This window comes from Acinonyx jubatus, chromosome A2 (assembly GCF_027475565.1).
Source record: "Acinonyx jubatus isolate Ajub_Pintada_27869175 chromosome A2, VMU_Ajub_asm_v1.0, whole genome shotgun sequence".
Taxonomy (NCBI): Eukaryota; Metazoa; Chordata; class Mammalia; order Carnivora; family Felidae; genus Acinonyx; species Acinonyx jubatus.
This window is the reverse complement of record NC_069383.1, coordinates 52,509,456-52,649,512: the sequence shown is the minus strand read 5'-3', so window position 1 is coordinate 52,649,512 and position 140,057 is coordinate 52,509,456. Positions and strand designations below refer to the sequence as shown.

Below are 140,057 nucleotides of genomic sequence, written 5' to 3'. Positions count from 1 at the left end.
GTAGTTAAATTGTTATCCTTTTTTTTTTTTTTTAGAGAAATGTTTACCTGAAAAGAGGACATGATATAATGAAAGAGACAATGAATGAATGAATGAGTTAATTGAAACTAATTTTTAAATAATTGAAAGCCCAGAATGATTCTTAAGTTTTGGTTGGGGGCATGGTAGAGTCATCTTTTGAGAGAGCTCAAGAGCTAGAGAGGAGAGAAAGAAAATATGAAAATAAGAATAAATATAGAAAAACAAAATGGGAGGATAAATCTGAAATTTTTCTACCTACAGACAACTGCTATTGACATTTTAGCATATAAATGTGAATCTGATCTCCCCTGCCCACACTCTGTATTGTTTCTACTTAAAATAAAATCCAGTGTTCTCGCTGTGGCCTCACAAGCCCTAATTTGTTCCTATCTGCCTCCTCACTTCATCTTTAACTACCCTTTTCCTTCTTAATTCCTCTTCAACCATATTGACTTTCTCTTCCTGGGACTTTCTCTTCCATGCTTTTGCCTCAGCGACTTCAATGTGATATTCCTCTATTCCCAGATATCTTCATGCTTCCCCTCCCATCCCCTTCCACAATATTCTCAGGTGTTGGCTCAAATGTGTCTCTGACCACCTACCTAATTAACATGCCTCTAGCACTCTTTTTTCCCTTTTTACTTTTTGTCATAATTGTGATATACCTAACATTAAATTGTATATTAATGTATTGTGTTTTTTTCTGTTGCTTCTTAGAATCTAGGCTCTGTGAAGGCAAGGACTTCATTCTGTTCACTGATATAATCTGGGCACATGCGACTGTGTCTGACACATAATAGGTGCTTGATAAATATTTGTTAAAACTAGTCACTAAGCCATTCTATGCCTTTTGCTTTGTGTATCGATACCTTTATTTATATTTTTAAAGATTATACCATACATTGTATTCTTTTTGTATAATGTATGAACTTCTTTCCAAGTCAGTAAGTATATAACTTTCATGGCTATTCTACTTTGTGGCTATATCACCATTGATACATCTTTCAGTCAATTATTAGACATTTTGTTTGCAGATAAAAGATTTAGACGTAGGTATGGGACAAGTTTAAAGCTTGTCCTCTTTGCATTACTCCATGCTGTCATTATTTTGGGTGGTATTGGGTAACACAGTAAAGTGTGATTAGCAATTTGGGGGAGACAAAGTGGTGAAATATCTCCATTTGCATAGAATTACAATGACAAAAGTCTAAAATGGGTGACCATCCTCAGACCTTGTTTTATGTTATAAACAAGAGGTAGAAGCATTTTGCAGGGTAGGAGAAAGACTGGGAATAAAATGTAGAATGGCTAATCCATTAATTGAGTTATAGAGTGGGTTAGTGGTCAGAGTTGTGCTTAATCAGATCAAGTCTGTCATTTTGCACCTTTTGGCTTAAAATGGATCAATAATATTAGTCTGTGTTTAAGTAAGGAAGTTAGGCTCTAAAGTTTTTTATTATGTATGTATGTATGTATGTAATTTATTGTCAAATTGGTTTCCATACAACACCCAGTGCTCATCTCAACAGGTGCCCTCCTCAATGCCCATCACCCACTTTCCCCCTCCGATTTTTTTTTAATGTCTTTTTCGATTTCACCAATGTCAGTATTTTTCAAACATATTTCCAGAATGCATTTAGGACCTCCTTTGAATCCTTAGGTCAAGGATAACGTCACATTGCTTCTAATTGTTGATTAGCAGCATCATTTATTTGAATAAATCATTTTTCATTTAACTTTCTCAGGTGATTAATTCATCCACCCACCCACCCTTTCTTTAATGTTTACCAATTTTTCACTCAAAGAAACAAACTGGTTTGGAGGAGTCTTTTTAGGTGAGAGGGTGTCATGGTAGATATGGTATCAAGGCCCAAGGGAACAAAACATTTTGAGCAGCTGGTGTTTGGGAATTTCCGCATAGCATTAGGTTATCTTCAGTTTTGAGATAAATATGGGTTTTTTTATTTGCTTATTTGTTTATCGTCTTCATGAGTTTGAAAAGGAGAGAAAAAATTCCCTTTTATTCTTTTTCTTTGAGCCTGAATTGGGAGTTTCATTTCAAAAGCCTCGAGTGGATGATTGAAGCAGGAAGACACAAAAAAAGGACCTCTGCTAGGTAAGGGCCACTGGCCTGCCTCCTGGCAGAATCTCTACACATCCTATATTAAAACTATTCAAAACTGGAATGTGCTCCTGGGGGAAGGATTTAGAGCAGGAAGGATTTGGAGAATTTGTTTTTAATCATGCCTCTCATTCAGTGGGATCTCTGTGGTAATAACAGTTATTGAGCATCTACAAAGGGCTGTGCCCTGTGCTGTGCTCTTCATGTACAGTATTTGTATAATCTCCAAAACAACTTTATGAGGTTCTATTACCCCCATTTTCTAAATAAGGGACTCTGGTGCAGAAAAACTGGATGGGGGAGCTCTGGTCACAGGTCTTACAGACCATACAGTAGAGACTCAAACCCAGAAAGGTCTATCTCCAGAGTTTGTACTCTTAGCACCATGTCTTACCGCCTATTCTACTAATCTTGGCTTAAGTATAGTCCATGTTGTTCCTAGGACATAGGAATTTCTCTCCTTTGATCCAAAAGAAAGATCTGCTTCTCTCTTCACTCTTTACTCTGCTCTTAAAGGCCTGGGTCAGCAGCAAGCACGGAGTCTGCAGGGCATCACACAATATGCATTTGGTGCCCAGGCATTGATGGTAGCCCACCACCCAGGATCCTGATGCCCTGGATGGCCAGGGTATGGGGATCATAGGAAATGAACCCATTCCTGCAGAATTGGTTGGGAGCACCAAGCTATTGTATTTGGGAGTTTAAAAATGAGCCTGCTATCGTACTGTCTCTTACATCCAATCTTAGAATGAAGGGAAGGGAGGGGTTGGCTTTGTGCAGATTTCTTCCAGGTTCAACAGTATCTTCTCAGTCTGCCCTCAGGGCCATTTTTAAATTTTATTTTAATTTTTTTTTTTTATTATGAAATGTATTGTCAAATTGGTTTCCATACAACACCCAGTGCTCATCCTAACAGGTGTCAGGGCCATTTTTTGTACTCACCGTGGGATTCAGGGCACTATCAATTCACCTACAGCCGTTCTCTGTCACTGTAAAATCTAGTACTAACATTTTATTTGCAATGTTTAGGTTAGGGATTTTTCTGGGGCCAAAATATTTCTTATAATTTTCCACTTCCTAGAGGCTAGACAGAGTGGGATTCAACACCACTCTCTTGGTCTATTTTTCTCCTTTTAATCTCTCTAGGTTTTTCAGATGAACCATTTGATGACTTTTAAAGGAGACTGAAATTGTCCCTTAATGACTTGATTTAAGAGTTTCACATAGTATCTCTTGAGTTTTCTGAAATACTAACAGAGCCTTGGGGTGCCTGCCTGGGTGACTCAGTAAAGCATTGGACTTTGGCTTAGGTCATCTCATATGGTTCCTGAGCACGAGCCCTGCATTGGGTAAGTTCGAGCCCTGCTTGGGATGAGCACCACTTCTTTCTCTCCCTCTGTCTCTCCCTCTCTGCTCTTTGTTCACTTGTGTCCTCTGTCTTTAAAAAAAAAATGTATGTATGTATATGTATATATATATATATATATATATATACACACACACACACATATACATGTATATATATATATGTATATATGTATATATACTCAGAGGCTTAAAAACTTCCAGCCATTTCTCTTGGGGTGCCTGCGTGGCTCAGTCGGTTAAGCCTCCCACTCTTGATTTTGCCTCAGGTCATGATCTCACGGTTCTTGAGTTTGAGTCCTGTCCTGTGTGGGGTTCTGCACTGACAGCGTGGAGCCTGCTTGGGACTCTCTCTCTGCCCCTTCCCTGCATCCATGCTCTCTTTCTCTCTCTCTGTCTCTCTCAAAATAAATAAATAAACATTAAAAAAAAAACAAAAACCTAGCCATTTCTCCAAAGCTTGCCCACTGCACATGGTCCACACACTGGCCATGAGACTGGAATTGACATCTCTATAGAGAAGTGAGGTAAAAAGTGACATGGAAATCCTTATTTTAAGCATTGTTGATTATTACTTGCCCCATATAATAAAAGGGCAGCTCTTTGGTCTTCCCCCCTGAACTTGATGTATTTAAAAATGTAAAGAATGTAAAGATGGCTTATTGCAAACTCTAAAAGTGTCTTTTAGCTGCAAATACCCTTCTCCTTTTAGCTTCCTGGCAAAGACACACTTGTAGGAGGAAGGCAGGCAGAAGCTGGGTGGGGGGTGGTTTTGATATATTAATGTAGTTTGTTCTCTTTTTCTCCTCAGATAGTCTGCTGTCATTTTCTGCCTTGGAAAATAACTAAGTGGCACTTGGAATTAAACTCTCCCGGGGAAAGTGGTATGACTATTGAGAATTTTAAGTTAAAATCACTTTCTATCTCTCTGCATGGCTCAATGCTTCCTTTTATCTTCTTCCCTATCATGTATTATTGGGTTTTAATATAGTACCAAATAACCATGGTCAACAGCAGAAGAGAGGTAACTCTTTTTCTGATTAGAACAAGTGGCTTTTCTGACACAGAGCCTCATCTCAGGGGCTGAGAGACTGACCACACAAGTGGCTGCTCTGCCCTGTGTTTCTCGAATGATAAAGTTTTCCTGAGGCTAAAAAGGAAGCCAAGGCCACAACTCTAAAAGGAGGAAATTTTTCTTATTGTTGATTAGGGCTCAGTTAGCTTTACCAGGAAAATGATGACCTCGGGTCCTTCTTTTACCCTCAGGAAGATTTAAGCTATATCTTCCATACGTTTCTTTTTCAGGGAGTCTACACTTTACATATACTGGCTTCAGAGTAGGAAGAATTGGTTTCTTCACAACTCAGGCCAGATGGAAAGTATTTTCCTTTGCTCCTGCAAAACCAAAATAACTAGTATTTCTTGCTTGTGAATTTGGGCTTGCAAGTAAGGCGTGAGTGCTGGCCACATGGAAACAGTGTTCCAACTCTAGTCACAGCTGGAGCCCTTTGGCCATCTGAGAATGTTCTGTTAGAATTCCAAACAGATGAAGCCAAGCCCAGAACTGGTCACAACTAGGAAACAATCCGATTATTGTTTCCTGTTTGTCAGGTTTTGCCTGCCCTGTTTTACATCATATAGTTCAGATTTGCTCTTTTCCATTTCCTTGCCTGGAATGCCTGGTCCTTTTCTGATATGCTCTCTAGTTTTACATACTTAGGACTCCCAAGTTTCTGATTCCCAACCTTAAAGGACTGATCCCTTTTCTCTGGAATCTCCTATCACTTGTGGTCTCTATTTCATGCATTCTGTCATTCCTTCACGCTCTGGCCTCTGTCTGGAATGCTCTTCTCTCAGCACTTTGCATGAGTGGCTTCTTCTCATTCTTCAGGTCTCTGCTGAAGCACCACTTCTACAGCAGCCTTCCCTCGCTACCTGTTCCAAAGCCAGAGGCTTTTCTAGTATGTTCAGAGACGGTCAGGTCCCTGGTGCCTGCAGAAGTGGCTGCTCTGCCCTCTTTCTAGAATGATCAAGTTTTCTTCTTCATGAGTTTGAAAAGGAGGAAAACCTCCCCATTTACTCTTTTCTTCAAATCTGAACTCAGAGAGTCAGTCCAAAAGTATTGAGTGGATACTATCTGGCACATAGTAGATACTGAATATATTGTGATAGGTGGATATAATTTAAGAAGGACGTTATCAAACCTTTTATCCTAGTTCTTTCTTTCTTTCTTTTTCTTTCTTTCTTTCTTTCTTTCTTTCTTTCTTTCTTTCTTTCTTTCTAATTTGAGAGAGAGAGAGAGTACATGAGAGCAGGGGAGAGAGGCGGGGGGGGGGGGGGAGGGAGGGAGGGAGGGAGGGGGAGAGAGAGAGAGAGAGAGAGAGAGAGAGAGAGAGAGAGAGAGAGAGAGAGAATCCCAAGCAGGCTCCACAGGGAGCCTGATATGAGGCTCGATCCCATGACCTGAGCCAAAAGTGAGTGGGACACTTCACTTAACCGACTGAGTCACCCAGGTGCCTCGCTTGTTATTTCTATGTGTGTGTGTATGTGTGTGTGTGTGTGTGTGTGTGTGTGTGTGTATATATATATATGTGTGTATATATATATATATATATATAAAGTCATTATGTGCTGTTTGTGTTTGTTTCGTTTTGTTTTTAAGTAGACTTCGTGCCCAGCACAGAGCCCAGTGCAAGGCTTGAACTCAACCCTGAGATCAAGATCTGAGCTGGGATCAAAAGTTGGACCCTCAACTGACCAAGCCACCCAGGTGCCCCTTATTATGTATTCTAATATAGAAAATAAATATTATTTTGAAGTTGATTGTTTTAAAATACTTCAGATTTTTTAAATTGAAGTTGAGAAAGTTTGACTCTTAACTTCCATGTTTTATCAGTATGACTTTTGGAAATATGTAATTTCTGACTCAGTGCCTCTATCTCCAAAACACTGGTGATGCTATCCTGTGTGACCCTGTGGGGTTTGGTGCAATAGATGGAGTGTGTCTAAGGCCCTGTGAGGTCTTAAAAAGAAAATATAAAAAAGAATAATCAGATTGTTCATCTTAAGTTCCTAGGAGGAGGCCTTGTACAAAGTAGGTGTTCAATATTATTTGTTAATGTAATGTAACATGAGAAACGGAGACTGTGGATTAGCGCACACAAAGCAATAGAAAGATATTTGATATTCCTACAGTTCTTAGACTGTTTCACAGTGCAGTCTATACCCAGGACTTCTTTTCTGAAAAACCTTAGGGACTAGATAGTGCAATATTTCAAATGACAGGTTGTGATCCATCAGGAAGATATGAAATCAGTTTAGTGGTTTGTGACCAGCATTTTGAAGTAATGGAATAAAATTGAAATATCCGATTCCATCATCAGTAATAAGGGTAAGTGTTCCCTGAAACTTTTGATTCGGATCTATGTGAGTGTGTGTTTTCTGAGTCAAGATGTAAAATGTTTCTTAGGTAAGTTGAGGTTTAAAAAATGTTTTAAAGCCTCCAATATAGTATGATTATACAGATTATAATTTAAATGGTGCTGTTCTCATTTTGCTTGATTTAAGAAGAAAAATAATTGGAACAGACGTCTTGTTTGCCGTTACCTACAAGGAGAAAAAATTGTATACTGGAAAAGATATATAGGACTTTTTTTCCCCTTTTTTTTTCCAGTTTAGGGCGATAATTAGAAGAAACTAAAATATAAAATATAACTGCTTTACTAATAAATTCAAGTCATGTTCTGGGAGATCCTTGGTCAAATTTCTCTTTATAGAGTTACTATGAAACTAATGATTTTCTCATTTTTTTATAGAAAACAAATGGCATTATCAAATTATGACTATCAACTAATATTTCTAAGTGACATTAAGAACTGTGCACATCCTATCCTGAAGACTGATTTTTTTTTTAATGTTTTATTTTATTTTTGAGAGAGAGAGTGTGTGAGCAGGGGAGGGGCAGAGAGAAAGAGGGAGACACAGAACCTGAAGCAGGCTCCAGGATCTGAGCTGTGAGCACAGAGCCTGACGTGAACCCATGAACCATGAAATCATGACCTAAGCCAAAGTCGGACATTTAACTACCCGAGCCACCCAGGTGCCCCTCCTGAAGACTATACATTGCTTGAAAGGAATGAAAATTTATAATGTTTTTCAATTTCTTGCGACAAGTCCCTTTATTTCTTCAAATTCTGCGTACTTGCTACTTAATATATCTGCTTGGAGAAAACTTCCTCACTGAACCTGTTTCAAACAAGGCAACAGAGTTTTAAATTTGTCTTTAACATTTTATTATAAACATTTCAAACCTGCAGCAAGGTTGAAATAATATGTCTAGCATCTAGATTCTACCATCTTTTATTGTACTTCATCACATCTATGAATCCATTTTATTTGTTGATGCTTTTTGAAGCAAATTACAGTTATCAGCACACTTCCCCTGAAGAACTTTAGCATGCGTGTCACTAACTAGCGTTCAACATTTAAAGGTTTTTTTTGTTGCATGTGAAATTTATATATAATAAAATGCACACATTTTAAGTGTAGGTTAGCTAAGTTTTGACAAATACATTAACCTGCTACCCAGACTCCTCTTATATGGAGCATTATTGTCACACCAAACTTCTCTCATACCATCTTCTAGTCACATCTTACCCCAACCCTCATCTCAATTTTTTCCACCATAGATTAATGTCACCTATTTGAGAATGTCATATAAATGGAATCATACACTATGTACTTTTGTATTTGGCTGTTTCCGCTCATCATAATGTTTTTGATTTTCATTTATATTGTCGCACGCATCAGTAATTTGTTTAGTGTTGAGTAGTAGTAGTTCATCATATGAATGTAGCCCAGTTTGTATATTCTTTTTCCTGTTGATGCATACCTGAACTGTTTTTAGGTTTTGGCTGTTAAACATAAAGCTGTTATAGGGGCACCTGGGGGGCTCAGTTGGTTAAGTGACACTCTTGATCTCGGCTCAGGTCATAATTTCACGGTTTGTGAGTTCAAGCCCTGCGTTGGGCTCTGCGCTGGCAGTGAGTGTGAAGCTACTTGGGATTTTCTGTCCCTCTGTCTGTCCTTACCCCACTTGAGCATCTCTCTCTTTCTCTCAGAAAAAATAAACTGTAAAAAATTTAAAAATATAAAGCTGCTATAATTATAGAAGTGTTTTTGTGAACATAAATTTTCATTTCTTTTGGATAAATAAGTGAAATTACTGGTCATATGCTAAGTATATTAAGAAATACACACCCCCCCTTTTTTTTTCCTGAAGTGGTTGTGCCGTTTCACATTCTTACTGGTGATAGAGTTTTGACTGGATGTCTCCACATTCCCTCATGCTCAGGATAGGTAATAGGTAATAAAAGGTCATAATACCTCATTCCTTTGAAGCTTTCACCCCATCATGCTTATAGAACTTAACTGTAGATTGTGAACAAACTTGTGAAATCATGTGAGTGGGAGTCCTGAACTGCTCGTGTGTATACTGGGAAAAAAAATTATTCCATCAGCAGATGGATGAAAAAAACATTGTCTTTAAGACAGAGAATAGAGGGAGTACTAGGAAACCCTTGACCGATCTCTGTCTTTTGATGTCCCAAAACTTGTTTCATTGCTACTTCTAAAGGAAGTAAAGCCTAGCCCAGAGGAGAGAGTCATTTCTTGGCACTATCCTAAACCAAGCTGTTAACTGGTTCCCTAGAAATAATTGTGTATTTTTTTTTTGCTTGTATTATAGATTTATTATACAACCCTCAGGCACCTGGTTAGAATTGGTTTTTAATTTCTATTTCATATTTCTGTCAGTTTGTATGGGTTTCTTTATTCAGTTTTTTCTAAAAGAAGTTTATTTATTTATTTTGAGAGAAAGGGAGAGAGAGAGAGAGAGAGAGAGAGAGAGAGGGAGAGAGAGAGAGAGAGAGAGAGAGAATGAATCCCAAGCAGGCTTTGCACTGTCAGTTTGGAGCCAGATGTGGGGCTCGAACCCATGAACCATGAGATTATGACCTGAACTGAAACCAAGAGTTGGATGCTTAACTGACTGAGCCATCCAGATGCCCCTCTTTATTCCATTAATGTGGTGAATTGCATTGCCTCATTTTCAAATATGAAAGCAATCTTGCTTTCAAGGTTATAACATATTCTTTTTTATGTGTTATTAGATTCAATTTGCAACTGTTTTGTATTAGGGATGTTTAAAACAATAGATTTATGAGATTTATGAGCAAAATTGGTCTGTAATTTTCTTTCCTTATAAACCCTTCTTTAGTTTTGGTATTGAGTTTATTCTGGTGTCGTGAAATAAATTGAGAAATATTCTCTAAAAGACTGTGTGTAAGACTGATGTTATTTCTTTGTTAATTTAGAAGAAGTTGCTAGTGAAGGATGTGGCCTTGAGATTTCTTCTGGGGAGTGTCTTTAAAATTTTTTTTTTTAATGTTTTATTTATTTTTGAGACAGGGAGAGACAGAGCATGAACAGGGGAGGGTCAGAGAGAGGGAGACACAGAATCTGAAACAGGCTCCAGGCTCTGAGCTGTCAGCACAGAGCCCAACGCGGGGCTCAAACTCACGGACCGCGAGATCATGACCTGAGCCGAAGTCGGCTGCTCAACTGACTGAGCCACCCAGGCGCCCCTGGGGAGTGTCTTTAAATATGGGCTCATTTTCTTTGATAGGTATACGGCTATTTAGATTTTTTTAATTTAATTTTTTTTTTTGAAGATTTTATTTGTAAGTAATCTCTGCACCCAACTAGGGGCTCTACCAAATGAGCCAGCCAGGTACCCTTATTTAGATTTTATTTTTGTATTAGTTTTAGTAAGTTGGTCTTTCCCTAAATTTTTTGTTCATTTAAATATTCAGGTTTGTTGGTATAAAGTTGTTGTTAATAACAGTATTTTTTAATATCTACAGTATGTTCTGTAATGATGTTGCTTTTTATTTTTTATTTATTTTTGCTTTGCTCTTGGTTATTTCTTAGCTAAAAGGTAGGGTTCTATATACATTGTCTGCGACATGATTTTTGCATTTTATAATATATTCTGAAGATGATTTCATAGCAGTTATTCAAGAGATTTTCCTTATTTATTTATTTATTTATTTATTTATTTATTTATTTATTTTTACTGCTACGTAGGACTTCATTATATGGCTGTTCATGCAACTAGCTCCCTATTAATGGATGTTTGGTTTGTTTCCAGTCTTTTTGCTGGAACAAATAGTGCTGAAGGGAATAACTTTCTACATATGTACTTAATTTTTTTGTTGTTTGTTGGTAATGATCTCATGTACATGTGTAATCTATAAAGCAAAACAAACAAAGGAAAAATAAAATAAAACCAAGCTCATAAATATAGAGAACAGACTGGTGGTTGCCAGAGGCAGGTTTTAGGGGATGGGCAAAATGGATAAAGGGAATCAAAAGGTACAAACTTCCAGTTATAAGGGGCACCTGGGTGGCTCAGTTGGTTAAGCATCCAATATTCTTGATATGGGCTCAGGTTGTGATCTCTCCATCCTGAGATCCAGCTCCCCGCTGAGCATGGAGTCTTCTTGAAATTCTCCCTCTCTCTCTGCCCCTCCAATCCCCCTCAAAATAAATAAATAAACTTAAAAAAATATTTAAGAAAACCAAACTTCCAGCTATAAGTCATGAGAATGGAATTTGCAGCATGGCGACTACAGTTAGTAATACTATATTGCATATATGAAAGTTGCTAAAAGAGTAAATCATAAAAGTTCACATCACACAAAAAAATTCTGTAACTATGTATGGTGATGGATATTAACTAGACTTATTGTGGTGATCATTTCACAATATATACAAATATGGAATCATATTGTATACCTGAAACTAGTATAATGTGTGTCAATTATACATCAATAAAAAAATAAATTGAACATTTTTGCTGGTGTTATCTTTGGTGTAGATTCTTAGAAATGGGATTTCCTAAAAATAGGGGAGAGGTAATAGCTACACATTAAATAGAAATTTAAGAGATATAAAAATCAGGGGCGCCTGGGTGGCTTAGTCAGTAAAACATCCAACTCTTGGTTTTGGCTCAGATCATGATCTCATGGTTTATGGGTTCGAGCCACATGTCAGGCTCTGTGCTGACAGCATGGAGCCTGCTTGGGATTTCTCTCTCCTCTCTTTGCCTCTCCTCGGCTTGCTTTCTCTCTCAAAAAATAAATAAACATTAAAAAAAGACATAGCAATCAAATATAATGATGCTTGATTGAATCGTGGTATGAAAAAAATGAGCTATGCATAACATTTTGAGGACATAGGTAAATTTAAATATAGAATGGGTATGAGATGAAATTAGGGAGTTATTTTTATGTTGGGGTGACAATACCATTGTATCTAGATAGGAGAATGTCCTTTTTTTTTCTTTTTTTTTTTTAGATGTATAAAATATTTTGGCATGAAATGTCATAGTGTGTGATACTTTGAAACAAATCAACCACAATAATAAAAAAATATAGATACATTGATAAAACAGGAAAGCTGGTATGACAAAATGTAAATGTTAACAATGGTTGAATCTAAATAGTGGATTTATAGGTCTTCATTGTACCATTTTTCCTATTTTTGTATGTTTGAAAACTTTATAAAAAGTTAAAATTTTAAAAATTATGTAAAATTGTTTTATCTTTCTAGTGAAGTATTCTTTTTATTCTTATGTTGTAACTTTCTTTATCCATAAAAAGAAATTTTCTTAAAAGTGTATTTTGTCTGATACTAATGTAATTATCTCATAATACTAATGTACTATTTCAGAATACTAGTGTAATTTCTTTTGGTTAATATTTGTTTGGGTGTCAGTACAGAGGCTGCAGCGGGAGAGGAATGACCTAAGGAGAGCTCTAAAGATCCTGTCTGGGGATGCCTGGCTGGCTCAGAAGAGCATGTGCCTCTTGATTTTGAGGTCTAGTTTGAGTCCCATGTTGGGTGTAGAATTTACTAAAAATAAATAAATAAACTTAAAAAAAAAGATGCTGTCTGTGCATGTGACCTTGGGCTGTGTGTGGCTTTTATCCTCCCTTAGCAGGCTTGGCTGGTCTCCAAAAACATTTTGTGATCATCCTTAATTGCCACAAGGAAACTCCATGCCTAACATTTGTCCTCAGAAGACTAGAACTGCTGGGGTGTATTCTGTTTTTGAAGAGCCTATTCTTGGAGCTTTACTCTCTGCTGACCTTGAAGAGACTAGGTATGTCTTAAGTATTGGTGATTGCTCAAGTACATGGGCTAAAGAATGTTCAAGCAGAAGAAATGGTAGAGTTTTCTTACAAGCTTAAAGGGTATGTCTCTGAACTTGGAACCTGATAATGTTGGTGTTACTGTGTTTGGAAATGAAAACTAATTAAGGAAGAAGATATCCTGAAGAGGACAGGAGACATTGTGGGCATTCTAGGTGGCAAGAAGCTGTTGGGTCATATAGTAGGTGCCATTGGTAATGGGTTGCAAGAACTGTAGGCAAGTTGGCTGAAAGCCCCTGGGATCATTCCTCCAATCTCTGTGCAGACTGGCATTAAGTCTGTGGATAGATGGTCAACATGAGCTGGTTATTGGTAGCCAATAGGCTGGCAAAATGTCAATGATTGACGTAATCATTAACCAGAAATGTTTCAATGATGCATCTGATGAAAAGAAGAAGCTGTATCATATCTACATTGCCTAGTTGGTGAAGAGACTTACAGATGCAAATGCCATGACGAACACCATTGTGGTTTCAGCTACTGCTGATTCTGCCCCACATCAGTGCCTGACTCCTTATTCCGGCTGTTCTATAGGAGAATATTTTAAGGATAATGGAAAACATGCTTCAATCATCTATCAAGAGTTATCCAAATGCTCTGTTGCTTATTGCCACACTTCTGCTGCTCATGAGGCCTATTCTAGCGATATGTTTTAACTACACCCCTGTCTGCTGGAGAGAACAAAATGAATGATTCTTTTGGTAGTGGCTCCTTGTCTGCTTTTCCAGTCGGAGAAACACGGCTGGTTATGTGTGTGCTTATATTCCAATGAATGTCACCTCCATCACTGATGGGCAGATCTTGGAAACAGAAGTGTTTTACAAAGGTGTCTGTTGGCTTGTCTGTATCCTGTGTCAGATCTGCTGCCCAACCAGGGTCAGGAAGCAAGTGGCAGGTACCATGAAGCTGGAATTGGCTCTTAATCATGAGGTTGCTGCTTTTGCCTGATTCGGTTCTGACCTCCCTGCTGCCACTCAACAGCTCTCGGGTCCTGATGTGCATCCTGAGTATCTGAAGCAAGGACAGTATGCTCCTGTGGCTACTGAAGAACAAGTGGCCCTTTGCTGGTATAAGGGGGTATCTTGATAAACCAGAGCTATTTCTATTTTATTTGTTTTTGTGGGGGTTTTTTGACTGGAGTATTTAAAAGCAAACCTTAAAAGGCCTGATATTTTATTCTAACCACTTCATCATACTTTAAAAGACAACTTTTTTCCTTATATAACCCAAGGCCATATTTACATCTAACAACATGAAATAAACATTTCTTAAGTTGTAATACAAACTATTCAAATTTCCCTATCATTTCAAAGAATGTCTTTTTACAATTATTACTTTTGCAGGCCAGAATCCGCACAGGGTCCACCTTTGGTGATTATAGTCTCTAGGATCCCTTTTTATTCGCATAAGTGCTCCACTTCCCCTCCTTTATTTGAGTTACTTCTTGAAGAAACTGGGTCGGTGGTCTTGTAGAATGTTGCAGTTGCATCTTGTGTTTAATTTGCTTTTCTATCCTCTGTATTTCCTGCAGTCTACAAGTTAGCGCTAAAGACTTGATTAAATTCTATTAAAAAAAATTTTTTTAACGTTTATTTATTTTTGGGACAGAGAGAGACAGAGCATGAACGGGGGAGGGGCAGAGAGAGAGGGAGACACAGAATCGGAAGCAGGCTCCAGGCTTTGAGCCATTAGCCCAGAGCCCGAGGCGGGGCTCGAACTCAGGAATCGTGAGATCGCGACCCGAGCCGAAGTCGGACGCTCAACCGACTGAGCCACCGAGGCGCCCCAATTAAATTCTATTTTAGATTCCTTTTTAAAAAATGTATGTTTGTGTGTTTATTTAGTTATTTACCTATTTATTTATTTATAGGTAGAGCACAAGCAGGGGAGGGGCAGAGAGAGAGGGGAACAGAGTGTCCAAAGTGGGCTCTGTGCTGACAGCAGAGAGCCCCATGCGGGGCTCGAACTCATGAACAGTGAGATCATGATCTGAGCCGAAGTTGGACGCTTAACTGACTGAGACACTCAGGAACTCCAGTTTTAGGTTCTTGACGAGAATATACTATAGGTGATGTTACAGACTTCATATTATTTTATCACCTCAAGAGCCACATAGTGTCAGATGGCCTCACTTTTATTATGCTTAAGGTGTTCATGTGGTGACACTGATTCCTGTCTGATTGTAAAGTTTCCCAACTATCTTTTACTTAATGATTTTGGTATCTTTTGTTGACCACTGTCTGATTCATTTGAAAACAATTATGGGTTGCAAGATGGTGATTTTATGATTTAATCATTCTGTTTTCATTTATTAGCTAGAAGTCTTCTGTAGAGAACCTTCTTATATCCATAAGGATTATTTGGTTACCTTGAAATACTGTTCATACCAGAAAAACAGGACAGATCTTTAATTATTTCCTTTCAACTATCCAATTTTACAGTAATGTGTTCATTACCTAGCAACCTCCATGGTGTCCAGGGTCTTTCTCTTTTTCCTTTTTTGTTTTTCTTAAAAAAATTTTTTTTAATGTTTATTTATTTTTGAGAGAGAGAGAGAGAGAGAGAGAGAGAGCAGGGGAGGGGCGGAGAGAGGGAGACACAGAATCCAAGGCAGCCTCCAGGGTCTGAGCTGTCAGCACAGAGCCTGACGTGGGGCTCGAACTCACCAAGTGTGAGATCATGACCTGAGCCAAAGTTGGATGCTTAACTGACTGAGCCACCCAGGTGCCCCTCTTTTTCCTTTTTTGAAGAGCACTATGAACTCATAGCTTTACACATTAAATGTGTTTCTATTGGTTGCAGTTGTTTGACACTCAAATTATTCTGAGTGTAAGTGGGAAGCTTTTGAGGCTTCTGTATTTGTTTGATATGATAGTATTATCTTTTGATTGCCTCTTTGTTTTCTGGCACAATAAGATATCCCAAGCTCAACTGGTATATTTCTTGGATTGACTGTACAGAAAATGCCAAGCCCTTTTAGTGTGAAATGATGTTTTGAGACCACAGTATGGGATTCTTGTTGTTACTGAATTATTATTGCTTCTTGGCCTTTTCAGTGGACAGAGCTAGAAAATAAGTAATTTTGATGTTTATTTATTTTTTGAGAGAGAGAGCATGAGCAGGGAAGGAGCAGAGAGAGAGGGAGACACAGATTCTCAGGCTCCAGGCTCTGAGCTGTCAGCACAAAGTCCGACGCAGACCTCCAACCCACGAACCGTGAGATCATGACCTGAGCCAAAGTTGGACGCTTAACCGACTGACCCACCCAGGCGCCCCACCACGTTTTTTTTTTTTTAACTGAGCTTTTTATGCTGAACATTAAGTCCCTGACAGCTTTAACATAGTTTCTTAGTAGTAGTATATTAAAATATACATTTGTTGGTTTCAAAATAATAATTGTTGCTATTAACAATGAAACTACTAAATGAAACTAGATAATTTAAGATTGTTTACCTTTTTAAATTTTTTTGTCCTAAAAATATATCCCAGTCAGAACTGTATAGTCAAGGGGTGCCTGGGTGGCTCAGTCAGTTAAGTGGCAGATTCTTGGTTTTGGCTATGGTCATGGTCTCAGGGTTTGAGGGGTTGAGCCACGTATCCGGCTCTGCACTGGCGGTGTGGAGTCTGGTTGGAATCCTCTCTATCCCATTCTCTGCCCCTCTCCAACTCGTGCTGGCTGTGTCTCTCAAAACAAAAAAAAAACAAAAAACAAAACTGTATAGTCAAAATATTTTGTTCAAAGGTCAGTTGGAATAATTCTTTTCTCTGGTTTTTTCACCAAACTGATATACCAGGTAGGCTCATTTGTTTCAGTTTGTTTTCAAATTCTAGATATTGGTTTTTATTATCTTTTTAAATTTAGTTTTGTATTTTGCTTGCTATCTCCTTCTTGAAATATTTCTTTTACTTGTCTTCCAGGACAATACCTTTTCTTGTGTTTTATTCATTTATTTTTTTTATGGCTTATTTGGGCTTCTATTCAGTCTCCTTTCCTGGTTCCTCCTTCCCTTCCTGCTTTAAACTTTGGACCTCTCCTCTATTTAAGTTCACGTCCTAGTGAACACATCTTGTCTCATGGTTTTAACACCACTTGTTTTCTTTAAAATTTTTTGTTGATGTTTATTTATTTTTGAGAAAGAGAGAGAGAGAGACAAAGCATGAGTGAGGGAGGAGCAGAGAGAGAGATACACACAGAATCCGAAGCAGGCTCCAGGCTCTGGGCTGTTATTGCAGAGTGCCACGTGGGGTCAAACTCATGGACTGTGAGATCATGACCTGAGCTGAAGTCAGATGCTTAACTGACTGAGCCTCCCAGGAACCACATACACCACCTGTTTTCTGATCACTCTCAAATTTATATCTCCTGCCTGGACTTTGTTCCTGACTTGCAGATCTAGATATCCAACTTTTCATTCACTATCTGTACTTGGATGTCTAATAGATAGTTTAAACTTAACATGTCCAAAAATGATCTCTTTTTTAAGTTTATTCATTCATTTTGAGAGAGAGAGTGAGAGAGAGCAAGCATGCACATGAGCAGGGGAGGGACAGAGAGAGGGAGAGAGAATCCCAAGCGGGCTGGAACTCACAAACCAACCCTGAGATCATGACCTGAGCTGAAATTAAGAGTCAGACACTTAACCAACTGAGTCACCCAAGCGTACCCCCCAAAGTGAACTTGTGATTTCCATCCAACTGTTTTCGCAGCTTCCCGTGTTTCAGTAAACGGCAACTCTATCATCATCTGGAAGTCATCCTGACTTTTCTCTCTCATATTCCATAACTGTTCCATCAGTATATCCTGTCAGCTTCTCCCTTTGAAATATATTAAGGATTCAATCAAGCCTCCATTTCTTACCATCTCCACTGCCAGCACCGCCCCCGACTAAGGTGCTATAAATTCACCAGGATTTTTATAATACTCTCATAACAAGGTCTTCCTGTCTGCACCCATGCTTCTACTTCATGAACTATTCTCAACTTGGCAGATAGAGCTGTTCAAAGTCATTTCTGTGTTCACAACTCCCCAGTATATTCCTTCAAAAATATTTGGGTTTGGAGAGAGTAGATGGAGGTACGTGAAACAAAGCTGGCCATGTATTGCTAATTATTGAAAGTGGGTGATAATGACACTAAATTCATTATACTCTTCTCTTTATTTCTGTATATATTTGATAAATAAAACAAAAACAAAACTCTTCAAAGGCTTTACAATTGTGTATAACTGCACTTATATGGTAGCCACTAGCCACGTTTGACTATCAAGCACCTGAAATATGCTAGTCTGAATTTAGATGTGCTATGAATCTAAAATACACACTGGATTTTTTTAAGTTTATTTATTTTGAGAGAGAGATGGAGAGAGACAGAGAGAGAGAGAGAGAGAGAGAGAGAGAGAGAGAGAGAGAGGAAGGGCAGAGACAGAGGGCGAGAGAGAATCCAAAGCAGACTCTGCTGAGAGAGTGGGGCCCCACCTGGGGCTCAATCCCATGAAGCGAGAGATAATGACCTTAACTAAAATCAAGAGTTGGTTGCACAACTGACTGAGCCACCCAGGTACCCCTACACTAGATTTTAAAGTCTTAGCAAGAAAGAAAAAAATGTAAAGTAACTCGAGTATTTTGTTATATTGATTACATGTTAGATAATAATGTTATGGATATATTGGATAGAATAAAACATATTATTAAAATTAATTTTACTTGTTTCTTTTTACTTTTTAAAATGTAATTACTAAAAAGTTTAAAATTATATTTGTGGCTCACGTCATCTTTCCATCAGATCCATAAGACCTTTACGATCTAGGTTCTGTTTTCTCTCTGGTCTCAGTGCCTGCTTTTTCCTCTCCCTGGCTTAGCCCCCTCCACCCACACCGATCTCTTTGCTAGCAACAAGCACAATACACTTCTGCCAAGGGAACTTTGCACTTGCTAATCTGCCTAAAGCTCTTTCTCAGTGACTATGTGGCTCACCCTCTTGTTCCCTTCAGGATTCTGCTCAAGTCACCTAAGTTTTCAGAGATATTTATTTGATCTCATAACACCTCATCCCCTCCACTCTGTTCCTCTTGACCTGCTTTATTTTTCTTTATAATATTTATTGTTACTTACTTTTTGGGTTTTGTTCATTTGTCTTCCAACGTCCGGAGAATCCAGCATAGTGCTTATACAGCATAGGTGTTTGGTAACAATTTGTGGAAGGAATGTCTATGGATTATGCAAATAATTATGTCAAGTTTGATACTGACTTCTGCAATTCTGCAAAAATATGCTTCAGGTTTCATAAATATATAAAGAGTAAAAATTATTAACTTTAATTGTAACAAGAAATTCCTTGCATAAGAAAACAGTTGCTTTATAAAATGATATAAGATGGCTGTTTTATTCCTTTCAAAAGCATTAAGGTACAATAAATAACCTTATACTAATTCATTTAAAAAATTTTTTTTTAACTTTTTTTATTTTTGAGACAGAGAGAGAGCATGAACAGGGAGGGTCAGAGAGAGAGAGAGAGGGAGACACAGAATCCGAAGCAGACTCCAGGCTCTGAGCTGTCAGCACAGAGCCTGACACGGGGCTTGAACTCACAGACTGTGAGATCATGACCTGAGCCGAAATTGGACGCTTAACCGACTGAGCCACCCAGGCGCCCCACTAACTAATGTTTTTAAATGTGGGCATATAATACTATATTGATTTCAGGTATACAACATAATGATTGGATAATTATATACATTGCTAAATACTCACCACCATAAATGTAGTTACCATCTGTCACCATATAACGTTATTACAATGTTATAGACTACATTTTCTATGTTGTACTTTTCATCCCCATGACTTATTTATTTTATAACTGGAAGTTGGTACCTCTTATTCCCCTTTACCTAATCCACCCACCCCCAACCCCCTCCCCTCTGTCAATCACCAGTTTGTTCTCTGACCTAATACTAATCAATTTTTATATATTTGAGTGATGAGTAACATAGGCATTTTAGAGATACTTATGATGAATTCAATTAATTAAATAAAATATAGACCAAAACTTACTTAAGTGTTGGAAATGTTTTGTATCCAATAGATAACCCATTTCTCAAAGGCATTTTCCAAATTCTTTTATTAGTGTGGAGTTTTTATTGTATTAATGGTAATCCGGTAAAGTAGGTCACATCAAGGAGCTTAGAAATTTTTTTTGATACACTGAAATTTTTGTTGTGCTGCTAATTAGAACAGAACTTGATCTGTTTAGAAAATAAATTGAAGGCGGTCATTGTTCTTTATTTAAAGCTAAAACTATGAAGCACGGAAAGGAACCAAAAAAGGAAAAATGCAAAAGGACTATTTTTAGCCTATTGTCTTTATCTTAAAATGTAAGATGACTAAATGTAGTAATGAAATAATTTAAAAGCAAGAGATTTTTTCCTTACCTCAATATATTTCCTTCATTAGTTTAATTTTCAAACAGTTTTGGTCACAGCATCCCTTCAACTGTAACTGAAAAAATGAAATGACACCGGTAAGGTATATGACAATTTGGATTGTGAAATTTTAATGGGCAAAACTAGCAAATCAGGGCTAGCACTATATTAAAGACCTTCAACTAAGACTTTAAAAGTATATCCTTAGTGCTTTTTTGGAACATTGTTTTATACTCATTTAACAAACATTTATTAAGTGTATATTGTGTGTCAACACTGTACCAGCTTCCCAAGGTTACAAAACTGTATTTTCATAGTGGCCGTCCTTTACTGAGAACTACCTGAATGTCAAGTAAGTGCTTTACAGACATTATTTTAGTTAATTCTCATGAGGGGGTGGTTAATTTTATTATTCTCCATATACAAATGGGAAACAGAGGCTTTCCAAAGAGTTCTGCTTTCAAAGAGTTCACATCTAGAGAGATGAGAACAAGAGTGGTTATAATATGAAGTGCTAACTGCTGCTGCAGTCAGGGCAGAAGGATTGCCTTTGGGGGATGCAATGTGGAAGGCCTTCCAGAGAACAGGATGCTTGTTCTGAATCAGAAAGGCAGGGAGGAGCATGCGTGATGAAGAGTGGAAAATATTGCCAGCATATTGAAAGACACTGAAATCTGAAATGATTTGAGCATTAGTGAAAACTCTTCTAATAAGCCTTTGATATATTCATTATATACCACACATTCTGTATTTCTCTATTTAAACAATGATCTGGCTTGGACAATGAATGATCATTTGAGTTGTTAGGCAGGTGTGGGAGTGTTGGCCCGCCTTTGTTAGGATCAGCATGGTGGTTAGAATTCTAGGCTTGGGCCTTACCTTTGCAGGTAGATTCCACACTGAACAGCAGAGTGGCTGAGAGAATGGATTCTGTGCCAGACTATCTGGGTTCAAATCTCCACTCTACCACTTCTTAGCAACAGATATGACCTTGGATAAATTATCTAACATCTTTATACCTTGGTATCTTCATTCAGAAAATGAGAACCATGACAATTAAACCTACTTCATCATAGGATTGTTATTAGGATAAAAGGAGTTAATATATATAAAGGTCTGAGAAGAGTGCCTGGCACACAGGAAGCTCTGCAAAAGTATTATACTTTTGTATACTTGTGTATACTTTTGTATTATACTAGCAGTACTTGAGTCAGGTATTTAAAAAAATTTTTTTTAACATCTATTCATTTTTGAGAGATAGAGACAGAGCATGAGTGGGGAAGGGCAGAGAGAGGGAGACACAGAATCCGAAGCAGGCTCCAGGCTCTGAGCTGTCAGCACAGAGCCCAATGCAGGGCTTGAACTCACAAACTGTGAGGTCATGACCTGAGCCAAAGTCAGACGCTCAACCGACTGAGCCACCCAGGCACCCCGTGAGTCAGGTATTTAAACAGAAATGCCACTTTGTTCTTTTCGAATAAACTTTGTTCCTGTCTAATGGTGCTAGAGTCTCCTAGCTCCTACTTTTTCAGTGTTAAGATACTTGAGAAGCTAAATTTTGAATCAGAAAGTTGTTTGGTGGGAACCGACATAGAATATTTATCCTAGGCACTGGTAAAGGCCAGTGAGATATCCCTACATCGTAACAAAAAAAAAATTCTTTATTCATTGGATTTCTTCTGTCTCCCAGAATTGTTATCTTACTCCTGTGTTTCTGTCTGCCCAGCCAGATATAGCTAGTGGGTTGGAAATAGAGTGAAGTACAGAGGGGAATGGAGATAGAACTTGGAAGGAATCCCCAGATCTAGATGTTAAGCAGGATCTTTTTGATTTTTTTAAGTAATCTCTATGCCCAATGTGGGGCTCAAACTCACAACTCTGAGATCAAGAGTTGCATGCTCCACTGACTGAGGCAGCCAGGCGCCTCAAGCAGGAGTCTTTTTGATAAGACACCCATGACCTCTTTGAGGCATTCCTCTCTATTCTACTACCTCCTCTGGGTGGAATGTGGCTGAAGTTTCCCTAACTTGGAAGGACTTTGTAATAGTCAAGGAATTACAGGAAATGATCAGTATCTGTGATAGACTAGAGACAGGGAAGGCTTTCCTACAGAACTCTTGATATGTGCTTTAGAATTCTCAGCTAAGTAGAAGTGGCTCAGAAACTTAACTTGGAGCTCTCAAAGACATGTTTCTCCAGGTTTGGCTTGGAGGTGACGCTGTCATAGGCCATCAGAGACTCACATCATGTCAGGTTGAAAAGATTGTAGTGTTCAGGTACTCAATCATCTTGTCAGTCTGAAGTCCTCCAAAACGCAGGCTAGAAGTGAAGGTACTCTACAACTCAAATAACATTTCAATATGTTCATATTGATTGAGGCTTGTCTGGAGGCAGTTTTCCACTCACCTCCTTCCAGAATGAAGGCAAAGTTATAGGCAGCCTGGAGTTCTTAATTAGTAAAGACTCCTAGCTCCAGGGAGCTGGCTCAGAATATCTGAGGTCAATGTGGTCCAATAACTCATGGGTAGACCAGTCTGAGTCTTCTAACGTGGCCATAGATAGAAAGCTCACCTTCTTTTGTCTTCCTGAAGAATATTGGGGCTACTTGTGAGATTTTGAAGGACTTTATCTCCTACAGGGGAGAGACAAGTCATGCAGTTTAAGTGCTAAGTTTTATAACAGAAGGTCAGGGAAAGGACAGTCTTTGGAAAGTGGGAATCAAAGAAGACCCTATAGAAGATGGAATGCTTGTCCTAAATTTTAAAGGTGAAGAGTTTGCATAGCAGATAAGGGAAGAGACAGATGTTCCAGAAATATTGCCAGCATAAGCAATAAAGCCCAGAAATCAGAAATTATCTGAATATTCATGAAAAAATTTCATACTATTAGCTATTTCAGTGTTTTTAAAGGGCCTAAAACTGCCGGGCTGTGAAATAGAGTTCCTTCCTTTCCAGAGCTGGGGACATTTGAGCTGTGTTTTGGGGACAGGAGTTTGATAACCAGAAATGTCAGGGAGGAGGGCGGATGCTGCATTAGCCATTTTATGATAATGAATAAAAGTCCAATTTCACTGCAGAAAATGGCAGACATCAGTCATGATGCCATTTAGCTGCTGAACCAGCTAGATTTTATTTATGCCACTTAAGTTTTCTATTATTTTGAGCAGAATGCATTCCTAACTCTAGAGAATTCAGTTCCATAAGTGGGATGCTTAAAGTAAGAGAATCTAAAATATGGAATTGGCTGAGTAGAGGGGTTAGGATAGCAGGCACTGGGAACCTAGGCTGGTGGTAACAGTGGGAGGGCTGGTCAAATTATTATCAGCTATGTTTTGGGACCAAGAATATGTAACAATAACTTGGCTATAGTTTAAGGAGAAATGTTTGGAAAAATCTCAGGCTTTTGATGTGTGTTGGTTGCTTGTTACTGTTGAAAATAAGAGGACCAGAAAGATATACAATCAACATAAAGTTGGCATGGTTTCATTAATATCAACTAAAGTACATTTTATTTTATTTTTTATAAAAAATAATTTTTTAATAAATTTTAAATATAAAAAATTTATTTTATTTTTTCATATGTTATATGTATTATATATAGTATTCTTATTTATTTATTTATTTTTAAATTGTATTTATTTATTTATTTTATTTTATTTTTGAAATTTACATCCAAATTAGCATGTAGTGCAACAATGATTTCAGGAGTAAATTCCTTAATGCCCCTTACCCATTTAGCCCATCCCCCCTCCCACAACCCCTCCAGTAACCCTCTGTTTTTTCTCCCTATTTAAGAGTCCCTTAGGTTTTGTCCTCCTCCCTGTTTTTATATTATTTTTGCTTCCCTTCCCTTATGTTCATCTGTTCTGTGTCTTAAAGTCCTCATATGAGTGAAGTCATATGATATTCATCTTTCTCTGACTGACTAATTTCATTTAGCATAATACCCTCCAGTTCTATGCATGTAGTTGCAAATGACAAGATTTCATTCTTTTTGATTGCTGAGTAATACTCCATTGTGTGGAGTATCACCACATCTTCTTTATCCATTCATCCATCGATGGACATTTGGGCTCTTTCCATACTTTGGCTATTGTTGGTAGTGCTACTATAAACATTGGGGTGCATGTGTCCCTTCAAAGCAGCATACCTGTATCTCTTGGATAAATACCTAGTAGTGCAATTGCTGGGTCATAGGGTAGTTGTATTTTTAGTTTTTTGAGGAACCTCCATACTGTTTTCCAGAATGGCTGCACCAGGTTGCGTTCTCACCAACAATGCAAAAGAGATCCTCTTTCTCCACATCCTCGCCAACATCTGTTGTTGCCTGAGTTGTTAATGTTAGCCATTCTGACAGGTGTGAGGTGGTATCTCATTGTGGTTTTGATTTGTTTTTCCCTGCTGATGAGTAATGTTGAGCAGTTTTTCATGTTTTGGTTGGCCATCTGGATGTCTTCCTTGGAGAAGTGTCTATTCATGTCTTTTGCCCATTTCTTCACTGGATTATTTGTTTTTTGGGTGTTGAGTTTGATAAGTTCTTTCTAGATTTTGGATACTAACCCTTTATCTGATATGTCGTTTGCAAATATCTTCTCCCATTCTGTCGGTTGTCTTTTAGTTTGGCTGATTGTTTCCCTCACTGTGCTGAAGCTTTTTATTTTGATGAGGTCCAAATAGTTCATTTTTGCTTTTGTTTCCCTTGCCTCCAGAGTCATGTTGAGTAAGAAGTTGCTGTGGCCAAATCAAAGAGGTTGTTGCCTGTTTTCTCTGATGGGATTTTGATGGCTTCCTGTCTTACATTTAGGTCTTTCATCCATTTTTAGTTTATTTTTGTGTATGGTGTAAAAAGTGGTCCAGGTTCATTCTTCTGCATGTCGCTGTCCAGTTTTCCCAGCACCACTTGCTGAAAAGACTGTCATTATTCCACTGGATATTCTTTCCTGCTTTGTCAAAGATTAGTTGGCCATATGTTTGTGGGTCCATTTCTGGGTTCTCTATTCTATTCCGTTGATCTGAGTGTCTGTTTTTGTACCAACTAAAGTAGATTTTAAATTAAAAACAACATTAGAAATGGATTTATTTCATACTCATGTGTAGTTCAGTGCAACAGGAATATGTAACAATTATAACAATTTAAATTCTAAACTTATTTTGCCTATTATAAGCTTAGTATTCAAAATATATAAAACAGGGCTCAACTAATGGAGCCACCCACTCTTGATTTGGGCTCAGGTCATGATCTCGCGGTTCATGAGTTCGAGCCCTGCATCAGGCTCTGTGCTGACAGTTTGGAGCCTGCTTGGGATTCTCTCTCTCCCTCTTTCCTTCTGTCCCTCCCCACTCACATGCACACACACTCTCTCTCAAAATATGTAAATAAATATTAATATATATATAAAACAAAAAGTGAAGGAAGTGATTTGATGAAAGTGGAAGGGGCACAGTATAGATCAGGCTGTCAACAACTTAGCCCAGTCATCAATCTTAACATTATGAAAAAGAAAGAAGCAAACCTCATATATGTATTCCAGATGGAAATGTTGACACCACCTATGAGGTATTCTTGCCCTGAATTTGGACCTCAATCTAATCAAGGCTCTAGAGAGTTCATAGGAAATATAGAGTACAGAGGAATAGATAAAGCATAACCCAAGGATTAATATTCAATGAAACTTAATGTGGAAAACTTGGGCGCCTGGGTGGTTCAGTCTTTAAGCATCTGACTTCAGCTCAGGTCATGATCTCATGGTTCATGGGTTCAAATCCCGCATCGGGGGGAGCTTGAGCCCCGCTTTGGGTGAACTTGTGCCCCCTTCAGGTGAGCACAAGCCCTGGTTCAGGTGAAACCAGGTTTCTCTCTCTCTCTCTCTCTCTCTCTCTCTCTCTCTCTCTGCCCCTTGTGGGATTCTCTTTCTCTACTTCTTGCTCACTTGCACTCACTTTCTCATTAAAAAAGAAAGAAAGAAAGAAAGAAAGGAAAAAGGAAAGAAAGAGGAAAACTGTACAGAAAAACGGGCCTAGTGTCCTCAACAAATACATTTCAAATGGGCGTGGGGCAGGGCACCTGGTGGCTCAATCGGTTGAGCTTGACTTCGGCTCAGGTCATGATCTCTGAGTTTGTGAGTTCGAGCCCCACATCTGCCTTGTTGCTGTCAGCCTGTCAGCTCAGAGCTTTCTTTGGATCCTCTGTCCCCCTCTAAAAGTAAATTGCCTGACCCTGCTTGCACTCTCCCCAAAATAAATAAATATTAAAAAAAATAAAGTGGGATTGGGAGAGGATAAACCTATAGATTAAAATAGACTGAGGACACTGTCTTACCCTGGGTTATCCTGAAAGTGCAAATATTTTATGTCAGAGTGTGAATCCAGAGATACAGGAAATAAAACAGAGAAGGAAAAAGAGTCAGTACAAGGACAGGTTATGAATCAGGAAACTGCTCCCTCCTGTGGGACTCTCTGAGGAGCCATATGAGATGCATCTCAGAAACATCCACAGGGGAGAAAGAGGGACATATTTATTGGCTCACATTCCCCATTGGTCAAAGTGTGCTCCCAGGGTTTGATCCAGGGTGCTCCCATGGACTTCTGGGTTTGAAGAGCAAGCAGTTTCCTGCACTGTGAACAGAGAACCCCAGGGACAGGGAGAGAAAGGCATGAAGCATGGACTGAGAGCCTGGCAGGGTCAGGTTGTACTTGTGTGGGGATGGCTGAAGGCCCCATGGAACTGACCAGTGAAGCAGTGTCTAAAATGACAAGATCTGAAGTGGTACAAAAGAGGCATCCCAAACAGGGACTTGTACAAAAATGTAATGTGTGTACCTTGTTTGGATTCTGATTCTAACCAATTATGAAATAACGTATTTGAGACAATGGGGAAACTTAACACTGGGTATTTGAGGACATTAAGCATTATTATTTTTTAAGATGTTATAGTGGTATAGTGGTATTTTAAAGAAGTATCTTTATTTTTTAGAGGTACATACTGAAATATTATCAAAACCATGAATATTAAATATTAATGGAAAAAAATTATGTAACTAAAAGGAGAAATTGCCAAAATCATCAGAATGAAAGATTTTAACAACCACTCTTTCAACAACTGCTGTATCACACAATCAGTAACACGGAAGATCTGAACAATTAATAAGCTTATTTTAAAGGACATAAAAAAATACTTCTCCAAACAATTGAAGAACATGTATTCTTTTTTCTTTTTTTCTTCCTTTTTTCTTTCCTTCCTTTCTCTTTCCCTCCCTCCCTTCCTCCCTCCCCCCTTCCTTCCTTCCTCCTCTTTCTTTCTTTCTTTCTTTCTTTCTTTCTTTCTTTCTTTCTTTCTTTCTTTCTTTCTGTTTATGTTTTAGGGAGAGAGAGAGAGGAGGAGGAGGAAAGGCAGAGAGAGAGGGAGGAGAGAGAAGATCCCAAGGAGGCTCCCTCCTCACTGTCAGCATGGAGCCCTATGTGGGGCTTAAACTTATGAACCATGGAATGATGACCTGAGCCGAAATCAAGAGTCGGACGCTTAACCAACTGAGCCATCCAGGCACCCCTAAAATATTTTCAAAGAAACAAAACCATCATCCTAAAAGCAGTAAGCAGTTGTCAGGTTGAAGGATATTACCACCCTAACATTATTTTCCTGGATCATATTACCACATCATGATCATATCATTTCAAACACACAGAGGCTTTATAGCAAAATGAAGACCTGAATACTCACAAGTTAGATTCAATGGCAGTTGAGTCATTTAAAAGTAAATTGCTTGACATTATGACACCTGACCCTAAGCATACTTTAGCATGCGTCTCCTGAGAATTAGAACATTGTTTTGTGTAACCACAGTACCATTATAAGAGCTCAATTAACAGTAATTCCTAAATTATGGAATATCAAATTAAAAAATTTGTGGTATTTAGACTACCATATATTAATACTTACTTTGAAGCTGCAGTAATACATAGGGATTTTGGTAAAGTGTAGACAAATAGACCATGGTACATAATAAGGCATCTATAATGAGGTACATACATATTTGGACACTTGATATATCAGTAGAAAAAGGAAAGTTTTTGATGACTAGTGCCAGGGCAGTTGAATATTAAAACTGAAAACACATAAATTAGGTCCTTAACTTTAGGCCGTACACAAAAGTCAACTCTAGCCAGATTAACATTCTAAATGTAAACCTTTTCAAAAACAATATAGATACAGATTGCAGAAACAAATGGCAGAAAACAAAATATGTAGTATATATACTTATGACCTTTGGTTAGGAAATGATTTCTGAAAGAGGACATAGAAAGCACAGGGGCACCTGGGTGGCTCATTTGGTTGGGCATCCAGATTTGGCTTATGTCATGATCTCACGGTTCTGGAGTTCAAGCCCTGTGTTGGGCTCTGCGCTGACAGCTTGGAGCCTGGATCCTGTTTCATATTCTGTGTCTCCCTCTCTATGCCCCTCCCCTGCTTGTGCTGTCTCTCTCTCTCTCTCTCTCTCTCCCCAAAATAAATAAACATTAAAAAAATAAAAAAAAAGCACAAACCGGAAACAAAAAGATAGATTAGTCTGACAACATTAAATAATTTTTGTTAACTTATGCTGCCATCTGGAGAAGATACTTATAGCACATACAACCAACAACAAAAAAATATTATACAAAACATGTAAAGAACTCCCATAAATCAATGAATGAAGCACTCAAAATGGGAGAAATTTGTGAACAGGCATTTCACAGAAGAGACAATAGGGATCCTCAATAAAAATGAAGAGGTGTGCAGTGTCATTAATCGTTAGAGAGATACAAATTGAACAGCAATGTTGGTAAGCATGAAAAGTGGACAATTCCAGATGGTCCCTGGCTGGCTCAGTTGGTGGAGCTTGTGACTCTTGATCTTGGGGTTGTGGGTTCAAGACACATGTTGGGTGCAGACATTACTCAAAAATAAAATCTTTTTTAAAAAGGTGGACAATTTTAAATGGTGTTGATGATATGTTTTACACTGATGCTGGGTGCATACTTTGGAAAATAATTTGACTTTCTATAGAAAGGAGAACATTCATTTATCATACAACTGAGCAATTCTACACCTCTGTACGTTCCCTAGAAGAGTCTCCAGCCACCAGAAGAAGCATTAGGAATAAAAATTCTCAGTATCACCCAGACCTTCTAAATCAGAAGCTCTGAGGATGTGGCCAACAATTATGTTTTAACAAGCTCTCTAAATGACTTTAACATACATTAAATTTCAAGAACAGTTGTCCTAGAGAAACTTGTTCAAAGTCATGTATACTTTTTACAGGTTTATGGGGATATAATTACATATCATAAAATTGTTTCAAACATGCCCTAGAAAAACACTTGCACCAAGAGAGATGTATATTGGACATTCATAATAGCAATGTTTATAATAACAAAAAATGGAAGCAATCTAATGTCCATTACAGTAGAATGGATAAGTAAATTTTACATAATTACTTGATTACTGTTCAGAAACAAACAGGATACCTAATGCAGACATCAGCGTTGTGAACCTCAACAATTTTCAAAAGAACAAATCGTATAAAGTTCAAAAGCATGCAAAATTAACCATGACTTAGGGATGGATTTTCTATAAGAAAAAAAGGAAATATTAGCAAAAAAAAAATTACTGGTATTGGTTATTTCTTAAGCTGAAGCTACTACTTGGATGTTCATACTATATTAAAAAAACTGAACTGTGCATATATATTATATATGTGCTTTTGTAAGTATAATAGAGTTGAAATAAAAATAAGAAAAATTGATTTTGTTTAAACGGGTGTTTGGCTGTGGTCACCCATACATATAGTTGATCAGAAAAAAGAAAAACACTTGAAGCCTGCTAAATTTTTGAGGAAACTATACTGCCCTCAAATTCTCAAGCTTGCTTGGATAACTCAAGATTCTTCCACCCTCACCATCCCCTGGATCCTGCATTTGCATGGATTGTGAAAGTTGTGCATTTCCCCCAGAAAAGTCACTTTCCCCAGTGCCCACATCAGATGCTGCCATAGATGGCTTTAGAATATCTTCCAAGGAGGCATACCAGGAATTGGGAGGGGATGAATAAGGGACATCCTTCTAGAGAGCAAAATCAGAGTCTGCCTGGTCTGATGGGTCATTCAAGGAACTTTCTCCACTGTTGGAACTTGGAGTCATTATTATTCCTGCCTGGCAGAATTTGGTATTTGCCATGGACTAGTGTTTTCTGTGTATTTCCCATTCTCCCTTTTTCTGAATGAGAATCTTTTTAAATGTTTTATTTATTTTTGAGAGAGAGAGAGAGAGAGAGAGCAAGGGAAAGGCAGAGAGAGAGGAAGACAGAGGATCTCAAGCAGACTTTGTGCTGAGAGCGGAGAGCTGGATGAACCATGAGATCATGACCTGAGCCACAGTCGTATGCTTAACTGTCTGAGCCACCCAGGTGCCCCCTTAATGAGAATTTTTTATTGTAATTATCCTATTCTACCCTCATCACTGTAATATTGGGTATTTGGGGAAGGTGAGGGAGGTAAACAACTGTCTTGTCTTTTAGCTATCAACTGCCAAACCATTAAGAGTAGATGGCAGAGGGGCGCCTGGGTGGCGCAGTCGGTTGAGCGTCCGACTTCAGCCAGGTCACGATCTTGCGGTCCGTTAGTTCGAGCCCCGCGTCGGGCTCTGGGCTGATGGCTCAGAGCCTGGAGCCTGTTTCCGATTCTGTGTCTCCCTCTCTCTCTGCCCCTCCCCCGTTCGTGCTCTGTCTCTCTCTGTCCCAAAAATAAATAAACGTTGAAGAGTAGATGGCAGAGCAGACTGCCGAGATTCCAGTCTTCCAGGTGAATGCAATAGAAACTCTGGGGTTGCTTTCCTTAGGGGTCTGATGAATGCATGCAGTGTAAAATATCTGCATGCGAAGAAAGGTGTGCATGGGTATTAAGCAACTCAGGGGTGAGCTGTGGCAAACCTTATGGTCTGACTAAGCAAATCCATGTCTTTAACCCTCTCTTTGACCTCTCACAAAGCCTGGGAAATGTAAGTACTATGCTTCTTTTCCAAGTCTCCTTTATGTAACTACGGGTGGCCATATGACATAGTTTGGGTCAATCACACGTAAATGAAAAGGTTTTGGAGTGGCTTCTGGGAAAACTTTCTTACTTGATAAAGAGGAATAGCTGACATTGGTTGTCTCCCTTCTTTCTTTCTTGAATTTGGAAAGCATTTCAAGAAATCTTGCAGCCATGGGGAAAATGCCCTGAACCAATGCCAGCAACCATCTACACCAACATTTCTTTAAAAAAATTTTTTTAATGCTTATTTATTTTTGAGAGAGAGAAACAGAGGCTGAGCAAAGGAGAGGGAGACAGAGAATCTGAAGCAGGTTCCAGGCTCTGAGCTGTCAGCACAGAGCCTGACTGGACTCGAACTCATGAACTGTGAGATCATGACCTGAGCCGAAGTCTCAGAGCTTGACTGACTGAGCCATCCAGGTACCTCCCAACATTTTAGAATAACAACAAAGATGAGGAAAACCCTATGTTTAATTAAGCCACTGTTAGTTGATTTATTCTGTTATTTGCAGAAAAAACCACAAGACTGTATATGTAAAATATCTAACACTTACCAAGGCAAGTGTCCCTTTTTCATTTCCATCTGTCCATCTTTTTTCCTAGATCACTTAAGACAACTTTTAGAGGAAATTATAGTCCCACGATACTTTTTTTTAAAGCAGAGGTCAAACCATATATAGTATTTTAATTAGCAAAGGTGTCAGTTTCATAAAAGGTTAGAATAACATTTTCAATTTTGTTCCATTGTCTTATTTGTCATGCCTTATATTTTTATTGACTTTTTTGGTCAGAGTTTATTGCTCCAGCATCTTCCTAGAAGAGTCTACAATTGCACTAAGTCTATTTTAATTATTTCTTTCTGGACTCATTAACTTGTACCTGCCTACATAGACACTCCCCTGCCACTTTCTATAAGGTCACATAGCCTGGCACTTTCTGCCATTTATATTTGCTAGTTTAGCTGCTGCCTAAAAGCAGGGGTTGGTGCTCATAAAGAGATAAAACGGGCAACAGCAAGCAGCCCACCAGGTGTGATTGGAGAGCAGCGTTCTTTCTCCTAAAATCCCATTTTGGGATTACTCTTCTATCTGGCTGTTGAAAAGTTTTTAACCTTAAACTGTCTCTATAAAATTCTAATGTATTTGGGAGTCTCTGACGTTCATTGGCTAAGCCGAGTTATGAGATAAGATTCAGGTGGAGAGTAATTAACAAAAAGTAGTGAGGATGTCAAAGTGGGACTGGGACCTGCCTGAGCAGGCAGACAGCCTTTGGAAAGGAGAAAAGGGGCACCGAAAAGGAAAGAGGGAGGGGCATCTAAACAATATTTCTACATAACATCTTGTCTTTGGGACCCGAAATACAGTGTTCAGGAAAGTACTTTTTTTTTTTTATAGATCAGTTATTTAATTAGGTTTTTGTAAGAAATTTAGAACACCAATTTGTGAGGGTAAACTCCATTCATGAGAGAAAGCACAGAGTGGAGGGAGGTAGCCCTGTAGCTGAGGAACAGCTTTGATTTTTGGTGGAATTTGCGAGTCCACAGCTTTCTGATCAACCTTGCACTGCTGTGTAATCTCATATTTCTCTTTCTCCCTGTTGAAGATCTCATCTTCCTGGTGTCTAGGTTTACGCAGCTTCTTAAAGTAAGCATCTTTGAGCTGTTTGGGGATTTTCACACTATTGATATCAATTTTGGTGGAGGTGGCAAAGACAAATTTCTGGTGTGTTCTATGCAGAGGAACTTGATTGAGGAAAGAGGTCTGGTCACAAGTAGCAAGCCACTGCTCAGTTGCTTCAAGAAAACCACCCTCTTGCCTCTGTGGCGCCCAGTGAGGATGATGGAAATGGTCCTAGGGGCGATGATAGCTAGCAGTTTCCTCACATGTTGACTGAAAGGTTTTTTGCTGTGGCTCAACAGCTTTCGAGGCACATCTTCAGTAGGATAATACCTAGACATTTTGTAAAGTTTAACACTCGGGTACCACCCTTCTTGTCACACTAACTGGTTTTGTGACAGTAGCAAGTACCTTCTTTTTCTTTTCAGTCCTGGATTTAGCTGCTGAATACTTCCTCCTGTACATAGCCTTTCTTGAATACATAGCTGATTGGGAATATCTGCCAATTCCTCTGACTAGGACAGGGTTTCGGCTGCAGTGGGGCTTCTTCTTCTTTAGCCTTGAGGTTATCCTTCTTAACCTTGCCACCAGCATCAGCCTTCTTGGCTTCAGGTGTCTTCTCCTTAGTATCGGCTTCTCAGCTTTTTCGTCCGCCAACTTGCAAGATGGGAAAGAGTCAGGAAAGTACTTTTGAAATAAAGTATTGCAGTTCAGCCAATTATTTTTCTGTTTGCCAATTATTCCTCCCAGATAATTTATAGAGGGCGCTAAAGGTGATCTGTAGGGAGCCTCAGAGTTTAAGGACTCCTTGAGTAATGATTGATTTCCTATTCTTTTTCTGGGCTGCTAAATGTTCTGCATTGTAATTCAGCTTTAAAAAAGACTTTGTGCAGGAGCACCTGGCTGGCTCAGTTGGTGGAGCTTAGGACTCTTGTTCTCTGGGTTGTGAGTTTGAACTCCACACTGGGTGTAGAGATTACTTAAAAACAGAATCTTAAAAAAAATTTTTGTGGAGAATATTTTCAAAGGTGTAAAAAAATCTTGACTATATTGTTTTTATTTGTTTTCTCTTAAATCACCTTTCACTACCTTGGAAGAACACGGTGGTTTAGTGACACCCAAACTGGACACAGACACCCAGGACTATTGATTTAACACCACAGGGTGTTTGTGTTTTGTTTTGTTTTTTTAAGTAGGCTGCATGCTCAGCAGGGAGCCAAATATTGTGCTTAAACTCAGAAACCTGAGATCAAGACCTGAGCTGGGATCAAGAAGCAGATACTTAGGGGCGCCTGCGTGGCTCAGTCTGTTAAGCCTCTGACCCATGATCTCAGGATTCATGAGCTGGAACTCTGAGTCAGTCTCTGTGCTGACAGTTCTGTGCTGACAGCTCCCAGCCTGGAGCCTGCTTCGGATTCCATGTCTTCCTCTCTCTCTGCCCTCCCCCGCCCCCCCCCCCCCACCCCCCCAAACTCGCTCTCTCTCTCTCTCTCTCTCTCTCTCAAAAATAAATAAATAAATAAAAATAACATAAAAAAAAGAATCAAATGCTTAAAGGAGCCACCCAGGTGTCCCTACATCACAGTTTTAAATTTTATTTTTATTTACTTTAAAAATTTTTAAATATTTATTTTGAGAGAGAAAGAGCAAGCACACATGCAAGCTGGGGGGAGGGGGGAGAGAGAGAGAGAGAGAGAGAGAGAGAGAGAGAGGGAGAGAGAGAAAGAGAGAGAGAGAGAGAGAGAGAGAGAGAGAGAGACTCCTAAGCAGACTCCTTGCTCTCATCATAGAGTCTGACCGGGGCCCATCTCACAAACCAAGCTGTGAACTCACGACCTGAGCCAATATCAAGAGTCTGATGCTTAACCCAGTGAGCTACCCAGGCCCCTCCCTATATCATAGGTTTTTAAACGCCAATTTTGAAAACACGACTGGGGGAATCTGGGGAGCTGGGCCTCCAACGACCCAGAACCTTTTCAAAATCAGCGGGAAGCTCTGTATGAAGAAATAAGCCACGTTCTGGGCATCCGTTATATGCAAAGCACTGCACTCCCTTGTCACTTGTTATCTTACAAGGAGACCTGCAAGACCAGGGGTTAGGGAGAGGCAACAGGCACCAGGTTTGTGCTTGCAGTAAACAGCATTCCAAGCCGGATGGGCTGCTCTTGGAGACGGAAGGTTTCCTGCGCCAGGAGCTGCCGCCAGGTGGAAGCGCACGCCCATGGGCCTTCGCTGCGGTCTTCGGTCCGGCCAATCAGGACTCGGGCGGGAGGGGGCGCGGCCGGTGGGGGCGGAGCCGGCCCGGCTCCTCAGAGGCCGGCTTCCTAGCTCCTCCGGCTCCGAGCGCGCGGGCGGGCGTCTCTCGATTCCTCCGGCCATGGAGAGGCTGACGTTGCCTTCCGGCGGCGCGGCGGTCGTGGACGAGTACTTGGAGTACCGAAGGTGAAGCTGCGGTTTGGCGGGGCGAGGAAAACCGGGGCGGGCCGCGTCCCCGTCGCCGGAGGAGCGCTGGTGGCGCGGACAGGGGCGGGACGCCGCCCGCTGGGGCTCCGGGAATCTGTTCCCGGGTTGTTGGGGAGGCTTACTTACATTGATATAAGTTTCGTCTTTTTGTAATTAAATATTGTAATGACATGCAGTTCTATTCTAATAAGTCTCTTCCAAAAGTGTTTAAGAGGTCTCCCTATTTGACCCCTTCCAGGAAGAATTTTTAACTCTTCTATTTATGCCGAGGTCCAAGTGTTTTTATCTAAATGGCCACTGAAGAGTTACACATTGGGTGCTCTGGCGTTATAAGGAATAACAGACATCGTTTGCATGTTAGTTTAGTTAATAGGGTATGTCGTGAACTTTCAAACGTGCTCCCAACCCCGAGGTGCTGTTTTTAGGAGAAAGACACTACTGGTGTAGTTTCGGTGGTTCTGGGGAAACTCCTATCACGGAAATGGAAACAGAGCCACCGCTTTGGTTTGAGGACACGACTCACTGCCCTGGGCCCTGAGGAAAGCTGATGCACCTGCGGAGACGTGTTATTTTTTCCGGTCTCCCAAGAAACATTTTTGGTAGTTGGGAGACTGGGTGAGTGGGAATTCCTGGAGAGGGATAGGCTGGAGGATGTGCGGTTGAGAGCGGCGGCGGGGGTGGGTGGTGGGGGTGTGGAAAGGGGGGGCGGATTTGCCCCGGGGCGGGGGTGGGGGGTTGCGGGGAGGAGAATGTGTGTAAAGCGGCGTGAGGCACTTTCCCGCTCCGCCTGGAAATCTGAGCTGCTTGGGAAACCTGAGCGAGAGGGGCTGCCCTGGTTAAAGGTGGTCGCTCCAAATCACCCAGGGGCGTTGGGGGAAACGGATTCCTTAGCTGATCTTAACTCCTTCTGGCTGTCTAGGTGGTATAGTTTTTGATAACAAGTAGAAATGGTAATTCTGAGTCAGACAAGTAAGAATGAGTAGCTCGATGGGTCAGGCCTTATCTCCAGTTCAGGTGGGGCCAGGTAAGGCCATGAGTCCTGTGCCCAGAACAGCTTCCATCCAACCCTCACCGCGGGCAGAGCCGGCTCCTTTAGCCTCCAAGTCTTCAGGGCTTTTCCCTGTGAGGGAGTTGTGGGCCTTGCTGTTGATTGATAACTTATTAGAGATTTAGATGTTTAGATGTGTGGATTCTATGCCTTCATATATGGTCTTTTGCCTGGTTCAGATATTAAGGCCTGGTGGAAAATTATTTTTGTGGGGGCGCCTGGGTGGCGCAGTCGGTTAAGCGTCCGACTTCAGCCAGGTCACGATCTCGCGGTCCGTTAGTTCGAGCCCCGCGTCGGGCTCTGGGCTGATGGCTCAGAGCCTGGAGCTTGCTTCCGATTCTGTGTCTCCCTCTCTCTCTGCTCCTCCCCCGTTCATGCTCTGTCTCTCTCTGTCCCAAAAATTAATAAGCGTTGAAAAAAAAAAGAAAATTATTTTTGTAAACATAAATAACTTGGAACAGTTCGCTGTAAAAGTTAGAGCCTTGCTACTCAAGGTGTAACAGTCATGGGCCAGTGGTATGGGCATCACCTGGGAACCTGTTGGAAATGCACACTCTCAGGCCCATTCCAAACCTATTAATCTGAATATGCATTTGAACTAGATCCCTTGGTTATTATGTAACTACCGTTTGAAATAGTGACGGCTTGATTTTTTCCATAAGATTTTGAAGTTGTAGTTTTGGAATTCAACAATGATTACCCAATACAGATGTGGGTTTGAGCTTGTGCAGATCCAAGGGTATTTGTGGGTTTAAACTCCCAGCCAGGATTTGGGTTTCCATTACCCATGTTGTCTTCTGCACTGATGTTTTTTGTACTATTTTTTTTTTTTTGAGGGGAGTACTGTTTTTAAAGGAGGAAAATATTAGAATTTTTAGGAGATTAGGCTGCAGCGTTTAATGAAAAGAATGAGCATGTTTGCTTCAGGATCAAAGGAAAAATTGTGATGGATTTGTGGTAATTCTCCACTGATAAACCTGGATCGGTAAAGTCAGATGTTATGAGTTCATTGTCTTCTTTATTTATAATCCTGTTTTACATGGGAAGCAAACATTTTATTACCATTGTGTCTAATTTTGCTATTAACATAAGCCTAAAGTAAAAAATCAAAGCTGAAGCCGCATTTCCTTTGACTGTACAAGTATAGTTTAGTTTTAGAGTTTGCTATTTATAATCTGGAAAATAAATATTCAAGGCTTAAGAGACTTTTTTGTTCTTGTAGAATTGTTGGTGAGGACGATGGAGGGAAACATTTTACTCCTGAAGAATATGAAGAATACAAAAAAAAAGTATTACCGATGCGCTTACAAAACAGATTATTTGTGAGCTGGCGATCACCAACTGGAATGGATTGTAAACTTGTGGGTCCAGAGACACTGTGTTTTTGTACACATAGGTAAGATTAGAAAATATAAAACTATAGAAGAGTGTACTTCCTTTGATAAAGAACATTACTTGTGATAATTGAGAAACATTAAAAATAGGCTTTATATAATAACCCAGACACTGTCAAAAGTTTTTTTTTTTTGGTATAATTAAAAAATTTCCAGTATATCTTATTAGAATTCATTATGGAGTCCATCACCCTAAGTATCTTTTCTCTTGCAGTTGGTTAAACAAGATTGGTACCCCTGCAGCTTTGCCAGGGGTCTACTTCACCCACTATTGGATGAGGTACCAGAGGACAGGTCATCAGAATGCAAAACTGCCTTAAGAGTTGCTTGAGTTGACCCATAGTGAACAGGTTACAACCTACAAATAGAAGCTTTTCTCCTCAAATTTACTAACCTCCCTTTGTATTTTAAGAAACATGTTGTGTTGATACCTTTCTTTAAACAAACAAAAATACAAGCACACAGCTTTTTATTGCAAATGGTCTTTTTCCAAGTAAAGCACAGGGAGGAAAGAAAATACAGGAGGCTCCAGTCATTGATGCGTATTGCCAATACCTGAGGTTTGCATTTAGCTGTGTTTGTTGTGTCCTACTTTAAATTTTACTGCTGTCACAGGTCACAGTTGTAAAACTCAAAAGGACAAAGCTGCATCATGAAAAAAAAAATCACTGAACCTATTATGTGTTTTCAGGTAACAACTTTTAACTTTCTGTTCAAAGAAACTGTGGAAGGAGAGCTGCCCTGTTCTGATAGTTTCTGGGGCGCTCTCGTGAGAGACTCTTTGTAGAGTTGCTATTTACAGACTTGCTGTCTGCCAAAGGTTGTTAAGCGGTTGCTAGGATGAGTAATGTTGTGTATAGATCTACTTGAAACGTATTTAGCAACCCGATGAAAAACACCATGGAGGAATGGAGGATGAGGGTTATGTTGATATCTTTCAGAATTGAAGAGGAGTTTGGTAAATTTGTGTTGGTTTTATCATTTATCCTTGTATAAATTTACTGCTAGTCTCATATATGTGTAATTACGTAGCATGGAATTAACCTTCAAAATTGTCCCAACCCAACTTTCATCATTAAGTTCTTTAGTACCAGTTGAGCACTCAGTGAGATTTCTGTCTAAACTATTATTTTTCCCTATTATAAATATTATAATTATTATTTTTAAAAGATTTTTATTTTTATATTTTAAGTTTATTTATTATTTTTGATTGAGGGTGTGTGAGTGAGTGGGGGAGGGGCAGAGAGGGAGAAACCCAGGCAGGTCTCTGTACTATCAGTGCAGAGCCCTGCGTGGGGCTCAAACTCACAAACCATGAGATCATGACCTGAGCCGAAGTCGGATGCTTAACTGACTGAGCCACTCAGGCATCCCTATTTATTATTATTTTTTTTAAAGTTTAGAGAGAGTATAAAGTGGGGGGGGAGCGGAGAGAGAGGAAGAGCGAGAATCCCAAGCAGGCTCTGCATTTTCAGTGCAGAGGCTCATGCGGGATTCGATCTCACAAACCATGATATTATGACCAGAGCTGAAATAAAAGTCAGATGCTTAACTGACTGAGCCACCAGGCGCCCCTATAAATACTATAATAATTATTAAGGTAAATGAAGAATATCCAGAAAAGTAGAAAAAAGACTCATCACCCAAAGCCAGCTGCTATCAATAAATTTTACTATATTCATGTATTTTTTCTTCACAGTTCATTTAGTTGTTAATTATGTGTGCTCACAAATATTAAGTTTTTAATGACAGATTCAGAGAAATGTTTCCCCATTGTTATGTAGTAATCACAAACAAGATTTTTTTTTTTTTAATTTGAAAAAAATTTTTTGTTTTTAATTTTAGAGAGAGAGGGAGAGTGTGAGCCAGGGAGAGGGGCAGAGGGAGAAAGAGAATCAATCCCAAGTGAGCTCAATCCCACAACCCTGGGATCATGATCTGAGCTGAAATTGAGAGTTGGATGCTCATCTGACTAAGCCAGCCAGGCTCTCCTTAAACAAGGTTTTTAATACCTGCTCAATATTCTAGCTAGTCCAGTGGTGTTCATTGTATGTTCCCCAGAGCCTTGGAGGAAGTCTCAGGGGTGTACCAGGTAGAAGGGGAGGTTAGGGGAAGGACAGACTCTAGTTCTGGCTCTTTCCCTTGCTTTAACCAATTCTGCTTTTATCTACTTTATATATTACGGTTCTGTAAAAGTTTTTATTTGAAAAAGGGGTTTCACTGCTAAAAATTTTAAAAACTGTTGTCTAGTGGTTTACTTATTCATTCCTTTATTAATGTGTTATGTATGTATTTATGTGTGTATGTTGCTATTGTAAGTACTATTGCTGATATTATCTATGCACCAAACTCTTTATACACAGAATTATTTTGTTAGGGTATATTTTTAAAAAATGAACTGTCAGGTTAAAGGATTTTTTTCTATTAAATTTGATGATTTTATTTTTATTTTTATTGAACTGTAGTTGATATATTATGTTAGTTTCAGGTGTATAACAGTGATTCAACAATTATATATATTAGGAAATGCTATATTTAAAATTATATACACTATGGAAATGATGGATCTTTTTAAGTTTCTTGAAACAGTAAATGAGATTGTTTCTTTTGTAACACTCCTGACAGCATTGTGAATTATGTATAGTATAAAAAATGTTGGTTCTCTCTGCTAAGTGAAAAATGATATCTCATTGCTATTTTAACTTGTACTACTTAGCTTAATATTGAGAATAATAAATTTAATATTTTTTTATTGAGTGTCACCTTAAGAGCAGGAAGCGACTAGCCTATTTAAGAAAATTACAGTGTTTTAATTAACAAAGAGCTTTTGCTTTTAAAAATGTTGACAATTTATTTTGAAATTAAAAGTTAAAAATTAAATTATATTAAAATAAATTACATTATTAAACTCATATCAGTTTTAAGTAGCACACCTGTGAAAATAAATTTAAGTAATGCACTTTGATAAAAAGAATTTTTATAAAGAAACTTTTTCACACTCTTAGGTTGTCCATATTAAAGAATCTGTAGTGGTAAGTATTTTAAGGGGATTCTATTTCTTTGTATATTGCTGTGAAAATTGTTCTTAAATAACTAAAAATAAAAATATAAACGAGTGAAAGATTTTTCTGACCAATTTCTGACATAGTTGACAGAAATACTGCAAGGGAGTTGATTTTTACCTTACTAGCAAGAAAAGCAAAATAAAAAAGAATAGTTGTGCATTTAACAGAATAGACCAATTCTAATTTCCAGCAATACTTGTATTGTTTTTACTTCTTCCCTTTTATTTTTTTAGGTATAAACAACATAAAACTGACTTTGAAACGATTCCACAGCAGCGCCCTATTAGTCTCCCTTGCCGAGTGACTGGCTGCCAGTGCAGGGCTTACCTTTATGTCCCTCTCAATGGTGCGCAGCCCATTCGCTGCAGGTGCAAGCACTTTGCTGATCAGCACAGGGCTGCGCCTGGCTTTATGTGCAATGCCTGTGAGTTAACGTTATTACAAACACACCCAACAGAATGTTTGTACTTCTTTATTGAATATTTAATGTGTCTTTGTGGCAGTTTTATTTAGCTGTGTTGTCAGTATTAAACAACACAGAAAAATTTGATGGACAGCTACTCTAACATGTTATTTTTGTGGAAAAACTTGGAGTTATTTGTATGCTTTGCAATCCTAAACCTTAACCTCATGTAATTAAAATAAGTTAAATGATAGTGATAGATTTTAAAGAATACCTAGATGTGATGTGATTTAAATTTTTGAGTGGGGATTTTATCAACTAAATTGTATTTACAGGCTTTTAAAAAGGATTTGATAAGTTGAAAAAAATGTTATGCTTTGCTGGTAGATTATTACGTTATTGCCTAAAGCGTAGGCTGATGGGAAAAGCAAAATGTAACATAATAATTTTAACGCTTTATTTGTGATAGCACTCTTACCTCAATAGCTGTACCCAAATCCCAGCCCCGATCCTTTAGGCCCTTTTACTTGATCATCCTTTTAAAAACCCCTTGAAATAGGTAGGACATTAGTTCAGTAATTTATTCAGGAGAGAGTTATTCCAGTTTTCATAGCAGTTGGAATTGAAATACGTTATAAAACATTTTTAATGACAGTGGCAGGAATAAATGTTTCATTGGCTATGGAAGTAGTCAAATAAAACTTATTTATTGTTTATTATGTACACACTTTTTGGAAGTGTGAGCATGTAAAATTTTGTTAATGGTGTATTTTGGCTTCCATTTCAGTATGGCTTGGGTTTTTTTTTTAATATATAGCAATTTTACTAAGATATAATTCAAATACTATATAACTGATCCATTTCAAGAGTATAGTTTAATGGTTTTTAATATACTCATAGAGTTGTGTGACCATCACCACAGTCAATTTTAGAACATTTTCATCACCCCCAAAAGAAACTCCATATCCATTAGTAGTCATTTCTTATTCCTTCTTCTCCCCCACCCCTAGGCAACCAATAATTACCTACTGTCTGTATGGACTTGCATATTGTAGACATTTCATATAAATGAATATGTAGCCTTTTGTAACTGGCTTCTTTCACTTAGCATGATGTTTGTGTGAGTCATCCATTTTGTAGCATGTATCAGTACTTCTTTCCTTTTTATTGTTAAACAGTATTCCATTGTGTCCTTTTTATGTCTGTGGGTTGGCTTTCCTATGTGGCTTTTATGGGGCATTAATCCATAGGGAGGTTTCCACATTATCTCTTCACCTGATCCTACCACTGGGCAGACATTTCCTAGCTCTCTGGTGTTAGCCCAATTTCTTTTGGTCCTAGCTGGTTTTTCCAGTATTTTATTTTATTTTTCTGCTACATGCCTTACCTTGCCTTATTCACGTCAGTACCTTACAGAAGTAAGAGCAGTGGTCGGGAGGGAATTCTAGGGCTGGAGATTAGAGTTACAGAGGCCAGAGGACAGCATAGAGGGATCTGGATTCAGGTGATTGTGGCCAAGCTAAGCATTTTGAGGGCACACAGCTTAGTACCTGTATTTAAAGACATTTAACTCCCTTTACATCTTGATTCAGGTTCCAAGTGTTCAGGATTCCATAGTTGCTTCACTTGTGCTTGTGGTCAGCCTGCATATGCTCATGACACAGTAGTGGAAACTAAGCAAGAAAGACTTGCTCAGGGGAAACCAGTGGGACAGGATGTCCCTTATGCAGCAATGGGAGGTTTGACTGGCTTCATCTCACTGGCAGAAGGCTACATGCGATTAGATGACAGTGGGATTGGTAAGTGACAATCTATGGAATGTGAGTTTGTCATACTGTTTTATGTGTGCTGACAATAGTGAAGCCCTATATTTGTTTTATACTTTATATTCTTTGTTTTCCAGAAAAAGTCTCTCATTTTATTTTTATTCTTTATAAAGGTTTTATTGCCACTATAAAATATATGGTTATTACAGAAAATTTAGAAAACACAAGAATAAAAGATCACGCCTACCCCAATACCCAAATCCCAACCCAAGCCTGTTTGTAATAGCTGAATATTTCTTTTATTTGATATGATAGAGTTTACCTGTTACCCTGTTGTATGCATGTTTTTGCCATTATAGCCATCTCATTTTGGAAACAGCCTTATGTCTATGTGTGCATATGTCTATGCGCGTGTGTACATGTTATCACATGATAATGTATGCACACACTGCTTGCATACATGAAAGTTAAGTAATATAGGGAAAAGTTCTGTTGGATGTGTCTTGAACTATTGAAGGTAGCTGGATTCTTCTTTTTTTGATCCTTCTGAGTTGACTAGGATTGGGGAGAATATGGTTCCTGTGTATTTATTTATTTATTTTTAATGTTTATTTATTTTTGAAGGAGAGATAGAGCATGAGCGGGAGAGGGGCAGAGAGAGAGGGAGGCACAGAATCCCAAGCCGGCTCCAGGCTCCGAGCTATCAGCGTAGAGCCTGATGCGGGGCTCAAACCCATGAACTGTGAGATCATGACCTGAGCCAAAGACCTGACCCAGAGTGGGTTGCCTAACTGATCCATCCAGGTGCCCCTATTTTTTTTAAATTTCTTAAAGTTTATTTATTTTGAGACAGAGAAACTGCACATGCGAGAGCACGAGTGGAGTAAGGAAAGGGAAGGGTGGAGAGAAAGAGAGAATCCCGAGCAGGTTCCATGCTCACAGTGTGGAGCCCCATGCAGGGCTTGAACTTACCAACCATGAGATCATGACGTGAGCTGAAATCCAGAGTTGGTGGCTTAACCAACTGAGCCACCTAGGGGCCCAGGTTCCTATCTACTTTAAATACTTTGTGTAGGGACTTTTTTGTATTCTTTTTTTTTTCTTTCATTTTTTCATTACAAAAATTATATAAAGATGAACAAACATTTTCTTGTTATAAAGATTCAAACAATAGAAATGAAGCCAACTGGTGGCTCAGTTGGCTAAGCGCTGGACTCTTGATTTCAGCTCAGGTCATGATTTCATGGTTTGTGAGTTTGAGTTCCCTGTAGGGCTCCATGCTAATAGCACAGAGCCTGCTTGGGATTCTTTTTGTCCCTCTCTCTCTGCACCTCTCCTTCCACCCCAAATAAATAAATAAACTGAAAAAAAAGAAAAATGAAGTACTACAAGGACCCCTTAAACACTTCTCTTTACCCGAGATTCTTTTCAGAGAGTAATTTGCTGTCAACAATTGATATTTATTTTTCTTTTTAGCATACATTTTTATAGTTTTTATCTTGGAAAAAATTTGAAGGCCTGTCATATCAGGACACACAAATCTATTTAATTCTTTTAAACTGCTGCATAATATTTCACACTATAGATTTATCAGGTTTTCTAAACCATTTCTGTGATTTTTTTTCTTTTTTTTCCCTGAGACTTTTTGCTCTTAATAAATCAACAATGCTGCACTAAAGGTGCACAGTCAGACAAATGTACATATTTACAGTTCTTGGGAGCGTTTCCTTGTAAAATGCAAGTGCATGGGGCTGATCTTGCCTTCTCAGCCCTGCCCACTGGCCAGGCCCCCTTTGATCATGGTGCTTTGTGGGATTTTCTAAACCTTGTTCATGAAATTTAGATGGTTTCCTTTTTGTTTTTTGCCTTTACATACAGTCCTGCCAAAAACATCCTTCAATTTGCTTCCTTGTATACTACATAAATTTGAGCCTAAGGTAGATACAGAGAAGTAGAATAATTGTTGGGTTGAAGTGTGTGAGATTTAATACATGCTGTCAAATTGCCTTCCAACAATGCCTCACTTGTTTATGCTTCCTCTAATGATTTTTTAGCTTCCCTGTTTCTCACATTTATGCTGATCATTGATATCATTAAACCCAATTTTTTTCCAGTCTGACCTGTGAAATGTTATTGTTTCAGTTTGATTTCCCTAGTTATTAGTGGGATAAGAGTCTTCTCGTAGTTATTGGCCATTTTACTTTCTATACTTATCTGTTCATATACTTTGCTCACTCTTATGCTTTTAACTTTTCTCATTTATTTATTGGAAGTCTTCTATATTCTGTCTACTGATCTTTTGTCATTTACTTTGCAGATATTTTCTTCCAATCTGTCATTTGTTGTCTTGGCTTTTTTTTTTTTTTTAATGTTTACATATTTATTTTTGAAAGAGAGAGAGGACAAGCAGGGGAGAGGCAGAGAGAGAGAGGGAGACACAGAATCCAAAGCAGGCTCCAAGCTCCAGGCTCCAAGCTGTCAGCACAGAGCCTGATGCAGGGCTTGAACTCATGAACCATGATATCATGACCTGAGCCGAAGTCGGATACTTAACCGACTGAGCCACTCAGGTGCCCCTTGGTTTGTGTTTGTTTAATACAGTTTTTAAATTTTGGAGGCAATTTTATAATTATGTTCACCTTCATTTTACTTTAATAATTAATTTTTTTGTTTTTTCATGTATTTGGAATATATTTTTTGGGAAAGTGTGAGTTATGTATAACTTCAGGTTTTGTCCAAATTGGTGGCAAGTTATCCAAACACAGTTCTTTCCCTAGTTATTTGAAAGTTTATCTTTCTCACATTCTGTCATACTCACTGTTTTGTGGCATTGGACTATTTGTCTATCTTGTGCCAATATTACATACATTTAATTATTATTCCTCATAGAGTGTTTTGATGTTTGGTATGGTAAATTCCTCCTGTTTGTGTGAGTGTGTGTGTGTGTGTGTGTGTGTGTGTGTGTGTGTGTGTGTGTTTCAAGATTCCTTGATATATCTTTGCATTTTCTCTTCTAGGTAATTTTACAACTAGCTTGTTAAATTCCATAAGTAAATCATTTTTCAGTTTTCTTGGGTGCATGATCATATTAAACTCATGAAATAGTTACAGAACATCCAGTTATAAGTGACAGAAAAAATAATGATGTTGTTGATGATGATTGCAACTTTGTACTGCCAGGAGTCTTTCTAGCCTCTTTACATCTATTAACTCATTTAGTCCTCCCTATAACTTTGAGTTAGGTACTATTATTACTTTTATTTTGCAGATAAGGAAACTCAGCACAGAAAAGTGCAATATCTTGTTCTTTGTTATTCAGCTAGTAAGCGGTAGGTTTGGCTCTAACTCAGAAATTGTTCTGAGCTTGTTAGTGTGCCTCATTGTTGCCTCTTTCTGTGCAACAACCATACTGTTTTCAATACTATAACTTTATAATAAATTAATATTTATGATTTCATTTTGTTACTTAAGAATTTTCTTGTGGCATCTGGGTGGCTCAGTTGGTTGAGCATCTGACTTTAGTTCAGGTCATGATCTCGTGGTTCACAAGTTTGAGCCCCATGTCGGGCTCTGTGCTGACAGCTCAGAACCTGGAGCATGCTTCAAATTCTGTCTCCTTCTCTCTTTGCCCCTCCCCTGCTCATGCTGTATCTCTCTCTCTCTCTCAAAAATAAGTAAAAACATTAAAAAAAAAAGAATTTTCCTGACTATTCTTATTCTCTAATTTTTTCAGAACTTTGGCATTATTTTTTGAAAACATTCTATTATTACAAAATATTCTATTATTTAGTTGATAACACATTGAATGTATACATTAATGTAGGAAGAATTGATATTTTATTTTTTATTTTTTTATATTTATTGTTATTTTTTTAAGAGAGCATAAGCAGGGGAGAAGGGCAGAGTTAGAGAATCTTTTTTTTTTTAAATTTTTTTTAATGTTTATTTATTTCTGACAGAGAGAGAGACAGAGCATGAGCAGGGGAGGGGCAGAGAGAGAGGGAGACACAGAATCTGAAGCAGGCTCCAGGCTCTGAGCTGTCAGCACAGAGCCTGACACCGGGCTCGAACTCACAGACCGTGATATCATGACCTGAGCTGAAGTCAGATGCTCAACTGACTGAGCCACGCAGGCGCCCTGAATTTTTAAAGTTTATTTATTTATTTTGAGAGAGGGAAAGCGAGCAGGGGAGAGTCAGAGAGAGAGGGAGAGAACCCCAAGCAGGCTCTGCACTGTCAGCACAGAGCCTGATGTGGGGCTTGAACCCACAAACCATGAGATCATGACCTGGCAAAACCAAGAGTCAGGTGCTTAACAAACTGAACCACCCAGGTGCCCTGATTGAGAGAGAGAGAGAGAGAGAGAGAGAGAGAGAGAGAGAGAGTCTTAAGCAGGCTCCACCACGCTTAGCATGGAGCTCAACAACCCTGGGATCATGATCTGAGCTGGAATCAAGAGTCAGCCGTTCAACTGACTGAGCCACCCAGGTGCCCCAGGAAGAATTGATATTTTAAAATATTGAGTATCTTCATTTGTCTTTTTCTATGTAGGGTGGAATTCTGAAGTTATCTTCATGAAAGTCCTCTATGTCTCAATTTTCTTAATTCTATTTATAGGTATTTCTTTTTTTTTTTTTTTAAATAGCTATCATACATGGGGTTTTTTTTTTCCTTCCTTTAAATTTTCTAGCTGGTTATTATTTGTTTATAAAAAAGCAAATGTTGGCTGGCTCACTCAGTAGGGCATGTGACTCTTGATCTTGGGGGTTATGGGTTCAAGTCACACATTGGTTGTGGAAGCCTACTTAAAATTAAAAAAAAAAAAGATTGCTTCTGTTACCAGTCATTATTACTTACTCTTAAGAGTTTAAAATAAATGTTTGGTTGATGTTGTAAATAATGGTATTTTTGCCTTTTCCAATATTTCTGGCTCTTACTCTTGACTAGTTACAATGGCTGGTACTTGCAGAACAGTGCTAGGGAATAGTGGGAAGAGCTGGCATATTTGCCTTCTTGTAACTTCTGGTATTTTATCACTTAAGCATCTTTATAATGTAAGGAAAGAAAATCTCTCCCTTTTTTGCCCCCAGGGGAAGGTGGGGTGAAGAAAGGTGAGAGTGAAGAGAGGAAATAAGTTGTTTTTGTCTTGATATCAGATGTAGGGGAGCCTGGGGCAGAGGGACATCTGCTCTGTTAGCTATGTAGAGTCCTGGACAGAGATGGTATCTTGCTGGAATTTGGTTCCTTTATGACGCAGAAGGAGTCCATCATTTCCAACTCCTAGTGGGTGGTTGGCAGGCAGTTGAGCTGTTAGGCCGTGGACATGCTCTGACATTTATCATAGCAAGGGGACACCGAGCAGAGCTAAAGGTGGGTCCCCTGAGCTCTGGGGGATTCAATAGAGGAAGTTGTAGGCATTGAGGAGTCTGACTTTTAGTGAGAACACGCGTTAGGACCTACCAAGCTGTGGGTCTAAATTACCACTTACCAGCCTTGAGCATTTGAGATAAGTAGTGCATTCAGCAGCCAGAGGACAGCACAAGGACCTGAGTGGACCTGAGTCCCTTGTCTTATATTCCTACAAGCCACATGAGACAGGAGCTAGGGAAGGAACAGACAGGAATCTGAAAAAATGAGCAATTGTTTAGGTTTAGGTTATAAGGAAGTACTCAGTTTTATTTTTTTTTTTAAGATTGTTTTTTAGGTTTATTTATTTTGAGAGAGAGAGAGAGCGCATGCAAATGAGCATGAAAGGGGGAGGGGCAGAGAGAGAGGGAAAGAGAGTGAATCCCAAGCAGTCTCTGTACTGTCAATTCAGAGCCCCATGCGGGGTTTGATCTTAACGGACTGTGAGATCATGACCTGAGCCAAAATCAAGAGTCGGACACTTAACCGACTGTGCCCCCAGCTTCCTTACTTTTGATTTAAAAGTCAGTGTAGTTAGCAATGGGTATTCATAATTTGTGGATGAATCTTTATTTAATTGAATTTTTCTTTATTTTTCATACTTCGTTTTGAGATGGTTTCCTAGAGAGGAACAGAGTAAAAACACACTTATTCTGCCCTCTTCAATTAGAGGTTCTTTGTCATGAATGTCTTGCTTTTTAAATTTTTAAAAAAATGTTTATGTATTTTTGAGAGAGAGAGCATGCACATAAGCAGGGGAGGGGCAGAGAGAGAGGGAGACACAGAATCTGAAGCAGGCTCCAGGCTCTGAGCTGTCAGTACAGAGCCTGATGTGGGGCTCGAACCCATGAATTCCAAGATCATGGCCTGAGCTGAAGTTGGATGCTTAACTGACTAAGCCACCCAGGCCCCATGAATGACTTGCTTTTGATAGTGTTTTTGTGACTATATTAAGGTTTTATTCATGCATAATTTTTTTTCTGTGAAGAAGATCTCTGAGAAATAAAAAAATACTTTTACCTAATTCCCTTTACATGGCAGATAAAAATTTAACTAAAAATTTCTTTTTTATAGAAAGGATTTTCCTAATTATTCTGCTGAGGTTCTAATTTATTTTGCACGGAAATAACTTTTTTGTATTTTAACAGAGAGATTTAATTTTCATTCTTCATGCATTTTGTTATCAGGTACACCTTCAATGGAATTTTTAGACTCTCCAGTTACAGCCATGGACCACCCATTTCTGAAAGCATTTCAAGCATCATCTAGTTCTTCTCCAGAAACACTAACAGATGGTAATGAAAATAAATTGACAAATAGTTTTGGATGTGGTAAATAAGAATGTAGATTGATTTCATTTTTTAGATCTTTTTTTCTTCAGTATTACCACAATTTGGTTATCATTTTACTTTTTAACCATGCACTGAGAAAAAAGCAAGAAACTTCTTTTGGTGGGCAAAATTTCTAAACAGGAGCATTATGAGTATTCTAATAATTCAATAATTTAAAGTTTTAAAACCTTATTTTTGCATGTGATTGTTTTGATGTCTGAGTAAGAGAGCCCTCTAGTGGACTGCCTTGATCCTTCAGGCTCTCCCAATCAGGATGTAATCTAGTGGTAAGTATAAATTAGCAAGGTTTTGTCATTTATAAATTATGCATATACATATAAATTATACATTATACATATACATGAGTTTTATTAATTTTTAAGCACTTGTATTCTATTTCCTTTATTAAGACAAAACATTGAAGAAGGAATTTTTTTTTTAGTGTTTATTTTTGAGAGAGAGAGAGACAGGGCACGAGCAGGGGAGGGCAGAAAGAAAGAGGAAGATACAGAATCTGAAGTAGTTTCCAGGCTCGAACTGTCAGCACAGAGCCCAATACGGGGTTTGAACTCACAGACCATGAGATCATGACCTGAGCCAAAGTCGGACGCTTTAACCGACTGAGCCACCTAGGTGCCCCTGAAGAAGGAATTTTTATGGTGCATTAGGTATTTAATATTTGCAAGTATTTTTAAATGAGATTTTTTTTTAATAATTTCATATAATCTTTTCATGTACCCTGACTTTCTCCACAAGGGATTTTAGGGCTACTTACATACTTACAAAAACAACACACAACAAAGTAATGATAAAATATAGATAGAAGTAAGAAATGTAAACCAAGAAAAAGGATACAATTATATCAACTTTCCAGGTTGATGTAATTGCTGATGATGTAATTAAGCTTTAGTTTTTGACTAAACTTAGTTTTTGACTAAACTTAGTTTTGACTGAGTGTAGTGGCATCCAAGGCACAGAGAAAGGTGTGATCAGCCAAATACTTTTCATTATTAGAAAGACTCATCATGTTATTGTGAGTTCCACAGTGTTAATGAAAGGTATACTGGTGCTGGATTTTATTTTATTTTATTTTATTTTATTTTATTTTATTTTATTTTATTATTCTATTCTATTTTATTTTATTATTATTATTTTTTAACATTTATTTATTTCCGAGAGAGAGAGGCAGAGCATGAGCGGGGGAGGGGGAGAGAGAGATACAGAATCTGAAGCAGGTTCTAGGTTCTGAGCTGTTTGTTAGCACAGAGCCCAATGCACGGCTCGAACTCACTAACTGCAAGACCACAACCTGCGCTGAAGTCGGATGCTCAACCAACTGAGCCACCCAGGCACCCCACCAGTGGTAGATTTTAAAGATGTGTCTATAGTGTGAACCTCAATGATGCAGTGGCCCAAGATCTTTGAAAACTTTTTTTAGCAAATGCAGCATGTGGTTGCTCATTTCTGATAGTCACCTTGATAAAAGTGGTGAAATACTGTTTTACTGGATAAATGGTAACATATCATTAAAATGCAACTCAATGAAGGTGATTCTACAAGTGACTTAGCTCAAATGGTTCAACATGATCCAGAGAAAGACCCGTAGTTTTGAGATGAATGGATAGGCAGCACATATTCTAAGCATTTTTTCTTACTTTTCTCAATAGGCTTTTGTTAGATAGTTGACAGAGTGTGGTTATACTCTGTGCTGATTGTAGTTAGGTGATTTTTGTGTTGCTGGTTGTGGTGAATTTATATGCTTTGGAAACTAGAACATGTATTCACGTTGATATTCTTTTTTGGATATGAAAGCACCCAGGCAGCACATTCCCTTGAAATGAAGGTGAACTTTTCATGGAACAAGGCTCTTAGTGCCCTTAGTGTTTTCTTCATGAAATCCTGATTTTCCTTCCTGAAGCAATTTTAAATTCCTTTTACAACATAAACTATTGCTTGTTTAGCTTTAAAAAGTGAATACCAAAGGGGAGCCTGGGTGGCTCACTTGGTTGAGCATCTGACTCTTGATTTTGGCTCAGGTCATGATCCAGGGTTGTGGGATCTAGCCCTGCATCAGGCTCTGTGCTGAGCATGGAGCCCACTTAAGATTCTGTCTCTCCCTCTGCCCCTCTCCCCTGCTCTCTTTCTCGCTCAAAAAAAAAAAAAAAAAAAAAAAGGAATACCATGGAAAATGGTTAAAATTATTTTAGTTTTGAAAAGTTTCAAAGCAGGTAGTATCTTGGTTGCTTATACACACTGCCATAGTCCATTCGGGTGGCTATAACAAAATACCATAGACTGTGTAGCTTATAAACAAAAATTTATTTCTCATGGTTCTGGAGGTAGGGAAATCCAAGATCAGGGCACCAGCATGGTTGTGTTCCGGTGAAGGTCCTCTTCTTGGTTCATAGCTGGTCCCTTCTCATTGTGTCCTCATATAGTGGAAGAGTTGAGGGATCTCTGTAAGAGCACCAGTCCCATTTGTGAGGATTCCACACTCATGACCTAACACCTCCCAAAGACCCCACCTCTTAAGACCATCTCACTAGGCATTATGATTTCAACAGATGAATTTGAGGGGAACACAAACATTCAGACCATAGCATAGACCTTCTGTAATTACTTCTGTGTGTTATTGGTTATGGTGTTACATGAATTTCTAGTTTCACTATAAAATTTAAAATGTCGTTGAAGAAAGCAAAGTGTGCTCTTATGTGAAGTAGCTATATGGTATTATTTAATACGAACCAGTTGGACATTAGCAGAATGTTTGCCAATAAAAATTACTTTGTCTTACAATGCTCTGAACTCTAAAAAATAATTAGGTGTAGGATTAATTACCATTTAGACCATTCTGGTTTGAAAAATAAGAATTCATCATTGGTAACAGTAAAGTTTTCTTTCTTTTTTTTTTTTTTTAATTTCAGGAGAATTTATAATGATGTAAATATATCACATAGAATTTTTTTTCTTTATTAGTAGGTACAAGTGGTCAAGTTGCTTCCTTAAAGAGACCTGAAGAGGATGATATGGCTTTCTTTGAAAGACGATACCAAGAAAGGGTAAGTCTGTGGGGAAATCTGCTTACTTTAAGCATTTACTTGTGACAAAGACACAGTAGAATTACATATTGATTGTGGATCATCATTGAAAATAATTTATAAAGTCTCTACTTATAGCTGCATTAGGACTTGAGGCTTATTTAGAATGATTCAGAGAGAAACAGGATGAATGAATAATATGATATCTAATATGCTAATTTATGAAGGTCATAAATATTGATTAAATATACAAATAAAATCGTCAATAATAAACACCAACCATCAGCAGATTTGTAAATTACGTGTATCTTGAATTCTTTTTTTTAATCTTGAAATTTTAATATGTAATATTTCTTCTTCTCACTGCATTCAAGGTATATCTAGACTCAAATTAAAATTACCCATTAGTCTTTAAGAAACAGAACACAAAACCTAAATGTATGTTAGCGATCCTGAGAGCTCAGCAACTGTAGTATTGATGTTTTCCCAGCTTTCACTAGTGATAATTTTCATCAGTTCTCCACCACACTATAAACTCCTTAGGGATAAACAGTATTTCGTTCCTTTTTATATTTTCTTCAGAATTAACTACAGTGCATTGCACATAATAACTTTTCAATAAATATTTATGGAAAATTGAAAAAGTAAACACTTATTGATTGATCATCACTTTCATACATCTCATAAAGTTACACATTTGATGCGTTTCCTGGCAGTGTTCATATTTGATAGCTTTATTTTTGGTTATTGCCAGATGAAAGTGTGTTGGTTTGATGAGGTATGGGGAATGGTATCCATCCATATGGTACATTAGCCAAAGTGCTTTTCTTAGGATTATTTTATAGTTGTTCAGTGGCTATTTATTATCTCTCCAACTGGATAATAAGTGATAAGAAAGTAAAGACACTCTTGTCACTTTTTGTTGTAGCTTATTGAGTAAGTGAAGGGTGGTAAAAGGAGACCATTAAATAAATTCACCTTCCAAGAGGAGAGGAAGGGTGTAGGGGGCAGAGATCAGCTTGGTTTTCCTGATGAAGAATTTTGAAGCAGAGGGGGAGTGTCCTAGATATGATTTAAGGCAGAGAAAGAACTAGAACTTTTTGCAGTGATGCAAATGTTCTATACCTGTGCTGTAGCTATTCATTATATGTAGCTCTATAAATCTAAATTTAAATCAACTGAAACTTAAAATTATTTTCCTCAGTCACACCAGCCACATTTCAATTGCTCAGTAGGCCACTTATGGCTAGTGGCTACCTTAACTAGAAAGTACTCATCTAAAGGTAAAAGGTGGTGGTAGGATCTCTGGAAGGGAGATTAAATGGCCAGAGTGAAGAAAGAAAAGGCTATTTTTACAGTATCATTAAGGATAGACTTTTTGAATTAAATCAGTCTCCATTCTTGGAATACACAGGTGCACAGCTGAATTTTAGTTTTTCGTCCTAGGCTCATGAGGAACAGTGTTCTAGAACTCCTTCCTTCCTTCCTCCAGAAGCCTGGGTAGTATTGACTACCTTGAAAACATGCCAGTTGGTGTTTGCTTGTGGGAAGATAATGGGGGGAGTTCTTATCTATGATTGTTTTAGAGGATATACCTGGCCAATCCAGGCTACTTATAAATAGACCTAGAATTTATGGATTTATGAGATGTAGTTTATAACTCTCCAGCTTGTCTGATTTGTGGATTTATGAGACACAGCTTATAAACTCGCCAGCCTGTGTGATTAATGGAGTATAAAAACTAAGAAGTTCAAAGCTAAACAACTTCTTCTGAGCTGACATGTACTATACACATTATTAGTACTTGCATTTTACTCCATGCACTGTTGAGGGAAAAGGGATAACTAGGAAGCTCAATCTGATAGGTCAGGGCCCCTTTAGAAAGCAATGCGATGTCTGTATCTGGTTTTTGCTTGTATCCTTTGCTAATCATTGGTAACATTTAGTGTGGGGAAGGATCTATGATAAATATGAGTTGGCTTTGATAGTTGATGCCTTTGTGGTAACATGGTTTACTAACTACTTTTAGATATTATTGAAGAGTTGCTTCATTGCTTTTATATCTTAGGTCAAGTTATTTTCTTCCATTGTGGATGACCCTTGGTCTCCTATCCCCAAGAAAGGAGAATTTTATTAAGGAAACAGTTATCAAAGGCCAACTAGGTGCAAGGTGCTATTGCTATTAGTGCCAGGAAATTGAAAAAGAAAAAAGGAAGGGGGAGATATCTTTGCTCTTCAGACACTAGACTAGGTGGATGTATTTGCTAAGTACTATTTTAAGTGAGGAAACCCTGCTTTAGCTTTGTTTGGTTGTTTAGCATTTTCTCTCTTTTTTGATATTACATAAAGCTAACCTTGGCCCTAAATGAGGGGAAAGGATTTGTTGACTGCTTATTAAGTACCTAGATCTTTATATATACGATCTTATTTACACCTTTAGAACAACCCTGAGAACCACCTATTATTATGACCTTTTTTTTTTTTACAAATGAGAAAATTATTGGTTATGTAGCTTGTCTCAAATAGTTAATAAATGGTAAAGATTCAAATACGCTTTTATAATCTTTGCCTATAATCTTTGCCTTAATATAAGGTATTTTTTGGAGGTCCTTCAGATGACCTGCTGACTGATCCAGTGTATAAGAGTGATATAAATGTATGATTTCTTTTTTTTTTCCTTTAAAGCTTATTTATTTATTTTTGAGACAGAGGGAGGAAGAGGAAGTGGGGGAGGGGCAGAGAGAGAGAGAGAGAGAGAGAGAGAGAGAGAGAGAGAATCCCAGGCAGGCTCTGTACTGTCAGCACACAGCCCAATGCGTGGCTCGAACCCACGAACCATGAGTTTGTGACCTGAGCCAAAGTCAGATGCTTAACCAACTGAGCCACCCAGGCACCCCTGAATGTATGATTTCTGAATCAGTTCCTAACCAACTCAGAGAGGAGAGAGAGGGGAAAAAATGGGGATGAGACAAATGTAAGATATAAACATTTTATTATTGGGATGTTATGATTTACAATTTGATAAGATTGGGTACTAGGTCCCTTCTGGTTTCTTGATATTATTCCTATCACCTTAGAAGGTAGGAGGCCCTGCCTCCACCTATCATGCCCCATATTTTGTCCCCCTTTCTCTTGCAGAGAGAAGGCAGTGGTGTTGCCTCTGGGAATTGTAAGAGGCAAGTGGGCTCTCTGTTCTCTGGGACCTTTTTTCCCATGGAAGGGGTTTAAATGTTTCCAAAAGGTCAGAAAGCCACTAGTAGGGAATGCAAGCTGCTGCTTTGCTTCATTATAGTGGAGCCTTCAGAGATGTAACTGTGGAAATGTGAAAACCAGAATTAGAGGAAACTGTCCTTACAGTAGCCCATGTGCCAGAGATAATTCAGCTGCATTAGGTATATTCTGTAGGGAATATGCATAGGCTGGATGTATGGTTAGCTTTTTAAGCTTTTGTAAGACAGTTCTTAAGTGGAAGTTAAAATACACTTAGTAATTTTCTCCAAAGCAATATTCACTATGTTATTTTTATTAAAATGCTTCTGTAAAGTTGAAATCAAACCACAGTTTAAAAATGCAATTAGGTCCCTTTAACTATTAGATTTTGGTTTTAGAATTTAGCAGCTTAAGAATTGCTAAGTAACTGTGTGAAATGGCTGTGATAAATGAGACATGAATCCAAATAAGGTGTGTACAACCTTTTTTTCTTTAGGATGTTTTACACATTATTGTATCAATAAATATTTTAATTTTACAGATAAAAATGGAAAAGGTTGCTAAGCAGAAAGGAAAAGCACCGTTGCCATCAAGTACAAAACCTTCATGAAGACTATCAAATTAAAACCATCATCCAAATAGGTTTTGTTTGTGTTTATTTAAATACAATAATAGTTTATTTTCTCCCAAATTATTTACTTCTTTTACTATGTAAAAATGTCATTTTGGTTGTTTCCTTAATTTTTAAAAAAAATTTTTTAAATATTTATTTTTGAGAGATCAAGAGAGAGAGAGAGAGAGAGACAGAGTGTGAGTGGAGGAGGGGCAGAGAGAGAGGGAGACACAGAACTTGAAGTGGGCTCCAGACTCTGAGCCGTCAGCACAGAGCCTGACGCGGGGCTCGAACCCACGAACCATGAGATCATGACCTGAGCCGAAGTCGGACGCTCAACTGACTGAGCCACCCAGGTGCCCCATTGTTGTTTTCTTAATTTATTTAAACAAGTGAGAATACTTTATATTACTTCTGTCAAAAGTCATGATTTCATATCTTGTATATACTTTTTGTCTCTCCTAACAAATGAGGTTATTTTCATATTAGTCAAAATGAGAAAATACAGTAACTGTTTTTAGTCTGTCATACATTATCTTTTTAAGGCTATTTAGAAAATTAAATATGTTATTGAGGGTTTTGACCACTGCTTAAAATGAGTAAGTTAAAATCTTGATTTTTTATTTTTCAAGCTTTGTAATCTTGATTTATGTTTTTAAATAAAAAGCTATATTTTAAAATTATATAATCATTTTCTAGTGGTGTTTACTGATTTTTTAAGTTGTTTTGTTAACTATGGGTTGTATATAACTGTATTGACACTTCTCGTGTGCTACTTCAAATCCTCTTGGCCCCACCTCTTACTCCATTACTGCTGTGAAACAGTTTGAGGCAGACTCTGACAGCTTCTTATGGACAAAAGTACAAATTTCATTTGATGGCATTTCATCTTGGGAGCATTTCATGACTCTCTCGCTTTTTTCTCCAGGGATCTTCTGACACTGTGACTTGGGATGCATCATAGATGTATGAAATATATGGGGGAAATTAATGACCTCAGGACCACCCTTGAGTAAAGGGTAAATGCTCTCTTCCATCTCCTAGGAAGATAGTTCTGAGATGCCTTTTATAAGCTTCCTCAGAAAATCCTGTGGGATTGAGCACCAGTCACCCATAGATGTGACCAACTCCATAATATATTGTTATGTTAGCTTTCTCTAACTTCTCCCTTTCTGATCCTTCTCTCTGGTTCCCTCAGATTACTTCTCAAATAAATACCTGTATGTGAGTATTTGTCTTAGGCTTTGCTTTTGGGTGGCTGGTAAACCCAGGCCAAGATGGGTACCAGGAATGGCCTTAAAAAGCAAACCCTCTGGTTTGCATTCTGTGACTGGATCATTCACTGGACTGATGATAACAAAGACCCAATAGCTAGTGGTAAGTGGTGTAGTGATAACTTCTGTCACGTGGATGCGTCACAGTTTCTGAATTGGATTTGGGTAGGGTGTAGGTGGAAGGTGAAGTGTTAGGTTACACAGTAGCTGTGGCATTACAGTGAAATGAGACTAATGGAAATTATAAAGCTGGAGATGTTGGTTAGCTATTGTTAACTGCTTTAACAAGCTTGAAAAAAGAAAATGGCATAGGTTCATGTTAGCTATTTAAGTCAAGGGATGCTGTGAAAGCCAGAGTGCTGCCTCCATAGCACCCTTTAAGGAAAAATCTCATCTGCAGACGCTGGCAATCTGTGCTGATGATCCAGCCCAAATAGTAAAGGTGGCAAGGCCACAAAGGAAACGGAATGCACAGCCTCAATCGTCTCCTCCAGCAAAGTCAGTATGCTGACAGGAAAAGATTAGAACCTTGGATCATAGAATGGGAATATTTGTGTTGGTGAGCCTGAGAAACTTGAACTCTGATGTTCCCTTGGTTCTCTGAGCCACAGAAGCAGACTCTTCTCCTCCACTTTGCTGATGGAGATCAGTGTACACTTGTTTGGAGATCCTGCATAGAATTTATCGGGGGCACTTGCATTGTAAGATGATACTTGCCCTCCTCAAGACCCACCCCTGCTACCTCTCCTTATTCCAAACTGATAACTAGGATCAGGTCTCAGCATACCCTAAGTGGGGAAATACAGTCCTTCCTATAGGAGGATAAGTTACAACTGAATGAACTGCAGGTTCTTCTTAAAATGTATTGTCAGGAACCTGGGAAATATGCCTGGAAATAGGTCTCGAAGGTGTTGGAGGGGGATGGAATATATGGCTTGATAGGAGAGAGTAACATGGTAGCACTTAAACTCCTAACTTGGGTTTTAATGCCTTAGATATCTGGAGTTGGTCCTAACACTGCTAGGGTGGCATCTGGAAGATATGGTGGAAATGCTAGAATTTATCTGGCATGGTATTGAGGAAGGGGTCACAAAACTCAACGAAGTCACAATGTTAGAATGGATGTGTTGTTTGAAACTTCAGAAGCTACCACTTGAGCATTTTCCCTGTGAAGGCTCAGATGACACTCACAATTAAGGCAATAAAAAATGTAATGGTGAAGAGTATACTGGCAATTTTGAGAAGATTGGCTGTGGCTGACATCTACAGGCTAGAATTGATGGTAGAAGATGCTGCCATGATCTTGGGATCCTTGATATCAATGTAGATGATGGGATGCAGTTGAAGGCCAGGTTGTGGAACTGAACTGTCCGATGCCCAGTGGACATAATTAATGGATACCAAGGCATGGATCTGTGAAGGACTTTAAAATCGTGGTGTTCCAAGGGGCAAGATAGAAGGACAGCTGATTAGGTTGTTACTTGATTTGTAAATCCACTTGTGTAACTACTGGATTCTTCACCTAGTTTTCAGACTTCAGGTAGGTCAGATCTAGAGCCCACTCATAGAAGGGAGAGCCCAGATTCCCTTGAGGAGGGGTCCTCCAGTATATATGATAAACATCATGCATATACTTGCCCCAGAGGGGCACCCATTAGGGGCAGTGGAGAAAGAGGAATACTCAGATTTTCAACCAAGGACTTCTGGATATAGCATCTGAGCTCATATGGATCCCAAAGAACCCAAAACACCATTATGGTCCTCTGGTTGTATGCAACCCAGTGATAAATGGAGTCCTAACCAAAGTCTGTCCCAGTGAGTATAATGTATCTGGCCCCACTTTTTGTTTATTTCTAAAGTACCTAAATATATATAATTGGGACAGATATACTCTACTTAGAAGCTGATAGAGTCCTTGAGCCTACATTGATAACACTTGCTTCATGCCCCAGATACTGTTCAGATGCTGTAGGTTTGGGTCAGAGTTAATGACCCAGGGGCCTCCCTTGACCAAAGCATTATATAGGCACAAAGTCAGTAAGGATATAGAAGACTTGAACAACTATTAACCAACTTTATGTAATTGACATTTACAGAACACTCAACCCATATATTTTTTTTAATGCACATGAAACATTTACTAAGATTGACCACACTCTAGGTCACAAAACAAGTCTCAATACTTTTAAGATAATTCAGGTCATGATGTCTTCTGATCATAATGGAATTAAATTAGAAATCAGTAACAAATACATCTGGGAAATCTCCAAAAATTTCTAAGTTATATAATATCTAAATAATCCATGGGTAGAGGAAAAAAGTAAAAAAAGGAATCAAAGTACTTTTAACTGAATGAAAATGAAAACTATTTGTGGGATTTAGCTAAAACAGTATTTAGAGGAAAATTTATAGCATCAAATGCCTGTATCAGAAAAGAAGAAAGATTTCAAATCAGTTTCAACTTAAGGAACTGGAGAAAGAAGAGAAAATGAAAACTAAAATAAGAAAAAGGAAATAATAAAGACCAAAGCAGAAATATAAAACAGAATGCAATAGAGAAAATGAATAAAACAAAACAGTTTGTTTGAGAAGACCAATAAAATTGATAAACTTCTATAACCAGACTGATCAGCAAAGGCTAGAAAGAAAGAGAACACACAAATTACCAATATAAGGAATGAGAGTTATGACATCACTATATGTTCTATTAGAAGGATAATAAGGGAATGTGATAAACAACTTTATGCCAATGAATTGGACAACTTAGACTGAAATAGATAAATTCCTTGAAATACAAAAACTGAAGTTCATTCAATAATAAATAGATAACCTGTTTAGCCCTTTATTGTATGCTGTTAGCTCATATATCAATTAAAGAACTGATTTATACTTAAAAATCTTCCCACAAAGAAAATTCCAGGCCCAGATGGCTGTACTGTGAATTTTACCAAACATTTAAGGAGCAAAGATGACTAATTCTATACAGCCTTTTCCAGCAAATTAAAGTTGGGAATTCTTTACAATTTAATCTATATGGCCAGCATTACTCCGATATGAAAACCAGACAAAGACATCACAAGAAAAGAAAGTTTCAGACTAATTCCTCTCAAACATAGATACAAAAATTCTTAATTTTGGCAAATCTAAGAATATGTAAAATGGATAATATTTCATGATTGAATGGGTGTTTTCCAAGGAATGGAAGGTTGGCTTAACATGAAAATTAATATAATTCATCATATCAACAAACTAAAAAAGAATCACATGACCATCTTAATAGATGTAGGAGTACTTGACAAAATTCAACACACATTCAAGACAAAAACTCTCAGCAAACTAAGAATTAAGGTAATTTCTTCAATCTGATAATGGGTATTTACTAAAAAGCCACTGCTAACATCACAGTTAATGCTGAAAGGCAAACGCTTTCCTCCTCAGATGAGGAACATGGCAAGGATGGCTGCTCTTGGCACTTGCATTCAACATACTGGAGGTTCTAGCCATTGCTATAAGGAAAGATAAAAGAAAAGATACTCAGATTGGAAAGGAAAAAGTAAAAGTCTTCATTTGCATGTGACTTATATGCAGATAATTCTATTAAATATACTAAAAAAAACTCACCGGAAATAAGTGAATTTAGCAAGGATGCAGAAAATAAGATCAATATACAAAAATTATATTTCTATATACTATCAATGAAACAACTAGAAATTGGAGTCAAGAAAATAATAACATTTACAATAGCATAAAGAATTCTTAGGGATAAATCAGACAAAGATGTACAAAACCTTTTATTTTGTACATTGAAAAATTTGTTCATTGAAAAAACATTGAAAAATACAAAATATTGCTCAGAGAAATAAAGTAATATATAAAAAATGGGGATATATACACAGTGTTCATAGATCAGAAGACTCAATATTGTTAAGATGTCAATTCTCAGTGTATAGATTAAATGTAATTCCAATAAAAATCTCAGCAGACTTTGTGTATGTGTTGTGTGTGTAGACATTGACAAGTTAATTCTAAAATTCACACAGAACTGCAATGCTAAAACAATTTTGAAAGAGAACAATATTGGAAGGCTTACAGTACCTGCCTTATAATAAGTATCTGTCTATAATAAGTCTTAAAGACTTATTATAAAACTACAATAATCAAGATGGTGTGTTTTTAGACTAAAGCAAATATATTAGTGTAACAGAATAGAGAATTCAGAAATAGTCCTACACATGTATGGTCAGTTGATTTTTTTTAAATGTTTATTTATTTTTGAGATAGAGAGTGAGCAGGGCGGGGGGACGAGGGGGAGAGAATGCGCACGAGAGAGAATCCCAAACAGGCTCCACGCCATTAGCCCAGAGCCCAATGCGGGGCTTAAAACCATAAACCGTGAAATTGTGACCTGAGCCAAAACCAAAGTCAGACAACTGACTGAGCCAGCCAGGGACCCCTGGTCAGTTGATTGTTGACAGTGATGTTAAGGCACTTCAATGGAAAAAATAATAGCATTTTCAACAAATGGTGGTGGAAAAACTGGACATCCAAATGCAAAAGTATAAACTTTGATTCATGCTTTGCATCTTATACAAAAATGAACTCAAAAAGAATTATAGATCTAAACAAAGCCTAAACATGTAAAATTTCTAGTAGAAAATATAGGAAGCTTTTGTGAACTGGGTTAGCCACTGATTTCTTAGATACAACACAAAAGCATGATCCATAAAAGACAAAACTTATAAATTGGACTTCATCAAAATCAAGAACTTCTGCTGTTTGAAATACTCTTTTTAGAGAATGAAAAAATAAGCCACAAACTGCGAGAAAATATTTGCAAATTTGAAGGAGTTATATCCGCAGTATATAACAAACTGCAAAGCTCAATAAGGAAAGAATTCAGTTAAAAAATGGGAACAAGTCTGAACAGACACTTTACTTAAGAAGTTGTATGGTTGGGAAATAAACATGAAAAGATGCTCAACATTTTTAGTCAATAGAGAAATGGAAATTAAAACTACAAGGAGATGCTATTGTACATAAATGTCTAAACTTAAAAACATGGACCATATATAGTCGGTTAAACATCCTGACTATTTTTTTTTTTTTGCAACTTACTCTTGATTTTGGCTCAGGTCATGATCTCATCCTTTGTGAGTTTGAGCCCTGACTGGGGCTCTGCCTTGCTGGTGTGGACCCTGCTTGGGATTCTCTTTCCCTCTCTCTCTCTGCCCCTCCCCTGCTTTCTCCCCCCCTCTCAAAATAAGTAAGTAAACTTAAAAAAATAAAAATAAAAATACAGAAAAAGAAAAATAAATCTATATATGGGGCACGTGAGTGGCTCAGTCGGTCGTGTGTCCAACTTCAGCTCAGGTCATGATTTCATGGTTCATGAGTTCGAGCCCTGAGTCAGGCTCTGTGCTGACAGCTCAGAGCCTGGGGCCTGCTTCTCTGCCCCTTCTCCATGCTCTCTCTCTCTCTTTCAAAAATAAACATTAAAAATAACAACAACAACACAGACCATATAAGATGATGATGAGGATACGGGGCAACTAGAACTCTTAAACACTGGTGTGGGAATATAAAATAGTAAAACTATTTTGTGAAAATAGTCTAGGAGTTTCTTAAAAATTTAAACACATGCAATAATATGACCCAAACATTCTACTCCTAGGTATTAACCTGGGAGAAATGAAGGCATATGCCCATACAAAAAGTTGCACATGAATGTTCATAGCAACTTTATTTGAAACAATCCCAAACTGGAAACAATCTAAATATTAAAAGGTAGATAAATTGTGTTATATTCATGTAATGGAATAGTACTCAGCAATAATGGGCAATAAACTGTTTATACACATGACAAAATGGATGAATCTGAAAATAATTATGCTGAGTGAAAGAAACCAGACAGAATATACATAGTGCATGATTTCATTAACATCAAATTCCAGAAAATGCAAACTAATGTATGGTGACGGAAAGCAAAACCTGTCATTTTGAGTGGGGGGGGGGAAGCCAAGTATTTTTCTGGGGCATGAGGATACTTTTGAAGGTGGTGAAGGAAATGTTTGTTACCTTGATTGTGAGGATGATTTCAACAGTTGTATACATATGTTCACCTATAAAATTGCATACTTTTAATAACTGCAGTTTACTGGATGTTAATCATACCTCAGTAAAGCTGTTAAAAATTAACAGGGATGGGGTGTTTGGGTGGTTCAGTGGATTAAGCCTCCAACTCTTGATTTTGGCTCAGGTCATGATCTCACAGTTTGTGAGATCAAGCCCAGAGATGGGCTCCATTCTGAGAGGAAGAGAGAGGAAGAGAGAGGAAGAGAGAGAGAGAGAGAGAGAGAGAGAGAGAATGAGAATGTTAAATGAGCTCATGCAAAATTCACCTGACAGCCGAAATCAAGAGACCAGGGCTCAACCCAGCTCAACCCACTGAGCCACCTAGGCGCCCAACAGAGATAACTTTCAACTGTTGTGCAAAATTTGCCACAAATAGGTGCATATAACAGCTAAGCTCTACTAATTTTTGTTCCTTACTGTTCTGAAAAAAGGCCGCAACAATAGAAAGATCTGATGCCAAGGTTTGGCTGGGAAGTGCTTGTAAAGCTACTGATTTAAAAGTCACATTTCATTTACTTATTTTCCAACTTGTATAACAAATGTTGGGATTCTTCTATTTCGGTTGTTTTAAAATTTAAATCAATATGAGCAAATTAGTAGACTGTGGAATCCAAACCACTCTCTTCCGTCATTATTTGAGGCCTTGTAAAATTAACCTCCCACCTGCCATCGCGCGTGGAGCCCGGAAGCTCAGGAATCCCCGCACTTGCAGCCTCTGTGCGCAGCTTTCCCCGTGCGTGGCCCCGCCCAGTACGCCGTGCCCCAGGCCCCAGGCTTTGGCGGCCACGTGAACCAAGCAGCGGCTCCTGAAAAGCCACGGTGATGGCGCAGCAACGTGGGCGCAAGCGCAGTGCGGGGCCTGAGCGACCTAGGCACGCGTGGTAAGTCTCTGCACGTGCGCGACGGCGGGCTGACGGCAAGCCGCGGTGGCGGGCGGTGGAGGGCCGAGTGCCCAGCATGTGGGGTCAGGGGCACTTTTCTGGAGCTTCTGTGGTGGAAAGTGTGAGGTCAGTGGTAGGCTTTTTGGTAGGTGCGGTTGTAGCCGCCGTAAGGACCGTCTTTTCACCTCTGCTTGCCTTTTAGGTCTCCCAAGTATGGGGTAAGGCCCATTTCCTGGCCTTCCTTCGCCTTGGAGCCGCCCACCTATTTCTGAGGGTGCGGGGCACCCCCGGTTTTGAGTGCAGGGCTGCGAGGCGAAACCTGTTTACAAATAACTTGGGCCTACGTAGTCTCGGTGGAGATGGGGTCTTGCAGGCCTGTTGTGCGGTGGAGTTCTCTTTTCCCGCAAATTCTGTGCCATTTAAACTTCAAAATCCCTCATAAAATAGGTGTCAAGGGGCAACCTGGACTCACTTATTCCGAATTTTGCCACGAGTTGGAGATTTGGAAGTGCCATCTGGTAATCCACTTTTGCTGGAAGCGGGTACAGCGTCGGTTTCTTCATAATCATCGCGGGAAAGTCTTTTTGACCCCTTTTAAAATCAGATTTTATGATGAACCATACAGCTTCTCGGCATTTCCAGATATTTTCAGTTTTACTAAATCTAAGCCAATGGCTTACAGAGAAATACAGTCTCTCTAAACATTTCATCTTGGTTTTACGACTTTTTGCTCAATTAAATAAAAAAAAAAATTTGACCAGTAGTGGAGGTAGGATACGTATTTTGAACACCTTTTCATGCAGCTTAATGTATGTGAAAAAACTATATAAGGTATAACAAAAACCAGAAGAATAAAAGTTTAAAATTTTTGACTTTTTTTTTTTTAACCTGGGACAATTTTTCTCTTTCTGTAAGTACTTGAGGGAGCATTTGAAACTCTGGTGTAACACAGTTCTTCGGTAACTTTTAAAGCTCTTAAAAAGCCTGTTTTCTGTTTCCTTCCAAGAACTAACATTTATGTAAAGGGCAGTATTCTAGTATATTAATGATAAAGTTATAAACGAGTAGACATTTATTTTGAAATATTTTGGAGTTAGAAAGTATAATACTATGTAATGAAAATTAGTTTTGAAGTAATAGGCAAAATTTGATTTGATTTTGCAGTCTTTAATTGAAATATCTCTTCAAAAATAGAAATCACTGTACCTTTTAAATAAAATTGATTATCAGTCTGAAGCGTTTGGTCTCTATATATTTGTAGTGTTTCTTTTTGTTTGAATTGTAGAAGTCCTGCTCTCCTTTTGGGAGGGCATCAATTTTTTTGAAAGAATATGCATATTGTTCTGAAGTATTGATTTACGTAACTGACTAGAATATGTCTAGATATCTACTTCAGTGTAAATTTGTAAAATCTTGGCTAAAAGAGATAATTTCAAAAGATAGAGATTGTATATGATGAAATTGCAGAGTACAGTATACTCAAGACAAGAATTATTGGAGAAAATCTCTCAGGTCATGTTTGATATAGAGGTTGAATTTTGATAACTTTATTTAGGAACAAAACATACTTGCAGGAATTTGAACATTATATAGTTTAGGCTTTCTTGATTCACTGTGAATGGACAGATTATTAGAACTTAATTTAAGGTATTGAATTGTTTTAGTTTTTCAGGAATTGCCCAGATGGATGAAGATACACATTACAATAAAGGTACTGACACTAAAAATTATTTTTGGATGTAAGAGCTAGATAATCTTGATTAATTTCTAATTTTCTTTGCATTTTGATTTGGTTTTAGTTGAAGATGTGGTTGGAAGTCATGTGGAAGATGCAGTAACATTTTGGGCCCAGGTAAATAGCCTGGTTGATTTCTTTCCCCATCCCTTTCCTCCACCAACCCAGGTCCTGCTCAACAGAAACAAAAACAAAAACCCCAGAATATAGATATCCTTGTCGTTCTCAGTGCCTAATTATTGAACATTTAACACAAGCCATTTTTGGAAGCACACTGGTTACAGCTGGGACTTACTACCTGAGTTATGAGTAGTATGCTTATAATGCACTGAGTTAAAAAAGAAAGAAAGCAGCAAGATTATAGTTGTGGTTTCAGAATTACACTCAATTTAACACCAACAATCTAGGCTGCATAAATTACTGAATGCGCTAAGAAACTTATATTTGTGAAGTTATAGCCCCATCTAGGGGTCTTTTATAAGATTGTTTCTTGAAAGATACTACCTTTTTAATGTAATTTTTTTAAATACTTTAACTTTGAATTTGACATATAATCTCTTTTTCATCATGAAGTTGGAAGCACTAGTGGAACATTTATAGTTTTCTACGGACTTCAAGTCAGATAAGTTTCCTTAGGTTTAAATATAAAGCAAAGTACCAAAGTGCTTGTGTTCTAGAATTTAAAAAGGTGAATTCCTCTAATTACACAATTACTCACTAGTTTTTAATTTTGTGAACTACACATAATATGGGAGGGAAAGGTATGGCATTTTTCTGTAAGAACTGCAGTATGAGAACTCTTTTGTGGTGGTGGAGCGAATTGGCAATATGGGAAATAGAATTTACGAGAAGAAAAGTTGTAGAAGAATTCGATTAACCACTGTTCTTATATCTATATAGAAAACATTGTGGAAGGGTGATATTCGTAGAAAACTTGTGGTAAATTTGTATTTCTGCTTATGCAAATATTTTCTGCTTATGCAAATATATTCTACCCAAATGTTTTATGCATGTTGTCTCTGTATTAATAGCAACTGTGTCACTCAACAATGTCCCAGATTAGATGATAGATATGTTTAAGCTCATAGCTTAAATAAGATTTTCTAGACCAGCACTGTCCAGTAGAAATGTGTGAGCCACATAAGTAATTTAAAATTTAGCAGACTCATGAAAACCTAAAAAGAAAGGGTGAAATAAATTTTAATATACTCAATATATCCAAAATATTTCAAAATGCAGTTAACACAGATATATTTACAAGTATTTTATTTTCCTTTTCATATTAAGTTTTGAAATCTGATGTGTATTTTAGATTTACAGTATACTCTATCTCAAATCAGACTAGCTACATTTCAGGAGGGTATTGCCTATTGATCAGTGCAGCTGTAGACTTTGATTTCAACTGACCTTTTTGTGAAGCTGTTGATTGAATTTGGAGTTATTATTTTTTAATTTTTAAAATTTATTTATTTATTTTGAGAGAGAGAACCAACAAGGGGGGGCAGAGAGAGAGGGAGACAGAGGATCCGAAGCAGGCTCCACGCTGACAATGGAGAGCCTGATGAGGAGCTTGAACCCACGAACTGTGAGATCATGACCTGAGCCAAAGTTGAATGCTTAACCGATTAAGCCAACCAGGCATCCGAATTTGGAGTTATTATTTAAACCAGGAGTCAGCAAACTATTCCTGTAAAAGATTAGATTGTAAATATTTTAGGGATGGTGGGCCATATAGTCTATAGTAACTATTCAACTCTGTCAGCTCTGCTGTTGTAGTGCAAAGGCTTACGAAGACAGTACATAGATGTGGCTGTGATCCATTAAAACTTTATTTACCAAAGCAAGTGGTGGAGGCCAAAATTTGCCAACCTCTGATATCAACCATGAAGTGGAGGCCTTGTAGAAATTTAAACATTTTAAGAAGTTATGAAACATGTCATAAATGTATGAAAAGATTAAGAGTTAAAGCTACTAATGGCATTCATATGAATTGAATGATTATTTCAAGAAGCAAGTTATAAAATTTGACTGGAGTTGGAATGGGATATAAATAAAGAATAAATATTCACAAATATGTGGAGGCTGATCAAGATGAAGTTCTTCTCACCTATACTCTCTGTTTTTCTGACTCCATGGATTTCTGCCATATAGGCCACTTAGATGAGAATTTTTGGTAGGCCAAGTGGAATGAGTAGCAGCTGAAGGAATCATAAGTGGCCTTCACCTTTTTTTGAAAGAAAGATATTTCCTTATTTTAGTCATATAACTACAAAATATTTTGTTGATATATTAAGAACATATATGTACATTTAATTATTTATTTTGAAATAACTTTAGATTTATGGGAAGGTCATAAAATTAGTACAGTCTTTCTTTATACCCTTCATGTAGCTTCCAGTACTGCTAACATTTTACATAACCATAATACAGTTAAACAAAGCCAGATAATTAGCTGCAGCCTGTATTCAACTTTCAACAGTTTTTTCATTGTCTTTTTTCCATTTTTTTTAAATTAAAAAAATGTTTATTTATTTTGAGAGAGTGTGAGCGCATGCATGCATGAGTGGGAGAGGGGCAGAGAGAGAGAGGAAGAGAGAGAATCCCAAGCAGGCTCTGCACTGTGAGCGAGGAGCTTGACTCAGGGCTGGATCTCACGAACCTTGTGAGATCATGACCTGAGCCAAAATCAAGAATCGGATGCCTAACCAATTGAGCTACCCAGGTGCTCCCATCTTTTTTTCTAGTCTAGGATCCCTCATTGTATTTAGTTGTCATGTTTTTTTAGTTTCTTCTAACTTTGGTTCTCTTATTTATCCTTGTCTTTACTGATTTTGACATTTTTGATGAGTACTGGTCACTTATTTTATACAACATCTCTCAGTTTAGGTTTGTTTGATGGTTTTTCATAAATAGATTAGCTGTAATACTACAGAAATGATACTTTGTCCTTTTTAGTGCATTATTTTGGGGATTCATGATATTGATAAATCATTATTGATAATGTTAACCTTTATCCACTTGGTTAAGGTGCTATCTGCTGGGTTTCTTCACTTAAGGTTACTGTTTTTCCTTTTGTAATTAATAAGTGTTTTAGGGGTGCCTGGATGGCTCAGTCAGTTAAACGTCCAGCTTTGGCTCAGATCATGATCTTATGGTTTATGAGTTTGAGCACTGTATTGGGCTCTGCACTGACAATGTGGAGCCTGCTTGAGATTCTCTCTCCCCACCCCCCCCTGCTCTGCCCCTCCCCCACTTGTGCCCTCCTCCCTCTCCCTCCCTCCCTCTCTCTCCCCCCCCAAAATAAATAAATAAATAAATGTTTTAGAGGGAGATACATTAAGATTGTCTAGTTGTGTTTCTCTTCAACTTTTCACCCACAAATTTTATTATTTATTACTGTAGTCATTGTCTAATGATGATTTTTTTAATTTTTCGTATGCTTTCTGCATGTATTAATTGGAATTCTTCTGTGAGGAAGCGCTGTATCTTCTCCAATCATTTATTTGCTCAATTATTTAGGTTAATATGGACTCATGGGTGTTTATTCCATGGGCTATAATACAGCACTATCACTACTTACTTTGTTATTTACATTGTTGCAGCTTTGGGCATCAGGAGATTATTCACATAAGCTGTTGTGCCTTTTAAAACATATCCCCATTTCTTTTTTGAGCATTTCTTTACTTTCTGGCATGACCAAAAATTCCAGGATCATCTTTTTTTCCCTATCTTCATCGTGGAATCCACCACTCTCCAGAACCCTGGTTCCTTTTATTGGAGAATGGTGTTTAGATATCAAGATCTGGGCACTAGGTGTGCTTTTTGCTGATGGTGTCATTGCTTTTAGGCCCTGTTAGCAGACAGAGCTGGAAAAAATACGTGTATAAAAACGTACACATGTACATATCTGTATTTTTGTATCTTTCATATGTGCATGTATATGCACACAAATGTGTATATATACACATACATACTATGAGTTCATATGAATATCTTCCAATTCTAATCTGACAGTGCAGGTTCGTTTTAGCCTTCTTTCTTTTTTTTGTAACTTCTTTCCTGCTCTCATTGTCTGTGGTATATTTACTTATTTGTTCGATCCTAGTATACACTTCAAAATTGTTAGCCCATACCCATGACAAATGAATTTACTAACTAGATTGCAGTATTTGTGTATAGAGGATTATATACATTTAACTTTTTTTTTACATCTGTTTTATCCAACAACAAATATATGAGAAGACTCATCATTTGACCAAAATATGCTATCCATTTTGAGCCATCAGATGTATAGTAAAATCCAGACACAATTGTTTATATTACATTTTAGGATTTAATAGTTTTTGCTTTCTTAGTTTGAATTCCAAGTAATTTGAACTCACTGCAAAGTAAAGATTTTCTAAAGCGTAGTACCACTTCTTAATAAAGAACTCATTTGAATTATGAAAAAATGTTACTGTAAGAATTTGATTTAATCTCTAATGCTCCAGAATCTTTTTTTAATGTTTATTATGTTTTGAGAGAGTGCATGAGTGAGGGAGGGGCAGAGAGAGAGGGAGCGAGAATTCCAAGCAGCATCTGTGCTGTTAGCGTGGGGCTTGATGTCCTGAACCGAGAGATCATGCCCTGAGCCGAAATCAAGAGTCCCAACGCTTACCCAACTGAGCGATGTAGATGCACCTTGAATGCTCCAAAATCTTTTAAGTAATGCTTAGTAGAACTCTCAGTTGTATAGCACTGTCAAATAATTTATTGAATTTTACACTATAGCTATTCTTCCTTCTAGAGTATCAGTAGAAATAAGGATATTATGAAGATTGGTTGCTCACTGTCTGAAGTTTGTCCCCATGCCAATTCAGTTTTTGGGAATCTTGATCCAAAGAAGGTGAGCCATATTCTCGGGTATAATTATTCCCTCTCTCCTGATGGCTTTCTTATGTCTTAGATTTTATAATTGTTGGAAGTTTTGATGTATTTGAAAAAGAGAGGCACATTTTTAGAAGTGATATAAACTATAGTCATAATAAATTTATTCTTTCAAAAATACTATGGACTGTGTGCTCTTACAGTGGTAAGCATTGAGTATACAATGGTGAACAAAACACAATCCTTGTCTTTGACACTGATGGACAAAAAAAATCTGTAAAAGTTATCTTTATGGAGAAAATTTTGATGTTTTTTTTCTTTTTTTTAAAAATTGAGGTATAATTTACATACAGTAATGCATACAAGTCATAGCTGTACAGCTTAAAGAATTTTTATGCAGATCAAGATACAGTAATCACTCAGATCAAGATATGGTTCCCTCTTCCTGGAAAATTCCTGCAGACCCTTTCTCAGTCAATTCTTCGTCAGTAGTCCTTCTAACAAGATGTAATTATTCTGATTTCTGTCACTGAAAATTCACTTACCTGTTCTTAAATCATACAGTGTGTACTCTTTTGTGTATGTCTGGCTTCTTTCATTCAGCAGAATTTCTGAGATTCTTCCATATTATTGTGTGTATTGGTGTTGGTAGTGGTTCTTTTTCAAGCTATGCAGTACTTGTATAAATACACCACAGTTGATATGTTTGTTCTCCTTTGATGGCCGTTTGGATTGTTTGCAGTTTTTGGCTACTGTGAATTATGCTACTATGAAATACTTACACAGTTTTTTGTTGGATGTATTAACTTTTTTATTTTGACTGCATACCTAGGAGTAAAATTGCTAAATCATGGGGTAGGCATGTTTCACTTTGGTAGGTACTGGCCACAGTTTGGCAAAAGTATTGAACCAATTTTTATTCTTACCAGCAAAGTATGAGGATTCTAGTTCCTCACTGTCCTCATCAATCCTTTGCATTGTCATTCTTTTAAATTTTAGCCATTTGGTGGGTGTAGTGTGGTGTTCTGATTTTATTTTCCTGAGTATAGAGCTTCACCATATTTTCATAGTTGTAGTTTTTCATAGGTTTTTTTTTTTCTTTTTTTTTGAGAGAGAAAGTGCACATAGGGGTGTGGCAGAGGGAGAGAGAGAATGAATCTCAAGCAGGCCCCCATGCCCAGCACAGAGCCTGATGTGGGACTCTATCTTACAGCTGACCCTGAGGTCATGACCTGAACTGAAATCAAGAGTCGGACGCTTAACCAACTGAGCCACCCAGGCGCCCCACTATTTTCATAGTTTTATTAGCCTTTTGAATATACTCTTTTGTGAAGTGCCTTTTTACATCTTTTCCCCATTTTCAAGGTTGTCTTAATTGATATGTAGGAAGTTCTATATATATTCGTTACATAATTTGGATATGAGTCCTTTGTCAACCAGGTGATTGTAAATGAGTGTTTTTGAAATAATAAATGCTTATATTCTTGGATACATCAATTTCTCTTCAAAAATTTACCCTTTGGACATTTTTATAAGTACACAAAGAAAGGTGTTTTATGATTAATTGCAGTATTATTTGTAATAGGTAAAATGGAGAGTAACTAAATATCTACTACTACTACTAGTAGTAGTAGTAATAATGGTAGCTGGCATTTATTGAATCTTATCCTTTGTGAAACAGTGTTCTAAGCACTTTACACGTATTAGCTCATTTAGTACTCATAGCATCCCTGTGAAGCAGATGCTGTTATTTTATATGTGTTTTTGAAAATTGAAGCATGGCTATGATAACTTTATGAAAGTCACCCACTAGTTTATAATGGATCAAGTATTCAAACTCAGCCCACCCCCTTAGATGTTAATCTGATACTGGAATAATTAATGAATTGTGGTAGATTCTTATTTTGGAATACTTAGTTATTTCAGATGCTGATACTATGGTAAAGTAAATGGAAATTTTAAGGAGGCACTTACATTTAAATTAAAATTTAAGGAGGCACTCTAACGTACACCTCAGAGTGAGTGCCTCTTTAAATTTTGGCCATGGGTGCCTTGTTTGCCTCACCCAACTCTAAGCTCTGTTTGTAAATAAGATCTCTTATTTAAGATCTCTATATTTTAATATGGAATTAGGTATATAAAATAGTGGATGTAAAATGAGCACATTTGTATAAATAAACATATCCTAGCATATATGTAAAATTAGTGTAAGTGTAAAATTATTTTTAGGAGGTGTATGTTGAAGAGTGTTGGTAAGGAAGTCTTACTTTTTTTTTGATGTGCTTTGATTGTCTTTTAATAATGTGCCTCTATTACTTTTATTTTAAAATAATTACAACCCCAATGGCATATATAAAAATGTGTAAAAAGAAGAGATTAGAAGGAAAGAATGTAGGTTGGAGCTGAACATTAGAATGGTTAACTAGAATTTGTGAACTTTAGGTTTTTTTTAAGCATCCTTGTAGCCTAGGACTGTGTTTACTAGTGTTATAAATTAAAATATACCCACTTTTCCTCTGTTGAATGCAAAATAAATTACTTGCTTTACAAAATACTCAAACTAGTTTCAATAATAGATTTCCTATTATAAATGATTACTCAGCCACTCTGGTTACTTATGAATGGATTATACTTTGTAAATTTTCCGAAGTGAATGAGTATCTGCCTCTCATCCTGTAGATGGGTCATGGGCTATAAATAGTGGAGCTGTGAGAGGAGAAGATTGGTACCCGGCACAATGGGAGTGCATGTGTAGTTATGATAGTGTTTGAAAGTTATGAAAGTGTTGAAATTTCCTCAAGATAGAGTTGTATTTGTGCTGGTTTTTGTGATTACTCACACTAACAGAGTCAAAAACTTCAGATTCCTCAGCTTTGTTGGGTCCCAGCTCTATTCTTGGATACACCTCTATGTTCACTGGGTTGCAGTGATGTTCCATTTATGTCACTTACTTAATATTGAATTTTTAATTATATTAGCATATTATTACAAAGTCTTAACTAAAGGTTAATGTGACCTTTTGCAGAGTTTGAAATTGGATAGGAGCTATTTTTGCTACTAAACCTTTTTGCTTGCTGAAAAATGAAGTAAGATGGTTGGGAGAATGTACCCTGCCATTTGTGCTCTCTGTTGCTCTCCAGTTTTTGAATGTTAGCTGAGGGAACCAGAGTTAAGTGCTAATTTCATACCTATCCTTTGTAATATTTGCTTTGTTAGATATCCATTGTGTTTCTGAATTGATTTGTACTTTGTTGCTTTGGGAAGTTGAGGATTTTTGTACTTCATACTGTATATATCTTTGCTTCAAAATCTGTGAATTTGTCTTACTTCAGAGTGATACACTTAAAATTAATATTTTTTATTTAAATGTTTATTTTTGAGAGAGAGAGAGAGAGAGCGAGCGAGCACGCGCATGCCTGAGCAGGGGAGGGGCAGAGAGAGAGGGAGACAGAGGATCTGTCCCACGAAGTGGGCTTTGTGTTGACAGCAGAGAGCCCAATGCAGGGCTTGAACTCACGAACTGCAAAATCATGACCTGAGCCAAAGTCAGATGCTTAACTGACTGAGCCACCCAGGCACCCTTAAAATTAATTTTACACTTCACTTAAGGCAGTGTTCCAACCTTTCATATGCCCTTTTAAGGTATTTTTTCTCTAATGAGTCTCCTCACCTCAAGACATATTAACACCATAGATACACTATTTATCTGTTTATGCTGTCAGATAGGTTTGAACTTTGGAGGGCTACAAACAATTGTAATATTGAAGACACCCCTCTCTTCCAAATCAGTTTTCACTCCCTTGAGAATAGTATTTACCCTGTTGAGAATGTATGATTAAAATGAATGATTTAAAATGGCTGTATGGCTCAGTCGGTTGAGCATCCCACTCTTGGTTTTTGCTCAGATCACAATCTCATGGTTCATTGAATGAAGCCCATGTTGGGCTCTGCACTGACAGCATGGAGCCTGTTTGGGATTCTTTCTCTCCCTCTGTCTCTGCCTCTCCCCCGCTCATGTGTGCTCTCTCGCTGTCTTTCTCTTGATTTCAAATAAACTAAAAAAAAAGAAAAAAAGAAAGTCATTATCAACCTAGGGTGATTTTGTATCCCCCACCCTCACCCCCAGGTGATAATTTGGCAGTGTCTCGAGACATTTTTGGTTGCCACACCGGAGAGGGTGCTTCTTGGCATTGTAGGTGGAGGCTAAGGAGGATGCTGCTAACTATCCTACAGTGCACAGGATGGGAATGAGCCCCTGCCCCATCTTCCTGCCAAGGAATTATCCTGTTTGAAAATGTCAGTAGTGCTAAGGTTGAAAAATTGACATAAAGTATGTAAATTTTCCTTTGTTTTTTTAAAAATTTTTTTAAATGTCTATTTTTGAGAGTGAGCAAGTGAGAGAGACAGAGTGTGAGTGAGCAAGGGAGGTGCAGAGAGAGAGAGGGAGACACAGAATAAGAAGCAGGCTTCAGGCTCTGAGCTGGTAGCACAGACCCTGATGTGGGGCTCAAACTCATGAACCTGAGCTGAAGTCAGATGCTCAACCGACTGAGCCACCCAGGCGCCCCTCCTTTGTTTTTATATTTAACATAATTAAATTAAAATATAAATTTAAAATAAAATTCAGTGTTAAGAATATTATCTAATTTAATTTTATCCATTTAATAACACTAGAGTTCTTACATATAAAGTAAAAAGTATAAGAATCTTTCTTGGCTGGTAGGAGGTATGGATCCCACATGGTTGAGATTTACGGTATGTACTTGGCATCTTTATATTTTAAGAACAATTAATTGTACCAGTTATGTCTTCAGACATTAAAATAGCATGATTTTAAGTCTTTGATGCATATGCTTTTTTTTGAATTTTGTTTTTTATGTCTTTTTTTTTTTTTTTTTTGAGAAGCAAAATTGAATTATGGACTCTGAAATCAGATTGCCTGACTTTGAATTGTAGCTTATGAGTTTGGGGATATAATGGTGAACAGAAAGTATCTGCCTTTTACAGTTATTGTGAGAATAAAATAAGTTATTATATATAAGGTGCTTATTGCCATTTAGTAAGTGCTTAATAAATGCTAGCCATTCTGATCTACGTAGCATGCTTTGAATCATTAAAGTGCCAAATAATTTTACTTTCTTTTTCTCTTTATAGATTTATGGTGGATTATTTTCTGAAGATAAATGTTGGTACAGATGCAAAGTACTGAAAATCATCAGTGATGAAAAGGCAGGAGCAAGTGTTTCGGTTTTTTTTTGCCCCGAGTGTCAATTATTTTGGTTCCAAAATTCGATGCTTATTTAGCCCTTCCTTCCTTATACATAGTAGTAATAAGATCCGAAGATCTGGTTCAAATGAACTTATAAATTGATTAAAACATTTTTTTTTTTTTTTTTTTTTTTACCTAGTGAACACAAAGGAGTGAATTGCTTAAAAAAAAATCCAGGTTAGATTCAGGAATATCCTTCTGAATTTAAGTTGTCATATAATCACTGCACATTGTCCTAGGATAGATTACATAATTTGTGAATGATTTTTGCTGACCAGTGGGCTCTTTGTGTCTCGGTTCTTAATCGTCATGTTTGGTTCTTGCTAAGTAACTTTAAAAGTTCATTCTATTAAGATTGAGTAGGAAAAGAACATTTGATCTACCCAAAAGAAGTTCTCTTTATCTTTTGCTTAGTTGATTTGCATATTGTTAATGAAAATTGGCTTACTGCTTTTTCATGCTTTGGTTAAATGTGATGAATTTTCTTTGTGTTTAGCTGTTTGATTTTTTTAAACTGAACTTGAGGGAGATTTTAAGGGGATTTGTGGAGATGAGATTCCGAATGGCTGTTTGATGGCAGTTACACATTACAGGCTGTGTAAAAGCATCTCTGTAGGCTTTCCTTTACTGTTTTTTTCCTGTATCTGCTTTACTGGCGTTAAAATATTTTCTGTTTTTTTTTTTTAACGTTGATTTATTTTTGAGACAGAGACAGAGCATGAATGGGGGAGGGTCAGAGAGAGGGAGACACGGAATCTGAAGCAGGCTCCAGGCTCTGAGCTGTCAGCACAGAGCCCAATGGAGGGCTCAAACCCACGAACCACATGATCATGACCTGAGCCGAAGTCGACTGCTTAACCGACTGAGCCACCCAGGCGCCCCTAAAATATTTTCTTAAATGTATATGTTTTATAAAATATTTTTCTTGGTGTAAAAGGATATGATAAGATAAAACAAGTAATGCTCAGAGTAACTTAAAAAAAAAAAATCTCATGATTTATTACCATCACAGGTAATGGTTTATCTTGGTGAAATAGATCTTTCTAATTAGATGTTTTCCCCACAATTTGACACCTGGAGACGATATATTGTGTTTGTTTTTGCTTTGGCTGTAACTTTTTAAAATTAAGGGGCAAGATGGCTTTGACCTCATGATAAACTCATTTTCTTTTTTACTTTCTAAATAGAGCTGTATGTGAGGGTGAATTTAATTCATATCCTACGTCTAACACCTGGGATGAGCTTAATTTTACCAAAGGAAGTTTGAGAATTTTGCTTTTCTTTTCAGGTGTTACTGTTTCCAACTTGGATTTAGAAGTGTTGATTGATTTTAACATTTGAGATAGGGGAGGCCATAAGCTTCATAGATTTGTTTATTTAAATATTAGCTGTTTCTTTACCTTTTTATTTATTATTATTATTTTTTAATTTTAGAGAAAGAGGGAGAGCATGAGTGGGGGAGAGGGGCAGAGGAGGAGAGAGGGAGGAAGAGATAGAGAGAGAGAAAGGGAGAGAGAGAATATCTTAAGCAGGTTCCACACTCAGCATGGAGCCTGATGCGGGGCTCAATCTCACAACCCTGGGATTAAGACCTAAACTGAAATCAGGGGTACTGTCTGATAGTAGTACTGTTTGATACTAGTATAACTAGTTTGATAGTACTGGTTGATACTAGTATAGCTAGTTAACTTACAACCAAACAGAAATCACTGGAATCTCATGAACTATGGATGGATTTTCTTTACTTTGGGGGTATTGTTTGAGCTCTTGTTTCTGAATACATTTTGTCAATTTGAGGTGAAAGGCTGTCTTGACTTACAGGTAATTAACAGAAAGCAGCAAATTGGTGGTTTCTTTGGAGATGTTTAATCTAAGTTCCCTTGTGTTAGTATTTGTCTAATTTTTTCTCAGTGTCTGGTGAGATACATTGACTATGGAAATACTGAAATTCTAAATCGATCTGATATAGTTGAGATTCCTTTGGATCTGCAGTTTTCTAGTGTTGCCAAAAAGTATAGACTTTGGGGACTACAGATTCCTTCTGGCCAAGAAGTTACCCAGTTTGATCAGGCAAGTCACAGATTTTTAATATTTTTGTTAATAGAGGTAAAGCTGTGTGCTTGAAACAAAATATAAATGTAGTTAAATTCTTCTAATTCTTTAATATAAAAGCCTGTATAAATTAGTGAAAAATATGAATTATAGAACGATTCAAAAACAACTGTTTGTGCTCATCTTTGCCATGTAAACATTTGTGATGATCAGAGTAATATGTATGTGTATATATATTTACATAATAAGTGTAAATAGTTTCTTCTCATGTGAAAATTTAAGAGTCTCTTATGATGGAGAAAATGATAATATAATTATTGTTATCTTTTGCTTTTGAGAGAGTATTAGAGTGATCTTTAACCTAGTCCTGGCCATAAATACCACAAAAAGTGGAGTTGTGAATTAATCAGATTTTATCATTTTGGCAAGGGTTCATTCTGTTTGGTATAGCAGTTGGCAGTGATGTTCTACTATCTAGATTCTAGTTTGTATTCATTTCATTAAATTTTGGATTAGTAGCCTAATTCTGGCCGATATTTCATAGTTTCAGGGGTAGTCTTAAATTCTACCTCTTTTTAAATCTCCTGTGCAGTAATGATGTTCTTTTGGTGGGTGTTACTGTTGTTGAGGAGACACTATACTGCTAAGTAATCAGATTTATATTTTTTAATTTAGTAGCTCAAATAACATGTTAAAAATGATTTAATCAATACCATGAGGAATAGTAAAATTCAGAAACCTATTTGCCTCCTTTTTTCTTTAATTTGAGAACCTTGTAGGTTGTTGGGTGTAATTTTGTCTGCACTATAGTTACTTCGAAGAAACATTTCTGTACTTGGAACTTAAGACTTTCAGAACTACAGAGTAAAGCATAGATATTATTATAAATTGATAGCCCTAAGTTTCTGGTTTAAAATCTGAAGTGTATTATGTTTCCCTTTAATGTAGATGTTTTGACCAAGGTAGAGGCTCGTCTTGAATTTCTTGTAAGCCTAGAAATTTATTGACCTTAGAATTCATCTGCTCTCACCTCATTACTTTACAAATAAAGAAATTGGCTCTAGAACAATTAGATGACTTATTTAAAGTCATAGGCTAATTATGGCTGAGCTAAGGCTGGAACTCAAGTCTGTTCTATTCTCATAGTAAGGTGATATAAACTTTATGTTAATTGAAACAAACATGAATAAGAATAAAAGGTCATTTTTAAAAGTTGGTTTTGGAACTGAGGAATAAACATTAGTTATTGGTAATGTTTTGTATGCTTCATAGGTTCTTTACAGGTGGTACTATTTGTGTTTGTATGTTTAAGTTCAATAAAAAGACTGTTGATTGGAGTTCAGCTAATTAGCAAACTGAATGTTTTCTGGAAAAAAATAGTTATTCTTGAGTGTCTCTCCTCAAGAATCCCATGTCTAGCCATTAATTTTCAGTTTAAGGCTCAAATAAAATTTCCTGTATAATGTCTTTGCTAATACCCACCATCCATTCCCCTGCAGCTGTTTTAGTCACTCAGTGTATAAGGCATACAGAGTTGTGGTCTTTTTCTTGCTCCACAAGATAGTGAGCTTGTAGAGATAAGACTGTCTTAGTAGAGAAAAGTGTTTTATTTATTTTTGTATGCCTGATCTCACTGCTCTTGCCTGTTACATGTTAGATCACCATCCAATTTATCTAACATTTGAACAAATGAATAGTAGAGATTTAGTTAAAAAGAGAGAGACTTCCAGAGGGTGACCTTGGCACTAAAATAACTTCAATACATTTTAAACCAGTACTTTTATACCCATGTTATAACACAGTTGAAATTGATACTCAGAATGGTGGTTACAAATGCTGACGCTCAGAAGATTTATGCCCTAAATGCCTCCCTTGCTTTAAAAAATTTACATAGTATCAGGGAATGAGAGGTAGAGATTAGAATTTGGGTATAACAGATTAAAGGCCTTTTTGCCTGTTTTCTAATATATCCAGACAAGATTAGGTAGACTAAAGTAGAAAGAAAGTTATGCTTTCTTGTTTCTGAATAAAGCTTACCAGTTTGGGAAACAGAATGAAATATGTCTTAGAAAAATGACATCATCTTTTTAATCATTGAAAGCTCTGTGTTCTAAAACAATGACCAGATTTATTTAACAGGTAAATCTTATGCCTTTTAAATGCCTAAATATGTTTTGAAAATAAATATATCTCTTTCCAGCATGCAAGATTTAATGAGAACTGTAACACATTTCTCACTATAAAAATTAAATATTTGACATTTAAAAAAGAATATGTAGAAAATATATTTATGGTAAGTTACAATATTAAGATACCCATGTACCATCTACTGGGTCATTCTTTCTGTTAGTTAGAATTTAGGAGAACTTAGATTTTATTCCAAATTTAGGGTTCTTTCTTTGTGATTATAAATGATTCAGGGAGAATTTTGTTGAACAACTAATTGTTATTGGTGGCCATAACTAAAAGGAATTTGACTTCAGAGAAAAGTCTAAAATCAGATTTTTGCATAAAATATTCTAAGCAAGAAGTAGTATACCTTTGGAGCATTCAGCTTCAGGTAATTGGAACTTTTGTACAAAGTAGATTATTTCCATTTAAATCCATATGTTGCCCAAAGACAGAGTTACTTGATATTAAGAATTCGACATATTCCAGTAATAATTTTCAGACACTGTCACTTCCATTAATATTGGTTGGGAGTGGAAGTTGTACTTGATTTTATTTTGTTTTTATTAAAATCTTTTTTTAATGTTTATTTTTGAGAGAGACAGAGCACAAGTTGGGGAGGGGCAGAGAAAGATGGAGACAGAGAATCTGAAGCAGGCTCCAGGCTCTGAGCTGTCAGCACAGAGCCTGATTCAGGGCTTGAACTCACAAATTGCAAGATCATGACCTGAGCTGAAGTCAGATGCTTAACTGACTGAGCCATGCAGGTGCCTCAGTTGTACTTGATTTTAGATAAACTTTCAGCATAAAGGGTTGAAACCAAGGGGTTTTGTATGAAAGAGGTTAATCCAAAACTGTGTTCTGATTGATCAAAATCTTAATCTGATATGTTTCTATGAGTTGTATTTTGAGTTTGTTAGCTTTGCTTGCTTCATCTCATTTATTGGTGATGGCTTCTTTTTTTTAAATGTTTATTTTGAAAGAGAGAGAGAGCAGGGGAGGGGCAGAGAGAGAATCCCAAGCAGGCTCTGCACTGTCAGCACAGGGCCAGACTTGGGGCTTGATCCCATGAACTGTGAGATTATGACTGGAGCAGAAATCAAGAGTCGGACACCCAACCAACTGAGCCACCTAGGTATCCCTCATTTGTTGGGGATGCCTACTGAACCACCTTTGCTATCTATATTGGTATTCTTGGTAAATTCAAGCCTCTCAGGATGTGTGTATTTAAACATTTTGTGGTTTGAAAAATTGATAAAAACTGTGTTTTTATAAACTTAATATACTTTGTAATTTGGTTTTTGGATGCTTGATGATCCTTGAGCATATATAGTTTGCCTTCTGGGGCCTTTCAGATATATTCTAGGTACAGGGTTTCTTAACTGGGGGTTAAAATGTATCACAGTGAAATAGTTTTCTCTGCACTTAAAAACATTTTTCTGAGGGGTATTCCAAAAGTTCCATCAGCCTGATAAAGGAGCCCATGGCACAGAAAAGGTTAAGAACTTCTCCTACACAGGTTTCACTTTTACTCTTTACATACACTTTTCTACTCTTCAGTAATATTGTATAGTTAAAAAAGAGAAGATAGTTACTTCCTACCAATGTTATTTAGTTTCTTGACATTTTTTTTCTTTCTGTAGCTCCTCTTCCTCCTTGGACCTTGAAATTTTTTCTTTTCCCTCCCTCCTCCCCCTCTGCTGCCCCCTCCTTTTTTATTTAAATGTAGCCAGCTCATATTTTCTAGTTTTTAGTTTGGTCTTTATGCTCTTGTTACCTGGATTATCACTGGTATGATTTCCTTTTTTTTTTTTTTTTTCCTCTCCTGTTGTCTTACTTTAAAACCAGAGTACCTGATTCTTTTTTTTTTTTTTTTTTTTAGATTTAATTTTTAAGTAATCTCTACACCCAAGGTGGGGCTCAAACCCACTACCCCAAGATCAAGAGACACATGCTCCACCCACTGAGCTAGCCATGCACCCCTAACCAGAGTACCTAATTCTGATTCTAAAACTATTTTTAAAGTTTTATTGAATTTGAGCCCCTTAACTAGATACCAGAATTCATTTTTATGTGCTGTACTCCTCAGGACACCATTTCATTTCATTGGGGCCAAAATGGTCAACACAGTCTGCTTGCTTTAAAACAACTATTCTAGGATATTTAATTGGTACACATTTAAAAATTTAAAATTTATAAATATGGCTGCCTATACAAGTGCTAGTTCTACTTCTGGAAAGGAAGATTTTATTAAGTGTAATTGGAATATATGCATACACATACAGAAATATATTTGTGTACAGTCAACAACAAGATAAGACTACTTTTATAGAGATTTCAGCATGAAAGAAGTATGGTTGTTTGAAAAACTGGGTAGAAAGAAAATAAACATGTTGGTGTAGTTGGTTTACCTCTTTTTTTCCTCCTCATCTTTCTTAGGGAAGAACCTTTCTGGGGAGCTTGATTTTTGAAAAGGAAATAAAAATGAGAATTAAAGCAACTTATCAAGATGGAACAGTTATTGCTCAGGCTGAGTATGGCAGTGTGGATATAGGGGAAGAGGTGGCTAAGAAAGGATTTGCGGAAAAATGCAGACTTACTTCCAGCACTAACATCTGTGAGGAAAAAAAATCAGATCCTGGTCAGCTTGTCCTCAGGAACCTCAAAAACCCCATTCCTACATGGGGACACAGATCAAACCAGTCAGCCTTTAGCCGACCAAAGGGGCGTTTAAGTGGGAGGATGATTCTGGACTCGAAGAATGAAAATGATGGAGGAAATCATGTGACGTTTCCAAAGTAAGACTGTTGTGGGGATTTTAGTCTTAACCTAGTTTCTAATTCATGGTAGAAGCTCTTGTCATAGTAGAAGGAAGGCTTATGTTTTGGAGTCCTCATCTACATGTCAGTGATTTTGAGGGATGATACTCATTTCTATTTTTCTCAAACATGTATTCCTCTCTGTTTTAGCAGGAATATTTTCATTAAAAGCCACTTTGAAAGAAAAGTCATTTCTCAGTTGTTTAAAGTTCACATACCAACTCCTCATACTAATTCTTTTGAATATGTTTATCAAAAATAAAAATCTGTCCCTAAATCTGAATTATTTGGGCAGGGCCAGAATTTCAGTTAAACTTTGAAGTTTTCCTATGGCTTTAAGAATATTTTAATGGATTTCAGGGAATTGCCCTTCCTTTTTAACAAAAGAGATACTCTTTGTTCTTCCTGTGATAACTTACTGTGGTAAAATTTGATTATTATAAAGGGAATTCACTTTTTAGTGAATTTTAAACTTTTTGAATTATAAACTTGAAGCAGAAAGCCAGGTTTAATGTTTGTAAGTATCACACCATTTGTATACTTCTGTGTAATGATCCAACAACTGGAGTGGGGTTGATGGGGAGGAGGAATTGGAAGAAACTGATATAGAATGCACTTTACTGTATTTGCCTGAGTTGATATTGCTACAAGGCAGTTGGAATATATTTGAGTGTTGGTAGCATTGTTTTTGAAGTGTGACCTTAGTTATAAAACCAAGTTTGCATTAAAATATTTTATAATGTTGAACTAGATAAAGGTTAAAAAAATTTTTTTAATGTTTATTTATTTTGGGAAGACAGAGAGACAGAGTGCAAGCAGGGGAGGGGCAGAGAGAGAGGGAGACACAGAATCTGAAGCAGGCTCCAGGCTCCGAGCTGTCAGCACTGAGCCCCACGCAGGGCTTGAACCCACAAAGCAGAGGATCATGACCTGGGCTGAAGTCAGATGCTTGACTGACTGAGCCACTTATGTGCCCCAAACTAGATAAAGGTTTTAAATTAGTTTTCAAAATTAACTTAAGGTATAGTGTGGTATAAACAGTCTAGGATGATTTAGTTTGTGATCTCTGTCAGCCTTACACAATTTGGTTTTTAAAATGAGTGAATTTGCTTTTAATAGGGACAGTTTGGCTGTTGGAGACTTGAATCTAGGGTCTAATGTCAGCCTGGCAAAAATTAAGCAGGACCAGAAACTGATTGAAGAAAATGAAAGGCTTAAAGCAGAAAAAGAGGTTCTTCTTGAAAGTTATAAAACTTTAGAATCCAAAGTAGAACAGACCATCCAGGAGCTGCAGGTATGGTATGTTCACTGGTATAAGGTAAAGAATGACCAGCTAGGAAATCTGTGTACTCCTCTGCTCTTCTTTGTTTAATTTTCTGTTACTTTGTGTTGTCTTCCTTTTCTCTCTCCCTTCTCTCACTCTGTCCTTTCTTTATATTTGTTTACAGATGAAATTTTGTCTTATACTCCAAACTAATCATCTTTGGATTTCATTGAATGTTTGAAGGACTAATTAATAATTTCTCATTTACATTTCCTTTTATGTTTTTTTTAAAAAAACTTAACTATGAGATATTTCAAACGTTCCAGAAGGAGAGAGAGAATTGAATAATTGATCCTGTGTACTCATCACTTAATTTTACAATTATTAAACACATGGGCAATCTTTTAAAAAAAAATCTGTACTTCCTGAGTTATTTTATTTTTTTAAGTTTATTTCCTTTGAGAGAGAGAGAGAAAGCACAAGCAGGGAATGAGCAGAGATAGAGGGAGAGAGAGAAAATCCCAAGCAGGCTCTGCACTGTTGGGCCTGAGCCACCTAGTTACTTCCTCCTGAGTTATTTTAAAACAAATCCCATTCATAATATTCTACTGTATATGTTTTAGTGTGTATCTCTAGTTGAAAATAATTTCAAAAAAGACAACCATTATACTGTTCACACTTACAAATTAACCGTCATTCTGTAATATCTTTTAATATCCAGTGTTCAGATTTCTTGGATTTCTATGAATGCTCTTTAGTTTCTTCCACTCAGGATCTCAGTCAGGCCTATGCATTGCATTTTGGATGATAAGTCTCTTTAAATTGCTTAATCTGCATCCTTGCATTGCTTAAGAGGCTCCTTTATCTCCATCTATTTCCTTTTATGGTAGTTAGGTCTCAAGGTTTGCTTAGATTCGGGGCATTTTTTCCCCTAAGAATACTGTGTATTTTTTAAATGTGTACATTTTTTCTAATGTACATTAGAATAAATGTACACTAAATGTACTATTCCAACACTGTTTCTCCAGTTCATATCACCACCTGGATGTCCTGCATTTCGTTTGTGACACTAAATACCAGGAGTTGGCACAGACCCACAAGTTAAGGACTCAGTCCCATAAGACTTCTGTTTCAGATACCAGCCATAATCATGTCCCCCAGCTACCCCACTTCTGCCTATAAATTGAGGGTTCCTATGATCCCTACTCTCTTTGTTCAATAATTCACTGAAACAACTCACAGAATTCAGGAAGGTGCTATACTTATGATTACAGTTTTATTATAAAGAATATAATGCAGGAACAACCAAATAAAAGGAAGAGATGCACCGAGGATGTTATGATGAGGGTGGAGGTGGGGTAGGGGAGCAAGGGTATTTTATTTTAGCTTGCCACTCTCCCAGTACGTTGGTTTGTTCACTAATCTGGAAGTTCCCTAAAATCTAATTGTTATTATTTTAAAGTTTATTTATTGAGGGGAGAGGGTCAGAGAGAGAGTGGGAAAGAGAATCCTTGGGATTCTGAACAGAGTGGGGCTTGATCCCATGAACCGTGAGATTGTGACCTGAGCTGAAACCAAGAGTCAGACGCTTAACCAACTGAGTGAGCCACCAGGCATCCCTGGATTTTTTTTTGTTTGTTTTTTGTTTTAATCAGGGTTTCGTTAGGCTCAATAAATCAATGGTCAGGATTGGTAACTGAACTGAATTTTCAGCCGTTAAATCCATAAACCCATATCCATAGGGAGCTCTGCCTCATAAATCCATAAATCTTGGGTTCTAACTATTATAAATACTATTCATTTATCTAGGGACATCCTCCTAAGGGCATTTCAGAGATAAGAACTCTTCCTCTTAGAAAATAGTCTGTTTTCTTTAGAAGTCTAATTGACAAGGAGATTAATCACCTGCCTTTTATTTCTTTTCTCTGAGTGTGTTCCTCTGTCCTTTTCCATGAAGACTGTAAATGGATTAAAGGCCATTTACTTTACCTACTCAACATTAAAAATGTTTAGTTCAACTTCATAAAGTTCCTTGGTGCCTCCTTATAGTCTGTTCTCTTCCTCCTACCCAAGGCAACCACTATTCTGATTTATATCACCATAGTTTAGTTTTAGTCTTGTACTTTATATAAATGGAATCTTCTGATACACACTCTGTTGTGTCTGGTTTCATTAACTCAACATATTGTTTGTGAGATTTATCTATGTCGCGTGTATTAGAAGTTTGTTCATTTTTTATTGCAGAGTAGTATTCCGTTGTAGCAATATACCACAGTTTGTATTTAGGTTGTTTGTTTCTGGTTTTAGTTGTTATGAATGAAACCACTGTGTACTTACTTTTGTACACCTCTTTTTGTGGACATATGAATTCACATATTTTGGATTACAAAGATTCTTTCCTCAGCCGTGTCCAGTCTACTGATAAGTGCATCAAAATGGTTCATTTCTGCTATAGTGTTTTTGATCTCTAGCATTTCTTTTTGTATGTTTCTTAGAATTTCCATCTCTCTGTTTATAGTGGCTGTCTGTTCTTGCATGCTGTCTACTTTATGTGTTAGAGCCCATAGCATATTAATAATACCATGTTTAAAATTTCTGGCCTGACAGTTTGAGTATCTACCCATGCCATGTCTGAGTCTGATTCTGATTCTTGCTTTATTTTTTCCAACTGTGTTTTTTTGTCTTTTACTATATATTGTAATTTTTTATTGGTAGTTGGGCATAATGTCCTGGGTAAAGGGATTTGCTGTAATCAAGCCTTTAGTAATGTGGTGATAAGGTGTGGGGGAGGAAGGAGCATTTTATAGTCCTCTGTCTTTGGACTTTGAATTTCACACAAGCTTCCCCCTACCGCCCACCCCTTTTAGGTAGGACAGGGTGGCTAGAGTGGCTAGAGTTGGGTATTTTCCTTCCCTCAGGTTAGTCTCTGATAAAACCCCAGCAAGTTAGGCTTGGTTTAAATAGTTTCCATGAGGGCAGATCTTGTTAAGAATAGAATACTCTGGCATATTTCAAAATGGTTCCTTTTCCCCTTTCCCTGGGAGCTTGAGGGGACTTTTTTATATTTATATTATGAGAACCTGGTAGAGATTCACAAAACAGATGGACATCCTGATGACAGTCTGCCTGGAGTTTCTAACTCCAAGTTGTTCACCTTGAGCCTTCAGCATTTGTCAGTTAAAGTTGAGGTGTACCTATACCAGACTGCTTCCCTCAGAAGTTTCTGCTCTAGTTAAGTTGTGGATGGCTTTTATTTGCCTGTCTCTCTAGTTTTGGGGGTAGCAGTTTTGCCCTGTGACCTCACCTCATGTAAAGTTTCAAGACTTGTTGCTGTTTCAGTTTATTTAGTTTTTTTACTTGTTAAGATGGTGTGGTGATTTCTAGGCTTTTTACATGCTGGACCAGAAATGTGAAGTTTTTAATGTTTTCAAAGAACTGATTTTTGGATCTCTTGGTTAAAAACATTTTTTTAATCTTTATTTTTATTTTTGAGAGAGAGACAGTGCAAGCAGAGTAGGGACAGACAGAGAGAGGGAGACATAGAATCTGAAGCAGGCTCCAGGCTCTGAGCTGTCAGTACAGAGTTCTATGTGTGGCTTGAACACATGAACGACGAGATCATGACCTGAGCTGAAGCTGGACACTTAACTGACTGAGCTACCCAGGCATCCTAGATCTCTTGGTTTTTTAATTTATTGTTTCTTTTGTATTGATTTCTTTGCTTTATGATTGCCTTTCTTCCTCTTTAATTTGCCCCTCTAGTTTCTTTAGATGGAAATTGATGTCATTTTTTAAAATCTTTTGTTCAGTAGGGGAGGAACAGAGAGGGAGACACAGAATCCGAAGCAGGCTCCAGGCTCTGAGCTGTCAGCACAGAGTCTGATGCTGGGCTTGAACTTGTGAACTGCGAGATCACGACCTGAGCGAGATCATGACCTGAACCAAAGTCGGACATTTAATTGACTGAGCCACCCAGGTGCCCCGAAAGATACTTCCTTTTAATCATCACTTTATTTGTAGCCCACAGATTTTGATATTTTGTTTTTTATTAATTAAACATTTTTATTTTTTAATTTATTTAATTTATTTTACTAGCTGTGTGATTAAAAAAATTTTTTTTTAATGTTTATTTATTTGAGAGACAGGGAGACAGTGTCTGAGCAGGGGAGGGGCAGAGAGAGAGGGAGACACAGAATCCAAAGCAGGCTCCATACTCTGAACTGTCAGCACAGAGCCTGACCCAGTGTTTGAACTCACAAGCTGTAAGATCATGACGTGAGCTGAAGTTTGACACTCAACCAACTGAGCCACCCAGGTTCCCCTAAACATGTTTTTAAAATTATTTTGTGATTTTTTTGAATTATGAATTATGTTGCCTAATTTTAACATATTTGGAGATTTCCCCCCAATTAATTTGGGGGAAATAGTTAATTTTTTGGTATCAGAGAGCATACTCTATGATTTCAGTTCTTTAAAATTTATTGTATTTGCTTTATTACCCAGCATATGGTTTGTCTTTGGAAATGCTCCTTGTACTTTAAAAAGTTGTGTGTATTCTATAGTTGTTGGGTAGAGTGTTTTATAAATGTTAGGTAGTTCGAATCAGTTGATAGTGTTGTTGAAGTCTTTTGTATCCTGACTGATTTTCTGTCTATTTGTCTGATCCATATCCAGGGAGGAGTGTTGAAATCTCCAAATATTATTGTGGTTTTGTCTGTTTTCTCCTTTTTTGTTAAGTTTTACTGTTGAATTTGAAACTTTGTTATTAATTGCATACACATTTAGGATTACTGTGTCCTCCTGATGAATTGACTCTTCTTTATGCAGTATCCCTGGGAATGTTTCCTGTGTTAAAGTCCACATTGCCTGATATTAATATAGCCATGTTTGCATGGTATATCTTTTCCATCCTTTAATTTTTATCTTTTTGTGTCTGATTAGTGTGTCTTAGCATATAGTGGAATGTAAGCTTTTTTATCCAGATTGATAATCTCCTATCTTTTAATTGGAATGTTTAGCTAATTTTCATTTAATGTGATTATTGATGTGGTTGGGTTTAAATTTGACATATTTTCTGTTTGTCTTACTTGTTCTTTGTCTTAAAACCATACTGTTTTTATCTGAGTTCTATTTTTTATAAGTGGATTAATAATAAATTCAAGATATTTGAGTTTAATTTCACAGTTTTTTTAGATCTAAATGATTCTTTCCCTCATATTTTATAGTTCTCTTCCACATATAATTCATTAGCAGCTTGTGTTAAAGATTTGTTTTAATGTAGTCTTTGTAAATCAGTAAGCACTTTTTCAAAGATTTAACAACTTTTTATTTTCCCACTTCTATTTCTTATGTTTATGCAATTTTGGAGTAATTATAAGAACAATTCCAGTAGTTGTAAACAGAGTTAAGAACAAACATAACTGATTCTTCATGGTCTCCTGCTCAACAAATGAGAGCAGAAGGGCATGAGCATACCTGAGTGTAGCATATTAGTAATAAACATTCAGTATATGCTGGTTCTCTCTCTCTTTTTTTTTCTTCAGTTTTTTAAATGTTTTATTTTATTCTTGAGGGAGAGAGACACAGTGTGAGTAGGGGAGTGGCAGAGAGAGAGGGACACACAGAATTTGAAGCAGGCTCCTGGCTCTGAGCTGTCAGTACAGAGCTCACCGTGGGGCTTGAACCCACAAGCTGTGAGATCCTGGCCTGAGCTGAAGTTGGTCGCTTTACTGACAGAGCCACCCAGGCGCCCCCTCTCTCTTTTTATTTAACTGAAGAGCATGTTGTTCAAATACTGAGTAGTATTTCTATGTTTAACCATATACTATCTGGTTTGTAGTATAACTGGAATAAAACTGTCAGATCTTTATATTATTGCTCTGTATGTTATTTTGGATGATTATGGTAGACATGTATTTGAGATACCCCTCAGAATCAGGGAGTTTAATCTAGTTTGGGTCAAGTAAATAATGTTTTTGATTCTTTTGTAATGTAGAATGACATAAGACTTTGTCAGAAAATAAATTGTCATTGAGAATCATTGGGTTTCTATGGGGATCTTTTACTTATCTTTTTAAAATTTAAGTATTAAGACATGTATTATATGAAATTTGTTTCTGTTTGGCTTATTAGGATGAATCCTAATCTGACTCAATGAATGAGTCCCTAATCTGTGTGAAGGCAGAAGCCTGGAATATATTATGTTTTTCAGATCCCAATTTATAGGGAAGTCAGTTGTCCTCTGGCTTACCATTAAAAAAATTTTTTTAAAGTAATTTCAGTGCCCAAAGTGGGGCTCAAACCCATGACCCCAAGATGAAGAGTTGCATGCTCCACTGACTGAGCCAGCCAGGTGCCCCCAAATTTTTTAACCTTTAAAATTTTAGTTATGCCTTAAAATCATGTAAGTGACAGTAGAAATACAGTTTCCTGTTTGAGACTCACTAAGATGTGCTTATTTTTTGTTGCAGCAAGAGAAAGCAACTACCATGGATTTGACTAAACATTTAGAAAGCACTCTGAAGACTCGTGTAGGTACCAGAATGAAAAATCTGGCAGCTAAGGTTGAAATACTGAAAGAAATTAGGTAGGTTTTTTAAGAAGGACAATTTAAAATAATTGCTAATTTGTTAGTACTTTATTTAAATTGTATGCCCACCATTTTTGCTTTGAGACTTAATCTTTATATTTTTATGCCTCAAAGAGAAAAACTAAAACTCCTGAGATAAATTTTATAGTATTTTTGTCAGCATTCCTTTGTCATTACATGTAGTTATATTCTTAAAAAAAATTTTTTTTTGAATGTTTATTATATATTTTTTGAGAGGGAGAGAGAGAGAGAGAGACAGAGCACGAGCAGGGAAGGGGCAGAGAGAGCCAGAGAGAATCCAAAGGAGGCTCCAGGCTTGGAGCTGTGAGCACAGAGTTCTACGCGGATCTCGAAATCACCAACCATGAGATCATGACCTGAGCCGAAGTCAGACCCTTAACCAACTGAGCCACCTTGGCGCCCCCACATGGAGTCATATTCTAAAGTCATTTATGAGAGTGAAATGTAAAAATTAACACAAGTTCTAAGTGGTAGTTTGATGGGAAACTACTAAGTCCAGTTGGAGTTCTTAGTGTTATTTTCAGGCTTATACTGAAACTAAAGATTTCAGTAACTTATTTCATTTTATTTTTTAATGTTTTATTTATTTTCGAGAGAGAGAGAGAGAGAGAGACAGACAGACTGCAAGTGGGGGCGGGGCACAGAGAGAGGGAAACATAGAATCTGAACCAGGCTCCAGACTCACCAGGTGCTGACAGCTCAGAGCCTGATGTGGGGCTTGAATTCATGGACTACGAGATCATGACCCAAGCTGAAGTTGGGCACTTAACTGACTGAGCCACCCAGGTACCCCATAGATTTCGGTAATTTAAATACTTAATAGTACTCTATCTAAAGAAAGAAAAAAGTGGTTTTCATACAGTCAGAAAAGTAGTCTTCCTAGAGTCAGAAGAAGAAGAAATTGGTAAGCAAGTCTTGTACACAGTTTATTTGGCTTTTCTTAGACTCCATATATGATTTATGTAGGTATTTTATATTAATAGAGAATAGCTTTATTGTTGGTTAGTGATAATTTGTCACCCTGTTCTGGAATGTGGAAAAAAATAGTTCTCAAGACAACTTAGTTCCCTTTCCAATCTACACAAAGAACTTAAATCAGTAATTCATTTTCTCATGTACTTTCAAACACTAAGAAGTTGGTGACCTGAATTAATACTGTGTGTTGGTGTTTTGTCCAGTAGAAATTTATATACTCCAGTATAAATCTATCAGTTGTCATCTGGTTTATAAGCCTTTAGGTAGTTTGAGTAATTTTGTCCTTCTAGAACCTAATCAACTTTTGATGCACTACCAAAAATTAAGTGGCTACACTGGCACAGCTGTGAGTCAGACTTAGGACCAAAATAACCCAATAATTTTAATCCATCTTTGAGGAAATAATGTGCTGTTAGAATGGTGGCAGTCTAGTTGGAAACTAGAGAAAAGAATGTGGATGGTCCTCATTGGTTTTGCTAACTGGCCTGCTTCTCCAAATGTTTTTTTGTTTTTTCTTTTTTCAATTCCACAAATGCTAATCTGCTTATTAAGGTACAAGGACTATGTGGCTGTAGTCTTGGTAAGCAAGATTGGCCAAGTCTAACATTTTTAAGGAAGTATTCAGAAATCTAATTGTAGACCAAAATTTAAGGTCTGTTTCATATCATTTAAAGTTCTGCAGACTTCCAAAGTTGTCCTTTATGTAAAGGTTTTTTAACAAGTTTTATTTGCTCTTTTTCTCAATCAAATATTTTTAAATTTTTAATGTTTGTTTATTTTGAGAGAGAGAGCACATGCGTGTGAACAGAGGAGGGGGGGAGAGAGAGGGAGAGAGAGAGAATCCCAAGCAGGCTCCACGCTGTCAGCACAGAGCCTGATGTGGGGCTTGATCTCATGAACTGAACAGTGATGTCATGACCTGAGCCAGAATCAAGAGTCATATGCTTAACTGACTGAACTACCCACATGCCCCTCAATCAAATGTATGTTTAATTGTAAGTTATACCAATTATTTGTGATTTTACGTAAGGTTTTAAAAAGTACCTCTTCATGTTAATGTTATACGTAGTTACTTTAGACCATTATTATTTAAGTGTAACTTCTTCCCACATCCATTAAAAAAAATTTTTTTTTAAATGTTTATTTTTGAGAGAGAGACAGACATGAGCAGGGAAGGGGAGGAGAAAGAGGGAGACACAGAATCTGAAGCAGGCTCTAGGCTTAGAGCCTCATCTGGGGCTCGAACTCAACCAATGGCGAGATCATGACCTGACCTGGAGTCAGATGCTTAACTGATTGAGCCGCCCAGGTGTCCCGAACTTAAAAATGTTTTGATCTTTTCCTTTTTACTTTTGTTTTTGAATAGACGTGTCAACATCAATGTTCGTTTTGGAAATGACCTTTCAGATGCTTTGCAAGTGTTAGAGGAAGAGTGCTTTACTAACCCAGCTTCTTTGACTGAATTAGAGAGAATTTGGGCAGAATACAGTCTTGCTCAGGAGAACATACAAATTTGTGAAAATGTGGTAGGTCAAGAATTTTTTTCTGTTATGGTTTTATTTGTTGAACATAAGGAGATATCTTTTGAAAAAGAAGAAGGATTGTAGATACTGTAGTGCTACTTTGTATGAAATCTTTAATTTTTATAGCATCTTCATGTTAATAATTTGATATCTTTTATTGCCTTATTAAAAAAAAGTAGGATAGATAATGGTGACTGCGGATAAAGCGTCAACAAAATCTTTTCCCCTTTTGCATGAGAATTTGACCTTTGGATAATTCTCTTTCTGTTCCCTTGGTAACTTGATAAAGTGATAATTCAGTCATGTTACTAGTTTAGATAAATAAAACTTCCTAGTTGGTAATTTATATCTGGACTTGAGGAGCTATAAAGTACAAAGAATTGGTGGAGGCTTTTGCAACTGGGCATACCATCCTTGAGGGATCTTGGAAGCTATGCCTATAAAAGATGGTGGCTTTTGAGGGGAGTGAAGCTTGTAAGCCAGGGTGACTTTGACACTTGCTAATGTATCTTGTTTTTGGGTCTGATTGGTGTGTTTTAAGCTTCAGTATTCAACTCTGCCTTACTATTAAATGCTATTAAAGCACCCCTTGTTTAGAGGTGATTATTTGTGGGTAGGGGAGGGGTATGGAGAATGGATTATTTCCTATGAATTCTTTATTAGCATAGGTACAAGTATATTTATTTCCTCTCACAGTTTTCTTTAGTTTATCATATTGAGCTGAACAGAACCCCTTGTTTTTCATGTAAAGATAATTCACCACAGTCATAGCTTTCCAAAGTACCTGTAAGCTCTATACTTGTGTTTGGAGTTGCCCTGTTGTAAGTATTGGTGATTTCTGCCTCTGGGGATTGTACTCTGAAAGTCGTCTTCCCAGTTCATACCTGGGCTGCCCAGTTGGCAACCTAGCTGGCTCTCAGTTGAGAAGTGAACAGAATTACTAGGCCTTTGGAAATGTCGGGGATGTTTAATTTGGAGAAGCGATTATATTTGTGTCATTTTACATATTTGACCCTAACTGATTAATTCTGATGATAGAAGAAAAAAAAGTGACAGAAGCAAGAAGTTTTGAATCTCTATGAAACACAGGTAATGTTAATAGGTACTTTATAAACTTTTTCTTACACTTACTTTTGAAAGGACATTTTTGCTCTTATTTATAAATGAGGAAATTGAGGCCCACGTAGCTTAAGGAAATTGCTGAAGATTACTTAGCTCTAAGTGTTAATATGGAATTTCAACCCAGGTATGTCTGACTGCAGAGTATATTTATTCTCTCCCCATTTAAACTGTACCATCAATATTAAAATATTTCATAATGTATTTTCATGTAATAAGATGAATAACTGTTTTTTAACTTTTGTTTTTTTGGTTTGAGCATAGGACAGTGATTCAAGACAGAAAGGAAGAGGGCTTAATGTAGCTCCAGGACTTAGTATTTTAGTAGAACAAATGTGATTTTTTTTTAAAAGTGATATTTATTTCTACTTATTGCTAATATTTTCAGGACTTACTTTTAGGCTTCATTGCCCTAAAGCTCATTTGATAGGCCGAAGAGTGGATTATTGGATACAGTCATAACTGCCACTCAAAGTTGCCATTTTATTTCCCTTATTGAACTTAATTTGGGTCTTAGTATTGTTATTTTCATTTATGTATTTGTATTTTTGATGAAGAGATTCTTTTCTTTAGTCTATAAAGCTAAAAAATGGTCTGATTGGGTGGACACAAAAAATATTCTAAAATTCAAGCTTTAAAATTTTTTTTTAATGTTTGTTTATTTTTGAGAGAGAGAAAGAGAACACAGCACGAGTGGGGGAGGGGCAGAGAGAGAGGGAGACACAGATCTGAAGCAGGCTCCAGGTTCTGAGCTGTCAGCACAGAGACCAATATGGGGTTTGAACCCATGAACCATGAGGTCATGACCTGAGCCAAAGTCAGATGCTTAACTGACCAAACCACCCAGGCACCCCTAAAACTAAAGCTTTTAAGTGTTCATGCCAGATATTGTTACAGGTAGCAAAGATACAGATTTGTTTAAGACATGATCTTCTCTATCCTTCTTGGGTATGGGATAGATATACAAATAGTTTCAATATAGTTTGATAAGTACTATAATAGAAATCATGTATGGGGTTCTTGGATATCTCTATATACCTAGGCAAATTGGAGGTTTTACTATGGTGGAGATTAACTGAATCTTGAAGGATAAGTAGATGAAGGAATTGAGGGTGGAATGGGAGTAGGAGGGAGGTAGTATGTAATTAATAATAGAACTTGTATAATTTTCTTAAGAAAAACAAAAATTTCATTGTTGCACAAATAACAGGAAAAATTAGGATTGTTAAATATCTTATTTCTAATTAAGGGAAAGAACTCTGTGAGTTTGGCGATCTCAGGAGAGAGATATTTGTCTTTTTTTGTTTGTTTTTGAGAGATTTGTCTTAAAGGCTACTGTGTTTGAAGAGTGTAATGTTAAATTTTTTAAAATTAATTTATTTTGAGAGAGAGACAGTGCAAGTAAGGATGGGCAGAGAGAGAGAGGGAGACAGAATCCCAAGCAGGCTCTGCATTGTCAGTGCAGAGTGCAACCTGGGGCTTGAACTCATGAAACTGTGAGATCATGATCTGAGCCAAAACCAAGAGTGAGATGCTTAATCGACTGAGCCATCCAGGCGCTCCTATAATGTTAAATTTTATTCACTTTAAGAGATCTTTTTTTTTTAATATAGGTCAGTATGTAAAAAAAAAAAAAACCTGATGTATTAATGACGGTTATTCTTTGTTTTCTTTTTCCAGAATGAAGTGAGTATTTTGATTGCCAAAAGAAATGAAGTGCAACAGAAGCTGAACATGGCAGTAGAAGTTTTTATTCTGGAAGTAGATGAGTTACCTCTTAATAAACGCTTGAAAACATTGCAGGTTAGAATTCAAAAATATATTATGTATACATTAAAATACGTTTATCATTTGAGAGGTGAAATGAGCCAAGAGACCTCAGATAGTACTGATGGCTGCTAAATTTTCTCTTGTCTTCTTTGATGAATTCTGATTTTTTTAATAGAATTAAAATTTTACATTTATCTATTTAATATTTATATATATGTGCGTGTGTCTATCTTGCAAATAAGGTAAAATGGTCAGACACATCATGCTTGCTAGAGCAGCATTCACTGGGAAAGCTCATAGAGACAGAAGCAGTAGCAGGCATGTGAATCCCTGTTTTTAGCAGAAAATCTGGTACGGTCACGTCAAGAGTTACAAGAGTCCTGATCCTTGAGTTTTAGGGCTTTTAAGATCCAGGATTAGGAGCTAGAGTCTAATAGCTATAGGATGTTATGGAACTTTGTCTTCAGCCCTTTCCCTCCATCCTAGCAATGACTTTAATTTGGAGTGAACGGGCATGACAGTATTATCATTCTACCTATTAACATAATTTTTCTCCTCACTTATTCAGATCTTTTTTTTTTTATTGTCTCCTTTAATGATGTTTAAAATTTTTCTCTGAAAGTCCTCAGCATTTCTTCATTTAACTCCAGGATGTTTATTTATTTATTAAAAAAAATTTTTTTAATGCTTATTGGTTTTTGAGAGAGACAGAGAGAGAGAGGCAGAGAGAGAGAGGGAGACACAGAATCTGAAGCAGGCTCCAGGCTCCAAGCTGTCAGCACAGAGCCTGACACTGGGCTCAAACCCACGAACCATGAGATTGTGACCTGAGCCAGACTCAAATGCTTAGCCAACTGAGCCACCCAGATGCCCTTAAACTTGGTTTTCTTTTTAACCACTATATAACTTTGTTTTTCCCTTGTGGTGTTAAAATATTGTTTCCTTTAAAAATTCCTATTCCACCTGTTTTTTTGGTTAATAATTGCTTTGTAGATCTTTCCTTTTTCCCATCCTTTGTTTTAAATTAAATGTCTTTCTTAGACAACATGCTAATGGCTCATTTTTTTTTTTTTTGAAGTTTACTGATTTTGAGAGAGAGAGAGAGAGAGAGAGAGAGAGAGAGAGAGACAGAGAGAGCGTTTGAGCCGGGGAGGGGCAGAGAAAGAGGGAGAGAGAGAGAATCCCAAGCAGGCTGCACACTGTTAGTGCAGAGCCTGATGTGGGGCTCAAACTCATGAGCTGTGTCATGACCTGAGCTGAAATCAAAAGTCGGAGGCTTAACTGACTAAGCCACGTAGGTGCCCCAACTAATGGATCATTTTTTAAAAGAATCTAATGTATAAAATTATCTTTTGATGGGTAACTTGATTTATGTATTTGTAATTACTGTTTTAATAGAACTTATTTCTGTAATTATTTTGTATTTTTATCATGGATTCTTTTTTTTTCCCTCCTTTTCTACCTTCTCCCCCTATATCTTAGAACATTCTCACTTGCCTGTGGTGTGTCTTCCTCCTCTGAATTTCCCTTTCCCAGATCGGGTAACCGAACAACCACAGTTGTTTAGGATTTTAGGCACAGAGTGTTATGGGTATTGTATAGGATAACTCAGATAAAAAACTTTAGAGTTATCGCCTCATTCTTGTTTTATAAATTGTTGGTATCTTTTGATTTTTCTCTGTGTATGAAAGTATTTTCTCTAAGAGTGCTTTCAAAATGTGTTTGTGTGGTTGATTTTTGTGAGGTATTAAATGTCTCAGGATATCTTATTTAAACACTAAAATAATTGCTTACATTTAAGCACTTTAAACATTTGTTTAGTTGGCTATAAAATATTAAGTCCAAAGCCCATTTTTCCTTCAAGCTTTTGACAACAGTAATCCGTTGTTTTCTTATTTCCATTGTTGTTGGTATCAGTCTGCCTTTTGTTCTGTGACCTTTTCCCTCACTGGAAACTTTAACATTTGCCCTTGACTTTGTTCCTTAAATTGCACTAAACATATTTAAGTTTAGATTTAATCTGAGTCAGTTTAGTCTGAGGTTTTATATCTTTCTTTAATTCTAGGAAATATTTGATAAATATTTGATAACTATTCCTCCTTTCCCCCCTTTTACTTTTTCTCATTCTGAGACTTCTGTTAAATGGAGATCTAACAGAATGTTCTCTACATATTTTAATTGTTAATCCATTTTTTTCTGTTTTTTTTTTTTTTTTTTTTAAATCCTTTTCTGTGTCTTTTTGGAGGTATCTGAGGAATCCTTGACTTAACCATCTAGGTCATTAATTGGTTCTCTAGCTGTATCCTTTTTGCAGCTTAGCCAACCCATTGTGTTATTTATTTCAAAGATTATTTTTTTATTCTTAATAACTTCAGTTGGTTTTTGTTTGTAAATAATTGGTTTCGCTTTGTATTTTCAATATTTCTTTTTGTTGAGAGTATTATGCTTGTTTTGAGTTCATGACTTTCCTTTTTATAAGATGACTTAATTTGTTATATTTCTTTCAGAATTCTTGTTTTATTCACACATTTCACCCTCCTCTGAACCTCCCATCAAAGATCTTATATTCCCTTTGAAAACTATAAGCTGTCTTAGTTTTGTGCTGTTTTGTAGGTATGGGATAGGGTGGTAGAGGGGTCCTAGGAAGGGGTGAAAGTTTGGACCATAACATAAAAGACTTCGGGTGGTTTAGGGAATAGGATGGGATAGTTTGTCAGAGCTTCTAGGGTTACAATCTGGGTTCAGATACTTCCTGTTGGCTTTTCTTGTAGAGGATCTTACTGTTCAGTGGACCTCCCAGTCCCTCTGCCTCAGCCACTAACTACTGTTTTCCAGGGCTACTACCCTTGGGTGTAAATGCTACCAGGTATTCATGGGAAAAGAGAAGAAAAGTGTTTAGGAGTGGGCAACTTTTCTGTACTGGTTATCAGTTTTTGCCTCATCTAGGTTCCTATACTGTACTTGTATAAACCCATTGCTTCTTGCTTTGTACTTCTGCTTTCCGGTGTGAGAGAGAAGGGCATATGAAGAAGGTTTTCTTTTCCTACATGCTATTTTCTGTTGCAGTGCAGACTTTTTCCCACTTTGCAGTGATTATATTCATTATTTGCTAAGCACCAACTGTCTTCTGTCTTTCCAAAGATTTCTTAAGAGTTTTGTGATAAAAATTTCTGGGACCTTTTAAGTTTTCCTCTTGCTTCAGTGACATTTCTAATTTTTAAAAAAATTTTTTTAAAAAAATTGAGAGAGAGAGAAAGAGACAGAGCATGAGTGGGGAAAGGGGCAGAGGGAGAGAGAGAGAAAATCCCAAGCAGGCTCCACACTGAGCATGGAGCCCAATGTGGGACTCAATCTCATGATCCTGAGATCATGACCTGAGCCGACATCAAGAGTTGGATGCTCAACTAACTGAGTCACCCAGGTGCCCCTCAGCAACATTTTTAGAGTTTGATTCCTAGAGAGAGCAACTAGGCTCTAAGGTCTCATCTAGTTCTTTTAAAAATGCTTTTTAAGTACATGTATATGTTCAGTGTCTTCCTTAATAGAATTGTCTAACTTACACTATTATAGTCCAAGTAAATCACCTTCTACGTAGTTTTATGCTTTCATACCTAACTTTTCTAAGTTTTATTTATAAGATTCTCAAGGATAGGGATTCAACATACTACTTTTATGTCTCATAGATTATAATATAGTGTTTGAATCCTAATATGAAGTTACTAAACTTTAATAAACAGAAATATCTTTCTGTAGGATTTGTCAACCTCTTTAGAGGCAGTATATGGAAAGGCCAAAGAAGGGGTGAACTCTGAAGAAATACTTAAGAAATTTTATGACTGGAAGTGTGGTAAAAGAGAGGCGTTCACCAGTGTTAGAAGTGAAACAGAGGTTTCTCTACAACGTCTTGTGGGATGGTTCCAGAACACTGTGAAGGTAATAAGAGCTCCTGCCCAGTGGTGGTGTTGGTGTTGCAGCATAAACCAGGGAATGTGGGCTTTTTAGGAATAATTTTTCAAATATAATTTACTACTTTTCTGAGGGAAAAAGGAGGAAAGGGATTGAGGAGAACAGGGCTGGGGTGAAGGAGTGAGGGACCTACATATTTCTATTCTCTAGGAGTATATATGAAAACAGCTTCAGTAAGCTGTTGTGGGTATAAGACAGTATTATTGGAATTTATTACAAGTTGTAGTGTATATTCTATAGCTGTAGTGTAACTGTATATACATGTGTTTTAGAGGGTAGTAGAGCTTTCTCTTCGTTTAGTTTCCTTTTTAGCAAGACGTGTTTTAACATTAGTTGACTGACTAGTCATGCTTAAAATATGTGAATTGTTTGGCAGTGTTTAAATCTTTTCCGTTCTAGAGATCTTAAATATCTTAAAGATATCTGAAATAAGTGAAGAACACTAGTCTTAGTTGATACTAGATATTAGAAAAGGTGTTTTGTGTATCATTCTTTTTAGTTCTTATTTATTACTGTAAAAACACCATGTAATTTTCTAAAAGCTATGGGGGCATATGGTTTTGTATAATGAACTCAGAAACCTAGTTAAATTTCAGCCACATTTTGATACTGATTCTCTGTTTTTTCTGTTCTTCTGTCTGCTTTACAACCTTCTCAGCAACGGCAGGGATATCCGTGGTGGCATTTATCTATGTGAATGATTTACAAACATGCATTTCTAGCTTTGTTTTGGAAAAAAAAGTCTTTAATCTCCAGCTACTTCCAGAACTCTTCATTTTTGGCACTTCTTAATAGATATATTAGTATAACTAAGTTATTTCTTTATCTTCTTATATTATTGATCAGAATTGTGTCTCTGCTTAGGTTAACTCTCACTTACCCTTTTCTTTCATTTCCATATCCCAAATCCATATCTCCATAATCACATATTTGAATCTCTGAAATCAAAGTGACTAGTTATGACCTTTATATTCTATAATTTGGGCCCTTGATTTTATTCTGTTTAACACTTTATTTTAGTAAAGTCTATTTCCTGATAGAAAATACCTTTGTTTTCCTAATGAGATGGAAGTCATCTGGGTTTAATCTTTAATTTTTAATCTCCAGATTGCTAAATACTTAGCAGGTCACCACCAAATAGCAGGTATAATTAAAGGCCTTTTTTATTTGAAAGGCCTGACATTGTCTGCTTACTGTTTATCAGCTTTTAACTTTTCACCTGAGCACTTAAGGTTCCTACCAGTTTTTTGTTTTTTGTTTTAGATAGTGTGAAAGCATGTGTGTGCATGCGTGTGTGTACATGAAGTTGGGGGAGGGGCAGAGGAAGCGAGAATCTTAAGCAGGCTCCACCCTCAGCATGGAGCCTGATGGGCTCCATCTCATGAGATGGACTGTAAGATCATGACCTGAGCTGAAATTGAGAGTTGGTCACTTAACTGACTGAGCCACCCAGGTGCCCCAAGATTCCTACCAGCTTTTAGTCAGACTGCTTCTTTTACTTTCCCCCCTCCCCCCAAATCTTGGTCTTATTTCTGTTTGTTTGTTTTTTTTTCATACTTTTCTTCTGTATTGTCCTCTTCTGTCTCTTAACCACAGATTATGTTTAAAAAAAAATCTGTATTTAGTGTGTAATATGTGTGTACTTTTTTTTTAATGTCTATTTATTTTGAGAGTGAGAATGTGCATGTGAGCAGGGGAGGGGCAGAGACACAGGGAGAGAGAGAATCCCAAGCAGTCTGCACAGCCCAGCGTGGGGGCTCAGTCTCACGAACTGTGAGATCATGACCTGACCCAAAATCAAGAGTTAGATGCTTAACTGACTGAGCCACCCTGTTGCCCCTTACCTTTTCTTCTTTGATATGTAAGTTTTGTGAGGGTAGTTTATCTTTCTTGTGTATCCTTATTTCTGCCACATTGCCCAGTGCATAGGCTAATGCTCTGTTCTAGGTATAAGGACACAATACTAATTGAAATAATTAAATGAGATATTTCATGTTTTAATTTTTTGCAAATGAGGCTTTCGATCTCTCTGTGGAAGAACCACTAACTTCTGAAGACACAATTGGTGTTATTGATGAAATCCTAGAGAAGACTGAGTCAAGTGTCTGCAAAGAGCTGGAGCTCTCTCTGATTGTGAGTAATGTTCATCTTTATTATTGCTTCCTTTGAAGCAATATAGTTTCTCTTGCTATTTAGAAAGTATGAAGACTGATCTTAGTTTTCTTCTTATAGACCTATTTAAAATAGTAACACTGTCAAGTTCTTTTCTTTTTTTTTTAACCCTGTCAAGTTCTAATCCAAGTTCTAGTCCAAGAACAGTGCAAACTCTTATTCTACCACAGAGTAATATTTTCATTTAATAGGACTTTTCACATTAAAAATAAAGCCTAATGTTTAATTCTAGGAAAACTCCTAGGAAATTAATTCTAGGAAAAATTCTAGGAAAATTCTTCTTAATCTGAGTGTATCAGCTTTCTGTGTCATTTGATTCTTGGATTTATCATACTCAAAGAGAACGATTCTTTAGAATTTGTGAAAAATTGAAATAAAATCTGGGAGAGCTTTCGAAGTATATACACAAGACTGATTAGTATCTTCCTTTAGGTACTGTGTATGTTCTCTATTGCTGTGCCAAGTTAGAAATTAGTATAACTCCTTATGTTATTATTGCTTACTGGGACTCCTTCCCAGTTTTTCAGGCTGCTTACAAAAGTTTCATTGGTTATGTTGTTCATTTTACTTATTTCTTTTTTACCTCTTGCAACCTTATTCAGATTAGCGTTAAAAAATACATCTATGTTACTGTATTTCCCTATTTTCAAATAGTCTGTATTTAGAAGGTTTAGTCAAACTTTACTTTTATTATTTTATTATTTTATTGTTGAAGTATGATTAATATATAGCATTATATTAGTTTCAGGTGTACAACATAGTAATTTGACAATTCTGTACATCACACAGTGCTCACCAGGATAAGCTTAGTCACTGTATGTTTATTCTGTAACATTATTGCAGTATTATTGACTATGTTTTCTGTGCTGTACTTTTCATCTCCATGACATATTTATTTTATAACTGGAAGTTCTTACTTCTTTGTCAGACTTGATTTTAGAAGTGTTTAATAGATGATTTCTAAAAATAATTTAAAGTGTTGAAGTTCTGTTTAGTTCCTACATTTAATGGAGTGGTATCCCTGATTTCCTTTAATACTACTCTAGAAAGGTATAGGAATAATAGTGTAATGGGAGCAAAATTTCCTATATGAACATCTTTAACATCAGTCTCTCTTTTGCTTAGAAAAAGATACATGTTTAAGAAATACTTTGAAATAGAAATTTCTTAAAGGCAATATTTTAAAGTTTATTCATTGTTATTGTAGGTTTAAATTATTTTGGATACTCTTTTGTCATTAATTCCATATGTATGATTTATTTCACTTAGGAGCAAGGTGATGCAGACAAGGAGATCATTTTAAATACATATAGTCAAGTACTACAAAAGATCCGTTTAGAGGAAAGGCTTATCGCTACAGTACAGTCCAAGTACAAGGACAGTATTGAGGTTGGATTATGCTTTATTTTTTTGGTCTTATATATTGATGCTTTGAATTTTTTAGGACTTAAGTTTTTTTTCAAATAGTTTAATATCCAGTGTGTAGGTAATTATTTATTATTGCTAGGAAAACAGTGTAGCCATTGTTAGCTGATTTGTAATTAAATTCATCCTACAGTGGAAACAACAATTTAGTTGATAAAAAATGTTGAATTTTTTGATTGTTATAAATCTTTGATTTCCTTGTATTCTTTAAAACCTAACCATTACCACATCTTCTTTATTAATTCGTTAGTTGTTGGACATTTGGGTTCTTTCCATAATTTGCCTATTGTTGATAATGCCACTGTAAACATCAGGGTACATGTGCCCCTTTGAATCCCTATTTTTCTGTCCTTTGTGTAAATACCTAGTAGTGCAATTGCTGGGTAAAGATGTGGGGGGTGTATATATGCATAGACACACAATGGAATATTAGTCATCAAAAATAATGAAATTTTGCCATTTGCAATGACATGGATGTGTGGATGGAGCTACAGTGTATTATGCTAAGTGAAATAAGTCAGAGAAAGACAAATACCATACGATTTCACTCATGTGGAATTTAAGAAACAAAACAGATGAACGTAGGGGAAAGGAAGAAAAAAGAAGAGAGGGAGACAAACCGTAAGAGACTCTTAACTATGGAGAGCAAATTGAGGATTGCTGGAGAGGAGGTGGATGGGTGATGCGCTAAATGGGTGATGGGTATTGGGAGAGCACTTACTGTGATGAGCCCTGAGTGTTCTATGTAAGTGATAAATCACTAAATTCTATTTCTGAAACTAATATTACAACTCTGTGTTAACTAAGTAGAATTAAAATAAAAACTTGAAATTTTTAAAAGCAAAAAAGAAATCTGTGAGTCAGGATCTGTGAAGATCCCAATTTGGTAAATCAAAAAACAAAACCAAAACCAAAAAACCTTATAGTTAGAATGATACTTTTGAGGTTTAAATCTGTATCATTGGGGTTTAACATTTCCCTGGTGATGGGTATCCAGAACATGGATAATGTTACTTGTGGTAATGTTACTTATGTTTAAACTTAGTGTGGTTTCATCTGTGGGACTAAATTGGAGGTGGTATGTAATATTCAACTAAACTTGATGAGTCCTTGCTCTATTCTAAATGTCTGTGTAGAATAAATAATCAAGAATAAAAAAATAAATTAAGTATAATGGAGACAAAACAAAAAAAAAACGTTATCTTTATGCCTATATAAGTTTACAGTAGAAAATTTGCTAAAAACAGAAAGATAAGGAGAAGTAAAAATATCAATTATAATCCCCTTGCCTAATGATCAGTGCCAGTTTCAGAGTATTTTCTTTTTGGATGGTGACTTATACACACACACACTGAGATATATATATATATATATATATATATATATATATATATATATATGTCTCGTGCATTGATTGCACTGTGTTGTAAGTTGTTTTGAAGATGTTTCTTCATTTAATGGTGTATTATGAATATTGCCTATGTGATTAATGATTCTTCTATACTGTCATTTTGAGCAACTATAACATCATCATTTGCATAGATGTATAACATGATTTAACCTTTCATCTGTGTTAGATGTTCAGGTTACTTCTAATTTTTTTTAACCATGAATAACACTGTACATACTCTTTTGCATAATTTTGTGTGTTTTTAAGATAGATTCCCAAAAATTGTTAATTACTAAGTCAAAAGGAGTGAACATTTGTCTTTAGAGCTTATTATGAGACAGAGAGAGAGAGAGGGAGAGGGAGGGACGGAGAGAGGGAAAAAGAAAGAATCCCAAGCAGGCTCTGTGCTGTCAAGGAGCCTGATGTGAGGCTGTATCTCAGGAAATCGGAGATGATGACCTCAGCTGAAATCAAGAGTGTACACTTAGTCTACTAAGCCACCCAGGTGTCCCAAAAGGAATGAACACTCTTAAAACTTGATACATACTGGGGCGCCTGGGTGGCTCAGTCGGTCGAGTGTCTGACTTGGGCTCAGGTCATGATCTCATGATCCGTGAGTTCAAGCCCCACGTTGGGCTCTGTGCTGACAGCTCAGAGCCTGGAGCCCATTTCAGATTCTGTGTCTCCCTCCCTCTCTCTCTGCCCCTCCCCTGTTCATGCTCTGTCTTTCTCTGTCTCAAAAATAAATAAACGTTAAAAAAAAATTAAAAAAAAAAAAAAAGAAAAACTTGATACATATTGTCAAACTACTTTGGGGAAAGGTAATTTCAGTTTACATCCTCACTAGAAATCCCAGTTTGCATCATCTCTAGCAAAATGTGTCTCATTGTGGGTCTCAGCTTGAAATATTTCTTTGCCCTTTGCTACTTTGATTGCTGGGACTGATATTCTTCTGAAAAGAAATGTGGTAACTAAGAAATCAGTTAGTAGAATTGTATTGTTGAAAATTGTAGAATTTCTTATTTCATTCTGAACTCAGTTCAATACTAGTTGAATTTTAATAGAAATATAATAAATGGTCAGTAAGTGACTTCAATAAATATTGTTGTCTATGTTTTGAAAATACAATAACTTTTTTTCTTACTTAGTTTAAGAGGCAGATTATCGAATATTTAAATAAAAGCCCCAATGTGGATCACTTGCTGTCCATTAAAAAGACACTGAAAAATTTAAAAGCTCGACTGAGATGGAAATTGGTTGAAAAGAATAATTTGGAAGAAGTAAGGAAACTCTTGGTTCTTGCTGAATTCTGTGTGTACCTCATTTTACTCTGCTTCGTCAAAGTAATGTGTAAATACATTCTTTAAAATAGGAGAACCATTATTTACATTTTGTTTTATATATTTCATGTTTTTTCTTTGTATGTAAGTAAAATTATTACATTAATAGGGTAAACATTTTACCATGTCATTAAATGTTCTTTAGAAACATTTTATATTGCTGCCTTGGTTTTTAGTAACTGTAAATCCTTGAGAATAATTTAAAAATTCTTTTGGTTTAGACTGTTACAATACCTGTTATAATATACACCTATTAAAGCAAGGTACTCCTCTATAGGTAGAATTTTGTCCTAAAGTATTTTTAAGATCATGATGTTTTTTGTTAGCTCTCTTTTTAATGGCTGGACAAACTATTTCTTGTGAATATACTAAGTTGTTTTCATATGATAATAGAACTGGAAGAATTAAGACACTCTAATCTGGACTAACCTTCTGCTTTAGGTTTGAAATTGAATAAATTTGTAATTCCTTGGGTTCCCTTGAGGATTTGATTTACAGACAAAAGGAATCCTCATTATATCTTAATCCAACTTGAACTGTCTCTCTTCCTCTTTGGAGCACTTAATTGGGCTTGAAGTGAAACTAATTTAATGGTTTAAAGATTTTTCTAGCTTCTTATTTTATTTTGGGCTGTGGGGAATGGGGTCTTTTTTAGTTGAAATTTTTTAACTTTTGGAGAAATACAATGTTGAAAACATACGTACTTTTTAAGGTGGCTAATTTATTATTGGAGTTTTGTGGAGTCTTTGTGAGTCCTACATTGTCTTTCCTTTAATAGACATACCATACATTTACTCATTTTTTTTTTTTTTAAACCAAATCTCATGTAGAAAACAATTCCAGGGAATGTAATTGTATTCTTGTTCCTATTCTTGACATTTACTTTGTGATGGCAGTTGGTCATCTTCTTGGAGAAAATGTATAGCAAATTAAGAGACCAGAAAAATCTGTGTTGATTTATGTCTTTAGTTTTTAATCCTTTTTGTAGGTTTGGGAAAAATCAGTGTTAGAATAAATATTAATGAATAAAATGAATATTAATTCAGCGGGTGTTATGAGGGTCTGTTATGTGCTAGGTACAGAAGGATACATAGAAATCAGAGCGATTTGTTATAGAAGTTATATTCTAGTATACTAGGAAGACTTGTTTTGAGTCTACTTTAATAAACCTGTAAGGTCACTTTTTTCTTTCTGGTTAAAGTCTGATGACCATGATGGATCTGAAATTGAGAAAATAAAACAAGAAATAACTGACTTGCGCAATAGTGTCTTTCAGGAAGTTTATCGTGAGCAGGAGGAATATGTAAGTGTTTAATTCTTTGAAGTTTTGAATTAGTTTTTACTCTAGAAATTGAATTCATATATCCATTTTATGAAGTAGACTATAATGACAAGGCTGGAGATTATATTGGCATAGTAATGTTTGCATAGTAATGTTTATGTGACTTTAGAAATTAACTTCTGATGAGAAAATAATTCATAACCATTGTACCAAATGTGGAAATCACAGAAAATTATAAAGAGGAAAAAAATCACCTGTAACTTTTCCATACAGTTATAACAGTAGTAATCACTGTTAACTTTTTACTTAACTTCCTTTTAGTCTACTTTCTGCCTGTTTTTGCAAGAATCAAGATTATAACACAAACATACTTTTGCATACTGCATGTTTTCTGTTTCATACAAAGCTAAAGATTTTTTCCTTTATTAAAATCTAAATGAACACTGTTTTAACGTAATGCTGCAATGAAAACACTAATGGGGCAGCATAATTTAGTTGAAGAATATAACAGAATGCAACTACCTGATTTTTTGGGGGAAATTACCTCTTTAAGTCTCTATTCTTATGCTAATATTTAGGAGAGTTTGTGAGTGTATTTTCTTTTTAAAATGGAAGGATCTTTTCCATTTTAAAATGGAAAGACTATTTTATGTTTCATGGATGTTATGGGGAACAAGTAAGGTAGACCCTGCTTTGAACATTAAAAATACAATGAAAATAATACACATTTAAAGTGTTATAGTTTATAGTAATCTCATCTGACTGTGTATTTAATTATTTTCCTTATGTGTATTTAATTATTTGCCCTATGAACCTTGGATAAATAGCTGTCTCCCGGTGACTTGACAAGTATCCAAAAGTTTTACTTAATAAATGTGACAAGTGACTTTTCTAAGGATCCTCAGTTTTCACATTTGCTTCACAGTAGCTTTTGTAGGGCTGCATATTTGTTTCTTCTTTCAAGGCTTTTATGATTTTTTCTCTCCTAAATGAAATAGCTATTATTTTAAAATGTTAAGTGTGTTCTTAATATTTTGAGAAATGATGACGATTCTATGATGCAAATTGATGTTATCAACACACATTTTCATTTTAGCTTGGAAGTGATTATATACTTTGATTTTAGGCAAGATATTGTGCCTATTTATGTATACCAAGAGTAAAATTGGTAATTAAGTTTTTCTTCTATTAGTAAGATGGTAATTGAGATCCAAGATGACTCGGTAATTGAGATCCAAGATGATATTTCTTGTGGTAGAAGGCAAAGTCAGTGATTACGTATCTTATTAGTCTATCTATATACAATAGATTATGTATCTTGTTAGAGATATAATAAGGGAGTTACTGGTATGTTTTTTTTTCCTGAAGACCAACATGTCACAATTGAATATATATGACCTATACACATACATATAGATCCTTAATAAAAATATTTTTTAAATTTAGGAGAAGCTGAATAGCTTGGTACATAAATGGTTTCCTGAGCTGCCTCTTCTTTTTCCTGAAATAGGATTACTTAAGTACATGGTAAGCTTTGTTGCCCCTGAAAATTACTACTCTGCAGAGAGGGTTAAAAGTGATGGTACAATCGTGTGTTAGTGTTAAATTTATCCTTACTATGAAAATGTTCCTGATGAATAGTTTTTGGGTAATGTTAGAACTTTTCCTCAAGATTGTCTTTAGTATTGGCATATTGTATTTTAATGTTTATATTAATTTGCATGTTTGTTTCTGTTTTCTCTTTTCTTCATGTCTATTCAGTACATTGCATGGCACTTGTTTGAATGACAGGTGTTTATTTTCTTAAATGATAAAACAGTTTTAGCTATTGTTTCAAGAGTTAGAATAGGGGTGCCTGGTTGGCTGAATCGGTTAAGTGTGTGACTGATTCCAGCCCAGATCATGATGTCACAGTTTGTGAGATCGAGCCCCTGTCAGCTGTGCTGACAACTGGAGACTTCTTGGGATTCTCTCTTTCCCTTTCTCTCTGACCCTCCTCCACTCACATGCTCTCTCTTTCCCTCACTCTCTCTCTCTCTCTCAAAATAAATAAACTTAAAGGAGTTAGAATAAAAGCAGGACAGTGCCATTCATGAGGAATTTAAGCAGAATATATTTTTTAAGTTAAAGCAGGTAGTAAAGAATTCTAGAGAACTGGTTAAGTAGAGATGTTGACATGGGTATAGTTTTCTAGGTAGGCAGGATTCAAAGCCTGGGAGATCAATGTATTAGATAGAAGGGCAGTATAGAGCAGGATTGGTAAACTCTGACTCTTAGGGCAGAGTCTATTAGCTCTGTGTTTTATATTGTCTGCTAAGGATAAGGGACTAGATGAAATATCTATTCTGTAAGATTGTCATTAAACTCATGATAATAGCTTAAATGTAGTACAGAAAGGGTTGTACACATAGACTTATGAACTATAAATATGTAAAATTAAAGTCTCCTTAAATTGTTACAGCAATTACTATCAAATTTTTCCAGGCTAGACTTTAAAATAATGTGGCGTTTTCCTCATAATTATTTAATTCTAGCTTAGACACTCTCTCATGTAGGATGCATGGTGGGTGAGTATGTGGTGCTGTGTAGGACTTGGAAATTAGTTTTTAAAAATGTGCTGATCTCTTCATTATGGAACATTATAAAACATTTTAATCATAGCTGATGGACTCTTTTATTGATTTTAAGTTGTTTGACTGTGATGTATGCCTAGGAAACCCCTGTTGGTTGATTACATTTTGTGGTTTACTTAAATATATTGACAACACATAAAAATAAAAACCAGAAAACACTTTTGCAACCCTTTTTACTAAAACTACACCATGATAAGATTTACCTTGATCTAAAATGTTGGTAGTCAGGTTTTAGTGCAAAAATTTTATTCCTTTTAAAAAGTGGCAGAAATATCTAATAGAATTAAAATATTTGAAAGCCATTTTCACTTTTGAGGATTCCACTTCAGAGGCAGAGGTGTTAGAATTACTTCATAGGGGTCATAATTTTTAGAGTTCTCATTCTCATTATGCAACCTTCTTTGTATTTGTCATCATTTTAATATTTTTTAGGAAACACATGAAGTTTTCCAAGTAAACATCACGGTTTTTTGGATGCATGTCTGATTAACCCAGTTATATTTAGAATTTGTTCTGGAACTGTAGCAGCCATTACATGTATGTTGATTATACTTTGGGTGAGAGGAGTTCAAGAGCTAGGAACTAAAAAAACTAGGAAGCTTTCAGTATTTTTATTTTATTGGTTTCTCTAGTAGGGTTGATGATGTTCAAACCATCTCATAGCATGTAGTTAATTATGTCGATGATTTAAAAGTAGTGGAATTGTTTGGATTCTTCAACTGTAACAAAAATTTGTGCCTAGAAATCTGGTGGTCTTCTTACTATGAGTTTGGAACGGGATCTTCTTGATGCTGAGCCCATGAAGGAACTTAGTGGCAAGCGCCCTTTGGTTTGTTCTGAGGTAAATGGACAGATAATTCTTTTAAAGGTAAGTTTAAGTTTTGATTTATGGGAGATTCAGACATATTACGGGGGAGTGGTGGCATTACTTTCAGGAAAGTGAAAATCCACTGCTTGTTTTTTGAATTATATGAGTTGACTAGCCTGATGATTATGCTTCCAGTTTGGCTGCCAGACCTAATTTTGAATTCAGAGTTTCCCTCATTTCCCTAAATAACACATGTCTTTAATTGGATATACTTGGTTTTCTTTTTTGGGTGAACTTATTACTTCCTGTCCAATTCTAGCCTTTTAAAGTTCTTATTTTCTTATGCTTCTCTTAGAAATCTCAGCTATTTTGCCAATACAGTCTTCTCTTTGGCTACTTTACTGATCTGGGAAACTGTTTATCATAATAGGATAATTAATTTGGCCATTGTGGCAGTGTGTTATAGAATATTTATTAAGGTATAGGTAGAATTGTTCTTTCTAAATTATAAAGGAAATTTATATATTCAAAGCAGGTAGAAAAGGAACTTATACAATTAAAAAATAAAATTAGATGTAATTTAATTTATAATTACTATGTTTAAGTTGGAATGATGTATAACTATAGTAGGATTTTTAATGTTGGGATTATCATTGCCTCTTTTTCTGGTATCAGGGCTATTCTGTAGATGTGGACACAGAAGCCAGGGTGATTCAGAGAACAGCTGCCTATCACAGAGCTTGGAGAGAAACTAAAGAAGATTCTGGGTTGCTACCACTGATATTCCTATTTTTGTGTAAGGTAAAGTTTTTTTTTTTTTAATGTTTATTTTATTTTTGAGAAAGAGAGAGCATAATGGGGGTGGACAGAGAGAGAGGCGGGGGACAGAGGATCTGAAGCAGGCTTTGCGCTGATAGCACAGAGCCTGACACAGGGCTCGAACTCACAATCCGCGATATCATGACCTGAGCTGAAGTCGGACACTTAACCAACTGAGCCATCCAGGTACCCCGGTAAAGTTTTTATGCTAATCTCTTACAGAAAACATTTTATTTACAGTTCTACCTCCAAGCTTTAAAAAGGTAGTTCATTCCTTTTAACATAAAGAGAAATTTATTTTGTATAATCACTGTATACTGAAAATACATTGAAGAATTTTTCACTTTGAGTTTCATTCTGTTTTGCTTTTAGTCTGATCCTATGGCTTATCTGATGGTCCCGTACTATCCTCGGGCAAACCTGAGTGCTGTTCAAGCCAGTGTGCCTTTAACTTCAGAAGTGAGTAAAAAACACTATTTCTAATAAATGAGAAAATAACACCTAATGTTAGAGGGAATACTACATGCTTTATATATTATGTAAAATTTTGCCTGGTATCAGGCTATTTCATTGTCACATCAACCCTGTGATGCTGTTATATACAGATGAGAAAAATGAGGGTCACAGAGATTCAGTGACTTGCACAGGGTCCTCAGCAAGAGGCAAAGATGAGAATTGAAATTAGGTCTTTTGGTACCAAAGCCCATGCTTATAACCTTTAAGCTGTGCTGTATGTAAATTGCATAGTATAGTGTATTTGATATTATAAGTGCTTAAGTAACAGCTTTAATTTGTATTGTAAATTTGAATTAGTAATAAAAATACAGGATGCCCTGATTCTTCTTATCTGGTAACACTATTTAGTCTCTCTAGGTGCTTTATATGTTCATTATTTGTAATCTCAATCTTAGGGGCTGTAGTGTCTTAAGTTATATGTGTATGATGTTACATAATCAGGGCTTCAGGTCTTTAATTCCTTCTCTATGCTATATTCTTATTAAAGGATCATTTGGAGGTACTCTCCTGGAAAAGTCTTTTAATTAAAGAAAAGATTCAGTGTTAAAATGATTTGCCTACTTCCTGACTTCTTTTTTGTGTGCTTATCTGTAGGAAGCTTTAAAGGTCATGAGAGGTGTTGCCCAGGGCCTGCATACATTGCACAAGGCTGACATAATTCATGGATCACTTCATCAGAACAATGTATTTGCTTTAAATCGTGAACAAGGAATTGTCGGAGATTTTGACTTCACCAAATCTGTGGTAAAATATAGTGGTTTTACAAATAGGTTAATATTTAATATTATTAGACATTAGTTCAGCCTTTTACATAATATGGTAATTTATTATAAGATCTTTGCCTTGGTTAAGACATGTAGCATGTAATATAAACAATTAACTGTTACCAGCTAGGTGCTAGAACAAGAGTTTCTAAGTCTGTGTATTGTATTTTTTAAACCTAAGTATTAGGAGCAAACTAGCATTATATTCATTGGCATTGACGACACTTCTTGTTAATTATTTTTTCATCATCAAGAAATATTTAATTCCTTTGGATATATACAAGGAAAACTGTGTCCCCTTCTGCTTGTGCCCTCCCCCATGTAGATTGAATGTAGTTATAGGTACTTTGCTATTTTTTGATTAATGGGCATTTTTAGAAACTTGGGAACCTTGGACTTTTCTGGGGTTTTTTTGTTTGTTTATGTAAAAGTATTTATTTTAAAGTTTATTTATTTTCCGATACAGAACATGTGAGCAGGGGAGGGGCAGAGAGAGGGAGAGAGAGAATCTGGGGCTTGATCCCATGAACCGTGAGATCATGACCTGAGTTGAAATCAAGAGTTGGATGCTCAACTGACTGAGCCACCCAGGCATCCCTGGACTTTTCCATTTAGTTTAAGTGCTGGTTCAACTACATTAGTTGCTAATTTGGTGTCTTATAACCTCAGAACAAGCAGTTTGTAGAGATAGGAGATATCAGACAATGAAAGAGCATATTGTGGTCTTTTTTTTTTTTTGGCAGAATGGGTGGGCTCAAAATATATATGATCACAAGGGAGCAGTTTTTTAAATTTTATTTTATTTTTTTTAGAGATAGAGTGCATGTGCACATGAGCAAGGGAGAGTGGCAGAGGGAGAGAGAGAGGATCTTAAGCAGGTTCCATGTGCAGCATGGAGCCTGATGCAGGGCCCGATCCCATGACCCTGGGATCATGCCCTCATCTGAAGTCAAGAGTTGGATACTCAACTGACTGAACGTCCCAGTCGCCCCAGGTTTCTTTTTTAAGACAACAGCTTTATTGAGATATAATTCACATATTACAATGTGTACAATCAGTACTGTTTTTCAGTATATTGACACAGTGGTGCATTGATCACCTTTCTAATTTCAGGACACTCCCTCCAAAAGAAACTCCATACGAATTTGCAGTCACTCCTCATTTCCTCCTTTACTCAGCCCTTTGGAAACCGCTAATTCAATTTCATCTCTGTGGATGTACTATTCCGGACATTTCCTATAAATGGAATCATTCAATACGTGTCCTTTTGTGATTGGCTTATTTCATTTAGTGTAATGTTTTCAAGGTTTATGTGTCTTATAGCATGCATCTGAACATCATTCCTTTTTTTTTTTATTTAAAAAAAAATTTTTTTTTTTCAACGTTTATTTATTTTTGGGACAGAGAGAGACAGAGCATGAATGGGGGAGGGGCAGAGAGAGAGGGAGATGCAGAATCGGAAACAGGCTCCAGGCTCTGAGCCATCAGCCCAGAGCCTGATGCGGGGCTTGAACTCACAGACCGCGAGATCGTGACCTGGCTGAAGTCGGACGCTTAACCGACTGTGCCACCCAGGCGCCCCTCATCATTCCTTTTTTAAAATGCCCAAGTAATATTTTATTCCGTGGGTATACCATATGTTGGTTTTATAGTCATCATTTGATAGACATTTGGGTTGTTTCCACTTTTTGATTATTGTGAATAATGCTGCTATGGACATTAGTATACAAATTTTTGTGTGGACATATATTTTCATTTCCCTTGGGAGTGGAATTTTTTGCTATATATATTTGTTTTGCTCTATAGTAACTCTTCCACCATTTTAAAAAATTTTTTCTTTTAATGTTTATTTTTAACAGAGAGAGAGAGAGAGAGAGAGATAGCAAGCAGGGGAGGGGCAGAGAGAGAGGGAGACAGAGTCTGAAGCAGGCTCCAGGCTCTGAGTTGTCAGCACAGAGCCTGATAGGGGGCTCTAACTCATAAACCGCAAGATCATGACCTGAGCTGAAGTCGGATGCTTAACCCACTGAGCCATCTGGGCTCTTCCCACTACCCCCTTCTCCATCATTTTCCATATATACCATTTCCAATGATTTCTAATGTCAAAGGATGATCAGTAACAAGAACATGAACCCTGGATTCAGACAGACCTTGGCTGCAATTCTTACCCTCCCACTTACTTGCTGTGTGACCTTGGGTTTTAAACTCTTTGAGGCTAAATCAACTATAAAATGGGAATAATATCTACCTTAAAGAGTGATTGTAAAGGTAAAGGTAATTAGCACGATAATTACTTAGCACATACCACTAATTGTTAATTACGTCTTCTCCTCCCAGTATGTTTATCCTTGCTTCTCACAGTGTAACCAAAAGACCAGCAGCTACAGCATTACCTGAGAGCTTGTTAAGAAATGCACGGGGTGCCCGGGTGGCTCAGTCGGTTAAGCGTCCTTAACTCAGGTCACGATCTCGCGGTCCGTGAGTTCGAGCCCTGCGTCAGGCTCTGGGCTGATGGCTCGGAGCCTGGAGCCTGCTTCAGATTCTGTGTCTCCCTCTTTCTCTGCCCCTCCCCCGTTCATGCTCTGTCTCTCTGTCTCAAAAATAAATAAACGTTAAAAAAAAAAAAGAGCCTCTTAAAAAAAAAGAAGAAATGCACAATCTCCATCCCAAAAATGCTGAATAAAAATTTGCACATTAACAAGATCCCAGGTGATTCACATGCACTGTAAAGTCTGAAAAGCAGTGATCTTGACAACAGACTATCTTTCAAATTTTTCTTCCTGATTAATATTTCAATCTGTAAGTAGTGTGAAAAAGTTGAGCAAAGGTGAGCTTAATCAGTATTTCAGTGTAAATAATTTTAAATGAAAATTAAAACAATGTTTTGGGGGATAACGACAGTTGACAAATCAGTATAAAGGGGGAAGAATAATTCTTGGAGTAATCATGATATGTATAATATTGCAAATGGCATGCTCAAAAGGTGAGTTAACCAGGACCCTTACCAGTTGAGAACCTTTTTAAACTCCTGACTTAGTTGTTTTTCTTAGGACATTATCTTAATTTTCAGATAAACTAATATGATAAATATTTCAATAAATATACATTGTATAAATCCTTCATAATCCAGCATTTCTTTATAGTTTTACATTTTCATTTTCTCATCTTTTTGAGCTACCATATGAAAACCATTAAGACTACATATACACAGGTGGCATTACCCTGTGATTTGCAGATGACTGAAGTATAAAGCATTATGACTTATACTAGTCAAAAGGGAATTGCTCTGGGGCACCTGGGTGTTGCACTCTGTTAAGCATCTGATTCTTCATTTTGGCTCAGGTCATTATCTCACTGTTCCTGAGTTCAAGACCCACATTGGGTTGGGTTTGGTTCTGACAGGGTGCCTGCTTGGGATTTTCTCTCTCTTTCTAAATAAACAAACTTAAAAAAAAAACTGGTCAGACAATAAAATGTTTGCAAGAATGCAGAGAAATTGAAATCCTCAAACATTGCTGATGAGAATGTGAAAAGATAGAGGAATCACTTTGTAAAACAGTTTGGTACCTCAAAAAAACCCCAAAAAACAGGGGTGCCTGGGTGGCTCAGTTAAGCGTCTGACTTCGGCTCATGTCATGATCTTGCACGGTTTGTTAGTTTGAGACCCGTGTTGGGCTCTGTGCTGACAGCTCTGAGCCTGGAACCTGCTTCAGATTCTGTGTCTCCCTCTCTCTCTGCTCCTCCCCTGTCACTTTCTGTCTCTCTTTCTCTCAAGAGTAAAAAAAAAAACCAAAACAACAACAACAAAAAAAAACATTAAAAAAAAAAAACGATCACGGCGCCTGGGTCACTCTATCGGTTAAGTGTCCAACTTCGGCTCAGGTCACAAGTTCACGGGTTCGAGCCCCACTTCCTGCTCTGTGGTGACAGCTCAGAGGCTCAGAGCCTGGAGCCTGCGTCGGATTCTATGTCTCCCTCTCTCTCTCTGCCCTTCCCTTGCTCCTGTTCTCTCTCAAAAATAGACATTAAAACAATTTTAAAAAATGAAGCGCCTGGGTAGCTCAGTCGGTTAAGTGTCCAACTTCGGCTCAGGTCATGATCTCATGGTTTGTGAGTTCAAGCTTGGAGTCGGGCTCTGTGCTGACAGCTCAGAGCCTGGAGCCTGCTTTGAATTCTGTGTCTCTCCCTCTCTCTGCCCCTCTCCTGCTCACACTCTGTCTCTCAAAATAAATAAACAAACAAACAAACAAACAAACAAACAAACAAAATTAGAAAGCAAATTAAAAAATAATGATCAGTAAGGAAGAAAAGTACTTTGTTGACTTCCAGTTTTTAAAGTTATTTAGAATTTTCAGAATTAGAAAATAGCACTCCTTCTTGCCCTAATGAACTTTATTTTTACAAGAAGTACCAAATATTTAAATAATTGGTGTTTTTTGGTTTTTAGTCTACTTCAATCTGTAATGTGAAATGTAACCAAAGTCTCACTATTAATTGTATGAGACTAATTTTAAGAGCAATTTATAATAGCAAAAATTGAATAAAAATATTTTAAAGCAAGAGAGAATGAAATATTTCAAATGAATTTGTTTTTTTGTGTTAATTAAATGCAGAGAACTTAACTCATCTGTGTTGCCTCTAAAATTTTTAACCTGTTGTTTTTGTAGAATCAGCGAGCCTCAGTGAACATGATGGTTGGTGACTTGAGTTTGATATCACCTGAACTGAAAATGGGAAAGCCTGCTTCTCCGAGTTCTGACTTGTATGCTTATGGCTGCCTTTTATTATGGGTATGTAATTTTTTATTGTAATAGATTAGTTTCATATATATATATATGTACAAACATATTTGTATCTACTTAAGTATATAAAGTGATAATTTTATAGTGGTTTTGCTCAACATATTGCTCTGGATGAAAAGCAGTGGTAGATTTTTAGAAGAAAAATTAGAAAAATTTAGTAGAAAATTGTTTTTTTCTTTTTTTTATAGTTTTTTCAAAAACTATTCATATACTTCCTGTCACCTATTGTATACTTTCTACAATTTGCTTGATATATATTTTACATATTATGCTATTGTTTTACCTTTCTTTAAGGCAAGATTAACAGTGAAGATAATTTTGTCCTATATTAATCTGTAAGCAGTTCCTGCATATGTGGAAAGTAAATGTTAAATGAGCCTTGAGTAAGTGTTCCTGTTTTCATTATAAACCAAATAGCTGTTTTTTAATCCATGGCTTAAACCTATTCTTTCCTGTGAATTTTGAGGGATTGGTATTAACAAGGGAGGAATATCTGTTTTTACTTTTTTTTGTTTTTCTTTTTTTATATTTTTTCTGTTTTTATTTCTTTTGCTTAACATGTTCTGGAGGTTCTAGCCCAGGGGTCAGCAAAATTTTCTATAAAGGGCCAGATGGTAAATATTTTAGGCTATGTGAGTCATATAGTCTCTGCTGCTCTATAAGGTAGCCATAAAATATGTAAATGAATGAATGGCTCTGTTGCAATAAATAAATAAGTAAAACCTTATATGGAATTGAAGTTTGAATTTCATATAATTTTAATGTGTCATGAAATAGTATTCTTTTTTTTTTTAAGTTTATTCATTTTTGAGAGAGAGAGTGAGTGAGCAGGGATTGGGGCAGAGAGAGAGACAGAGAGAGAGAACCCCAAGCAGGCTCTGCACTGCCAGCCTGGAGCCCGACATGGGGCTTGAACTCACGAACTGGGAGATCATGACCTGAGCTGAAATCAGGAGTTGGATGCTTAACTGACTGAGCCACCCAGGTGCCTCGAAATAGTATTCTTTTCTTTTCTTTATTTTACTTTTTAAATGTTTATTTAAAAACTGAGAATAAACTGAGGGTTGATGGGGGTGGGAGGGAAGGGAGGGTGGATGATGGGCACTGAGGAGGGCACCTGTTGGGATGAGCACTGGGTGTTGTATGTAAACCAATTTGACAATAAATTTCATATTAAAAAAATAAATAAAATAAATATTTATTTTGAGAGGGAAAGAGCGTGAAGGCAGGGGAGGGGCAGAGAGAGGAGAGAGAGAATCTCAAGCAGGCTCTGTGTTGTCAGTGCAGAGCCTAATGTGGGTTTTTATCTCATGACTGTGAGATCATGACCTGAGCTGAAATCGAGTTGGGTGCTTAACTAACTGAGCCACCCAGACACTCCTAATTTTCTATTAAACATTTAAAAATGTGAAAACCATTCTTGGCATGTAGGCTGTATAAGAAATAAGCAGTGGCATAAGTTTGGTGTGCAAGTGAGAGTTTGCTGATCCTAGTTTTAGCCAGTATAATAAGACTACAAAAACAAATAAAATGCATACAGTTGAAAAATGAAGAAGTAAAGCTGTTTTTATTCAAAAATGACATGATTAATTATGTACAGTCTTGAGGAGTGTACTTAAGAGCTACTACGACTAACAAGTTTAGCAAGGTTGCAGGATGTAGTCATCATAATAATTAACTGTATTTCTCTATATTAGCAACCAACAATAGGAAATTGAAATTAAAATCATTTATATAGGTATCAAAAATACAGAGTTTTTAGGGATAAACATGACAAAAGATACGTAAGACCTATACCCTGAAAACTATGATATATTGTTGAGCAAAATTAAATAAGATGTAAATAAATGGAGAGTTGCATCATGGTCATGGACTGAAGACTCAATGTTGTGTGGATGTGAATTCTTTTTTTTTAATGTTTATTTTTGAGAGAGAGAGAGAGTGTATGTGTGTGGGAGAGGGGCAGAGAGAGAGGGAAACACAGAATCTGAAGCAGGTTCCAGGCTGAGCTGTCAGCACAGAGCCTGACGTGGGGCTTGAACTCATGGACTGTGAGATCATGACCTGAGCCAAAGTCGGACACTCAACTGACTGAGCCACCCAGGTACCCCTGGATGTGAATTCTTAAATAAGTCTATGGATTCAATACAATTTCAGCAAAAATGCTTCTAGGCCTTTTTTTTTTTTGAAAAATTGTTTTGATGTTTAGATTTGAGAAAGACGGAGTATGAGCAGGGGAGAGGCAGAGAGAGGGAGACACAGAATCTGAAGCAGGCTCCAGGCTCTGAGCTATCAGCAAAGAGCCCAGCGTGGCGCTCAAACTCACAAACCATGAGATCATGACCTGAGCCAAAGTTGGTGCTTAACTGACTTATAAAGTATTTTATATAAATTATACCTGGATGTCAATTACTGCCTCAGTGTATTTCTTCTTATTCTGTACTTCTCCATCAGCCTAAAAATATGGTTAAGTCTGGTGTATCACAAAAACAAAACGGGTGCCTGGGTGGCTCAGTCAGTTAAGTGTTGGACTTCAGCTCAGGTGATGAACTTGCACTTTGTGAGTTGAAGCCCCATGTCAGGCTCTGTGCTGACAGCTCAAAGCCTGGAGCCTGCTTCAGATTCTGTGTCTCCCTCTCTCTCTGCCCCTCCCAGGCTCGTTCTCTCTCTCTCAGAAATAAACATTAAAAAATTTCAAAACAAACAATCCACAGTTGTTTGTTTGTTTATTTATTTATTTATTTATTTTAATGTTTATTTTGAGAGAGAGGGAGAGAGTGCAAGCAGGGCAGGGGCAAAGAAAGACAGATACGAAGCCATCATGGTTATAGACTGAAGACTCAATGTTGTGTGGGTGTGTGAATTCTTTCTTTTTTTTTCTAATGTTTATTTTTGAGAGAGAGGGAGAGAGAGAGAGAGGAGGGAGGGAGTATGTGTGTGGGGGAGCGGCAGAGAGAGAGGGAGACACCGAATCTGAAGCAGGCTCCAGGCTTTGAGCTGTCAGTACAGAGCCCAACATGGGGCTTGAACTACCAAATGGTGAGATCATATGACCTGAGCTGAAATCGGCAGCTTAACCTACTGAGCCACCCAGGTGCCCCCACGGTAATTTCTTTACTCATTGTTTTCTATGGCACATCTTCTGAGTTTCATTTACCTTTGTGACTGGGCATTTCTTTTACTCTTCTTTAATGCATGTTAAGTGTTAGTGCCCCCACCATTTTTCCTTACATTCTACTAAAATTTTCATTGTATAGCCTTTCCTTGGGTTTTCTTATTTACTCTCATAGTGTCTGGTACCGTTTATTTGTTAGAGCTCCCACATTTATGACAGTAACCCAGTTCTCTGGCCAGAGTTTCCAGTAGTGTGTACATTCCTGCTGCATAACTTCATCTTAATTTACTAGATACCTTATATTGTTCCAGAAAGGACACAAGGCAATTCATTCACAGAAGTACTTTAAAATAGAACAAGACATGATAAATTGAAAGTAGATAAGAAAGAAAAAGAGGGTGTGAACATAAAATCAAACCATGAATGAGAGTACTACCAAATATCCACCACAGAAACCTGTTTAGTACTGCTGATACACAATTCATGTGTTGCCATTCTTTTCTTATAGCAGACACTGCAAAATGATCATGGTCATGTTCATTGGGCTCAGATATGACCTGAAAATAGCACTCAAAAGGAATAGTACTGATTGAAAAACAAGCCTTTTTTCTATCCTTGATGAATACATTTTCTATGGATAAGCCACTATGATAGCTCTAATCTTTCTTCTAGCAATTATAAGAAAGGAAATCTAGTCTGTCATACAAACCATTATCCCTAACATCAAAGTGGGCCAGTTAGGACAAGCACAACTATTAGTTTTTGTTTTGTTGTGGAAATTTTTACTCAGAAACAAAGAATCATGAAACTCTATACTCTTCAACCAGATTCAACTATTGTCAACATTTAATTACCAAGCTATTCTTAGGGATAAGACTAGAGGCCCTTATAAAGACAACATTTTACATTGCTAACCCTATGTCCCGAGTTACGTGATACTTAAAAAACAAAACTAGGTAACACTCATTGAGTGCTTACTATGTATCAGTTACTTTGCATGTATTTATCCAACCTAATTCTTGCAGTGGCCTTATGTAGTAGACTCTGGGTCTGGAGTTCTCTCTTGTCCAGCAAGAGAGTGGATGCAGGATTGAAATGAGAGAGAGGCTAATATCCAGGAGGAGACAAGAGCCTGAGTAAGGGTCCTTGCTCCATTTTTACTAGGAAGAGAAGACTTATAAGCATGATGGGAATGCACAAAGAGACAATTAAACTGTGAACATTAACTCTAGGTGTGAGGGAAAGGGGGTTTTGAAGATATGTGGTATTAGGGGTTTTGGTCAATAAAAACATATTACGGGTTTGGGTCAATAAAAAACAAAGTCCTGATGCCAGGCAGATGGTTGTTTACAGCAGGCATGAAGTACCCCATCTGTTTATCTTAGCTAGCCTAGGGGATAAGACAGAGCATGCTACATCAGGGTCAACAAGGCATCTATCTTTTGCTAATTAGCTCCCCTCTGGGCAACTTTGCCCTGCTGCTGCTGTCTATAGCCCTGTTTAACTATTTACCTATTTTGGTCCTTCCTTCCTGTGAAAGCAGCTTTCTGCTATTGTGCTAAATTGGGGGGTGCTTCCACCCTGAATACCTAATCTTGTTTACCCAGTCTTGGGTATTTTCATCCTGATATTTCCTGTTCCTATACCTTTGTCCTATATTGGGGATCTTTGCCCTGTTTACCTAATCTTGTTTATCTAATTTTGGATGTGTACATCCTGTGTCTTTCTATTTCTTTATGGCTTGTTGACCCGTCGGTGCAAGCTCAGGGAATTCCTAAGCTTATTCCCCACAGCCTTATAAGTGAGGAAACTGAGGCAAAGAGAAATTAGATGATTTGTCTAGGATCCCATGGCTGCTAAGAGGTGGAACCAAGATTCAAACCCAGCCAGTCTGTCTCCAGAATGTGCACTCTTTACTACTATCCCATTTCACCCAACTTTCCCCCAATAGCCTTTTCCAGTCATCTGAGCCAACAACTTGTGTTCTTCTTTGATTCTTCCATCTCCCTCATCTTGCCTTCTAGTTAATCATGCCTTGGCATTTTTACCTGTTATGAATTCTCAAAATTTTCTAATTATCTCTTAGATCAGTGTGCTAGTTCATGCTAATAAGAGGCTAATTAGCTTCTTAGTAAGAGGCTTGTTAGAAGATAAGCCTTTGTTAAATAACAAAATGTCAACTGAATAAATTTTAAAGATCTGTTAGCTTTATTAATCAATTCATGGATCTGGCAATATCCCATCTAGTAAGTAGAAGCGATCTCCAAAGGACTATAGAAAAGGAAAGGTTTTTAAAGGTAAAGTGGAAGTAGAATAAAAGAAATCATTTGCAAAAAATCCATTGTTTTAGGCAAGATCATTCTCCTAAGGGGAACAAAGGGGATTTGTCAGTAAATTTTCTAGTGCTGACCAGGAAATTCCCATGTTGATTGGCTAGAGGTTACATTCCTGGGGGGAGGTTGAAACTGAAGTTAAGTTAGATATTAATAAGTCTTGGTTTACTGACTTGGGAGCTTAACTTGAGTGATACCATTTTTGGGCCTGTAGTTTTCTTTTTATTAACTTCTTATAATCTGCAATTTTCTTTGCTTTGATGCTAGATAGAATGTAGTTTTGAGGACTCAGGGTTCAGTCAGGAAAACGGAAGCCACACTTATTTTACTTCTAAAGAGTTTTAATACAGGAAATTGAAGCTTTTGTTGGAAGGTGTAGGATAACAGAGGTAAGGGAAATAGTAATCTATTTCAGCGTGTAGCACTTGAACCACATGGTTCTTAAGAGTTTGTCTGGACGCTGCTGGGAATCTCAGGAATCAGTGAGCGAACCTTACCTGCCGTTTCATTTTGTTTTATGTATGTTTTAACTTCCTTTGAGATTTCTTCTTGACCATGAATTATTTAGAACTGTGGTATTTAGTTTTCGTGTGTTCAGACATTTTCTTACTGTATTTCTCTATTTCTACTTTGATTTAATAGTGGCCAAAGAGCGTAATCTATGTGATACCATCCTTGAACATTGGTTGAGGTTTGTTTTATTGCTAGGATATGGTCTATGTTGGTGAATATTTCTTGAGATCTTGAAAAAAATGTATTCTGTTATTGGGTGGAATTTACTATACATATACATGTAAATTACATCTTGTTGGTTAATTATGTTCTTCATATCTTTTTATCCTTATTGTTTTTCCATCTAGTAGTTTCATTAGTTATTGAGAGAGCTGCTGAAGCCTGCAACTCTAATTTGAATTTGTGTATTTCTCCTTTCAACTTTACCATTTCTGCTTCCTATATCTTAAGATCTTATTGTTTGGTGTGTACATATTAGGATTGTAATGTCTTTCTGGTGTATTGATCCTTTTATCATTATGTAATATCCTTCTTTGTACTAATTTTCTCTAACATCTACTTTATCTTATAATTAATATGACCATCTCTTTGTTTTTAAAATTAATTTTGTGTGGTATTTTTTTTTTTACCATCCATTTATTTTAAAACTGTGTTGAATTTGCAGTCAGTTTCTTGTAAATATGGTTGTACATACTATTGCATTGTGTTTTATATTTGCTAAGTCTTTGCTTTTTAATTGAGGTAGTAGACACTTATGGTGATTTAAGAAATATTTTTAAAACATGGGAATTTTCTAGTTAACACTAGGAAATTTTATTTTTTTAATTGAAAAGTAGTTGACTTACAATATTATATTAGTTTCAGGTGCACAATATAATGATTCAGCATTTATATATACACATTATGAAGTGAATCTAGTTGCCATCTGTCACCATATAAAGTTGCTGAATTATTACTAAGCATATGCCCTATGTTTTCCATTGCATCCCAATGTCTTGTTTATTTTATAACTGAAAGTTTCTATCTTTTAATCCCTTTCTCATCTTTTGTCCATCTCCCCCAAATTCCACCCCTTTAACAATCACCAGATTATTCTCTGTATCTATGCGTCTATTTTGTTTGGTTTTTAGATTCCACATTGAAGTGAAATCATATGGTATTTATCTTTCTCTGTCTGACTTTCCTTTAGTATAATACTCTCTAGGTCAATTTATGTTGTTGTAACACTTAAGGTGATTATTGATACTTTGGGGGTAAATCTATCATTTTATTATTTGTTTTGTTTTTTTCCTTCTGTTTCTTATTTATTGATTTTTCTTGCCTTCCTTTGGGTTATTTGAATATTTTTTAAGAGTTGATCTTGATTTATTATGGTGTTTTTGAGTATATTGCCTTCTATAGTTTTCTTAGTTGTTAGTATGGATATTATATGTATGTGTCTTATTACATTCTACTGGTATCAGTGTTTCAACACTTTGAGTGAAGTGTAGAAGCCTTTTGTTTAGGTTCCTTTGCCCTCCTACTTTTAACCAGCATTGTCTTGAATGTGAGATAGTGTAATACAATCAGTCATTGTATATGATTTAGGAAACTTATGGTGAGAGGGATAGTCTTTGGTATTCCCTCCTATTTCTGTTCTTTCCATTGTTATTCCTTCCTGATGCTCCAATATTCATTTTTCTTTTAAATGTTTATTTAATTTATTGAGAGAGAGAGAGAGAGAACGAGAGAGAATGAATGAATCCCAAGCAGGCTGTGCATCGCAGAGCGTGTTGCAGGACTCAGTTCCATGAACTGTGAGGTCATGACCTGAGCCAAAACCAAGAGTTGGATGCTCAACCAACTGAGCCACCCAGGTGCTGCACCCCGTACTCTTTTCAAAATTTATTTCCTTTTTGGTTGAAGTGCTTCCTTTAGCCAGTCTTTAAAAGTATGTCTTCTGGTGACATATTCTTTTAGTTTTCCTTCATCGGAGAGCATTTTGATTTCACCCTTTTTCCTGATGGATAGTTTTGCTGGATATAGAATTTGTGGTTGAAAGTTCTTTTATCGGGTGAAAGATGTGCCACTTCCTTCTGGTTTCCATGGTTTCACATAAGAAATGCTCTGTTATTCAAATTGATATTTCTCAGTAGGTAATGTTTTTCTTTGGTTGCTTTCAAGATTATTTTGTTTTGTTTTTAGTTTTCAGAAGTTTCATTAATTTGAGTTTATCCTATTTGAGTCACATTTTTTTTGTTTTTGTTTTTTTTATGTGGGGGCCTTAAGACACCCTGTCACTCTCACTCCTCCCGTCCCAGGGTCTCTAATCAGTTTATTTTCCTCTTTTGACCTTTTGGAGATCGCCTTTGGTTGTTATGTTATTTGAAACATAGTTTTACTTAATGGTGAGAAGCAGGAATAAACCAGAAGTCCTTTTGCTCATTAAAAAAAATGTTTATTTTTGAGAGAGAGAGAGAGGAGGGAGGGAGGGAGGGAGAGAGAGAGAGAGAGAGAGAGAGAGAATGAACAAGCAGGGGAGGGGCAGAGAGAGAGGAGGACAAAGGATCCATGCTTACAGCAGAGAGCCCAGTGTGGGGCCCAAACTGTGAACTGTGAAATCATGACTTGAGCCAAAGTTGGATGCTTAACTGACTGAGCCACCCAGGCACCCTGTCTTTTTGCTCATTTTTAAATTACAGTGTGTGGAACTTATTTGGGTATGGATTTAAATAAACTTTATATAAGTAAAGTAACTTATTATATTTATGAGATGAGTAAAAATTTGAAAACTAGGGGTGCCTGGCTGGCTCATTGGGTGGAACATGTAACTCTTGATTGGGGTTGTTAAGTTTGAGCCCCATGTTGGGTATAGAGATTACTCAAAAATAAAACCTTAAAAAAAATTGAAAATGATATTTTATACAGGCATATCTAGTTTCATTGTGCTTCACTTTATTGCATTTTGCAGATGCTGCATTTTTTACAAATTGAAAGTTTGTGGCAACCCTGTGTCAAGCATTTGTTGGTGCCATTTTTCCAACAGCATTTGTCTGCGTAGTGTCCGTGTCACATTTTGGTGACTTTCATAATATTTCAGGCTTTTTGATTATTATTAAATTCATTATGGTGATCTGTGATCAGTGATTATGACTCACTGAAGCTTAGATGATGGTTAGCATTTTCTAACAGTAGGTATTTTTTAATTTATATATATATATATATATGGTTTTTCTTTTAGGCATAATGCTATTGTACACTTAATAAACTACAGTATGATATAAATGTGACTTTTATATGCACTGGGAAAACAAAAGATTCATTTGACTTGCTTTATTGTGATATTTGATTTATTGCAGTGGTCTAGATCCAAACCCATAATATCTCTGAGGTATGCCTGTATTAAAGAATTACTAAAAAAAATTTACTGAATTTTAATGTGATAATATTGTGTCACAATAAAAGACTTTATCTTTTAGAAATATGTACTAAAATATTTACAGATGAAATTATGAGACATACAGGATTTACCTCAAAAATAATATATATGGGTTTGTGCATAGGGTAAAAGTGATCATTGGTTGATGGTTGTTGGTGCTGGGTGAAATACATAGCATTTGGAATACTTTGTGTATGAAAGAAATTCTCCATATGTAAGAGTTTTAAAAGTTTAACACGTATTTCTTGAATTATATAGGTTAAGTATTAGGGAGGAAAGAAACATGCTTAATTTATTTGTACTTAATGTATACAACCAACATGATATAAACTGCTGAGTTTTAATATATTTACTCAAAAGGTGATGAAGTATTGAAATTGCATGTAGTATATTCATCAAATCTGATTGATACTTGAGGAGCCCCAGGAACTGTTCAGTTATCTGTGAACAAGTAGTTATTAACATGAAAGTGTTTTTATTCTTTAAAAGCTAATGTGTGTCCTTTGAGTGAGCCCTTCTTTTTTTCTGCAGAATCTGAAGAGTTCCAGATTTGACTGGGTTGTAAGGATTAATGTTTTGTTACATTGGGAATTTATTTGTTCTCATTTTCTTTAACAGCTTTTTGTTCAAAATCAGAAATTTGAGACAAATGAAGATGGAATCCCAAAAGTGGATCGGTTTCATTTGGTATGTGGTCTTTTTGTCATTTATTGGTTGGAAACATATGCTTTAGGTGTAGCAGTAATGTAAAATGTAAATATTTGAAAATGCCCTCTACTTTTTTGTAAGAATGCAAAACGGCATTCACAATAAAGAAATACCGAAAAAATTCAAATGCCTTGCTGACACCACTGCCAGAGAATTATTGCTAGAAAATACTGCTAGATTGTCCATTTTCCACACAAATTATATAAATAATATAAGTAATATTTAAAAATAGTCTTTATGGTATCTTTCAAGATCATATTATATTTTTTTAATTTTTTTTTTAACGTTTATTTATTTTTGAGACAGAGACAGAGCATGAACGGGGGAGGGTCAGAGAGAGAGGGAGACACAGAATCAGAAGCAGGCTCCAGGCTCTGAGCCATCAGCCCAGAGCCCGATGCGGGGCTCCAACTCACGGACCGTGAGATCGTGACCTGAGCTGAAGTTGGACGCTTAACTGACGGAGCCACCCAGGCGCCCCTAGATCATATTATATTAAAATTAATGTTTTACTACTTTTTATAAGTATCTAACTTTATCTTTTCTTTGTCATATGTTTGTCATTCATATTGCTTTGCCATTTATGCTGTATTCAGCCAACGTATTTTGAGTATCTATTTTACCCTGGGAATTGAACTAGATGCTAGATTACCAGGATTGCAGCCTTGAATAAATGGATAATTTAGAAATGTGAACAAGTGAACAACCAAGATCCCTAAGAAGGGTACTAAGAAAGTACTTTGGAGAAAGATAATTTTTAATTCTGCTGAGAAAGGGAGAGGGAAGGGGTAGGTAGAAAATGCCACCCAAGTAATTTGAGGAGAATCTTCAACATTGAATTAGGAGTTTACAAGAGGTAGAATGAGATGATGGTAGCTTAGGTAAAGATAATAACCTGCACTAAGACATTAAAATATTAAATTCTTTTGAAAGGGAATAGTCCAGTATGACTAGATATTGATAGGTTATAAATAATGACAGTAAATGAGTTTATGGAGGTATGATAATCAAACTCTAAAAGTTCTTATGCCATTTTTAAAAAATTTACAGTTTATTTATTTTGAGAGAGAGAACAGAATGAGCACAAGCAGGGGAGGGGCAGAAAGAGAAGGGAGAAAGAGGATCCTAAGCAATCTCCATGCTCTCAGCACAGAGCCTGATATGGGGCTCAAATTCATGAGCTGTGAGATCATGACCTGAGCTGAAAAAATCAAGAGTTGGACGCTCAACTGACTGAGCCACCCAGGTGCACTTCTCATGTCATTAAAAAAATACTTACTTAAAATATTTTACAACTATTTTTATGACTTTATTTTATTAAAGAGAAGTTTTAGGTTCACAGCAAAATTGAGAGGAAGGTACACAGATTTCCCATATACCCCCTCCTCCCACATATACATAGTCAGTCCATTAACATCCCCCACCAGAGTGGTCCATTTGTTATAGTTGATAACCTGCATTGACAAACCATTATCACCTAACGTCTGTAGTTTACATTAGGGTTCCCTCTGGCACTGTGTATCCCTATGGGTTTGGACAAGTGTATAATGACATGTATTCACCATTATAGTGTCCTACAAAGTATTTACAATGCCCTAAAAATCCCCTGTGTTTTGCCTGCTCTAAACCCCTGGTACCATCAATCTTTTTACTGTCTCCAGGGTTTTGCTTTTTTTAAAATGTCATGTAGTTGGAATCATACAGTATGTAGCCTTTCCAGATTGGCTTTTTCCCACTTAGTAATATGCATTTAAGGTTCTTCCAGGTCTTTTCATGGCTTAATAGCTCATTTCTTGTTAGTGCTGAATGATACTCCATTTTCTGAATGTACCACAGTTTATTTACCTATTTACCTACTGAAGATCATTTGGGTTTTGTGTAGGTTTTAACAGTTATGAATAAATATCCATGTGCAGGTTTTGTGTGGACATAAATTTTCATTCCCTTGGGTCAGTACCAAGGAGCACAGTTGCTGGATTGTATGGTAAGAATGTTTAGTTTTGTTAGTGCCAAACTGTCTTCTAAGGTGGCTGTACCATTTTGCGTTACCATTCCTATTGCTCCACATCCTTGCTAGCATTTGGTATTGTTAGTATTCTAGATATATAGTGGTATCTTGTTTTTATTTTACATTTTTCTGAGACATGATCTGGAACATTTTTTTCATATGCTAATTTGCCATCTGTATATATCTTCTTTGGTGAGGTGTCTGGCAAGGTTTTTGGCCCATCTTAAGGCATGTTGTTTTCTTATTGTTGACTTTTAAGAAATCTTTGTATATTTTAAAACACAGTCCTTTATCAGAAATGTCTTTTGCAAATATTGTCTCATAATTTGTGGCTTGTCTTCTAATTTTCTTGACAGTGTCTTTTGCAGAGCAGAAATTTTTAATTTTAATTTTAACGAAATCCAGTTTATCAGTTTCTTCTTTCATGGCATTTGGCCTTGTGTCTAGAAGTCCTCGCCAAACCCAACTTCATCAAGGTTTTCTCCTATGTTATGTATTGGGAGTTTTTAGTTTTGCCTTTCACATTTAGATCTGTGATCCGTTTTGGGTTAATTTTTTGTGAAGAGTGTAGGGTCTGTGTCTTGATTCATGTGGATGTCTAGTTTTAGTGCCATTTGTTGAAAAGACTATCTTCATTGTATTGCCTTTTCTATTTTGTCAGCGATTAGTTGACTATAATTAACAGGTCTGTTTTTATCCATTGATCTATTTGTTTATTCTTTAGCTGATACCACAAAGTCTTCTTGATTAGTGTAGCTTTATAGTAAGTCTTGAAGTTGGTAATGTCAGTCCTTCAACTTTGTTCTTCAATATTGTGTTAGCTATTCTGGGTCTTATTGCCTCTCCATGTAAGCTTCAGAATCAGTTTGTTCATATCCACAAAATAACTTCCTGGGAATTTGATTGAGATTGCATTGAATCTATAGATCAAGTTGGAGAGAATTGATACCTTGACAGTATTGAGTCTTCTTATCCATGAACATGGAATATCTCTCCATTTATTTAGTTCTTTAATTTCTTTCATCAGAGTTTTGTACTTTTCCTCATATAGATCTTATACCTTTTTTGTTAGATTTATATGTAAATATTTTTTTTCGTGTGCATTGTGTTTTTAAATTCAAATTCCACTTATTCATTGCTGTATATAGGAAAGTGATTGACCTTTGTATGTTAACTTTATATGTGACAACATTTCTATAGTCACTAGTTCTAGGAGTCTTTCTGGTGCTTTCAGATTTTCTAATACAGACAGTTGTTATCTGTCTATGAACAAAAACAGTTTTATTTCTTCCTTCCAGATAACATGATCTCATGCCATTTCGATTGTGTGGACTGCAGTGAAGGAACGCATACAGTTTTATTTAACTCTGTACTCCTTTAACTTATTTGGCCACAGAAATATTGTATTTTATAACATCTAATATCCCATGAAGTTAGCATTTAAAAAACAATCATTAGAAATGATTACTAAGGAGCTTTCCACACTTCTTGGATAGTAGTAAAAAACATTGGAGACAATTTTTGGGAGACTATGAAATATTTTATTACACTTACTGGCTATAGTATAGAAATGGGATAACAAAGTTGATAATGTCTTACACTTTTAAAAAACCTATGATACAAATTTCTTGCCATTAGAAAAATACCAGTACTGCTACGTTAGAGGTTACAGCTTCCCCCAAAGTGAACACTTGAAACTCCTCTTTTAGGCTTAATATAAAAATTACACTGCAACAAATTATCCTGAAATTTAGTGATTTAACACACATTTACTGTCCTATTGTTTGTGAGTCAGGAATCTGAGCATGGCTTCTTTGGGTTCTGTGCTTCAGGGTCTTTCACAGGCTGCAATCGAGTTATCTGCTAGGCTGTAGTAGTCATCTTTTTAAAAAAAAATTTTTTTAACGTTTTAGTTTTGAGACAGGGAGAGACAGAGCATGAACAGGGGAGGGTCAGAGAGAGGGAGACACAGAATCTGAAACAGGCTCCAGGCTCTGAGCTGTCAGCACAGAGCCTGACGCAGGGCTCGAACTCACGGACTGCGAGATCATGACCTGAGCCGAAGTCGGTCGCTTAACCGACTGAGCCACCCAGGCACCCCTGTAGTAGTCATCTTAATGCTCAGCTGAGGAAGATCTACTTTTAAGCTCACATGATTGTTGATAGACTTCAGTTGCCCTCTAGTTGACCAGCAGTTGCCCTCAATTTTTGCCGTATTTCCATCATGGCAGCTTGTTTCATCAAAGTGAGCAGAGAAAGTAGTAGACAGAGTCTGTTAGCTAGACTGAAGTCACAGTTTTTCATAACCAACTCACTAGGTCAATCCTACACTCAGCAGGAAGGGATTGTATAAGGACATGAATACCAGGAAGGAGAAATCATTGGGGAACATCTTAGAAGTTTGCCTACCGCAGGTTGTAATCCATTAGCTGTGTGCTAGGCACTCTGCTAGGTGTATACATAAAGAAGGTGAATAAATAGAAGTCTTTATTTAATGTGGGTAGCTACTTGTGGAAATCAAATTAGAAGAATACTTGGCTTGTGTAGTATTTGCTTGTGTGATCTGAGGCAGCTGTTAGTGCTGGGAATGGGGCTGTCTTTATTTATGTTTTGCAATCACATGTAGTTATCAAACAAATGAGGGAACTGTAGTCTAGACCTTACAGGGGCGATATCACAAGTGGAGAGAAATCATGGAATTATGTAACTGTCAGAGGTATTAGAGGATAATTAATTCACTAGTTTCTAGCCCTCAGAAGAATTTCTTCAGTAATAGATCCAACAGATGGCCTTCAGCCTCTGCTTAAGTTCAGAGCAGTTCATTCTCTGTTGTATAGCTCTTATGTTGATTTCAAGGTAGTTCCTTAATATATCGTATGTATGATAAAATATTCAAAAGTTACGAAAAGAAGCACATCTCTATCATTATGTACCTCAGCCATCCAGAAGCACCATTGTTATTGTGAATCTTCCCAGAAAAGTCTATGTATGTATCTATCCTTTTAAAAATAGATTATTGTGGGGTGCCTCAGTGGTTCAGTCAGTTGAGCATCTGACTGTTGATTCTGGCTCACAATTTGTGAGTTTGAGACCCATGTTGGGCTCTGTGCTGATGGCACAGAGTCCGCTTGGGATTCTCTCTATCCCTGTCTCTCTGCCCTTTTCCTGTTTGTACTCGCTCACTTTCTCTCAAGATAAATAAGCATTAAAAAAATAAAAATAGATTATTGTTTCATTAAGTTTTTAAAAAATTATATTTAATCTGTAGCTCAGTAAGGGCAGGGACTTTGTGTTGTGCATCATTGTATCCCTAGTGTCCATAGCAGTGTTTGAGGTATAGTAAGACCTTATTAAATATTTTTTGAATGAATGAATCTTTTCTGTTGTGGTAAATGTTCTTCATCTGCCATTTTTTGGACTCACTTTTTCCTCTGTTTCCCCTCTGTATTTTTAATCTCTCTGGAATCCATTTTTGTATATATTCAGTAAGGTTCTAATTGTATCTTTTTATATGTGGATAGATAATTGACCCAGCACCATTTATTCAAGTGTCAGTCTGTCCCCACTGATGAATGATACCACTCTGTTCTGTGCCAAATTTCCATGTACTCATGAATCCTGGGCTCTATTCTGTTCTTTGGCTTGTTTATTGATCCTTGTGCCAACACTATGCAGTTACATGGTAACTAGTGAATTAATTATCCTCTAATACCTCTGTCAGTTACACAATAACAGTTAAGAGGCCGTTTCTTGTTTTGTCTCTCTTTTTCTTCTGCTTGTTTGTTTTGTTTCTTAAATTCCACACATGGGTGAAATCATATGGTATTTGTCTTTCTCTGACTGAGCATTTCTTATTTCACTTAGCATTATACTCTCTAGGTCCAACCATGTTGTTGCAAATGGCAGGATTTCATTCTTTTTTATGGCTGAATAATATTCGTATTGTTATTGTGTGTGTGTGTGTGTGTGTGTGTGTCTGTGTACGTACCCACATTTTCTATATCTGTTGATCTATGGGTAGACACTTGGGCTGCTTCCATAATTTACACCACATTTTCTTCATCTGTTGATGTACACTTAGGTTGTTTCTATATCTTGGCTATTATAAAATAATACTGCAGTGAACATCTTTTTGGGTTAGTGTTTTTAGTTTTGGGCTATTATAGTTCTGGGATATTATAAAATAATACTGCAGCGTATATCTTTTTGGGTTAGTGTTTTTGTTTTCTTCAAATAAATACCCAGAAGTGGAATTTCTGGATCATATAGTAGTTCTATTTAAAATTTTTTTTGGAACCTCCATACTGTTTTCCACAGTGGCTGTACCAGCTTACCTTCCCAGCAATGTTTTTTTATTTTTTTTATTAGAAAAATTTCTTTTAATGTTTATTTATTTTTGAGAGACAGAGTCAGAGTGGTAGTAGGAGAGGGACAGAGAGAGAGGGAGACACAGAATCTGAAACAGGCTCCAGGCTCTGAGTCGTTAGCACAGAGCCTGATGTGGGACTCAAACCCATGAACCGTGACATCACGGACCTGACCTGAAGTTGGACACTCAACCGACTGAGACACCCAGGTTCCCCCCACCCAGAAATAATTCTTCAAGGTCATGTTTTAGTTTCCTAATTTTCTCAAATATATTTATATATATGTATTTTTTCTGATCAAGATCTCAGCAAGATCAACTTGTATTTGGTTAATATATCTATTAAATTTCCTGTGATCTGTAAAGTTTCCTCACACCCACATCCTTTTCTACATGCCATTTATTTGGTGAAGAAACTTTAATTTCACATTTTGGAATTGATTGATTACATCTTTATGGTATTCATATTTCCCCTTTCTCCAGTTAAAAAAAAAACTTGTAGATATGGAGACATAGTTAATTCAGATTCAGTTTTAAAAATTTTTTTTAACATTTATTCATTTTTTGAGAGTGAGGGAGACAGAGCGTGAGTGGGGGAGGGGCAGAGAGAGAGGGAGACATAGAATCTGTAGCAGGCTCTGAGCTGTCAGCACAGGGCCTGACACAGGGGGGACTGCGAGATCATGACCTGAGCTGAACTCGGACGCTTAATTGATTGAGCCACCCAGGCGCCCCTCAGATTCAGTTTTTACACCAAGTATGTATTATAGGTGGTGCTTTCCACATCTGTTGTATCATGTGAGGGGTGTCATAAGGTGTCAGGTGTCACAGTAAGAGTTATCAATGGGTTCAGCCTAATCCATGCATTAGTTAATTTTTCCATTTACTGCCTAATAGTTTTAGCATTGATGATTGTAGTATAGATATTTTGTTTTATTGAAGAATGGTGATTTTTCAGTTCTGTTACTGCATCTGTGTTTATTAATTGGAATCCTTCTGTAAAAATAAACTTTGTCTCACCAGATATTGGGTTACCCTAAATTTTACTTCATTCAGTAATTTCAGGGAAAGCAATTTTAACAATAGTGAGTTGGTGTCTTTGTAGCCTCCAGAAGACATCAGTCAGATTTCAAAATTTTGTTTTAAATATTTTAAAATCGTAATAGATTTAAACATAGTTTCATGTGTCTCATTTAATTTTAAGTCAATTTTTTGCTCACGTTGTCCCATTTTTTGGAGAATGTTATTTAAGATGCATCCTGTGACTTTTGTCACAGATCTGTCTTTTATAAATTGATTTTTGCATGATACTATGTACCTAATTATCTTCTACAATCCTTATCTAATAACTGGATCGGTCAATTTTCCAAGGAATCCTGAATCCTTTTAGTTGGAAATTTGGAGACAAAGATATGGGTTTAAAGGTTGCTCATTGTTATTGGATCTTTTCAAAAGGCAGTGCATATTTTTTTTTAGAAAAATAAAAATGAGGGGCGCCTGACTCAGTTGAGTGTCTGACTTTGGCTTCAGGTCATGATCTCATAGTTTGTGAGTTCGAGCCCCACTTTGGGCTCTGACAGCCCAGAGCCTGCTTTGGATCCTCTGTCTCATCCACTTCTGTCCTCCCCACCAGTAAATAAACATCAAAAAAAATTTTTTTTTAAAAAAAGAAAAGTAAAAATGAATACATTGTATAAGTTTTTCCAAGTCAAATTCAAGATTATAGACATTTTACTTAAATTTAAATCTCCTCTTCCTTTTACACTAATTATCTTAATATTTATGATATTAGCAGTTACATAATAGCTTTATTCTACAACAAATGTAATAGTTTAGTAATAACAATGATATTATTAGAAATACTTAAGGTTCTTGAATATAGTTTTTAACATTTCTTGGTAGGTTTTTCTATTTGTTCTTAGGATAAATCTCATTAGAATTTTATCCCACTAAGATCGTAAAGTCAAAATACATGTCTTAAAGTTACTTGAATTATTTTCTATATGATTATATCATCAGATACATAGTTAATTTTGGTTTTGATTTTTTAAAACATTTATTATTTTATTTTATTTTATTTTATTATTTTATTTTATTATTTTACTTTTTTAATTTTTGAGAGGGAGAGAGAGAACCAGCAGAGGAAGGGCAAAGAGAGGGGGGACAGAGGATCTGAAGAGGGCTCTGTGCTTACAGCAGAGAGACGGATGCGGGGCTCAAATTCGTGAACCAAACCATGAGATCATGACCTGAGCTGAAGTTGGATGCTTAACTGACTGAGCTACTCAGGTGCCCCTAAGTTTGAGTTTTAGAGAGATGGTTTTTGTATTTGTTCTTTAATTGTGTTTTAAGATTTAGTGAAATTTAGTAATCTATGAGAGGGAAAAGCTTAAGGAAGAATTTTTTGTTTGTCATTACTTTTGGGAGTTGAGTAGTTTTTTCCTAGTACTTATATAATTTTATTTTTTACATTTAGATTTTTGATACATTTGGAATTATCCTTTGGTGTGAGGAATAGATCTGATCTTTTTCCATGGGGTATCCCTTTGTCCCAATGCCTTTTATTAAAAAGTTATATCCTCCCTTCAAATGCCATTGTTTTGCATACTAAAATTTCATTTGTGCTGGAGTTTATTTTTATTTTTTCTAATTTGTTTCATTGGTTTGTTTTTTTCATATTTCAGTGTTATATTCTTTTAATTAACAGATTTTTACCTTTTAATACTTGGGAGGGCTAATTTCTTCCTCATTGCTATTTTTTTATTAGAGCTTTCATGTCACTTTTTGCTTATTGTTTTTCTAAAAGATCTTTACAGTTAACTAAATCTAGTTCCAAAAAAAATGATTATATTTTTTTAGAATCGTATAAGGTTTATAAATTAACTTAGGGAAAATTGACACATTTGTGATCAGAGTCTTTTTCCAAAATCCTGATATGATTTTCTACTTATTTTAAATCTACTTTTGTGGTTTTCACAAGCATGTGCTAATTTTTTCTCATTTAGATTTTGTAATTTTTAGTTGTTTATATCTGTTGAAGGGTCTGTCTTTAAATATTTTAAAAAACATTCTGTAGAGTGCAATGTGGGCATTGTCAATCATAAATTTAGCAGGTGTTTACTAAATATCTGCTATATCCCTACCACTGTGCTAGGGGATGTGTTGGGGATGAAGTGATATACTAAAATTTCTGATCTTGAGGATCTTAGAGTCTAATGAGGACAGTAGCAATAAATAGGTGATTTTTATTCAGTGTGAAATATGTTCTGTTAGGAGTCATCATAGAGAGGAAAAAAAGACATACCCAGATGCTTTGTCAGGTGGAAATAATGGAAGAGCAGTTTTATAGTGTTTAAATTGATAATACAAATAACTTTGAAATAGTGATACCTAATAAATTCTGGCTCCCATGATGATGATGATATAAAAATTAAAAAAAAAATGAGAATGATGACAATGGTAGTGGTGGTTGAAGAGTTCCTAGAGGTGATAACCTCAAAACTGAAACCAGAGACAGTTGATCAGTAAAGGAGATTACCCTTCCAGACAGAGCTTCAGTGTAATAATTTCATAGTGTCAAACTCTGACCAGTGCCCTAAAAAAAGGGAAAAGGAATAGTCTTAAAATACTCTTTTTTGGAATTTCACTTGTTTTTGAGATATTTCAGCTGTGATTCTCTTTCCTATTACAGTTTTTCCTTGTAATTCAATGCCATTGTTTTATTATAGGAATAATAATTCCTTTCCAATAAAAATTAATTGAATTTTGTAGAAATTGTAAAAAATCTAAATAGGAAAAATTGATTTTAGCTTTGTGTTATTGATTAAAAGTATTTTTGAATTGGATCCTCCTTCCTTATAGAGGTTTGTCTTTTTGTTTTGATTTTACTTTTGTTTTGTAACCTGTCTTTTTCCTTGCAGGATGATAATGTCAAATCCCTCCTCTATAGCTTGATCTATTGTAGAAGTTCAATGACTGCTGAGCAGGTTTGGAATGCTGAATGTTTCTTGGTGCCAAAGGGGTAATCACCTCCAAACCCAGAAAAAGATACTGAATATACCCAATATAAAGAGGAAGAAGAATTAAAGACGGAGAACTTGAATAAATATAAGGAAAAGACAAGAAATGGTGAAGCCAACTTTGATTGATAGATTAGTATTTTTTTGTTGTTGCAGATGTTCCTTTTAAAACTTTAGTTAAATAAACAGAAAAAATCTGGAAGTGTTCTGGAGCTAGTTAGGTTGTGTCTAGTATTCCAGTTGTGAAAAATAAAAGATGTTTGGCTATACAAAAAATTGTATACTTTGAAATTTCATTTAACTGGAGTTGTTATGGAAGGATTTTTTGTCTGTGGTTACTTTTTGAAATTGCATAATTAGACTATGATACTTACAGTAGAAAAGTTACTAGATTTTTGGACAAATCATATGCAGATTTTCAGTTATATGAGCCAGCTAATGGTGAAAGGTGATACATTCAACAAATGATAATTGGTTTTGTACTCAGTTCTGGAGATATAAAGGTGATTAAAACATTGTCTGTACACTTATAAAGCACACAGTCTATTGAGAAAGAGATACAAATGAATCTTCATAATACAATT

At 36.6% G+C, this 140,057-nt stretch overlaps 2 protein-coding genes and 2 pseudogenes across 3 annotated transcripts; 3 read left to right on the top strand and 1 right to left on the bottom strand.

Annotated features, from left to right (window-relative positions):
• Positions 1–12,566: 12,566 nt before the first annotated feature.
• Positions 12,567–14,051, top strand: LOC106982831 (ATP synthase subunit alpha, mitochondrial-like; annotated as a pseudogene).
• An 18,486-nt stretch (positions 14,052–32,537) lies between these two features.
• Positions 32,538–35,260, bottom strand: LOC106982828 (60S ribosomal protein L6-like; annotated as a pseudogene).
• Positions 35,175–56,644, top strand: FAM221A (family with sequence similarity 221 member A). Of its 2 annotated transcripts, none has more exons than XM_027075128.2 (7): positions 35,175–35,323; positions 37,615–37,788; positions 41,085–41,275; positions 42,847–43,053; positions 49,614–49,721; positions 52,734–52,816; positions 56,547–56,644. In XM_027075128.2, exons 1-7 carry the CDS (start codon positions 35,259–35,261, stop codon positions 56,613–56,615), a joined length of 897 nt encoding a protein of 298 aa, XP_026930929.1. In that variant the 5' UTR covers positions 35,175–35,258; the 3' UTR covers positions 56,616–56,644. The 2 variants fall into 2 exon arrangements, with proteins under 2 accessions (XP_026930929.1, XP_053074276.1); XM_053218301.1 differs by lacking the exon at positions 35,175–35,323 and adding an exon at positions 35,444–35,959.
• Positions 56,645–64,720: 8,076 nt separating this feature from the next.
• On the top strand, positions 64,721–139,737 carry STK31 (serine/threonine kinase 31). The gene is made up of 24 exons (XM_015081021.3): positions 64,721–64,905; positions 66,570–66,616; positions 66,705–66,757; positions 71,427–71,525; positions 76,661–76,735; positions 78,687–78,845; positions 83,436–83,794; positions 84,935–85,109; positions 91,550–91,665; positions 94,031–94,190; positions 96,987–97,109; positions 100,830–101,009; positions 103,059–103,175; positions 104,484–104,603; positions 107,178–107,309; positions 108,571–108,672; positions 110,098–110,178; positions 112,027–112,152; positions 112,768–112,893; positions 113,284–113,370; positions 114,022–114,171; positions 118,859–118,981; positions 128,991–129,059; positions 139,375–139,737. The coding sequence occupies exons 1-24, from the start codon at positions 64,847–64,849 to the stop codon at positions 139,477–139,479; spliced, it is 2,943 nt and encodes a 980-aa protein (XP_014936507.3). The 5' UTR covers positions 64,721–64,846; the 3' UTR covers positions 139,480–139,737.
• The last annotated feature ends 320 nt before the right edge of the window (positions 139,738–140,057 follow it).

Coding starts and splice junctions, on each gene's coding strand:
- FAM221A (XM_053218301.1), top strand. CDS start 35,892: ATGCACCTGCGGAGACGTGTTATTTTTTCCGGTCTCCCAAGAAACATT. Junction 49,722..52,733: donor TCCAGAAACACTAACAGATG/GTAATGAAAATA, acceptor TTTCTTTATTAG/TAGGTACAAGTGGTCAAGTT. Junction 52,817..56,546: donor AAAGACGATACCAAGAAAGG/GTAAGTCTGTGG, acceptor TTAATTTTACAG/ATAAAAATGGAAAAGGTTGC.
- STK31 (XM_015081021.3), top strand. CDS start 64,847: ATGGCGCAGCAACGTGGGCGCAAGCGCAGTGCGGGGCCTGAGCGACCT. Junction 101,010..103,058: donor GGTTCCAGAACACTGTGAAG/GTAATAAGAGCT, acceptor TTTGCAAATGAG/GCTTTCGATCTCTCTGTGGA. Junction 110,179..112,026: donor TAGGATTACTTAAGTACATG/GTAAGCTTTGTT, acceptor ATTTGTGCCTAG/AAATCTGGTGGTCTTCTTAC.